Source organism: Meriones unguiculatus, chromosome 3 (genome assembly GCF_030254825.1).
Source record: "Meriones unguiculatus strain TT.TT164.6M chromosome 3, Bangor_MerUng_6.1, whole genome shotgun sequence".
Lineage (NCBI taxonomy): Eukaryota > Metazoa > Chordata > Mammalia > Rodentia > Muridae > Meriones > Meriones unguiculatus.
Window position 1 is genome coordinate 26078829 of NC_083351.1, and position 129686 is coordinate 26208514.

Genomic DNA, 129686 nt, shown 5'->3' on the forward strand with positions numbered 1-129686 from the left:
TGAGTAAACAGGCAAATGATAGCCTGGGGCAGTGGTGGAGGATGGGGTGATGGGGCAAAGCTGGACCAGGACTGTTGATGAGGCTCTCCGGGGATGCACAGCATGATTAGCTAGCTGAACACGAATCCCAGGCTGTACTTAAAGCCGTGGTCCAGCATGGCAACCAGGCACTGTGGGCACCATCATAATCACCTCGTGCCCAAAGCGTCTCTGTTACTACAGTGACAGCTGTCATGCTGGGCACTTTACCTCAACCAAACAGACCCAGGGGTCCCCATCTGCAGGACCCAAGCTAGTCTCATCCAATACAAAGCCCCAAATGGAGAGGAGTTCATTTGTCTTTACTGGGGAAACTCAGTACTGCCCTCTGCCTTGTTCAGCGCATGAACCCCTGTTGGTACTTAAAAGTCCTGCAGCTAATGCATCTGACCACAGACAGAAATGAAGCTCAGACTTTTCCATTGGCCTAGCCAAAGAGAAGCCCAAGGTTTGAAGGGAGAAGCCTGAGTGTCCATCTGGATGTTGCTTCCATTCAACGTGAATGAGGGAACCTAGGCTGAATCGCCCTCTGGGCCTTTAAACTGCACGAACTCAAACTGCTTGCACTGGTTAAGGGTGAGTCATCTGTTATTTGGACGGAGCCAGGCCAATACCATTTAAAAAAAAAAAAAAAAAGGTGATATTTTTCACGGGGACTATCATTCCGTTGCAATGGAGCCATCTGAAGAGAAGCGTCAGTGAGGAGAAAAGTAATTAGAATTCTCAGTTTATAAACATTTCCTAAAATGTGAATTCAGGGAAGAAATTAGCAGGTCTTTTCATTGTCTGCTCCGTGTTTCCACAGTCACGCTTCATCTACCTACTCCTGGGTTAATCAACATTTCCATAAATTAGGCAACTTGGAAGGTTTCTACTCCTGTGGCTCCCACAAGGAGAGAGGTGAGTGGTCCCAGCAAGGCCGTGGTACGGGCACACTACAGTTTACAAGGCCCAGGAACACGCAATTCCACATGGCACTGAGATGTCTAGACACTGAGGTATCTAGTCCCGAAAGTTCACTCCAATAGAGCCGTGCACTTAACAGTTCTCGGGCGAGGACAACAGTCACCCATTGCAGACTTCACTGGTGCCGTTTCGCCAGCCCCGTTTGCTCAGCTCTTTCATCACTGTGACCAAAGGCCCCACAAAAGCACATACGAGGAGGAATTACTCACCTATTTGTTCGTTTGTCCTCAAACTCCCCGTGTAGCTGAGGAGGCCCTGGAACTTGCAATCCTCCTGCCTCCACTTCCTGCGCGCTGCGATTACAGGTGTGCACCGTCACACCCAGTTTGTGTGGTGCTGAGAGTAGACCCAGGGCTTCAGGCGTGCCGGGCAAGCACTCTCCTGATGGCCGCATTCCGGGTTCAGACAGCTGATTTTGCCTTTCAGGTGTAGTCCATCGTGGTGGGGAGGCCGTGGAATTAGAGCAGCTCTCGGCAGCTGATGTTCCCATCTCGGGAAACAGAGGTAGGGCCAGAGCTAGGACCAGCTAAAACCCACAAGTCCATCCCTGCTGGCCTTACAACTGCCAGCTGGTCCTCATGTCCAGAAGGTTCCACAGTCTACAGACTAGCTGGGGACCAAGCATTCAAACACATGAGTCTCTGAGGGACATTTTAAAACATTAAACACTTAAAACATAGTAGCACGGTCCTTTCCTATCTTGTTCATCATGTGCTCCTCAATTTATGCCTAAAAACCCAACCTGGGCTCAGTGTGGCATGCCTGGGAAGCAGAGGCAAGTGGATCTTTGAGTTTGAGGCCAGCCCGGTCTACAAAGTGAGTCCAGGATAGCCAAGGCTACACAGAGAAACCCTGTCTCGAAAAACCAAAAACAAAACAAAACAAACAGACAAAAATTAAAAAAAAAAAAAACATTAAAGACCTCTTGACCCAGTGAAATGAAAGTAGGCAGTTGGCTACCTTGGCCAAAGTTGCCAAAATCGGCCAACCTTCTGCATCAAAAAAGTGCAATTGAAACACCTGTCACCAAAGGTAAAGTGCCAGCATTCTGGTCTAAGAACCCACTTCAGGCTTGGTTGCTTCGACCACACCTTTTATATGAAAAGAGAAAAATCAGTATCAGCCTCGGCCTGGGGCCGTCTGTATATGGTTTTGTAACTGGCCCTCAGGCCAGCACAGCCCTTCAGCCTTCAAACCAGCCTCAAAGAGACTTACAGGAAAACCTCAGTCAGACAGGTTCTAAAATTGGTCCCTCAGACAGGCCTGGGTGGGATGCTCTCGTGGGAATGGAGCTCAGTGCTATCTCCCTCATAGAATCCTCTTCTCCCCGGAGAGGGGACCAAACACCTAATGACTCTGCCAGAGGCCCATCCTCAATGTACAGTCTATGACTGTCATCTGAAGGCCCAGTGGGTGAAAGAAAAATGCTGGCTGTGGCCATAGGGACCACAGCTCAATGACCGACTCAAAGGGCCCCCATTTAGCAACCAGAGTGGCTTTTTCTGTAGCTTCAGAACATAGCAGGAATTCGGGGAGAAAGTTACCACAGTAAAAGAAAGAACTGAAAATGAGAGGCGAGGGGAAGGAGACGGGTTTTGTTTGCTTGGAGACTGCCTGGGTGCTGTGTTTCCCTCCCTGTACCTGTAAGATACACACTCCTATCATTCCAAGACCTGCTCCCAGTGTCCCCACACAGTCAGCCCACAACCAACCCCTTGACGCCCCCATCTCCCACCTGCCTATCCTGCAGGCCCCCAGCCAGAGCAGCCTTCTCTGCCTGCTTTTCCCCCAACCCCTAGAAGCCAGACCTCACCTTTGCCCACAGCTGGCTGGAACCTTCCTCCTGCTCCTGCTGGTCCTGCGACTTCATCTCCCAGGAGCCTCTGCGACCCATCCAACTCCCTTCTGCCCAATCCCGCCTCCCTCCACCCCCATCCCTCACTGACTACCTCTCCTCCAGCTGGGCACTCTGCCCCTGCTAGTGCCCAGAACAGTTCTCCCTGATCCTCCACGGGGTCCTCCCTTTCTTTCGTCTCCAGGGGCACCTTCCCATTTCCTCTCCAAATACAACCCTTTCAATGGACGACAGGCGCCCTGAGGAACTCGCGGCAAAGCAGGAGTCTCATTAACCTCCCCTGCCCTTTCACACAGTCGTGACGCCTGCAAGGGGCACCTGCCACCTGCTAGACTGTGCGGGCCCTGGAGCACAGCTTTTGTGAAGATTGTGCCCACCTGCTCGGATGGGGACTCAGGTTTGTTCTGTGGGAGCCCTATCCTAGCCCTGTGGACGCTAGCCTGGGCAGAAGTCTCGGCCTCATTCAGACCCCACTGTCCAGGACCCTCCTCTTCACTCCGCGCGTCTTCTCGACCGCTGTACAGGGCAGATGCGCACACAGAAACCCGGTGTGGGGATCTACTGATCTACGCCCGGGCCACTGCCCGCCACCACAACCGCCTCTCCTCCTTCACCCCTCCCAGCTCCCCTCCACACTCCTCCTGGCGTGTGGCAGTTCCGTGGTCCTGTTGTTTAATTTTGCTGAACACGGAGTCCCGACCCCACGTTAATTGGTTTTACTCCAGCCTTTTGTGCCTTCCATTAAATGAGGAAATGCCACCCATAAAATTTTAATTTTAAAAGCCAACTTGTTTGTTTTATATTGAAATTCCCTGGGCAGCTCCAGCAGAGAGAAACAGACACACTTTTTTTGTTTGTTTCATTAAAGCAACTTGAGTGAAGATAAAAAAGGAAGCTGAAAAATTAGATTTAAAAACAGAGAGCGAGAGGCATTTAAAGAAAATGAATGAAAATGAGCTTCCACAGAGGGTTGTGGGGACCCCAGCTCTCATCTCTGCTGCACTCCTAAACCTCCTGGGGGAGCCACAGCAGAGCTGAGCCAAGCAGGAAGTGGGGACCGGAAGGACAGACTTTCTGCTCACTGAACACTAGCCAGCTGTAGATGCTAGAAGAGGGAAGAGCGCCCCCCGACCTCACCCCCAGCAGGACACCTGTCCATTAAGCCAGGTCCTGCAGCTGGAGCACCTAGCTCTATCATTTACCAGCTACATCATCAGGGGTTGCTGAAAGGCAGTGGCCTCCGTTTTGCCATTTTCAAAACGGGAATAATGGTTGTCCTTAGTCAAGTGGGTTGTTGTAAGGGTTAAATCATTTGGAAATGGGCTGAGGAGATGGCCCAGTGGGTAATGTACCTGTTTCGAAAGCATGAAGATTTAAGTTCAAATCCCCAGAACCCACATAAAGTGGGATACGATGGTGTCTGCCTTTAATCCCAGCACTCCAACAGTGAGGTGGAAGACAAAGACCCACCAGAAGTGGGTGGGCCAGTGAGCCTCGCCTACAAAGTAGCCAACAAGGATCACATCTCAAGCCAGGTGGAAGTCAAAGAGCCAATTCCCAAGATTCCACCATCTATGCACCATACAGGGAGAGAGAGAGAGAGAGAGACAGGGAGCAAGAGAGAGGCAGAAAGAGAGAGAGACTAAATAGACTGAAAACATTTAAAACAACTTCAGAATTTTGTTCTGTTTTGTTTTGTTTTGTTTTGTTTTGTTTTGTTTTAGAAAGCGAGTATGTTGGTGGGGGGGGCGCTGGAGAGATGGCTCAGAGGTTAAGAGCACTGGCTGCTCTTGTAGAGGTCCTGAATTCAATTCCCAGCAACTACATGGTAGCGCATGGCCACAACCATCTATACTGGGATCTGATGCCCTCTTCTGGCATACAGGTGTACGTGCAGATAGAGCACTCATATACATAAAATAAATAAATCTTTTTTAAAAAAAGAGAGAGTATGTGTGTGTGAACCTGCACAGGTACACCATGTGTGTCAACATCAGAGGACAATTTTGGGGAGCTTGTTCTCTCCTTCCACTGTGAGATCCGGGGACCTGAACCCAGGTCATCAGGCTTGTGTGCCAAACACCTTTAAGCACCTGTATCTGCTAAGCCATCCCATTGGCCCTTAAAACAACTGTCTATGTAACAGGTGCTTAACAACTGCTAGCTTTTGCTACTCCCATCCTACTGGTACCCTCCCGCCTCATATTCACAACACATCACTCCTGCCTCTCTTTTCCCTGGCCATTCAAGTTTTTGAGCTAAAAAGCAAAGGAGAGGCCATGAGAAGGTTTGACAGTGTGGGAGTCCCGTTCCAAGACGTGATTCTTGTAGTTACTATAGAACTTTAGTAAATGTATCTTAGTTACTCTTGTAACTAAGGCTGGATAGATGTCTCAGTGATTAAAAGCACTGGCTGCTCTTACAGAGGATCTGAGTTATGTTCCCAGCACGACATACATACAGCAGCTCACATCCCCCTGTCACTTTAGTTCCAGGGGATCCAGCGCCCTCTTCTGGTCTCAACAGGCACCTGCACTCACATGCTCATACACATACAGACTCACACGGACACATATAATTTTAAGGTAAATCTGGGCTGAAGAGATGGCTCAGCAGTTAAGAGTACTGGTTGCTCTTCTAGGGGAAGACCAATGTGCAGTACCCACATGGCAGCTCACACCTGTCTGTAGCTCCACTTCCAAAGGCTCCAACACCTTCACACAGACATACATGCAGGCAAAACACCACTACACATGAAATAAAAACAAAAGAAGTTTTTTAAAATAGAAATATTTAAAGAAATTCTATTTTAATCATTTTTTAAAACAGTCTTCCTGGGTTCGAATCCAAGCTCCGACACTATCCAGCCATGTGCTCTTGGGAACGCCTCTCCATCAAGATGAGAATCATAAATCAGCCAAAATAAGGACCCTGTGCAGCACTGGGCACGGATAACGCTAAGATGGCTGGTGGTTGGCATCAGCTGAACGTCCAGCGGCAGGCAGAAGCTTTAAGGGTCTGTAAGTGAGGGCCAGCGAGAGCAAGCGGCTGCAAAGGGTGGGGAACTCCCGACCACTGCCATGGGTGAGTACACACTACCAGCCTTTCCATTCTGGAATCTGGGAGGTGGTCTGTGGTCCTCCTACTCCAGGCTACCCCAAGCCTCAACCCCTAGTGCTTCCTGGGTCTAACCTTGGTCTGGAGTCCCGACTGGCTTTGGTTCATCCAAGAAGCTCACTACCCTGAGGAGCTGAGGCCTAGAGGTACACTGGGGGTGCGGAGCTGGGGCTAAGGGAAAACGGCAACCTCTGACCCTTAGCCCCACGTTCTGGGGTAGGAGGAGTAGGTGTCTCTAAGAACTGCAGAGAACTCTGGTCTGAGGACTCTATGAAGTCAGGGCAAGGTGTTTCCTCCCAGGTCCAGCTCCTGGAGAGGGCATAAAGGGGACAGAGCTGGGGTCCCTAATCTCCGGGAGGGGACAGAATTAGGATAGCCTCCTAATTCTCGAGGCTGTTCACACATTCCAGAACTTCCAGCCTTGCCTGGCAGACCCAAGGCTACTCCCCCAGCACCTCAGACCCTCAGCCCTCCAGGAAGGAACAGCCCGGCCTCCATGCACTCCAGGCTGAGCAGCTGTCTTGGGGGGAACTCCCAGCATCCCTCAGAGGAACCCCTAGGACTCACTGAAGTTTGAGCGGGTGAGACAGAAAGGCGAGAACCAGCCCCAGGGCATTCTCCTCTTGTCTCCTCCTCCTCTCTCCATCTTTTTTCCTCCTCCCTCCTTCCCCCTTCTCTTTTCTCCTCTTCCCTTTCTCCCTCTCTCCTCCATCTCTCTCACCTCTCCCCTCTTTCCCTCACTTCCCGCCTTGGCCCAGCAGCTCTAGTTTACATATTCTGATACCAATTTTCTTGCACACCCTCCACAGTGAAGCTCTCTGTTCCCGCCCTGAGCCCCTGCACCCCAACTGCCAGGATCCCCGGGTAAGCAGATGTCCTCACACGCCCAGAGGGTGGAGAGCCCTGAGAGCTGAGGAGGAACATGTGAGAAGGGAGGCCACCCTGCCGGATCCTTTCTAAAGCCAAGCTGAACAGGCCAAGCATGACGTGGGCCCTGCCGGGGATACTTCAAGTTTTGCAATGTCCCTTGAGCTCCAGGGAGGACAGAGGTGATGACATCACCAGAGGATCTAAGAAAGATGGCCCCGGGACACATGAAGGGATGCTGGGAGAGTAGGTGGAAAAAGAGCACGGTGGGAGCACTGAAGGCAGGATGCGAGAGCACAGAAGTGAACTCGGGGAATGGAATGCAGTACAGAGTACAGCAAAGGGAACAGGGAGGGAGAGAGAGAGCACAGTGGAACATGGAGGGGAGCAGCACGGTCTATCACTGGGCCAGGAAGTGTGCAGAGATGATGGACGCTGCAAGGAGGAAGGTTGTATACCAGCTAAGCAATATTAGGGTGACAAAGACACTAGGCCCCAGATGCTCCCCATGCCCTTTCTCGCCCGCCTCCCAGCCCCTAGGGTCACAGCTGCCCAGAACCTCAGAAGCCTCCCAATCCTGGACCCCCAAGGACTGTGCCCTACATGGCACCTTCAGACAGTCTCGGGACCATCTCACCCCTCCAGACCTGGGGCCTCCAGCTGAGTATGTCTGCCTCTGGCCTCCCTGAGGCCCTCTTGCTTTCATAGAGAAGGGCTGTTTGCAGAATCTTTGCCTGCTGCTGTGAAGGGCAGGAGCTGAACACATCCACTCTCCTGGGCAAGTGTCTGGGGAGAATTGATGCCCAAGTCTTGGCAACCAGCGCCAAGCTTAGTTGTAACACTCATGTCTCAGGAGGAAACAGGCATCCGGATCCAAAAAGTCCTTCAGGCCCGTGCTCTCCATCCTTACGAGACCTGCAACCCCTCCCATGTGCATCCCTCCCCAGGAGTCCTCCTCTGCCCACCCCAGGTCCATGCTCATCCTCACAGTCTCCGGTCCTTGGGCATAGATATTCCGTCCAGGTTGTTCCCTCAGGATGGCCAGCCTGAAGATACAAAACTGCAGCAGGGTGATGGTGGCACACGCCTTTAATCCCAGCATTTGGGAGGCAGAGGCTCTGTGAGTTCAAGGCCAGCCTGGTATACAAAGCAAGTCCAGGACAACCAAGGCAACACAGAGAAACCCTGTCTAGAAAAAACAAAAAACAAACAAACAAACAAAAATCCCTAGCTGCTTAAGGTCCATGAAGTTTTGCTTTCTAAGGTCCAGGGGACACACTGCCCTGGTTTGATCCCCTCATGTATCAAAAGACCACCTGGAAAAGTGAAGCTCAGACCGTAGGAGGGACTGGCTTCCTCCGTTTCAGACTACCCATCTCCCTAGACTCCCTGCGGTCACCAGGAGGGGACGCTGAGGGCCATCCACCAGGTGAAGGCTGGCTAGTATCACCGGTAACTAGTAAAGTCCTTACTGGCTCTGGGCTCCTCCCCACCGAGGAGGTGAGGAAATTAGAATGTTGGGGAGCCAGAGTGCCTTGCTGTGGCGACACACCCACACAACCCAGCCGCAGAGAAGGCAGCAGCATGTCCTCAGCGGAGTCATGACCTGCTATGACTGAAATAACTGCGTCACCTCTGATGTCAGGGCTCAGGCTCCAGCTCTCCGCTGCAGGAAAGGCCTCAGGGACCAACCAAGGTTGCACAATTTCCCCTCGGGTCACAGTGGAGCCCGGCACCCACTAGCTGCCCCACTCTCCCTGTCCGCAGGTGGCCACTCTGCCTCTCCCTTTGCACAGAAGCTGCAGGGAGGCAAGCTGGCCTTGGGCCACTCGCCCCTGAAATGCCTTTCATAGTCCACTCGTTTGGCAGCTTTAGCAGAAAAACTCACATGGGGATTGCACATGAATTCGGGCCCCCAGCTTCCAGGAGGGGCAGCAGGGAGAGGAGGTGCACACCTACTTTTAGTAGGAAGATGACTGGAGCCAGGCCCAAGAGTCCTCCACTGGCCTGCAAAGCCCACAAGCTTGCCAGCAGGGACCAGCGTCCCTCCCAGCCTCCAACGGAGCCAAGTGTTTCTCCTGTTGAAAAGCTTGCCAGTCCTTGTCCTAGAGTGTTTGGGGTTAGGTCTATTATGAGAAGTCTCCTTTTGAATAGAGACACATTCAGATCCAGATGCAGTCCCCTAAAAACAAAAGCCCCTCCAAGTTCTCTCCTCCAGGCGAACTGGCCTCCTTTGAGAAAGAACCGCTTCTCCTAAGTGGAATCCATTCCCCTAGCCAAGAGCCTGCCGTTCTGAATTTGTTTAATAGCCTTTCTCCATCCTGTTTCAGATGGGGGAGGGACTGTCCAAGGTGGACGGTCACCACTGATGGATTCAATAGATTGAATTTGGCTTTATGAAAAAGAGAAAGCTGCACTCTTTTTAGTTGTTTAGATGGGTTTTTGTTGTTGTTGTTGTTTTTTTTTACCTCCCAACATCCAAGACACATACTCTAACAATACAAGTATGAGAGGAAACACAGATTGTCAAAGGGCCTCTCCAGCGGCCTGCTTCATTTTACCCAACCGAAAGACAACCTTGCAGGAAGGGGAAAGGAGCCATTCAACATACACAGACAAGAGGCGTCTATGTCTCATGTCTGCAGTCCCAGCGCTCAGGAAGACAAGGCAGGCAGGCGGATTGTGGCAACTTTGCAGCCCTACAGCGAATTCCAGACGGGCCTAGGCTACAGTGTGAGACCCTGTCAAAGAAAGAGAGCAGGGAGTTAGGGATATGGATCAGTTGGTAAAGTGCTTGCCTAGCATATACAAAATCTTGAGTTCGACGCCCAGCACTACATCAACCAGGCATGGTAGGGCCCGTCCTCCCGGCACCTAAAGGCGAAGGCAGAAACAGAAGGTCAAAGTCATCCTTGGCAACATAAAATGTTCAGGGACCATCCCATTATGTATGAGGCTCCTTAAGAAGGGGGGAGCTGGAGACATGGCTCAGTGGAGTTATGAGCTCTGGCTGCTCTTCTAGAAAACCGGAGTTCCATTTCCCAGCACCCACATGGCAGCTCTCTGTAACTCCTTCCTCTGGCCTCTTCAGGCACATGGCTCACATACATACATGCAGACAAAACACCTATGCCCACAAAATAAGAATAAAAACTTTCTAAAAGAATGACATTATCTTTCTTAAAAGTCTACATGGATTGTAAGTTAGTCCTGGTTTCATCACTACCCCCCACCTCGTCCCCGAGACAGAGTTTCTCTGTGTAGCCTTGGCTATCCTGGACACTCTCTGTAGGACCAGCCTGGCCTCAAACTCACAGAGATCTACCTGCCTCTGCCTCCCTAAGTGCTAGGATTAAAGGTGAGTGGCACCGCACCCGGTCCATCACTTATTTTTTAAGGTGAAACTTAAAAGAGAGGAACTGTGGGTCTCAGCTTTGTTGACAATCCTGTGTAGTTATCCAGCAGGAATTTTTATGAGTAGGGTCTAGTATTCATGTTAAAGCCACCTGAAAACGGCTGCCAGGAACCCTGTTCTCACTCTTCTTATACCTTTGGCACTGGGAAACTCACTACCTTGGGGAGGGGGGCTCCTTCACATGATGAGATAGAACTGACAGGCAGAGTTATTTCTCAGCCCCCTGTTATCTTGGTGGGTGCCAGGCAAAACTACGCTGCTCCTCCTGCTCTGCCGATCTGAGTCTTCTCTCCGAGGACAATGTCCCCAGTTCCCGTGTCCTTCGCCCTTCAAAAGTTAGACTCTAGTTCCTCCTGCTTCCTCAAACAAATGACAAACAGAAGTGAATGCACCTCCACAGCTATCACCCCCCCATCTGCATTACACTTCCATAGGCGTGAGGGGGGGGGGTGAGGGAGGCCATTTTAATTTGGAACAGCCCTCTTACTATGGATTTAGAGCAAACCTTCAGTCAGAGCCTGCAAAATCTTTTAATCTTTGTGTCTGCTCTGGGTGTTTTGGGCCCTGGTTTGGTCATTTAAAAGAGCAGCCTGGATGCATTGGACGTGGTGGCCCACTCCTTTAAATCCTAGCACTTGGGAAGCAGAGGCAGGCAGATCTCTGTGAGTTTGAGACCAGCCTGGTCTACTTAATGAGTTGCAGGATAGTTAGAACTACATAGAGACCCTGTCTCACAGAGAAAGAAAGAAAGAAAGAAAGAGAGAGAGAGAGAGAGAGAGAGAGAGAGAGAGAGAGAGAGAAAGAAAGTAGGGTACTGGGCACTCTTGGGTCTTCTACATGTTAGTGCACATGCCTTCTGCACCTTGGCTACCTCTGCTGAAGAAAACATGGCATGTCCACCAGCTAGCAGGTGCATATGGAACCTCTGTGTCCCCAAGTATGAGGAACAACAACCCACTAGTAACCTTGGTGAACAGATGACATGCACAGAGTGCCAGACACCAGCGGATACCATAGCAACTCCTCATGCCCGCCTTCACACACACACACACACACACACACACACACACACACACACACACAAATGCCTAGGGGAGAGCTGCCAGGCCCAACAGCACAGACGTTCGTTCCAAGCAACTCTGAGCATCCTCAGAGTAGAAGAGAGCTGAAGGTGGAAGGGGACAGACAAGGACACCAGAGGCCTGGACCATGAAGAACCACAGATGGTCATAGATCTGAAAACCAAGGAGAAGCAGATAGGTGCCCTCCCCATCATTTCTTGGCCTGCCAGGAAGGTCACCCTTCAAGGATGACTGCAGGGAGGTGTCTGCCAGTTCCTTCCGCTCGGGAGTGTTAGCATGTTAGCATGCCTACTCCAGGCGAGCTGCCACATGCGAAGGTCATGCTTCCCGTATGCCTCAGGTGCGCAGAGTCAACAGGCAGGAGCTGATCCCACTTCCAAAGCCTCCATCAGATGGGCTGGTCATGAAGCTGGGGGAGTTTAACCCAGGGCAGCGGGAGGTTTTACTTCGCAGTTGGCTCTTGTTTTCCTTTTGGAGACAGGGTCTCATGTAACCCAGGCTAGCCTCAAACTCACTAAGAACGGCCTTGAATTCCAGATCCTCTACCCTCTGTCTCTCACATGTCAAAGAATACAAGACTCACCCGAACAGTGCCTGATCACCGAAGTGAGCCACATCCCCAGCCCCATTTTTAAGAATTTATTATTTTGTCCGGCAATGGTAGCTGACACTTCTAATCCCAGGAGAGGCAGGCTAATTTCTGAGTTCAAAGTCAGCCTGGTCTACAGCCTGTAGTTCCAGGACAGCCAGAGCTACACAGAGAAATCCTGTCTTAAACCCCTCTCCCCAGAAAAAAAAAAAATATATATATATATATATATATTTTATTCTATGACGTGTATGTATGTTTTATCTTCGTGTGTGTCTGTGTGCCATGTGCATGCCTGGAACTTGCCGAAGCTGGAAGAGGGTGTCAGATTCCCTGGAACCAGAGTCACAGACAGTGAGCTGCCATGTGGGAGCTGGGAATTGAACCTGGATCCCCTATTGGAATAACCAGTGCACTTAACCGCTAAGCCATCTCACTAGTAACCCACGCCCTCATTTTTTTTTTTCAGTGCTGGGGATTGAATCTAGGGCTTTACGCTTGCTATTTTTATACTTTTACTCTTGTTTGGCGATGCTATGGGGTCGAACCCAGGGCTTCATTTATGCTAGGCAAGCGCTCTGCCATTGAGCTACAACCCCAGCTCTACTTTTATAATTGTAAGAAGTGCTCTCCAATCGCATGAGCTTCAGGCCCTAGGAGACGTCTCTGTCACCATCCATTTGTAAATAAGAGAAAAAAGCCACAGAGAGAGGTAAAGTCATTTTGACCAGGTGACAGGTAAGGGTGGGGAGGCCCAGCCCCCTTTTGTGAAGCCTGAGGCTCCAGGACAGCAGCCGGGAGCCTGCCTTTACGGGCAGCACTAGCCTCTGTTTTCACATTTTAATCAACTGGTAAACACTTACTTATCAATCTTTCCAGCTGAACCACTGAAGACTGTACTGTGAACAGGAGACTCACGCCCTCCTATCGCCTGATACATACAGTACCACACAGCCTACCCTAGCGTCATTCCCCTCGTTAAATAATTCTAAATTGCTTTTACACCCATAAGGCTGTATTGATTAAAGACACACACACAAAAAAAAATTTTTTTTAAATCTATGCTCGCAATCCCTGCACTTGGGTGTTGGAGTCAGAAGGACTAGACAGACATTCAAGGTCATCCTCAGCTACAGAGTATGTCTGAGGATGACCTCGGTTCTGAGCTCTTACCCCACTGCCACAAAAAGGGACGGGGGTGGGGGGCTCTGAGATGCCTCCGCAGGGGAAAGTGCTTGCCCTATGAGCCTGATGAGTCTATTCTCGGGATGCCTTAGCACGAGAAAAACAATTCCTGAAATCTATCCTCGGACCTCCACATATTATTTCTGTGTATGTATCTATCGGACCTCCACATATTATTTCTGTGTATGTGTCTATTTGTGTATATACATATATTTGCTTGTTTGCTTTTTGTTTTGATTTTCGAGACAGGATCTCTCTGTGAAGGCATGGCTTTTCCTGTAGACCAGGCCCGTTCTAAACTCACAGAGATCCACCTGCCTCTGTCTCCCAAGTCCTGGAACGAAGGGTGTGTGCCACCACTGCCCAACGTTTTGTTGTTTGTTTGTTTGTTTGTTTGTTTTAGGAGGAGGCATCGCGATAACTCAGCATCGAAAGGCACTGGCCACCAAGCCTGATGACGTGAGCTCAGTCTGCAGCAGCCACACAGTGGAAGAAGGAGGACTGGCTCTCCAAAGCTGTCCTCTGACCTCGCATATATACTATGGCATGCACACTCACACTCGTGTGTGTGTGTGTGTGTGTGTGTGTGTGTGTGTGTGTGTGCGCACACATACACACGCATACAGTAAATAAAGTGTGAGTTCTTTTTTTGTTTAATTTAGAGGACTCAAGATACAGCCCAATGGTAGAGTACTTGCCTAACACGTGAGAGGCCCTGATTTCAATATACATGACCCCCAAAAGTGCCAAAGAAAATGATAGATGGTGTCTACACAAAACTGAACATTTTTCTAGTGTTCAAGAGAGAAAACAGAAATCCGTATTCAATGTCAAGTAGCAGAGAGCTATCAGAAGAAAATATTTGAAAACTCTCGTAAGGAGCTAATTTCCCTTGTCTTTAAAGGGCCTCCTGGGACTCAGCAAGTACAAAAGACCAATAATTCACCAGCCAGAGGGACACCAGACAAAAGCGGCCAGTCTGCAGCACCTTGGGAGCCAGACTCAAGCAGACGCTCTGCCATTTGCACCTGAAGCTCCTTGGAGCCTTCAGGAACCGTGGGATCTACTGGAGGAAGAGGGGCTGGTGGGACCCCGGCCCTGCCTGTCTCTTTCTGCTGCCATGAGGAGAGCAGCTTCTCAGCCTGTGCCCACGCCTCTTGATCTCACCCCTTGATAGTTAATTTGGTTGTCAATTTGATGGGCTATGAAACCAATGAAAATACAGGCCTCCAGGAATTCCTAAAGGGATTTTCTTGTTCTGATTGTTTGAAGTGGGAGGACCCACCCTAAATGGGAATGGGACCTTCTGGTCCCTGGATAAAAGGATGTGGAAGGAAGGAACTGCATTTTGCCTGTTTGGCCTCATTCTCATCTCACTGCCAGGCCCATCTATCCTGCTGTTCTGTCACTCCTTTGCCGGTATTAGAGCCAGCTTCTTTAGGCTTCCGACTCAGACTGGACACCAGCAGCTCTCCAGGAATCCTCCAGGCCTTCAGCACCAGGTTGGGAGCAGCCAGGCATCCAAAATCTCAGCCTCCATTGTGAGACAGCAACTACCTGGACCATGTGGGCCAATCTAATAAACGTTCTTAAAAAAAAAAAAAAAGATTTATTTGTTTTTATTTTATATGAGTTGATGTTTTGCCTACATGTATGTGAGGGTGTCAGATCTTCTGGAACTAGAGTTGTGAGACAGGTGTGAGTTGCCATGTGGGTGATGGGAATTGAACCTGAGTCCTTGGGAAGAGCAGCCAGTGCTCTTAACCGCTGAGCCATCTCTCCAGCCCCATAAATCCTCTTCTAATATGTACACACATATGCATTCTATCAGTCTTTCCTTTAGAAAACTCTGACCAATACATGCCCCATTCTCCCTCCATGCCTTGATATAGGCCCTAGGGTGTGGGAGCCTGGCAGCCATGGCTGAAACCTCCAACCAAAAGGCAACCTCTCTTCTTGACCAGTTGAGACTCAGGCATGCTGTCATAGTGATGTGCCCAGCACACCTGCTGTGCTCTTGTCTTTACACAGCGAAGAGCTCTTGACAGCTCAAGACAGAAGATAGCCTAGACCTCAGCACCCAACAGCCAGAGGAAGAACAGCCAGCCTCATCTACAGTTTGGTTCAGCTGAGGAACCCAGATTGCATAGCAGTACCTCAGTGGAGTGTCTTCAAACAGGAACATCCAAGTGCGGCCTGGCTGTCTAGAGAGCCTCATGCGTGGCTGAGGAGATGGCCCCGTTGATATTTATCCCGCAAGCGTGAGGATCTGAGTTTGAGGGGGAGCACACATTGTTAACAGCCAGGCATGATCATGCATACTTATAATCCCAGTTCTGGTAAGGCAGAAACAGGCAGATCCCAAGGGCTCGACAGTCAGCCAGATAGCCTAGTCAGAAGCCCTGGGTCCCCATCCCAGACCCCGTCTCAGAAACAAGTTGGATGGTTCCCGAGGATTGACATCCAAGATCATCCTCTGGCTTCCACACGCATACACACGCATGTACATACAGGCATGCACACAGATGTGCGTGTTTGGGTGACTATTGCTTGCCATGAATGAAACACCAAGACCAAAAGAAAGTTGGGGAGGAAAGGGTGTCTTTGGCTTATCCTCCCAAGTCCATCACTGAAGGAAGTGGAAAGGGCAGGAACCTGGAGGCAGCAGCTGATGCAGAGGCCAGTATGGAAACAGCACCCCGAAGAATTTAAAACATGGACGCCTCTCTTTTCATATGCAGGCCTGGGATTCCCGCAGCATGTGTTTCCGTACTGTGTGATCTACTCTGTTGTTTCTAGATGACGAGATAGGAGCGAAGCTGTTACCCACTGCTGCTTACTGGCTTGCTCAGCATCGTGTGCTCAGCTTGCTTTCTTATAGAACCCAGGACCACCAGCCCAGGGGTGGCACCACAGGCAGCAGGCTGGGTCCTCCCCTGCCAATCACCAACTTTAAAAACTCCTTCACAGGCTAGCCCACAGGCCAGCCTCCCTCCTCTCTGATGACTCTAGCCCCTGCTAAGCTGACACAAAACTAGACAGCATGCCAAACGAACAGGGGCTAGAGAGATGGCTCAGTAGTTAAGAGTGCTGATTGCTCTCGTAGAGAACTATCACTCCCTGTAACTCTCGCTCCAGGGGATCCCGCGTCCTTCTGGCCTCTGTGGGGACCTGCACTCATGTGCACACACAGCACAAAGTTTAAAATAAAATAAATGTGCAAATGTCCTCAACACTGCGGAAGAAGAGGAGGGGGAGGAGGAGACAAAGAACCAAAAGCCAGGTGCTGTGGGACAAGAGAATTGCTATGAGTGCAAGGGCAGCCTGGGATTCAGAGTCTAAAACAACAAGAGGACAAAGAAGAACTTGTCTGTGTGTGTGAGCACATGCAAGCACGTGTCTGTGGGAACCCTTCCTGGAGAGCTCAGCTCCCTTCCCGGTCCCCCAGCAGGAACAGAAGCCAACTCTTTAGGAACGCTGGGAACTCTAGTTGTAAACACGCACACCTGCATTGTTAGTGCCACACCTGTTTAGAAACTTTCAAGGAGAGCATCCGAGTATCTCCAGTACTTCAAACAGGGGCACCAGGCTGGGAAATGCGGCCGTGTTTGCTTTTCATCTTTGGGAAATCACAGCCACTCGGAGCCACGTGGGTAATTGGAGGAAGCCACAGCTTTGCTGCTATCTCTTCATCTAGAAACAACAGGAGTAGATCACAGTACAGAAACACACGTGGCAGGAATCCCAGGCCTGCACATGAGAAGAAAGACATCCATGTTTTAAATTCTTAGGTGTACTGTTTCGATTTTTAATGAGACTGTCAGCACCCGCTCGGCTCCCTAATCACGTGTGGCCAGTGATTCACTTGTCTATAGGCCCTGCTTTTCCTAATAAAAATTCATGTAAAGTCTACGAAGCAGCAAACTTCACTTACTGAACAGAAAACAACCCGAAGTGGCCTGTGAGCTGGCAGGATGGTCCAGTGGGTAGAGGTTCCTGCCACCAGGCCTAAAGATTCTGATCCCCAGGACCCGACTAATGGAAGAAAAACTGACTCCCACATGTTGTCTCTGACCTCCACATGTATTCATGCCATGGTGCCGGCTCACATGAAGAGAATGAGAGAAAGAGAGAGAGAGAGAGAAATAGGATTATTGTGAAACAACTGATAAGGTTTCATCAGTTACTAAAGATGAAAGCCATTCTCCATTTCCCTGATGGGTAAGCTTGCTGACGTCACATAAAGAGCCGAGTCTTGGCTAAATACCTGCCGTGGCAGGATATGGGGCTTCTTCAACATTTTTCAGAGTCAATCAATGTTTTCATTTTATACTTGTCTTGCTGAGAACACCACTTTGTAAAAAAAAAAAAAAAAAAAAAAAAGCAGCAGAGGTACATTTAAGGCCTTTCAGAAACTATAGGGAATTCTGCCCTCATCCCAAACCAGGTTTTGCTTAACGACTTTTTGTGAAACTTGAGCCAGCAACCCAAGCAGCAATTTTAAAGAATTCTTAGTTCTGAGATAGGATGTCAAGGTGAAAGCCTGGTCTGGAACTCAGTGTACAGAGCAGACCGGGGCCCCAATCAGAGACCTTCCTGCCCGTGTTGGGATTAAAAACGTGTGCCGCTGTGCCTGCCTTCAAGCAGCAACTTTCAAAATGAAACATCCTCAGGCAATCCGACCCAAAGGCAGCCTGACTTGACACTTGCTGGGGAAAGCTCCGACAAGTCTCTGTCTTCCGTAAAGAAACCAGCATGTGTCTGTAGGAGCGTAAAGGCTCACACCCACCGTGAGAACACTGCGTTGGACACAGAACTCTTGAAGTTGAGCAGGGGTGCCTCAGGAGGAGTTCACTGGGGTGCAAAGGTGAAAGGCCCACGTGTTGTGTGCACAGAACCAGGGCTGCGGTGCAACTCAGGCAAGCTCTGCCACAAACACGGCAGAGTCCTTACACATTTGATTCTGAGTTTTAGTCCTTATTGTTGTGTGTTTAGAAACCTCACATGCAGGGGCTGGAGAGATGGATCAGCAGTTAGGAGCACTGGCTGCTCTTCCAGGGTCCTAAGTTCAATTCCCAGCAACCACATGGTGGCTCATAACCTATCAATAATGAGATCTGGCGCCCTCTTCTGGCTTGCAGGCACACATGCAGGTAGAACAACTGCATACATAATAAATAAATAAATAAATAAATAAATAAATAAATAAATAAGTGAGGAAGGAAGGAAGGAAGGAAGGAAGGAAGGAAGGAAGGAAGAAAGAAAGAAAGAAAGAAAGAAAGAAAGAAAGAAAGAAAGAAAGAAAGAAAGAAAGAAGGAAAGAAGGAAAGAAGGAAAGAAGGAAAGAAAGAAGAGAAAAGAAGAGAAAAGAAGAGACAAGAAAAGAAAGAGGCCTCAGGTAGAGCAGCACCAGCACGGTCTCTCTGTTGAAGGCTCTAGAATTTCTGAGCTTCTAAGAAAGGGCTCAGTAGCTCTTCCCATGTAAGGTGTCATAGTCCCCTTCTGCTCTCTGCAATTCTTCAGTTACTCAGTGGCTGCGAAGGAAGGCCACAGCAGGCCCCTAGCAGGCCAAGCAAATGGAGGAGAGGCAGCTAGTACAGGGGGCAAGGCAAAATGCATACAGGACATTTGTGGCCTTGGCCTCTACAACCACCACGCTGTGTGACCTTTGAGCAACCTTCAGCCCACTCTGGGTTTCTGCTTTCCTATTTGGAAAACAAAAGGAATTGTTGTCATCCTCCTGTGGGGAAAAACAGCAAAGGAGGAGAATGTGTAGTGATGGTTTCTCTGAGGATGCAGAGAAACATGATGAACAGCAATGGGGGGTGGGGGATGGAGATGCCGATGAGCTGGCAAAGTGTTTGTCCAGCATGCACAAAGCTCTGGGTTCAAACACCAGTACCGCATTAAAAAAAAACAGGCATAGTGGCCCAGACACACATGTAATCCCAGCACTCAGTGAGTGGAGACTCAGAAGTTCAAGGTTATTTTCCACAACATAATGATTTGGGGGCCAGCCTGGGCTACATGAAACCCCGTTTCAAAACAAACAAGCAATGATATTTATATTGATAATAAACGGGAAGGGAGGAGGAGGGCTTGCTAGCACTAGAAAACCCTGAGCAAGTCTCACGGCTTTTCTAGTTGGACTGTGTGACCAAACAGCCAAGGTTGAACCTCACTGGCAGTTTGCTGCCTTTTACTGTGTGCCTGGTGTGCTGTTTCCAAACACAGCCCTCATAATTTATAAGACTTTATCCTAAGCTCTGTTGAGGTAATTATTACACACTTCATAATTATTAAGTAATGACTTCTTATTAGAAAGGATTTTTAAACTGTGAGTAACAATATTTACAGGCAGATAGCGCCCGAAAGCCTAGAACTGGGGATAGCCTCAGGAAAAGCTTGATCCAGCAGCTGTTCCAAACATCCCGTGCTTTTTATGAGTGTCATCTTCACCTTTTGTGATGATTCCAACAACAACAAAAAAAAAATTCCAGGCATCGCTGGCTTTCCTCGTCCCTAGTGAGCGGAAAGCAGTTTCTCTCTCAGCTATCAAAAAGAAAAGACCTAGAATTGAGACACACTGATTATCTCCAGCTCATCCAAGTTGGGCTTGCATATTTTCTGGACCAATGATTATAGCCTGCAGGATGAGATTTCTAGCGTGCTTATGGAGACCAGACCCCTCCCCTTGAGGGGTCACTTCTGACCAAGTCACATGGCTTGGTCACGGAAATCCCCGGTTAGGCGGGGTGCAGGACAAAGGGTACTGCAGAGGCAAACACTGGCTTCTTACCAGAAGAATCACATGTTGGTGAACCCCAGGGTTTGTGGGGTGCTGCAATGATGACACTTAACTGAGTGTGACCATGAAGGAGGCTCACATGAGCTGATGTCAGCACAGGACACCCCAGATCCTACAAGGACCTGTCCTTCCTAGCCCCACTCCGTCCTCCATTCCTGTGGTTATCCTCACAGGCAGCTTATCTGGAGTGCCCCGATTCCTTGAGCCCTGAGATTCCCTCCAGCTTCGAGTTCCCAGGCACATGCACAGCCTTTTCAAACGGGAAATCTGTGAGCGGGGCTTGGAAAATGTGGGCAGCAGAGGTGGGCACAGAGCAAAGCACCATGAGAGCTACTAGGGCACTCTCTCACACCAGTTCACCAGGGGTGGGACTTGGCCAGTCCTCAGCAGCCACAGGCAGAGGGGAGAGGGCAGTGCCTTGGCTGGCAAGTCAGCAAGGACATTCTCCAAGCAGCCAGAGCTCTCCACAGCAGGCCAACTCAGCCAGACGCCCTAGGGAAACAACATGTCTTCTAGAAGCTTCCTGTAGATTTCTGGAGTGAGGGAATTCAACCTCTAGTTGGGACCCAACCCTGCTCTACACACTCAGGACTCCCATGATCCTCTCTGAGCCCTTCCGAGCAGTGATTTGGGTGACCGCCAGTCAGCCTTTTACCTGCCTTCAGGGCCACCTCTTCTTGGAGGTTCAAAACCAGGTGAAACTCACCTATGAAGGATGTACATGCTTGTTGACATTAAACCCTTCAACTTCGATCTCCAGACAGCACTTGCTGTTTGGCATTGGGGTGGGGTAGGGTGGGGTGGGGAGGCCGGGGGAGAGTCATGAGCACTTGGGCTCAGTGTGCAGCTGATGCTCAGCTTTGTACAAACAGGGCCAGGGATGCAGGGGGTGGAGAAAGCTAGCCTCACCCTGTTCCTAGCGTGACCTAACTGAACCCAGCAAGCCAGGGCAAGACCTCCCATATGTGCCAGTCTGTGGCCTATAAAACAGTTTCCGGTGGACCAGCCTGCAGGGACTTTCCAGCCTGCTGGGCCATTCCAGGGTCAAGAAGAAGGGAGCCGAGGCAAATGGACCAGAGCAGCAAGTAGGAGAGCACGTAGTAGAAACCATCTCATCAAAGCCCCAGACAAAGAGGCCTCAAGTATAGACTTTGGATGTTGTCTCCACATGGGTCTAACACAGAACAAATAACCAGGAGAGAGGAGTGAAGACATGACGATCTCAGGCCAATCATCCAAGTACACTTTTTGTAAACTTCAGAAAACACATGCTTTTTCTTTTTCCAGTGTGTGTGTGTGTGCATGTGTAAGTGAGCACCCAAGCCATATGTGTGTATGAAAAACACATTGCATGTCTTCTTCAATCACTTTCCACCTTGTTCTTTTTAATATTTATTCTGGGCCAAATGAGGTGGCGAATGCTTCCAATCACAGCATTCAGTAGGCTGAGGCAGGTGGATTCTGTGAGTTCAAGGCTAGCCTGGTCTACATCAAAGTCTAGGCCAACCAGGGCTACATAGAAAGATCCTATTTCAAAAAGAAGAGGAGGGGGAAGAGGAGAAGAAGGAAAGGAAAGAAAGAGGAAAAGAAAAAAGAAAACTTTGCTGTTGTTATTGTTGTTGTTTTATTTTTCAAGACAGGATTTCCCTGTGTAGCCCTGGCTGTCCTGGATCTCACTCTGTGGACCAGGCTGGCCTCAAACTCACAGAGAATTGCCTGCCTCTGCCTCCCGAGCCCTGGGATTAGAAGTGTGTGCCACCACCACCAGGCAGATTTGTTTTATGTGTACGGGTGGTTATCTGCATGTAAGTCTGTGCACCATGCGTGTGTCTCCGTACACAGACAAGAAGAGGGTGTCCAATCCATCGAATCTCCTGAGATTGCAGCTATAGGCTGTGAGCCACCACGTGAGCGCTGGTAATTAAATTCAGGTCCTCTAAAAGAGCAGCCAGAGCTTTTAACTCTCTCTCTCCAGCCCCCTTCAGCTTATTATTTGAGATAGCTGAACCTAGAATCAAAATGTTCTGCTTTGCTGGGCGTGGTGGCACACACCCGTAATCCCAGCACTTGGGAGGCAGAGGTGGATCTCTGTGCGTTCAAGGCCAGCCTGGTTTACGGAGTGAGTTCTAGGACAGCCAAGGCTATTACACAGAGAAACCCTGTCTCAAAAAGCCAAAACAAACAAATAAACAAACAAGAAAAGATTCTGCTTTGCATCCCTTGGGAACACTCCACCAGCCCAGCACCCTTTACCCTTTCTCCTGTGGTCGGAGCCATCCTAAGTATCTGGACTAGGAGGCACCGCTTTCCCTGTCCCAGCCCTAGGATCAGACACTGCTCCAAAGAAACAAATGCTTTTAGCCAAGCACAGTGACACATGCCTGCGATCTAGCACTCGGGAGGCAAAGGCAGAGGCGGGAGGATTGCCATAATTTTAGAGGCCAGCTTGAGCAATACAATACAGTGGTTCTCAACCTGTGGGTTGCAACCCCTTTCATTGTGATTCATAACAGTAACAAAATCATACTAATGAAGCAGCAACGAAAATAATTTTATGGTTGAGAGTCATCACAACCTGAGGAAACTCTATTAAAGGGTCCCAGCATTAGAAGGTTGGGGACCACTAGCAGAATGTGCTCTAGGCTAGCCAGGGCTACATAGTGAAACTTTGTATAGCAGAAAGCAACCTGTAGCTCTATTTTATTTGGGGTATTTAGGCCTCTACCTCTCTTCCACCAACCCCCAAACCTTAACTAGGAGAGAGAAAAAATTAGTGGGGAGAGGGGCCCAGACCCCTTTACTTTTTCCAGCTAGTTAGAGTCAAGGGGTTCTTTTAGGGCTCTATACCAATCTCCATTAACTGCAGACTCAGGTAGCAATCTCAGGCATGCTGCTGTGCCCGGAAGTGTTTCTTTCCCCTCCTCCTCTCTGCTCCAAACTGCAACACTGTCTCTCCAAACTGTTACACACTACACTCCACACACCAATACCAAACACCACACCAAACACCACACGATCTCTTTCTAGGACTCATATTTATATTCTAAGTCCTAGACCATACCCCTCTCTGTGCTGCACGGGAAAGGCCATTACCAGCTGACAAAAGCCACGTTCTGCACCAGACAATTAACGGATGTGGACAAACTATAGCCCAATTAAAATCCCACACTTGGGACTAAAACAAAAACATATTTACATAACATGCAAAGAAACCAAAACTTCCATTACAACTTTGTCTCAAAAGGACCAAGAAACCAAAACAAAAAGTATTTTTAAAACAAGCTAGTAATACAAATATGTTGTGGCCCATTTGAGAAGCTAATTTAAAAAAAAAAAAGTTAATTGTTTAGTTACCCTTAAAAACAGGGGCTAGAGAGAAGGCTTAGCAGTTAAGCACTGGCTGCTCCTCCATAGACAGGGATCACAGCAACCTGTAACACCAGTTCCAAGGGATCCAGCGCCCTCTACTGGCCTCCTTGAATACTTCATGCATGTGGTACACAGACATCCATGCATGCAAAACACTCAAGCAACAAAAAATAAATAAATAAATAAATAAAAACCTTAATATTTTTTCCTTTTAATTAAAATATACACGAGGTCCAGCAAGATGGCTCAGCAGGTAAATGAAGTTGATGCGCAAGCCTGACAGCTTAAATTCCAACTTGGATCCCACATAAAGACTCAAAACACAGGAGGGCCCTCACACTGCTTGCAGGAGGCAGGGCCACTCCCATAGCCACTCAGCTAAGGCATGAGGGTCACTGTTCAGCCCCCTAGAGAAGGCCCAGCCCTCTGTCATTCCCAGACTAAGCTGGGATCATTTCTGGGACCTTTCCCTTTATAGCCTTCCCAGCTTAGTCCTGAAGAGTGGCAGTCTGGAAGCTTCTAGATCTTCTCTGGGTGACAAACAGGAAGGCTCTAGAAAGAAAGAGGCAAAGCCTAGCCTCCAAGACAGGCTCCATGCAAGAGGCAGAGTGGGGTGTGGGTTTGGGATCATCAGATTCACAGGGCTTCGTGGGAACTGGGCCAGAGCTTACAAAACCCCCGCTGTAAATGGAACACGCTTCTGTGGGGCAGCCAGGGCTTTCTGCAGAAGAGGGTGTCTCAGGAAGGAGTCATCATCACAAACCGGAAGAGAGGGAGACTGTGGCTTACCCGGAGCTGCATGACTCATCGCCAGCCCTGCCAGCTGCCTCTGTGAAGTGCCAGGCAGCACAGGGCCTGGGAACACTGCTGGAATCCCTGTCTAATCCCCTCCCGAGAAGAGGCCCTGGGCCGGCGGAGCCGTTCTTGGCTCAGAAAAGTCACTTAATAGTCTCACCATCTAAAAGGTGGTTGCCAGAGAACGATGCTCACTAACACGGAGCACAGATGCAGGAAGGGGTGCGGGAGGTGGGGGGACGGTGTGCTGAGTTCAGCAGGAGTGGCCATGAGCATGCCACGTGCCCAGCACCAGTCTTCCTGGCACTCAGCAAGGAAGCTTTAGGTTCCCTTTACGTTCAGCCCTCCAGCACAAACAAATACAACCAGGTACCAATCAAGCACATGCCTACGTGTCTTGATGACATTCAGTAAGCTTCCAGGAACAACCTCAGGACCAACCAGCCATGTGTACTTCCTCTTTCTGGCAGCCTCTCGAAGCCTCCACAAGCAGGCATCTGAGGGAGGTAGACAGAAGGAGTAGGGAAGGCTGCAGAATTTCCAGCCCCACCAACTCCAGGCCTGAACTTTACCCTTCCCAGCCTCCGAGTGACATTTCTCAACACTCCAATGATATGAAGACGACAAGCCGTGGTGGTGTCAGTAATCCCAGCACCAAGGAAACAAAGACAGGAGGATCTACACAGCAAGACACTGCCAACAGATAAATATGCAAGCAAGAAAAGAAAAGAACGGCGGGGCACGCCTTTAATCCCATCCTTTGGGAAGCAGAGGCAGGTGCATTTCTGTGGGTTTGAGATCAGACAGGTTTACATAATGAATTCCTAGTGAGCTAAAGCTATATAATGAGACCTTGTTGTTTTTTTTAAAGGATAAGACAGATAAGACCCAAATCACAGAAACAACATCCGATACAATTGAAGGGCTAAACAGTTCTGAGTTTCTCCGTGAACCAGGATGATTTTGGCAGGAAAAAAAAAAACAAATAAAGTGTAATATGTAGGTAACAGACATGGATTTTCACCATGATAAGCCTGTGTGAAAGGAAAACCATGTTATCATAGAAGGAGCTTTTTACTGAAAATTCTAAACAGAAAGCGCAGCTAAACAGCACAGCCTTAACACAGGGGAGCAACAGAGAGGAATGGCTGGCACAGATTCAAGACAGCAGTTTCCTCCAGACAAGTAGGGGCACCCAGAAGTCTTCAAAGGCACCACACTGGCCTATTTTTTCAAGTTAAATGATGAACACGTGAAAAGCCAGGCACGGCGGCACATCCTCATCACCTCAGCACGTGAGAGTTGGAGGGTGGAGGGTTAGGATTCAAGGATAGCCTCTGCTACATAATGAATTCAAGGCTAGGTTGGGCTCCGTAAGACCTAGTCTCAAAAACCAAAACAGGGCTAAAGAGATGGCTCAATCATTATGAACACTTGTTACTCTTACAGAGAACCCCCATTCAGCTCTCACACGGCAGCTCACTCAGTCCATAACTCCAGTTCCAGGGGATCTGACACCTTTTTTTTTTTCTGATCTCCAAGGGCACCAGGCATGCGTGGTACACAAGATTACGCACAAGGCAAACACTCATATACGTAAATACAATGAACCCTTACAAACAACACAAAAGAAAGCATAGCCAAGGTTTTAAAAAGTATTATTTCGAGCTGGAGAGATGGCTCAATGCTGAAGAGCACTAGCTGCTCTTCCAAAGGACCCTGCTTGGATTTCCAGCACCCACAGTGCAGCCAACAATCATCCGTAACCCCAGTTCCAGGACTCTTAAGCCTCTTCCTCCTGGGGCACCAGGCATGCACATGGCATGCAAAACACACATGCACATAAATAAAATAATTTAAAAATAAGTCAATAAAAACTGTTTTTATCACTCTTAGGGCTGAACATGTGCAGTTGTATTGGTGGTGTCTTTTACTATAAACCATATTAAAACAGCCAGTGTTCTTCGAGAACACCTTCATTTGATTAGGCAGCTGTGATAAGACTGAAGTATTGGCATACAGTAATAAGCACTTTCTTAGTTTTGGGTGTTTTGGCTTCCCAGGCCTCAGTTTCCCCATATGCAAGCATTAGGCGCTGTCCTCCACTGTGCAGGTCCAGGGTTCCCTTTCTCCTTCTCCTCTGCATCTCTCTCTCTCTCTCTCTCACACACACACACACACACACACACGTGCATGCACACACACTGACAGCCAGGCTCCCTCCGCCCTAGGTCACTAGTGGCTCCCAGAACACTCACAGCGGTCCCTGAAGCTCTGGAATGGGACCTCAAGGTCTTGGTCTCTCTGAGGCCCTTCCGCTCCATCTGCTTTCCTCAGGGGTAAATGGAGCCTGCGTGACAGTTCACACCTGCAACTGCAGAACCCAGGAAGCTGAGGGAGAGAGGCCACGGGATTGTCTAAGGCGGGCATGGGCTTTGTTGCTTGACCTTGTATCAGAGAGAAGGAAATAACGGATCCATGAGCACAAGTATCTGCTCATCATCTAAGCCCCAGGTAGATACTGTAAAAGGCTGTGCTTCTCTGAGGGATCTGGACCAGTGAGTGACCTGTCGCATCTTGAGAATAAGGGACAGAATGAGTTTTGCAGTGTGCTTGACAGCATTCTTCATGAACTCTCCCATCGAGATGAATGTCACTGTCCCTCCTTTCCCTGGCTTTTCCTCCACCACCGTGCATCTGTGGTGGTGAAGCCTTCCTGTCCTGGGAAGGTATTTACTTCAGGAAAAGTGTCTCTGGCCCTGAGTGTCCGTCTCCGAACGGGCTTCAGTCACAGGCTATGTGACTGAAGTGGAGGTCTCCACCAGGCTGGGAGGTGCGACCTCCAACGGCCGTGGCCTCACTTATTCACCTGGAAGCCTGGACCAGGCCGGTGGACCTGTCAAGTTGTTGAACTGAACCTTCGAGGCCGTTCTATTCCGGTTTTGCACGGTGCACAGAACCTGCTTCTGCAGCTCCTGCCTTCGGGCAGTCGGGTGGTACGAGCTCCCGAGCCGCCCAGACTTGGCGTGGCCAGAGGCGTGGCTAGAGGTGCTTGGGCGGGGCCTGTTCAAGGACGGGGCGGGACCAGCGTGGGCCTACCGGGGGCGGGGCCGGGGTAGGAACGGGGCGGAGCAGGAAGGGACGGCGGCCCTGCCCGGCTTCCGCGTCACGGCCCTTAAAGCACCTGCCCTCCTGTCTCGGCTACGAAAGTGCCGTCCGAGCCCGAGACTCGGCTCCATGGACGCGCTACGGATGGCGTCCGGCGCTCGGCGGGGTAAGTGAGTGCTGTGGCGTGGGACGGGTGGTGCGCTGCTTTGGGGTCGGCCCCGGGAGGGTCCGCCGGGACCCCGCCGACTTCACCCTGGTGCGTGGAGCGGGGTGTCTTGGGGCACCTGGCGCAGCGGGGCGCTAGCCGGGACCGCCTCCCATCCCTGGGCCCCGTAGCTAACCAGAGTCGCTCAGCAACTTTTCTTCCCGTGGGTCACCCTGGAAACTTGTCTTTCCCGGAACGACTCCGGCCCTGGGCTTCTTAGTTTGAGACTCGGGACGAAGGCAGTGGCCGCAACGGGGAAGCCCCTGGATCCCTTGCGCACTTCCAGTCCCCGGTTTCCTTCTGAGAGCCCCGCCCCTGCCTCTTGGGTCCCTTGAGTTGGCGGATCAGAACGGGTTTGGGGGTGGAGTCAGATCAAGTTCAAACTTTTGTGTCACAAACTATGAGTTGATGACCTTGAGCAATTTTTTTTTTACTGCCTGTGCCTCGGTTTCCCCCATGTAAGAATAAGACTTCTTGCCAAGAGTTCTTGAGAGCACAGCTTGAGCTGACACGTGAGGATGCCTTTAGAGAGTGTCACTTCAGTTCATGCTGCCTCATCCTGTGGGGGAGAAAAGCGGAAAGAAACCTCCATTGGGCATTCCTTGCCCCCTAACCCTCTGGTCCAGTCAATAGGAGCTGTGATGGACGCCTTCCAGGAATCTGAAATATGAGTGACCCCTGTGAAAAGAATCCTGTCCGAGAAGCCAGCCCCACCATGAGTCTATGGAGTCTTGAGGACAGCCACAGCTGCCGGGGTCGCCCTCAGCCAGCCCAGGATCCTGTAGCCAAAGAGGCTTGTGCTTCCGAGCTGCAGATGAAGGTGGACTTTTTCCGTAAACTGGGCTACTCGTCCTCTGAGATCCACAGTGTCCTGCAGAAGCTGGGCGTCCAAGCAGACACCAACACAGTGCTGGGAGAACTGGTGAAGCATGGTTCAGCGGCAGAGCGAGAGTGCCAGGCCTCGACAGACCCCTGCCCCCAGCCCCCCTTGGTGCCCCGAGGTGGAAGCGCTCCCAAGCCTTCCACTCTAGAACCCTCACTCCCAGAGGAGGACAAGGAGGGCAGTGACCTGAGGCCTGTGGTCATCGATGGAAGCAATGTGGCCATGAGGTACGTGTCACTTGTGGACTGGTGAGGAAATGCAAAAGCTCTCTGAGAGGTCCCACCATGTGCCAGGAGGATCCCTTAAGCCTCAAAGACTTCCTTGGGGTGTTTCATAAATGGCATAAGAAGGAAAACGGAAGCTCAAACCCTTGCCCAGAGTCACGCCCCTTGCTAAATGGGAAGCAAGGATTCAAACCCGGAGTGGACCTTGTGCCATGGTCTCTCCTGACACCAGTCTTCTCCTTGCCTAGGACACGAGGCAGGACAGTATAAGGGATTAGCCTGTGGACCCAAGAGCTTTCTGGGAGCCAGTTACTTAGTCGGTTGAGCCATTTCTTGACTCTCCTGTCAAGCTTTGCACAGAACATGGAGAGCTACAAGTACTCAGTGAACATTTGTTGTTGCCTTTCAGTGGCTGAGTCCTCCGGGAACTCTTTCTCCTAGACCGAGTTCCCACAGAAGCAAAGCTTATTAGTTATCGAGAACTTCCTAGCCCTAACCAGCTGTAACCTGTTGGCCAGATATGGCTCTTCAGATGCGTGTGAGCAGGTGGCCTGACTCTCTGAGCTTAGGTGAACCCTGATGAGATCTGTACTGACTAAAGCTGCTTGAACTAGTCTGATCTCTGGGGGTTCCCAGACCTCAATGCTTGTCCCCTTTGCCTATCTCTTGGGGAATGGGGTGGGGTGGGGGTGGAGACAGACTATGAGCCAGGCTACCTCTGACCTTAAGGAGCTCTGGCTTCTCCCTTCCATCGAGGCCGCACCCTCTAGCCCTGCTTTCTCCCAGTTCCCTGCACAACGGGCTGGTGAGTCAGGACTGGGTGGATTGCTCACAAGGAAAAGTTCCTGTTGGCAGGGACACGGGGAGACCCCTGCAAGAGAACAGGAAGAGGGGAAAATCTTTCCAGTTTCCCTGAGGGCTCTCCCAAGTGGACTGCCCAACTTGTCATGATGTCAGCGTCTTTCCTACCTGGCATTTGGCCCCACCTACTCCCCGCCCAGCTAGGTCAAGTGAGCTGTCCAGCTGGCCCTGCTTAGTTGATACATGGGGGCAGCCCTCTTCTATCATCTTTGGTCTGTCTTCACATCTTTAAAATGGTCTGATCCTGGGTAGAAGACGGAGAAATGCTGGCTTCCATGCCAGAGGGTGGTGGGTCAAACTGGTACCTTCAGAATCTGGACTTTGCTCCGAGTTTCTGAGCTAGAGTAGGAATTAGGTCTGACTTCCCCTAGGAGTCATGGGCTGGTTGTTCTGAGTCTTGTGGACAGCCATGTGCTGTGTGTATTTGTATTCTGGGCAGGGAAAGGAGGGGCCTGGAAAGGGGGAGGGGCAGTAGCGGAGGGGTTCAGGAGAGCTGATACCCAAGAGACAGACAGCCACTGTCTGCCGCCTTGCCTGCCCGCCTGCCTATCTGCTGGGGGTTTCTGAGCTGGGGTGGCCTCGGAAGGGGAATTCCAGCCTCACACTTCCTGTCTCAGCAGCTGCTTGGTTCCTACCCTGCTGCTCCCCACACACACAAGGGCAGGCCCAGCTAGCCCCCACCATATGCAAATCGTGGGGAAATTCACCTCTTGTTTCCTTCTAAGGGAATTTTCCTCCACTGGGCCCAGCCCAGGCAGTTCTTTTCACCTGGGGAGACTAGCCCTGCCTTGTCCTTGGGCAGGAACTGGAGTCTTCTACATACACAGCCCATCAGACTGGGGCCCCTAATCTGTGGGCCAGCAGGACTTTGTGGGTGGGAGGAAGTTGGTTTGCCTGGGCCAACCAAGCTTCCTGCATTGCATTGAGCTGAATGGGTTGTCCAGGCGTTCTGGGCCTCAGGCCTCAAGTGTTCTCCCTGCCAAGAATAAGGCTCTGACTACCTGCTGAGGGAACATTCCACTGCCAGCACTGCTGGGAGTAGGCATCCCCAGCCAGGGTTTTAAATACCCAGAGGCAGTACACAGCCATAGAACCCTGGCATCTTGAGATCCTTAGACTTGACTTTGCTGGTCTGGGAGTGGCCCATGAATCCACAGAGAGGTCAGAGGACATGTGGACACGAGCCATGGGGCAGATACCTACCTCATGTCTGGGGGAGACAGTGTGATGGGGCAGCACCGGGCATTGTGAGGCCACCGCCTGGGACCTGTCCTGGCTATTGAGGGAGGACTTCTCAAGGGTTTTGACATGTCACCTGGCTTCCAGAGGGAAGAGCAGGAATTTCCTGAGAACTGCCCATCACCTCTCTGGCTGCAGGAATGCACGTTCCTCTCCATATGCAGAATGCACATCATGGACACTTGAGTTGAGAAACTGCTTTTCTCTCATGTAAACTTCAGGTGTTTTGACAGGGCTCAATCCAGTAGCCCCACACCTGGCTTCAGTTTTCACCTATTGGCACTAGCCAGGTAACTTCTAGAGTGTTGGAAACTTCCCTGCCAGCACGGAAAGCAATGGTCTAGGTGGACTCTGTGCCTTTCCCAACTATCAGAGCTATTGGTACCTAAGTAACAACAGAGTAGTTCTGATCACTGGCTCCAGTGTGGGCCTGGTTACCCCCTCTGGACCGTGTGAACAGAGGGGAAGGGGATGGTAATGGCGGTGTACTTCTTGTAGGCTTGCTGATGGATGATTGAGTGGGAAGCACAGGAAGGCCAGGTTTGCGGCCCCCACTATGGCTGCATGGGACACGGGACCAGAAGCGAATGAGTGCTACCTTGGGGATGAACTTTGTTTCTTACACAATTGAGAGACCTCCAGACCTTGGAGCCTCCATGACTCGAGCTGTCCCACTTCCCACTCTGTGTCCTCTTGGGGCTCCAGCTATCGCTCTCCCAAAGCTACCCCACAGGATGTGGTCTGCCATGGACTTGCCTCTTTTGCGTAACATTTATTCTGTTTTATTTGTCAAATGAGTTGTGTGAATCTCTCGCTATGGGGCTGACAAGAGGCAGAGCATGCTGGGGAGAGAGCCCCAAGCCCCCAGTCCTCCTTCAGCACTCCCAGGAAATCCACCTTGCCAGCTGTCTTTTGCCTCAGAGTTTATCACCCTGGCATGAACTGGCTTGTCTAAGAAAGCCGCTGTCCACCATGAATACGGGAAGAGATGCGGACCAGGGCAAGCAGCTAAGCTGCTTCTGAGGAAAGCCATGTTGAGGTAGAACAAGGCGAAGGTCTGATGCCCCAGCTGTCCCTGTGATCGAGCAAGAGTTCCCCAGCAATTTCCTGCCCGTCTTTCTGCCAGGAGTCACGCCCTCCCTGAGGCAGTGGGGTGGGGGTTGTACAGGGATGGGCAGGCTTGCAGGGAACCAGCCTCTGAGGAAAAGAGGTGGCCTTTCACTTTCACACTGAAAAGCTCCTGGCTTCAGTTTTCACCTGCAGGTAACTTGCAGGAGTGCCTCCTGGCTCTGTTATTTCCTGACCCCTTGGTGGAAGGGTGACACCCCGAGTTCCTTCCCTGTACCCTCTGGGGACTCAAGCTGAGACCTTGTGCACAGACTGAACTTTAATCCGGAACAGTCTGGTTTCTCCCGCTTAACATGGCTGGTGCCTCCCCTGCCTCCTCCGCTTGTGCCTCCCTGCTTTGTAGTGTTGAGGGAAAGAGGTGACTCAGCCTCCATGTGCACATCTATGTCCCCGTGGTCCCTGCAGCTTGGGTGGGGCAGGATCCCCAAGCCTCCTTTCCCCACCCCCAGGTGTGTTGCAAATGGCCTGACCCTGCCCCTCTGCATGGGGAGCCAGTGTGGCTAGATTCCTGGGTGGGTCCACACTTTCAGGAGCTGGAATCTTAGGGAAAGTCCCAACTGGGGCTGGCCATCAGGCACTGTGGAAACTGACCCAGGGACAGGGCCTTAGGCCCCGCTGGCAAAGGGCCATGGGCTAAGCCCTGCAGCTACCCAGCAGGCAGGACTAGAGTATGGCCCACTTCTCACTTCTGCTTGGTCCTGGGTGAGCACAGACTGGCCGCCCTGTGAGCTAACCTGTCCCTCCTCTGCCAGCCACGGGAACAAGGACGTCTTCTCTTGCCGGGGCATTCTGCTGGCTGTGAACTGGTTTCTGGAGCGGGGCCATACAGACATCACCGTGTTTGTACCGTCCTGGAGGAAGGAACAGTCTCGGCAAGATGTGCCCATCACAGGTATATGTGCCCAGTGGAAGTGGGACAGCCTCGCTACCAGGGACCCTGGTGCTGTAAGCAAGAACCAGCCTTCTTTCCAATTCCTGTTGCCTTGAGCAGCACAGCTAGAAGTCACCTGGTATAGTCTCCAGGTGTCTCCCTCATCCTCCAATATACCCAGTTGCAGAGGGGCAGGATAGCTTCATGATTGAGACTGTGGGAGCTGGGCCAAGAAAACAGGGTGAGATGCTTGGCCCCAAGTACCCCAGGCCAGGGCCTTAAGTCGCCACAAGCCATCGGCTCTTCGGCTGTGAAATGGGGCAGGGTGGGGGTGTGCTGGCAGACACTGCTGAAGGAGCAGTTGAGAGGGTACAGATGTGCGCAACCCAGCGCGGTGTGGATGCCCACTGCAGCCACCCCCCTCGTGAGGAGGGAGTGACAAGACCCAGCTGTTTTAGAAGTCTGCAAATCGGGGCCAGGCTAGGGGCTCCTGGACCTCTTCCGAACAGAGCTGGGTACGCAGGGGACAGCGCCAAGACCCTTCTTCCTAGACCCGAGGGGCGCAGGCAAGGCACACAAGCCAGAGGGGAGGCAGGAAGAGCCACTCCAGGCTCCGCACTGTCTGTTGCTGAACGTGATGGTCCTGCATGCAGGTGAACTTAGTTTCCCCACGGCTGGTTCCTGGCCTCTTGCAACTGGTGTGAACAGCCTCTGAGCCTGGCCACCATGCGCCACGGAGCCCTGTGGTCTGTCTCGAGGTCCCCAATGGGCCCTGACCTGCCTCTCTGTTATCCCCCAGACCAGCACATTCTGCGGGAGCTAGAGAAAAAGAAGATCCTGGTGTTCACGCCGTCTAGGCGTGTAGGTGGCAAGCGTGTGGTGTGCTACGATGACCGCTTCATTGTAAAGCTGGGCTTCGAATCCGATGGGGTGATAGTCTCCAATGACACATACCGGGACCTCCAAGGCGAGAGGCAAGAGTGGAAGCGCTTCATTGAGGAGCGGCTGCTCATGTACTCCTTTGTCAATGACAAGTACGTTCCTGCTGGAGGACTGGGAGATCCCGGGGTGGACTCCGCTGGATCCATGGTCTGGGTTGCAGCTTTGGGGGTGACGTGAGTAGCAGAGAGAAGGCGGGGGCCGGTGGAGCTTCTTGATAGAGGACTAGGGATTGGAGCTAGCTTGAGACAGGCCCAATAAGCTCCTAGATGGCTCTCTTGAGTAAGTCCACAGCAGCATGCATCCCAAGATGCAGTTAGCTTGTGGCCTCCTGGTAGCCTGAGAGCTCCTGACCTAGGGAATGCCCTGAAGGTGACCCTGGGCTATCCCTTCTGGACTGAGGGATCTCCTCCTTCTCCTTTGGAGTGCCCCAACTGCAAACGCAGAAGACTTTTGGGGCATCCTGCAGACAGGCTATATAGCCCTTTCCTTGGACCCTCCTTGTGACTTCTGTCTCCTGAGAATTCCTTTCACCTACCACAGATTCATGCCCCCTGACGACCCCTTAGGACGGCATGGGCCTAGCCTGGACAACTTCCTCCGTAAGAAACCACTGCCTTCTGAACACAGGAAGCAGCCATGCCCCTATGGTGAGACCCAGCTCCATCCCCAATAGCCTTTTTTGCCCTGCTTTTCCTCTTGCCTGCCCCTCCACCTAGGCCTTCTTGTGCCCTGGTGGCTTCCTTGTACTAGACCACCTAAATCCTAAGTCTTCTGTGCCTCTAACTCGGGCCGCATTCAGAGACTCCTTCTGCTCTTCTTGCAGGGAGGAAGTGTACCTACGGAATCAAGTGCCGGTTCTTCCACCCTGAGCGGCCAAGCCGCCCCCAGCGCTCCGTGGCTGATGAGCTCCGTGCTAATGCCCTGCTCTCACCCCCCAGGACTCCAGTCAAGGACAAAAGTGGCCAGAGGCCTTCCCCTGCCTCTCAGTCCAGCCCTGTGTCCACAGAGGCTGAACAAGGCAGCCTGGATGGGAAAAAAATGGGGGCCAGATCATCCCCAGGCCCCCACCAGGAAGGCTCAACACAGACCTTTGCCCCAGCTGGCAGGAGCCTCCCTGTTAGTGGGAGCAGCTTTGGGCCCACAGAGTGGCTTCCACACACCCTGGACTCGCTCCCATACACCTCCCAGGAGTGCCTCGATTCTGGTATTGGCTCCCTAGAGAGCCAGATGTCAGAATTATGGGGGGTGCGAGGAGGCAGTCCTGGAGAGTCGGGCCCCACTCGGGGCCCTTACGCTGGGTATCATACCTATGGGTCTGAGCTCCCAGCAGCACCTGCCTTTTCTCCCTATAGACAAGCCATGGGTGCTGGCCACTTCAGTGTCCCCGCTGACTATGTGCCCCCACCCCCTACCTATCCAGCCAGAGAGTACTGGTCCGAGCCATACCCGTTGCCCCCACCCACCCCAGTCCTTCAGGAGCCCCAGAGGCCCAGCCCAGGGGCTGGTGGGAGCCCCTGGGGCAGGGTGAATGACCTAGCCAAAGAAAGAGCTGGTGTGTATACCAAGTTGTGCGGAGTCTTTCCCCCACACCTGGTAGAAGCTGTGATGGGGCGCTTCCCTCAGGTCCTGGACCCCCAGGAGCTGGCCGCTAAGATCCTTTCTTACAAGTCCCAGCACCTCAGTGAGTAAGCCAGAAGGTGGCTCAGGGAGCTATCAGGCATCACAGATCAGGCTCCAGCCCCTGGCCCACCCTGGAAGCTGGACAGAGGGACGAGTGGAACAGGCAAGGGAATCCTCAAACCAAAGATACCATAGGATTGGTTCTGGCCCTGCGGCCCTTCTATCGATCCCGCATGGGTCAGAAGCGATCACCCTGTTGATACACATTGTATCTCTGTCATTTAAGGAGACGCTGCCGGTCAGGCCGTCCGTCCGTGGCTGATGCCCAAACCCTCTTTTTATTTTTCTCAGAGGGCGGGGAGGGAGGCCTAGGGTTGCAGAAGCCTGAGCTGGGCCCCACCCTCCACCCTGTCCCTGGGATGCCGGCACCACCGGCTAGTTGGGCACCATGTGCCTGCGCTCTAAGGCCCCTCTCAAGCCAATGCAGCCTCATCCCTGTTCACGGGGCGTGAGGCTTCATATTAGTAAGCAAGATGCTTCTTATAACCCACCCGCCCGCTCTGCCCGACTACCCTTTCGCCCCGACCAGGGCTCCAAGGCAGAGCCTCTGTTCCCACACTTGACCCTTCCCTCGGGTGGGAGGATACACGTATGCTGTGTACAGATACAAACTTTAAGTGTTCTAAGTGAAAAGAATGACAAAAATAAAGGATATCAGGAGTCCTTTACAGTTGCCTTTTTTTGGTGTGCTGGGTGAGGTAAAGCTGTTCTGCGGCCACCAGCCAATCGGCAGGTGGCCTCAACTTCTACCCTGGGGGAGCCATTTGAGTTCACTCTGTCCCGAAAGGAGGGTTTCCAGAGGCAGTTGGTCCCATAGAGCTGGGCTTGGATAGGAGGTGAGGTGGCCTTGGACACAGCAGGTGACAGGTGCAGGAAGCAGAGAGCCCTGTGGCTTCAGCTGCATAGGGTGACACTGGGGCAGTGGCAGGATGGAGCTGTTCCACTTTTCTGTGCTGACAAGAATTGAGGGTAGGACACAGGGAAATGACCTGGCAGATTTTAGCTGTAAGGGATGGGGGTGGGGGGGTCTGAGTGGTAAGGGAGTCCTTGGGTGATGCACTCAGGGACCACCCAGATCTGCTGTTGTGTCCAAAGAACCAGGGTTACAGGGCAGGGTGGGGGAGGCCCTGCCACTGACTCCACCAGCTGGAGCAAGGGACTGACCTTCCCAGGCCTCAGTTTCCTCACCTGTGAAATGGGGATATTAATGACGGCTAGCTTACAGGCTTGTCATGACGACTCAGACGATGCATGCTGGGTGTGTGACCCGCCTCCTGCCACACAGGAAGTGCTCATTAAGCATCCTCAATGAGTGTGACTCCCGTGGGCGGGCTCACAGGGCTGACCCCATCCTCCACGTCAAACTACCCATCAGCCCTAGGCAAGCCCAGGCAGGATGATCCCTCCCTCCATCCTCCTCCCGGCTCCAACCTCAAAAAGGAACATGAGTATTAAATATTTTAAAATGAAAGACGATCTCCGAACAAAAACTATCAGCCAGGGAGAATGGAAAAAAATGACAGCTTTAATAACCCTACCTTTGAACAGTTCCTCTGATTTGTACCTAATGGACGGTGCCGCTTGAAGTGTAATTTGTTTGTTTTAAAAACTACTTCAGTACAGGACAGCTGTGAAGCTGTGGAAGAAAAATGTCACCCCGGGGACCCTGCCCACCAGCTCCACCCCACTCTGCCCTGACCATCCTTCACAAGTTCCCGCTTGGGGCAGGGAACAGGATGCGCTGGCACTCGTGGTTGGAAGCCTCCCTCCCACAGGCATTCAAGGCAGCTGTCCCGAGTTCGTTCCTCCCAGCCTCCTCAGGGGCTTCTATCAGCATGAGGAGATGGCAAAGCCTTACTTATACTTTACAGTGGAACAATATTTTAAGAGTCCGGGGTACGTGGGAATGTAGCCAGCCAGCCAGGGAACGTACACTCAGCATTCATATTGAGCACCTGAGCAGAAGATGTGGAAAGGCCCAAAGTTCGAGGTCACCACTGGTTACAAAGCAAGTTCCGGGCCAACTTGGCCTGCATGAGACCCTGTCTCAAACAACGTGAAACTAAACACACAGACAGGCAAATACTCCGATGTACTCTCAGGTGAAAAGGCTATTTATGGGCATCTATTTGTCTTTATGGGATAGGAAGCTAAAAATACCGGACAGTCTAGTTCATTATCAGTTGCTTGGCAATGCTGAGTGACTTGCCCAAGGTCCCACGGAGGAAGGCAGGCTGGGGCAGGGCTTTCAGTGCTTGTCCCTGATCCCAAAACCTGACACTAGACTATGGTGACTCAAGCTCCTGCAGAAACGGGAAAGTGAGGTGGTCCTCTAAGGAAGGCAACTCTAATGCTCAGCCACCTAGCTGCTTTGTAGGGCCTAGTCTCTGTACAACACAATGGAGCTTGGGGGCCCTGAGATTCAGGGCTCCTCTGGAAGGGGAAGTGGTAAACTCTCCCACTTGCTTCCTGAGCCAGAACTGAAGTCATCTGTCCTACGGACTGTCCTACAGGGGTGAGAACTGAGGTGATCTGACAGGCAGCAGCAGCAGTAGTGCCAGCTGGCTGTGGCTGAGGTTAGGAGGGAGGGCCCGGCCCTGCTGGTTCAGTGACAGGAACCAATGAGGACTACAGATCCACACAGTAGGTGCCAGCTGGGCTCTGGGGAGGAGAGGGTCAACTCAGGCTCTCTGATGGGCTGGCCTGGAGCCCAAGCTTCCTAACAGCTCAGCTCAACTGGACTAGCCAGCCACAGAGGCTCTGGGCCTCTTTCTCAATCTAGCTTCCGGCAGGGCTACCCAGGCAGGCAGGCTCAAAGCCAAGGCTGTTTCTTGGTAACTTGCTTCAGCTGTAACTGCAAAGTTCTCACCACTGCCTGTCCCCTGGCCCACTGAGGCAACTGAAGGCAGGTAGCACTGAATTATGGGGCCTTGGCCTCCCACCTGGGAAAAGGACGACCCACTCTCCAGCTATTACAGAAGGATACCTTACCTAGAGGCAGCTAGAGGCAGTGAGGCCCCAGATCAAGCCTCATTCACTAGCTGGGCAGCCCTGGGCAAGTCAGCACCATTCTCTCAGGACCTCAGCTGCCTGCCTGACCCACACACAGTGATCCACATTCGAGCTTAACGGGAGAGGGTGGCAAGGACAGAATGTGATTCCTGAGACCAAAGCTCAAGCTACCAGGCATGCTGCAAGGGATCAAATTCCAAGTAGCTGCCCCAGTTGCTCTTTCCTCCTGCTTTTCCTGGTTACTCGAGCCAAGAGGCTGATGGGGAAACTGGTGTATATGCAAATTCCCACTGTTGGGAAATGATCCCTGATAGCTGGGCCTTCCCACCCACTCCTCCCACTTGCACCAACTGGTACTGACCCCTAGGTGCTTCAGCAAGTTCTGCCCCACAAGATTAACCCCTTGGTGTGTGTTTGTGGGGGGAGCCTGCTTAAAAGCCAAAATGACTGTTGTCTGCTTTTGCTTGTAACCTGAGACAGGAAATCTCTGTACTTCATGCTGGACTGAGCTAGCCCAAAATGGAATGAAGCATCCCTGCTCTGGATGTCCCTGTCTACTCGGTCCCCATCAGGGCTCTTCAGGACATGGGAAGACCTGGCAGAACCTGAAGATCCTGATACCTAAACTGAGATCAAAAGAGCCACTGTGCACAACCCATTTGGATCTAATGCCTCAATCCAGTGGTGTCTTTCAGGGGGTTAGTGTTAAGACTTCAGTGGGGACAAGGCCAGCACCCATCTCTGCAGCTCCATTTCCTACCTCACACCAATGTCCTCTATCCACCTTCCCCAGGAACAGCCTACACAGGCTAACACCTGTCTCGAGGAGGTATTGGGTAAAGAAGTGAGCAGACAGAACTTGGGGGGAGGATCATCTGTGAAGCCCTGCCAAAAGGAAGTTGGCTCAAGGACCCCAGAACCTTTGTCCCAGGTTTCTTCATCTCCTGGCTCATCTTCCATCATTGGCCCATAGCAGACTGGGTGGCAAGAACCTGTCCTAGGGACCTCCTACTTCATGGGAAGGGTGTGGGAGATTTCAAGACAGGAAGTAGGACCCTGTAATTAAGGAAGCCAAGCTATCCGAGGCCTGGCATGTAAACCTTCCAGTCAGTTCCTGGAGGGGAAAGAGGCCTAGTGCCTCCTGAAGCTGCTCGCAAGACAGCGGCTGCTGTTCCTGAACCTGATTACCAATTTAAGAAACAGCAAGGGGACTCCTGTGGGCGGAACAGCTTAGCCACCCCAGCCCACAACATGAAAGGCGTGTAGCATCCTGCTGCCGTCTTCTGGCAGCTCCTGGTACTACTGCTACTGCCTGGAGCCAGTGGCTCGCTCCCTTGGAGCTATGGCCCCGAACTGCGGGTGTCTTTCAGGGGGCCGAGGGTGGGAGGGACTACGTGAACTTTGAAATGATGGGCTGTGGAGACGGGCTCTGTCTGGGAGAATATGCCAACAGCACCGACCCGGACAGGAAACTCCTTTTGGCTTTTGTTTTGGACAGGGTCTCAGTATGGAGTGCAGGACTGTCCTCTCACCTCAGCTCCCAAGGACATCTCCAGAAAGTTCGGGACTGTCCAGGCAATGAATTATCCAAGAAAACATTTTGGGGTGGGAGGTACAACTGAGTGGTTGAGCACCTGCTCAACAATTCCCTGGTTCAACCCTTAGCAATAAGTGTTGCACATACACACGCACAAGCTGGAAAAATAATCAAGAGGAAAATACAATTACATATACTTAATAAAATCACTGTGAGCTGCCGTTCAGGAAGAACTGAGTGCTAGGCCAGGCACGGCAGTGCACACCTTTAATCCCAGCACTCTCTGAGTATGAGGCTAGCCTGGTCTACAAAGTGATTTCCAGGACAGCCTGAACTGCACAGAGAGATCCTGTTTTGAAAAAGAAAACAACAACAACAACAACAACAACAACAACAACTGAAAAACAGAACAAAAGAATTGAGTTCTGTCATTTTGGCAGGATGTGTGGAAATATGCAGTGTCCTATGACTGGTGTCAACCCTGGAGGAGACCTGGTGCTCCAGGTTACCTTAGAAACAGACATACACCTCTTGACTGTGCGATCCCACTGATTTATCCAGAGCCCTCCCTTATCTGCAGAATGATGGAAGGCCTTTACTCCAACAGCAAAAGCTGGGAAACGTCACCACCACCAGGAGAGCACAAGCTGAAGGAACCAGCTCACAGCGGTGCAGTATTAAATTCAATAAAAATGAAGCAGCTATATATTTGAAATTTGTTGTTTTGTTTTCCAGGTAGCCCTAGATAGAAATGCTCCTCTTACCCCAGCTTCCTGCTTGCTGCTCCGGATTACAGGGGTGCACCACCCAGCCTGGCTGTGTGTGTTTTTACATTTGTGTGTGTGCGTGCACACGTGTGCACAAGTGGACAGCTTGAGGGGGTCCATTCTCTGCTTTCACGGTGTGGGTCCTAAGGCTCAAACTCAAGTCATGAGGCTTGGCTGCAAATGCCTTCACCTGCTGAACAATCTTCCCCAATCAAGACTGGCTTTGGGTATTTTCTAATCTAAGAAACCACTTTAAAAAGGAAAGGCAGAGCAGAGCCAGCTCCCTAGCACCTCGGCAAACAGCATTTCTGGGGGTGGGAACGGAGCCGGAAGAATGCTGTCCAGGGGCCTACAGTGTATTATCCATGAATAATAAAAGTCCAGAGTACACACATCTCCAACACATGAACAGCAGTCACTTTCATAGAAGAAAACAATTTCACTATCAGCAACTTCTTGTGGTTCAACCTAATATTTATTTATAAATTATCCACATGTATTAATGAACTAGGATTTAGGTGTATTACACAACATATTCAAAGTGAAAAAGTACACAAGGCTGAGGTCCAAAGTGAAAACACATTGAAGATGTGCTCTTTCCCTCCCACGCTCCAAGCCATCCACGCCCACTCCCTTTCCCTTGGCTACATGAGCAAGAGCTGGCACCCATGCCAGCACACCTGCTTTCTTTCAGGCCCGTGGAACAACTGACTCCACAGAACAGTGCTTAAAATGAAACCTGTGCTTCAAATCCTGAGACTGACCCCAAAGATCCAGACCTGGGAACACATTATGAACACAGGGATAGACCAGTATGCCCTCCCCTACACTGCTGCCACTCCCCCTCTCCCCAACCCCCCCCCCCCACACACACACAGAGCCCTCCCAGGCACTCTTCCCAGCAGCCCTATGCCAGGAGGAAGCAGTGCACCCAGAGCACTGCCGTCCGCTTCCTGCTACCAGAACATCGAGTCGAAGCTTCTGAAAAGATCTGCAAGTGTGCAAATGCCTTAGTGATTTGGAATAAGGCTGAGGGTTGGTTGGAAGGTTCAAATAGTTGCCAAAACCAAAGCAGGGAGCGCTTCAAAGCCACACAGCGACTGGTAACAAGGATGGGTTCCTTCACGCACGGGTGGAGATAGGAGCATCTCTCTACCATTCCTGCACCCAGGGCCAAAAGGGTTCACGTTTCGAGGTGAACACCCCACTGCCTGCTTCCTACTCATAGTACAAAAGCTATTCCTGAAAGCAAACAGTACAGATTCACACATGGAGAAACGGTTTAACCTGTGCAACAGGCCTCCCTTTCCCGGTGCCACAAGGCTCCTGAGACCCAGGGCCTCTCTGAGGTCAGGACATTGGCTTTGAAAGGATTGCTCTTGGCCCACACTGGCCTTGTCCCAATTCCCAAGCTTCCTAAGGTCTCTCCTGCAGACCCCAACTCTGGGCTGGCCCTGCTTCCCACTTTCTCCTCATGTATCCCAAGAGTATTAGGAACACTGAGTTTAAACAGATGGCCCCTTCCTCAGTCTTTGGAACAGTGCACTTGACACTCCCATGAAGCTTTGCACTAGGCTGTACTCCAAGTAGGGGACAAACAGGCCAGGTCTTATCTTACAACTACCAGAGGTCAAGGGCAAGTTCTTCCTAGTGTGCTGCCCTCCGTGCCTTTCCTTTGTCCTTCCAGAGGACAAGCAGATCACCCCTCCTCCAACACTGGCCAGCTCGTTAGAGCCTAGACTGGCCTTGAAACCCTCTGCCTCCACTTCCCTAGTGTCAGGATGACAGGCCTGTCCCATTGCACCTGACTCAGGAGTTAGATTACTCCTTTAAACCAGTCCCTCCCACAACCGTATGGGGCCTTAGTTGCCCCTTCAGTTTAGGGACTGCTGGCTGGCTGGCTGGCTGGCTACAAAGAAAGGCTATCCTGTCCACGGAGATTAATGTTCTTTTGTGTAAGCACATTCGTTCTTTCCATCAATGACTTGTAAGCAAACTTGGTTGACAGAATTACCATCACAGCATGGTTCAGAGAGGCAGGAACCTATGGGAGTTAGTCTTCTTTTTCTTTCTTTCTTTCTTTCTTTCTTTCTTTCTTTCTTTCTTTCTTTCTTTTCTTTAAAGAGAGGTTTCTTATAGCCCAGGCTGACCTCAAACTCCGCATGCAGCCTGGGATGACCCTGACTTCTGATCCCTTCTGAGAGCTGGGATTAAAAAATGCACCACCATGCCCAGGTTTATATGGTGCTGAGGCTCAGCCATCACGCCATCAACTGACCTGCGTCACTAGTCGTCTTGGTGCCTTTTTCTAAGCTATCCCGAAATAGGGGAAGCAAGTACTCTCTTATAGCCTGAGTACCACTGGCCAGCTTATAGGAAAACTAGAAGACCCAAACCATGCTTAAACCTTACAGGGTGGGAGTGGGAGGTAGGGGGGGAATAAAGCAAATAGGGCACAAGCCACAGTCTTCTACTCACTCACAGGGACAGTCACATACACAGACATGCCATTACATGACACACCCTAGGGACTGGGGGGTACTCAGCGGTAGGTCACTTGCCTAGCATGGGTGAGGCTCTGGATCCAATTCTCTACACTGCAATAAATAAATAACACACCTTTTACTGAGCAGTACCACTATTCCTCTAGCACACAGCCAACTACGGAGGTCCAGATGTTTGAAAGTCTGCTTTAAAATACTTTCCTCAGAATTAAGGACAAAGCAAAAACTAACAAAATGCTTCTGGGGTTTTCCTTTTCAAGGAACAATCTACACATTATAAACTACTTCTTCAAGAACTGAAGTTCAGCTAAGGACAAGGCCAAAGATCGGGAAATCATCTAAAGAAAATAGGAGCCTACTTAATAACAAAAGGAAAGGCTTTTGCACATCCAACAGGGTCCTTCCAGACACCAGCCATCGATACTCAGCCCAGCAGCAGGACCAAGTCCCTTATAAAGACCCAAACATTAGAAAGGGCTAGGAAATAGTGAACAGACAGGTAAGGCCCGGAACCTCAGCCCTCAGCCTAACAGGCTGTATGGCCAGTCTCTAGCACAATGGCCCTGAGAAGGCTCCTAATCAGCAGCTTGGACTCTGTGGAAGAACCTCAAAACTGAGGCATACCCTAGAGTCTTGGGGTTTGGGTCCCCAGGTGACTGCAATATGCAGCCAAGGCCACTGCACTGAAGACAGCAGAGGAAATGAGCAGGGACCGAGCTCTGCAGGGAGATGCCTGGACACTGCTGGCTCCTGGGAGGCTCTCATTCTATTCAGTGGAAGCTAACTTTCAGTAATCCTGGGCTTTCCACTGGCTTGGTGATTTTTAGAGCAGTATCTAAGCAAGTGAATGTCAGCAAAAAAGAGAAAAGATGGAAAAAGAAAATCTCTGACAGGCATGATAGGAGTAAAATAAAGAGAAAAAAAATCTCAGGTTTAGAAGGAACACATGAGAAGAAGGAGCTAAGAAAATTTTATTTCTACAAAGTGTCTATTCTAGTAGGAAGATTCAAAATATGCTTTTCAGCTTTCTTTGTTCCTCTAACGTGAAACTCCATCATTAGACACTCTCTACCTTCCCCTTTCGGAAATCAAAAAGCCAAAGAGCCAAGTTGCCCATTTACTTCTAAAAGCCACTTTAGTTTCAGTTATGAATATTGACACCACATGAAACAGGTGATAGGATGTGTCATCAGGAAAATACAGGCATCACAAAATGTCCCAAAAGAAAATCAGATGGTAAAAACAACAATAAAAAAACAATACGACACAAAACAAAACAAAAGAATGGCAGATATTTACAGCCTCCATCTGCAATGGAACTGGGGCTCTACTTTCAGCGTTAACACAAGTATCAGAGATGTGCACCTCTCCGTGCGTGGTCACAGATGGAGCTGGTGCCAGCCAGTTTGGGGGGAGACATTCATTCTAAGAAGGGAGAAATGCACAGTTAGCCACCCGCAGGGACTGGAGCTGAGGCCAGGTCTTCCCGCCGTTCTGCTGGTAATGGTGACAACAGTGAATGGCCCAAAGTCTTATAGGAGGGACTCGTCACTACAGTTAGGACAGACTAGCCAGTTACAGGCACTGGGTCTGGGGGGAGCCAAGGCAGATGGCCACAGTCAGGCGAGGGGCATTGTCACTGTGAGGTCAGAGGGAAAGCAGGGCTCCACAGGCTTGGAAGCTTCTGCTAGCAAGTCTTCTAATAGTCCTAGAGAGAAACAAAAGTCACAACTTACTCGTTGCTTGATTTGATCAAATACATACATATATACATACATACATAAACACGCATACACACATCATACATACATAAATCTTAGGAGAGAATATACTCAAAGAACATTATACAGTTGGGTAGAATCTTGATTTAAACCTATAGAGCAAAAATTAAAAAAAAAAAAAAATTCCGGGGCTGGAGAGATGGCTCAGTGGTTAAGAACTCTGACTGTACTTCTAGAGGTCCTCAGTTCAATTCCCAGCAACCACATGGTGGCTCTCAACCATCTATACCTTCTACTGCCATCTTCTGGCATGCAGGTATACACACAGAACATTTAAAATAAACAAATAAAATCTTTTAAAAAAATTCCATAAACAACTGTTCCAAGGAATTTCTGTGTAGCTAAAGGCACTGTTTCAGGTATGTGTTTCACATGTACAGTGTCCCAACTCTGAGGACACAAGGGCCATCAATGCAAATGTCAATTCTGCTCATTAGCTCACCAGCAAAAAGAGAAACAACATTAATAATTTAGTATGAACTAAGAGAAGAACAGTTTTCTCCAATGAAAATGTGTGACTCATTCTCTAATTGTTTTGTTGTTTTGATACAAGCTCTCATCATTCAGCCCTGGCTGACCTGGAACCCCCCTGTAGAGCAGGCTGGCCTCAGCTACCAGAGATAGCCTGCTTCCATCTTCTGAATGCTGGGATTAAAGGCCACTATGTCTGTTCTAAAACAGTTTAGTAAGAGCACCCAGAAGTTAACTATCCAGACCGACCCTCAGGCTCTGGGAACCAGAGTGACTCTAGATTAGGAGCATTCAGATTCTGAAGACCAATCATCTACAAGCTTGCCAGCCCCTGGTGGGGGGTCGATGTACGTCATCAGCAAGGCCCTTGCTCAGCATGGGTGAGGCCTGTGTTTGAACCCACCGAAACAAAACTTTTAAAACAAAAACACTGCCAGTCTCCCTGAGTTGTCTGGCTGATACTTACAGCTCGGGGTTTTTTGTTTAACTTCAGATCAATCCTGTGGTAAGAAAAAAAAAAAAAATAGAGGATATTTGCACTTTAACTTACAGAAACAGGGCAGCAAGCAGCTACTGCATAGGCACAGCTATAACAAAGGCTACTCAGTTAAAACCACATTCTTCATTAGACTATGTCATAATTTAGTCGTGTTCTCAGATATTAAGCAAGTATTAAGAAATATGAGCACATACTTTTGCCATAAGGCAAACTGAGGTGACTCAAAAGGGAAATATATAGCAGTTACAAAAGCCATAGTTTTTAAATAAAAATTTTAAATAAAGAATTAGAGAAACCAGATAAAGAGTGCATGCTCAGGTCAATGTGCTGTTAGCTCTGTAACTACGTCACTGACAGGCTCTGAGGCAGCCAGTGACCAAGAGCAAAGAGACTAGGAGTTTGTGTTTCTGGATATGAAACACAAAAGAAATTACAAGAATTTCAATGTTTAAATCTTTTCAAAGCAAAATATCAAAATCTTAAACTACTAATCTCCTTAGAAAGCAAAGCCAGAAAATCAATTTAAATATGAATTAAAAGTACAGGTTATCTATTTAAAAAGAAATTAAAATGCATAAAAGTGAAGTTTACTTAATTTTGCTTAAGTTATTAAATAAAATGTTACCTCCATCACGTTTTTCTGTTTTTAAAAAAAACTTCCCAGCCTAACCTAATATACATACCTACAATTAAACAGATAAACTATGGGTTAGAAAGATCTCAAAACGGCATACCGGTGTCTACACACCAAACAACACAGCACAAACACTAATTCAAATCAAACTTACTCAAAGTCATAATCAAACATGCCAGACGGGCTGAGGGGCAGCATTGGAGGAAGAAAGCAATAGAAATTAATATACTAATTGAATAAATTAGTCGATTAGCCATCCTAGCAAGATTTGTAGAAACAAAGTCAGCTTTAAGAATCTTAAGCCATGAGGTTTCAAACACCAGAGCACCAAAGACTGTGGTCAGGGGATTCCCTTCCCCAGCGTACTCCAGAGTGGGGGGAGACCACGGAGGGAAGACTGCATTAGAGCACTAGGGACAGCCACAGCCCTGGTGTTAGCTGCCAGACTCGGGGTTAGCACTCCTGAGATATCTGTGCTGAAAACAGAATTAGTGCATTAGAAGAGAGAGGGAGGGAGGGAAGGAAGGAGAGAGAGAGAGGGAGGCCAGGAAGGAGGGAGAGAGAGAGGAAGGGAGGGAAGGAGAGAGAGAGAGGGAGGCAAGGAAGGAGGCAGGCAGGGAGGGAAGAAGGAGAAAGGGAGGAAGAGAAGAAGGGAGGAAGAAGGAGAGGGAGAGAGGGAGGGAGACAGGGAGGGAGGGAGGGGTTTAGTCATACAGCAGAAGGTGCTAGAAGTCAGCATAACATATTGTCATTAAAACAAAAGGTGACAAAACACTTTGTACTTTGAAAACAGCAAAACAAGTAACTTTTTGTTCAAGTTCATGTTCTAAACATGTCCGGTGCCACCAGCTCCTGCTGCAGAGCTCCTCCCGGAAGCCATGCGCTGGCTGCAGGGACCTCTGTGACAGCCCTGCTCTTTCATGAGCTGTGCCTCCTGCGCTCTGAGGGCGGTTCACTGTTCATTTTCCTTTTCTGTTTTTACTGGAGGGTGGGGAGGGGTCCTGCAATAGAGCCCACACTGGCCTCACACTTGGTATCCTCCTGCCTCAGCCTCTACATCACATGACTGCAGGCAAGTGGCACCCTGCCTAATACGAGAGCTCACTGTTTACATCAGTGCAGCAACTACGTAAAACAAAGGCCACTGGGCCCTGCTGGTACACAACAGAGAAGGCCATTCTGAGCTGTCGTCGCTGACAGGCCATGGTCTGCACCGATCTCCGAAGCAAGCGTCAGCCGGGACTAGAACGCCAGCTCCTCCCTGCCTTTGGCACCTTTCAGACTGTAGACAGGCATACGGCAGTACTGGAATGGCTGTTCTGCTAGACCATGTTCGTGAGGGTCAGATGAAAGCCGAGCTTCAGCACCGCTTATGCAACCATTTCATTTAGGACCTTCCTGGGCACACACACCAGTGGACAAGCAGGACTTTTACAATGTTTTCCTTTCAAGCTGATTCTGCCTTCGCAAATTAAAGTAGATAGTATCAGCTGGGGGTGTAGCTCAATGGTAGGTGCATGCTGGCTTAAATACATATGTAAGTAAAAGTGTATCTATTTAGCCAAACTTGGGTTTGGTGGCAGGCATGGTAATCCCTGCTAATCCCAGCATCCGGGAGGCCAAGGCAGAAGAAATTAGTTTGCGGGCAGCCACAGTTTCATAATAAAACCCTGTCTTAAAAACAAACAATGACTTATAAAAACAAATCTTGGATGCAGTGCAATAGTAAAAATCTCTAAGAGTAGCCAATATTTACTTTTTCTTTTTAAAGACAGTGGGACTTAACTATCGTTCTGACACGTAAAATATAAAGAATTCAGAAAACCAATCATTTTGATGTGACTGGCATGCACGAAGCTTTGTGTTCCGTCCCCAGACTAGGGAGAGGGATCATTTGATGACGGTTTTCATATTCCAGAAGAGGGTAAATTCAAGTCCTTCCTGCTGCCTCTCCTCTGCAGCGTCTGGCACGTGGCAAGTCCTCAGCCACCGGCCTGACTACATGGGCCACCACACAGCAGAGAAGAAAGCACTGCTCTGGGTGCCACCTCACCAGCGTGTCCAGGTAATGTGCTCCCCCTCTGCCCTTGAGTGTGCAAAGGAAGCAGGACTCCAACAACCTTAGCCCACTGACGTGCCACTCAGGGCCGTCCTGACCCCAGCTTCCTAAGAAAGCAATTCGGTACCACTGGCCTCTCTGGGAGGAGATCAGACAGATACAAAGTCAGAATATAAAAACTCTCGGTCCACCTTCTGAGCAGGACTTGCACCCTAGCAGAGCAACGTCCAACAATGATCTTTCTAAATGCTAGTGTGTTTCTAGAAGGAATTCAATCCCGGGGCCCGGAAAGGGAGGAATGAGGAAGAAGTGTTATTCCCATGGAAATGCTCTAGACACCTGCAAGGACAAGGTTAAACTGAATGCTTCTCTAGCTCCCTTCTAGCAGTCAACAACTGGTCACATCACTAGTGCGAAGGAAGCATCACACGAAACCAGCAGGCTCTAGAGAGAACATTGGTCAGGGATGCAGAGTCCCAGGGACTTTCAAGATGCTCTCCCTGCTCTAGAATCTCTGAAATAGGAAAAGAATCACCCAATTGACAATAAAACAAAAGTACTAAAAGCAACACCAAAGAAAACACTAAATTAGCTTTCCTGTGTGTGTGTTATATAATATGTGTAAACACGATACTGTGTAAACACAATGCTGGGTGTCTCTCCACATGGTTTTTTAAAAAGTGTCCCATCACCTCTTTTAGACTGGCTGGCCAGCAAGGCCCCAGGATCTCATATAGGCACATACAACTCACTGAGGGCTTGGATATGGGTCCTGGGATTAGAACTCAGATCCTCAAGCCTGCAGAGCAAGCGCTTTACAAACTGAGCCATCTCCCAGTCTACAAAATACTCTTTAAAAGAGTATGGGTCTGCTGTCTGAGACAGACTAGCTCTAAGCCTATCAAAATGCTCCCATAACCTACAGCCTTACCACGGTGGGAAGGAGCAACTCTTTGCTGTTTTTCACTATAGTCTGAGATTAGAACAGTGGTTTTTTGTTTGTAGAAAAAACATAAAGCGGCAATCCGTTATCAGTATTTATTGGGAGGAAATACTGTTTCTGCAATTAAAAGAAAATAAAAAAAACAAGGAAAGTTTAAAAGGATTCAAGAATCTGCTGATGCCAAAGGGGTTCAAACCAGTTAAATTTAATTCTATAACACCCACAGTGCCAGGTCTATGAAGGTCACAGTGCAACAGCTTAGGTGCAGGAAAGGATACCCCACAGATATCTAAAGCAACATAATTCATTAGCCAACCAGAAGACAGGGAGCCCCACACACCCCTTTCGCCCCCACAGTGTTCAGGTTTCCAAAACCAGGATGAGGGAGAGCCCCTTACTCCAGATCCTTCCTTACCCTCTGAGTTTCGGCCCAGCATTAGCATACAAACCCAAGCAGAGTGACCACTAAAGTCCCCTGAGACACCTGACCTCTCTGTCCACTGGCTGTCATTCCCATCTCACTCCCCACTGCAAAAGTAACAGTGCTCAGAAGGTTCCTACGAAGGAATGCTCGCATTTAGGAGCTTTTAGAGTTCCCCCGAATCTGAAGGCAGCGTACTCAGAGAACTACAAAATAGAAAAGTCACAACAATCATAACCAAACCTATGGTTAAAAAGGCATGTCAACTCAGCTCTCAGAGGAGCAGACAGGGCCCAGGATTGAGAGAACTCTCTATCCCAGATCAGTTTCCCAATAACCAGAGTCATTTTTCAAGGACTTAATTCCTTTTCCTCTTAGCAAAGGACACAAAGCTTACAATGTTAGGTGGCTTCCGAGAGTCACATTCTATCCTAGTGACTCCCGCTGATCCCTCAGGGCCTCTCCACTGCCACCCACTCCTCCCTCAGACAATGCCAGCCCACTTGACTTGCACCAAAAGAATTTCTGCCACCCAAAATGTGAGGACTCTGCCACTGTGCCAGGCAGTTTTATTCCAACCAAGTCCCTCCCAGTAGTTGTGAGAACTATGGGACTGGGTGGGACCCTGCCACTAACCTGTGCCGGTTTTTATTCTTCCGTTTTTTGTGGCTGCTGTGGTGGCTCCCTGAGGAGGTAGAAGAGGCAGCCTTCTGAGGCTTCACTCCCTGAACGGCCCCGTCCAGGTCCTCGGGGTCCTCCTGAGCAGGCTCGTTCTCCTGATTGTGGAAGTCTGGAGAAGTATCGCTTTCTGTCCCACTTCCTGGTTCCCCTAGAGGAAAGAAAACAGGTCTCAAGAGCCTGATTAGTATTCTGTCGTCCTGTCATCAGCAAAGGTCTTCTTTGGAGCCCACAGGCCATGTAACAGAGGATACAGGCTGACAGGGAACATACATTGAAAGCATCAAAGCTGGGAATTCCTGGAAACCATGTAACCTGCAGCTGTGCAGCCCCAAACCACAGTGCTAGGGACAACCCTGACCACAACATGGTGCTGCCCCTTGACGTGAGGGCTATTTTAACATGGAGTGCACTAAAGAGAGGAAGAATTTCACCCACAGGATGAGGGACGGTGACACTGGCAGAACTAATAAGCCATCAAGGAACCCTGTCCTTTCAAGAGCGGTGGGGGGTGGGGAGAGCTAAAGATGACGCCAAGGTTAAGAGCGTATACGGCTCTAGCAGAGAGCCCGAGTCTAATACGCAGAACCCAGGTCATAAGGCTCCCCAACTGGAACTTCAGCTCCAGGAGATCTAAGACCTCCGGCCTCCTTGGATACCTGCATTCACACGCACACACACCCTCGCAGACATATATATATACTGAGTAGAAATAATAAATGAAAAACAAAGAAAAGGGACCCACCGGAGAGGAGTCTCTAGTCCAATCCCTGAATTACTGAGGTTTTGGATATGCTGGGTATTTGGGGAGGGGGAGGAGGGCAGGAGGTTGAGGTCATCTCATGGAGCTCAGACCTTGAACTTCCTAGGTCACAAAGGATAGCCCTGAACTTTTATCAAAAAAGGTTATTTATTTCATTTTTAAGTTAAATGTATGTGTGTTCGGGCAGGGTTATGGGTGATGCAATACAGGTGCCTGTGGAAGAGAGAAGACATCAAACCTGGCGCTGCTACCCAGGAGCTGAGAACTGACCCAGGGTCCTCTGTGGAAGCAATAAATGCTCTTAGCAGCTCATCTGTCCAGCTTCCCCCTCCCGTATCTTTTTTAAATTACATTTTACTTATTTGTGGGAGGGTGCCACAGCAGGGGGTCCTGCACACCTGGTTTCTCGCTGGTGGAGCTGCCTGGGAGGGTGTATAACCTGCAGACGGAAGCATATGCCACTAGGGGTGGGCTTAGGGGGTGTAGAGCCTCACTCTGCTTCCTGTTCATTCTCTCAGCTTCAACGGGACAAAATAAAATCGGCCAGCTTCCTACACAGAGAGCCCATTCTCAAAACATAAAGGAAGCCAAGACAACCTCTCTTCTACAAGTCACTTTTGATCATGGTATTTCTTTAGAGCACCAAAAAGTAACTTACATCCGCAGTGAGGATGAGGTGCTCAGAACAACTCAGGGAATCAGCGCTCCCCTTCTACTGCTCAAGAACCAAGCTCAGGTTTGACCGTACTAAAACTTCTGATCTTCCCGCCCTCACCTCCTGAATGTTGAGATTACAGGCATGAGCCGCCATGATTTTCCCCCAACCCCGTCTTTGGCAATCCTGAGTATCTAGCCAGTAAGCTAGATCAACCAGCCCAAGGATGCTTGAACAAAGTAGTAACCACTGACATAAATCATCAATTTTAAAACAGCACCTCAAGGGCCAGGTGGGGTGGCACATGCCTGCAATGCTGGCACTTGTTATGGTGAGACAGGAAATCTAAAGGTCAAGGCCAGCCTAGGCTCTATAAAGAGATCCTGTGTCCAAAAATTAACAAATAATAGTAACAACAACTTAACCATATTTAAACAACAGAACCAAGTTCAAGAGCATCTCATAAATACTGTCTACAACAGAACCAAGTTCAAGAGCATCTCATAATTACTGTCTTAGGGCAGGGTGGCTACAGAGTAAAGCACTCATGTAGCATGAACACAGCCTTGGGTTCAATCCTTGCACCAAACAGGAAGGAAGGAGGAAGGAAGAAGAGGGAGAAGGCAGTACATCAGAGACAGGAAGCTGTCCCAAGTCCATGACCAGTCTAGGCTATAGTGAGCTCCGTGGTGGCCCATCCTCCACCTCTACCTCCCCAGTGCTGGTGTCACAACTGTGCAATACCATGTCCAACTTCTGGAAACTGTAGATAAGGACGGGGAAAGACATGCATTCTACTCAACTACCAGTGGGCCCAAATATGTAAGTATTTGCCTCTAAAAAAGGTCAGAGGGTCTGTGTCAGCAGAAGGGTCAGGGGTCAGTGTTTTCCTTTCTGTCTTTATATTATGATTTTTTTTAGGAAGAAGCATGAGGCCACCAGAAGCAGAGAAACATAGGCTCAAAAAGACAGAAGTAGGGAAGTTGAAAGAGGAGTACTGGCACCCGGTTCAAGGGCAGCCTGGTCTACATATCAAGTTCTAGGTCAGCCAGAGATACAAAGAAATACCCTGTCTGAAAACAAAAAGCAGGAAGTGGGCTGAGTAGAATGCTCAGTAGTAAAGCACTTGACATATAAATGCAAGGACCTAAGTTTGCATTCCCAGAACCTACATAAAGCTGAACCCCAACTCCTATAAGGAGAGAGGAGACTGAGACAGAAGAATCCCTGGAGGCCCCTAAGCCAGCCCGCCTGACATACATAATGTAATGGAGAACAAGGAGAGACCCTGCCTCATGTGAAGTAAGGGTAAGGGCAAACATCTGAGCTTGTCCTCTAACCTCCACACACGTACCATGATGTATACACACACAAACACACAGAGAGAGATTAAAATATAAAACAAAACAGAAATGTGTAGCTTATACAGGCATGTACCTGTAATCCCAGGGCAGGGATGGCTGAGGAAGGAAGATGAGGAGTTCCAGGCTAGCCTGAACCACATCTCAAAAATACATTCAAATAACAACAGCAACAACAACAAAGCCTTGAAAGCAGAAGAGCCCAGCAAGGCGACTGTGCAGTTAAAGTATTTCCTGTGCAGTCCTGAGGGTGTGTGATCAATCCCTGAAGCCCCTGCGAGAGGGAGATAATCAACTCTCAAGAGTTGTTCAGGCGCTGGACAGATGGCTAAGAGGTTAAGAGCACTGGCTGTTCTTCCAGAGATCATGAGTTCAATTCCCAGCAAACACATGATGGCTCCCAACCATCTAGAATGAGATCTGGTGCTCTCTTCTGGCATTGTATATAGAATAAACAAATAAAAAAAAAAAAGAATTGTTCACATGCACACCATGGAACACATATAACCACACTCCCAACACACTTCTCCACTACCCCGGAAAAGCAAAGAAACAGCCCGATCTCAGTGATGATGGAACCAATTTGGACACGATACAGAAAAGCGCCAGGAGAGGGCGCTCCACAGCCATGGAGCTGCACAAGAATAGAAAAACCATTTTATGCAATTTCACATAAAATGTACACAAGAGCCTGGGAGTTGGCATACACCTGGAGTCACAGCACTCAGGAGGCTGGGGAAGGGAGATGGCGAATTCAAGGCATGCCTGGACTACACGCAAGTGAGCCAGTGAAAAAAGACTGAAAGAATTTTAGAAGGTCTCCTCACAAAGCTACAGTAATCAGCATTGCGCTGCTCATAGTGTAAGGATAAACAGAGATCGGAGAATAGAGTTCAGTCCAGCATGAAGCCTGATGTTAAGGTCAGCTGACCTCTGACAAAGCTTACGAGACAATTCAATGCAGAGAGGAGTTCTGTTTTTCAAGACCAGCCTAATCAACACAGCAAGACCTCAGCTCAGAAAGGTGCATCAGGCTAGAGAACACTGGCTGCTCTTGCAGAGGACCTGGGTTTGGTTCCCAGCACCCACATGGCAGCTCACAACTGTCTGTAACTCTAGTTTCGGAGGACCTGATGTCTAGGACTGTATGCATGTGGTGCACACCCATGTGGAAAAAAAAAAACACCTGCACATATGGAATACAAATACATTCTAAGTCTTTTTTCAAAGAAGATAAAACGAGGCCAGATGTGGTGGCGCATATCTTTAATCCCAGCACTCAGGAAACAGAGGCAAGTGGTGCTCTGAAAGTTTGGGGCCAACCTGGTGGACATACTGAGTTCCAGAACAGCCAGGGTTATGTTATATAGTAAGACCCTGTTTCATGGGGAAAAAAAAAAAAAAAAGGATGAATGAATGAATAAAAAAAAAAACATGTACTTACCTAAAAAGAAACCAAGGGGAAAATTATAATAACATCAGAGAAAATTAAATAGAATACTTAAAAACAAACCTATCCCAAGATATGAAAGATGTCTGCAATTGCAACTTTAAGCCAAACTGCCAATAGTGGTGGCTTACACCTTTAATCCCAGCAAGCAGCTCTCCGAGTCAGTGCTAGCCAGGTCTATGTAGAGTTCCAGGTCAACCAGGGACACACAGTGAAACCCCCATCTCAAAATAAAGTAAAGAAAAGTGAACAGACAAGAAATCTATAAAACATCGGAGGAAGAAACAAATGGACATGAAGAATTCATAGTGACTAACATCAGACTGTTAACAAAAGCAATCTGCACTTTCAATGCAATCCCCATCAAATCCTGAACATTCTCCAGGCAGTGGTGGTACTTGGGAGACAGAGGCAGGCAGGTCTCTGGGTTCAAGACCACCCTTGTCTACAGAGCCAGTTCCAGGACAGCCACACCTACACAGAAAAGCCCTGTTGCAAAAGATTAAAACAAAACAAAACAGAAAACCTAGGTATTCTTCACAGAATTATTTTAAAAAAATTAAATTCGTATGGAAGTACTCAAGGCCCCAAAAAGCTACAGCAATCTTTAGGAGAAAAAAAAAACAATGCTTGGAGGTACCTGTTCTCAAATTATATTATAAAGCTAAAATAAAATTTTAAAAAAAAACAGCATGGTACAGGCAGAGAAAGGTATGCAGATCCATACACTAGAACAGAGGACCCAGACAGAAGCCCACACAATCAACCAGCTACTCTGACAAAAACACACACTGGAGAACAAACGGCTTCCGGAACACAGGGTGCTGAGAGACTGGGATTCCCACGTGCAGGAGAATGCAGCGGGATCTGTATCTCTCACACCACAGACTTGAAGCTTTGACACTGTTGAGGGAGAACCCCTGAAGATACAGGCTCAGCGGCTCCCTTGGGCAGAAAACCACTCGGCATTTAAAAGGCAGTTCTGTTCTCACAGAGGACAGAGTTCAGCTCCTAGCACCTATGTCAGGGCTCCACACCACCTGTAACTCCAGCTCTGGAGAAGCCAATACCCTCTTCTGGCCTCCAGGGGGCAATAGACTCAAGCAGACAGCCATCCCCCACCCCCCAAAATACACACAATTTAAAACTAGATAGATAGATAGATAGACAGACAGACAGACAGACAGACATGTATACATACCTACAAACATACATACAGGCAAAGGCAAGACCTTTCTACACAGGACTCCAACAACACAGGAAATAATCCCAAAACCTAACAAACGGGATTCCAGAGAATCAAAAAGCTGCACAGCAAAGGAAACACCAGAGTGAAGGACGGGGAAATATTTGCCATATGAAATTAATATTCTGGATGTTTTGGCTTTCAACAGGGGCTGAAGGAAATGACTCAGTGGTCAAGAGCACTTGCTGTGCAATCCTGAGGACCAGGGCTCAGATTTCAGAACTGTGCAACAGGTCAGACCTCCTGCACAGCCCTGCAATCCCACCTCTGCACGTGCAGAGAAATCACTGGGGTTTGCTGGTTTATAGCCAAGCAGGGAAAAATATAAACCTGGGGTTCAGGGAGAGACCCTGCCTCAAAGAAATGGGCAGAGTGCTAGGGGTACTCCTAATGCCCTCCTCTAGTTTTCATATGTGCACACAACTACACACACACACACACATTCTCACACTCATATCACTCACATGTGCATAAAGATTTTCAAACTGCAAAAATCACACATCAAAAAACCCAAATCATCTGATAAAAAATGGGCTAATAAACTGAAGGCAGTAGTCAAAGGAAGAAATGGATTATCAGGGAATAGGGGAGCACATCTTCGATCCCAGAACTCAGGAGACAGATGCAGGCAGATCTCTGTGACTTCAAAGCCTGCTTGATCTACATAGTGAGTTCCAAGACAGCCAGGTTACACAGAAAAACCCTGTCTCAAAAAAAAAAAAAGAAAAGAAAGAGAAAGAACGAAAGAAAGAACGAAAGAAAGAAAGAAAAGGAAGGAAGGAAGGAAGGAAGGAAGGAAGGAAGGAAGGAAGGAAGGAAGGAAGAGGGAGACAGAAAGGAAAAGAAATACAAATGGCCTGGCCAATATGTTCTTGAAACAAGCAGTCAGCTTCCTTGCTATCAGGAAATATAAAACTGCTTTGAGATTCCACCTCACTACAAGACAAATGGTTAATCCCAAGAAAACAAAAGATATTCATCCTTCAATCCCAGCACAAGACTTTAATACCAGAGGCAAAAGCAGATGGATCTCTCTGAGTCCAGGCCAGCCAGGGCTACATAGTGAGACCCTGTCTCAAAAAAATGACAACAAATGCTGGTGAGAATGTGAGAAAAGAAGAATCAATCCTTACTCAAACAAAACAAAACAAAACAATCATTTCTAAAAGACTTGAAAATGGAGAGTGGACAAGCCATGCTTCGATTCCGGGATCAAATGTCGTGGTTATTTACCATAGAAAAATATTCATGAGGCATATATACCTAGACAAAGGGAGAGGATTGATTTAAAACAGGGAAAGCACAATCCAGGCCCACACTTATTACACACTATGTGGCCTCACAAACTGAATATAATATAGAGGCCTGCCTAGGCCTGAAATCCTAGCTACATGGGAGGCAAGACAGATACAAGTTCAAGGTCCGCTTTGGCTATGGCGTAGTTTCAATTGTACTAGCAGGTCCTTTTGCTAACAGACAGCATGTATTAAATATTTATATTAAACATCTTCTCTATAGTCAAATGTTGGAAACAATGCTGTGAGATTATGAGATAGCAGTGCAAGAGACAATAAAGCCTTGGACCATACATAGCAGGGAGATAGGAGAGACGAAAACTGAGTCATCAGGAACTGGAAAGCCTACACTCTGAGAAAGGAGAGAAAGGCAAACTCTGCCTAGACTCCAATCTGAAAAGACACTGGGGAGTGAAGGCAGCTGGCCGTCCATCTTCAGTCTCTGCAACGGGAGTGCCGTGTGAACAGACAGTGGGTCACTCTCCGTAAGTTCACCCAATGTCCAACTGCTCTAAGCCCATCAACAGAACTCACCTAGGTCTCCTCTCTGATACAGTGACATCCACGGCAGCAACTCTTGTCCCAAAGGACTAACAGAGATGATGAGAACTAGCTGGGAATGTAGGTCAGTTAGTAAAGTGCTCGCCTACCACGCTCAAAACCCTGGGTTCAATCCCCAGTACCACATAAATTCAGGAAGACAAGTAAGTTCAAAGCCATCCTTGGCTGCAGTGAGTTTGAGGACAGCCTGGGCTATCTGAGACCCTGTTTCAAAAGGGTCAAAAGAAAAAAAACAGAAGAAGTAAAAAGGGCTAGGGATCATATTTCTAGGCCTCACACACGCTAGGCAAATGCTCTACCACAGAACTACAGTACATAGTCCATGGACACTCCAGGACTGCGCAACTTCAAGTCAACCACTCCACTGACGGTGCTGCACTGAGGAAGACATGAGTTTGTTTCTCACTGACAGAAAAACCAGCCACAGTCTTCAGAGCAAAGACTTGGAAGTCTACACAGTAAAGGAAAGGAAGGGCGACTGAGGGCTGCGTCTGGTGGAGGGCAGGTCTCTAGGTGGAAGAGAAGCCCTACAGAGCTGGGCAGGGGAGCGAAGAGCAGTTCTGCTGGGTACTTGGGAACACTCAGCAGCCCCTGCCCCTGCCAAGGCAGCGAGGAGAAAATCTGTCTTTTTGCTCTTTTACTAGTTGGTGAAATACATAAAGCCAAAGGAAGCAGAAATAATGCATTGGGCGGAGGGGGATTTTTATGTATGGCTTGAAAATGAATGCTCAAAGTAGAAAACTGAAATCCTCAAAATTAAAGAAGATAGAAGGCAGAAGTCTGCCTCTTCATTCCTGGTGATCATAGGCCTCGTGCACAAAGGACTCATTCCACAGCCCCGGTTTCCAGAAAGCCCGCAGCACTGAAAGCGTGAAAGTGCAGACCAAGCACACCGCTTCTCTTGTGGGGCACAATCCTGAATTCAACCCCCAGGGTCTCCAAAGACCCTCAAGTCTTGCATCTGCTTTACAGATGTCCAAGCAGAGGGCCCTCCAGATGGCTTCGCAGGCACAGGCTCCTGCAGCGAAGCCTGAGGAGCCTGAGTTTGAGCCCAGGGTGAAAGAGAAGCACCAACTCCCACAATTTACCCTATGACCTCCACGTGTGCACCGTGGCGCATGTATGTGGCTACATTCAATAATCAATAAATAAATACAGAGATTGATATTAAAAAGTAAAAGAGGGAAGTGAGTAAAAGTAAACAGAAGCTGGGCAGCGGCGGCTCACGCCTTTCATCCCAGCACTCTGGGAGGCAGATCTCTGAGGCTGAGGCCAGCCTGGTCTAGAGTGCGTTCCAGGACAGCCAGGGTCACACAGAGAAACCCTATCTGAAAAAAGAAAGAGAGAGAGAAACGAAGGAAGGAAGGAAGGAAGGAAACCCAGATACACCTAGATACACAGAATCTGATAAAGAACTTTTACTAAATTCTGTTAGTTGGAAAAAAAAAATCAGGACGAGCCAGGCATAGTAGCACACACCTCTGATGCCAGCACTTGGGAATCCAAGGCAGGAGAAGCCCTATGAGTTTGACACCAACCTGGTCTGGTCTATACAGTCAATTCCAGCTATCCAGGGCTACTCAAAAAAGAGAGAGAGAAAGAAAGATAGATAGATAGATAGATAGATAGATAGATAGATAGATAGATAGATAGAGTTTTAGAAGGGCAAGGTGATTTAAACCTGCAGTCCCCAGCCCCTGTGTGGCTGAAGCAAGAGAATCACCTTGAATACAAGAGCAGCCTGGACTACATAGAAAGATCCTGCCTCAAAAATAAAATATTAGTAAAAATGTTTTGACAGTCCAAAGCACTGAAACACCATAGGTAGCAGAAACCAGGCTGGAAGCTTCCACGATGCCACAAGGTACTATGCGGGCTGCTGGGAGATGATGTCACCTGCACTCTTACCCAGCTATGGACATCATATACGACACTATTAAGATGCTGGGCAAGGGTCCACCAGCACAAAAATGGCATGACCGTCAAGGGCGTAATCAACCATGCACCAGGTGGATGGGATGCCCACCCCACAGGAGCTGCTGTAACCTGGTCAAAAGCCTGTGATGGGGAGGTCACAGGCCCGAGTGGAGAAGCCTCTGCTATGGACCTGCTAATGAACCTGGAAAACTGCCCTCAAGATATTTGTATTTGTACCCATAGACTGGCAGCTTTGGTCAATGAAACGTCTTTTGACAGAGGGCAGTAACGCATAACTGGTCAAGGTGCTGAGAAGGAGTGACCACTGAACGCTCAGCCCTAATTGGGACATTTACATCACTCCTTCCAAAGGTTCAAAGAACATGGCAGATGATGGAGCAGAAGAACGTTCTTACAGGAAGAAGGGGTGGAGTGATAGGAAACCCTGCCTTCTGGGCATGACATGGCCTTGAACTCACAGACTCACAGCAGCTAGGTTATTTGAACAAGACTGGGCCTGCCACCACTTCCTCATGGATCTGACCTACTCACAAGTCCCAGCCCTCCCTCAACTATAAGCAGCCAAGGGTTGTTAAAAGGCATTTCCTTCAGCAAAAAAAGCCCCTGAGCTTTTGCCCCTCCTACTTCATGGAAGGCTTACGCCTTTCCAGAGCTCACCTAAAGAGTGTTTATGCTGTTAACACAAAGGTGTACTGCCTTTCCTACAATGTATATTTCACCGCAGATTTCAATGGTGATGCTGACAGGTCTAAAGTTTATCTCCTTTATAAAATTAAAAAAAAAAGGATTCTTGTAAGCTACAGGAAATCCTCTCAGGTCAAATGGAATCCAGATAGGAATCCAGATAAGTACTTCCAATCAACAAGTTCCCCACCCATTGCCTATCTCAGAGGGTGGGATTCCTCCCCTCCCTCAACTACCCAATTGCTACATTCCTGCACCCAACACCAGCCGATTGGTGAGTTTTCACTTCTCCTTGACATAAACGCTTCCCACCATTCCCATCAACCTATATCCAAACCCTTCACCTAGGAGTTTCTCCCCTGGGTGAGACTTTCCCTCTACCAGCATGGTTTCTCTCTCGCCCCTTCTTGCACGTCATCCTAGTGACAGGTCAACCATGTCTGCCCGGGCAACTTTGCCCTTGGTCGCTGACCAGCACTGAGGAACTGCTGGAACAGAACGTACCAGTCTACCCCTTGATGAGTCACCGCCTCCTATTCTACCCAAGGGAAGTCCACTCACAGAGGCGTAGGGATGCCTTCCCTACACCTAACAATTGCTTTATGTGCTTCCAAGCTTACACGCCTCTGCAACCAAAGTTGGCCTCAATTTCCCTTAGGTAACAGATCCAAAACAGAACCTTTTTAATTACTGACAGCGATCAGATAAACGGAAGGAGGTTCCCTATGCTTAAACTTTTACCAACTAAGCCACCTGAGGCTTCTCTCTCTGCTTGCTCTCTTCAAAGTTTCAAATGTATACCTAAAAGGAATTTTCTCCCTAACCTACTGAACTTTGTCTTCTGTTCCAGCTTCCTATCAGGTCCAGATGTTTCCTACACCCAAGACAGCACCAAAGCAGCTACCCAGAGGTGCTCCAGTCTAACCTCCCACTGTGTCAAGCCTGACCTGCACCTCCCAGCCACAGGTTTTCTTTCAGATCCTGGACAGCAAATACAACAGCTTGCTCTTCCCAGACTCTGCCAACATTTCAGCCTTTTGGCCCCACTACTGCCTACCCAACGTCAGCAGGGAGTACCCAAAGATGATTGATTTCTTTACGCCTTATCCATTCATTATCAACAAAAGGCTGGAACAGTACGCTTCAGACCCCAGCCAGCCAGCTCTAGGTTCTCCAGCATTCCTTCGTCCCTATCTGCTGCAGGGCATGGCTGGCACACCCTGCTCTCTACCTGAACATTCCAGGGCTTCCCCTTCCCCATATAATCCAGAGATTTTGGTGCTCTGTTGTTTTGTTTTGCTCTCTCTCTCTCTCATGGAGGCCGAGAGCTGCTTCCAATGAACCTACATTTATATACTTTAAATTGTCTTGCATGAGAAGAGGTCCAATGTCCTCATTCCTGCCCCAACACCCATCATTTTTTTTTTAATTATAAGAAAAGGAAGGAATGTTAGTTCACAAACAATGCACTAGCCTAGGTTGCCTAGCAACTTATGATGTCATCATGTGCAGTGGCCATGTGTTCTCTTGACTTTGTCCTCTTTTCTCTCTGCCTCAGTTTCTCTCCCCTTTCCTGCTCTCTCTGACTTTCTCTCTCTATGGGCCCCACTACCCCCTCTTTCTCATCTCCTACATTCTCCCACTGTCTGTCTGTCTGTCTGTCTCTCTCCACTTCCATACAATAAATCTCTCCATTCCAGATCTGTTGTGTGTGGCATGTTTAAATATATTACTAAATCGGTAAGTTGCCCATGCCCACATGAATAATCTCCCACCCATGCTCCTGTAAGTAACTCAGTGGCAGAGCACCGGCCTAGCATGCACCTGACCCTAGGTTCTAGTCCTTGTACCATAACAGCTAAGTAAAAGTAAAGCCACGAGTCAGGTCTGCCCGCACACACCTGTGATCCCGGCACTCCCAGCATTTGGGAGGCAGAGGCAGGCAGGGTCTCTGAGCTCCAGGCCAGCCAAGCCTACACAGCGAGATGGTGACTCAAACAACCAAAACAACAGACAGACAGAACCAACTGGCTGCTGAGGGAGAACCAGTCCTGAAGGAGGTTAACAGCAGCTGAGCAGCCAAGCAGCAGTAAGCGCCTGCGGCACTCTCTTACAAAACTGAGGGACAAAGACTAGAGGGATGGTTTCTTGGGGAACGGCATGGCTGCTCCTCCAGAGGACCAGAGCTTGGTTCACATGGTGGCCCACAACCCCGAGTGAGTAACTTCAGTTCCAGGGACCTGATGCACTCTTCTGGACCTTGCAGGTATCAGACACACAAACACGCCCCCCAAAAAAAAACAAAAAACAAAACAAAACAAAAAACCACTTATACACATAAAATAAAAATTAATTTAAATAAAAAAAAGACAACAGCCATGTTTTAAAGTATATAACTATTCAGTCAAAATAACCTGTAAGGCCTGGACAATACCAACTGTGCAGTACAGGCACGTGGCTTGATGCTCAGCAGAGATTTCCAAAGAATGGCTGGCCAACGTAAACTTTAGAAAATCTTTACTAAGTCCAAGGCCACCCTGGACTACATAGTGAGAGCTTGTCTCAAATTAAAGAAAAAAATTTAAGGCTTTGTAGCATCTGATGGGGTTCCGGAAACGGGAAGAGCGAGAGTAGTGTAACAAGTAGTTGGACAGAAAACTTCAAAGACACAGAACAACTGTTTGGACAAAAGTTGGAATTTGACTCTGAGTGGGAATGATGACGGGATAGGCAACACCAAACACAGGAGAGCCTGACAGGGACAGAAATCTACGGAGATGATGACTAAAGTCACTGAGCGACCCTCAGGTTCAAGCTACTGATATCTCCTCCCCTCAAATCTCTGCCCAAAGTAGGGCTCTCACCTCACAACAGGACAGAGTCCTGAAAATGCACGGTAGCCACAGGAACACCAGCTTTTTTATTATTATTATTATTAGACCTGGCTTCCAAACAGAAATGCTCAAAGTAAACAGTATCTACTTTCCTTTCTATATTTAAGAATACACAGTTAGAGCCAGGCATACGCTTGTAATCCCAGCACTCAGGGAGGTGGAGGCAGGCAGATCTCTATGAATTCAAGGCCAGCGTGGTCTACAAAGTGAATCCAGGACAGCCAAGGCTACACAGAGAAACCCTGTCTCAGAAAACAAAAACAAAAACAAACAAAAAAACAAATGTCCTAAGTTGAACACCAGGTACACTTGAAATTTCCTATTAAATTATCTGCTGTTAGTTTGTTCTGAGATAGGGTCTGTGGTGGTTTAAACAAGAATGGGCCCCATAAGCTTACATATGTGAACATTTGGTCCCCAGTAACTGTTTGGGAAAGATTAGGACAAGTGGCTTTGTTGGAAGAGGTGTATCATTAGGGGCAGGATGAGAGGGTTTGGAAGCCATTCTCATTTTCCCTCTCCCTCTCCCTCCCTCCTTCCCTCCCTCCAATCCCTGTGTGTATGTGTCCATGTATGTCCCTCTCTGACTTCGTGTCTTGTGGTTATGTCTCAGAATGTAAGCTCTTAGCTACTGCTCTAGCACCATGCCTGCCTGCTGACTGCCAAGTTCCCCCCCGCCCCCTCCCCCACCCCCCTCCCCCACCCATGATGATCATGGACTCTAATCCTCTGAAACTGTAAGCCCCAAATAAATTCTAGAAGTTGCTTTGGTTACAGTGTCTTGTCACAGCAACAGAAAAGTGACTAAGACAGGGTCTCATTAAGGAGCCCTGGCTGGCCTTGAACTCAAGTGATCAGCCTCCCAGGTTCTGGGTTTTAAGGTATATGCCACCATATCCAACTCTGTGGGGTTTTTTTAAATTAATTAATTTTTATTTATGTGTGTGTGCCTGCCTGACTTTATGTACACTGCATGCACACAGATGTCCTCAGAGGCCAGAGGAGGGCAACCAATCCCCTGGGACTGAAGGCACAGCTGTGCAAAATGTGATCCTCTGGGAGATCAGTGCGTACTCTTAATCACTGAGCCATCTTTCCAACCTAAATGACTTACTATTGGAAAATTTCTCCTAGTGGATGGTAACACGCCTCTGATCCTAGCACTTGGAAAGTAGTGCTAGGAGGACCAGAAGGTCGAGGCTAGCCTCAGTTTTTAGCAGGCTCCAGGTCAGCACGGGCAAGAAGGGACGACCTCAAACAAACAGAATTCCTAGGAATCTAAGCCCCACTGCGGTTGTTCAGAGCTTGGGGCTCTTTCGGCATCTCCAGCCAAACTTCATGGGAAAGTGGCAGGAAGCCAGTAGGTGGCACAGGCCTTTTATCACAGCAAGCGGGAGGCAGAGGCACGTATATCTCTGAGTTGAGACAGGCATGATCTGTACTTGCAGAGGATATAGCAAGACTCCACCCCCAAAACAAAACAAACAAAGGAAGAAGGCAGAGTGAAGATGCCCACAGGCCTCCCAACTTCTAGAAGCAAGAGAAACCAGAGAGATGAAGTGAGGTACCCGACTGGATAAACCAGAGTTAACTGAGGGTCCGTGGCTGCTTTAAAACAAACTGGTAAAGGAGGTAAAACAGACTCACTCTTTTCGATGAGCTGGTCCTGAACTCCTGCCAAGGCACTTACTGCCTAAAAGAGAAGTCACTGGTTACCAGACAAGTGACCACAGACCCCGAGACACCAACCCACACAGGGAGGAAGGGAAAGTCCACATTCCTCAGTGAAGGGCCACCAATGGGCACGCCCTCCACCACTGCCACTTACAGCGGCCGAAGTGACCGAGGACTTGCTGAAGAGCCGCTCGGCCTCCTTGAACTTCCGGTTCCTCCGATCGTTTTTGCTATTGGAGTTTCTAAAAACAGAAGAAACGCTTGAAGCAAGCATCAAGCTACAACTTCAGCTCACACTGGGGTGCCTGGAGCAGATGCAAGGCACACTTGATTCTTCTTTTAAGCTGCAGATTATCATCGTGTTTGTGTATGACGGGAGCAGGGCAGGACACACCTGTGTACAACAGTATGTCTGCAGGGGTCAGAGGACAACAGCTCTCTCCTTTCAGGCTTTGCAGAACGCACCTTTACCTGCTTAGCCATCGAGCCAGCCCCACCATTTTTCCTTTCAGCAATTTCAATTCAGGAATGCCTCTGATCCGTGCAAACCTTTATGTTGAATGCCTCCAAACAGCAACACTTTCCATTTAGCAAGGTGAGATGATTTTAGCTGCTTTCTACCACGGTCACATTTATTCCTTCGCTTGTTTGTCTTAAGAAGCCCAGGAGGAGCTGGAGAGATGGCTCGGTGGTTAAGAGTACTGACTGCTCTTGTAGAGGACCGGGGTTCAATTGCCAGTGCCCACATGGCGGCTCACAACTGTCTGTAACTCCGGGTTCTGACGCCTTCACACAGACATACTTGCAGGCAAAACACCAATGCACATAAAGTAAAAATAAGTACATTTTTAGAAAAGGCAGCAGCTCAGGAGACCCAAGGACTCATGAGTGGCCTGAGAACACCAACCAGCTTGACCGCAGGAGCGGTGGCCTGGCTGCCCGACCCGGTCCCACTCCTAAGTTAGTATGCATTTATGCCACTGCTCACTGTCAAATGACTAGGGCAGGGGCTGACAAGATGGTAAAGGCACTAAGCATGTGCTGCAAAGATGGACAACCTGAATTCCATCCTCAGCCCACGGAGAGGAAGAACCGATCCCACAAAGCTGTCCTCTGGCCCACAGCCTGTGGCATGTGCATACCTCCCCACACACATCATAGGCACTCATAGGACAAACAACTTCTGCTTCTTTTTTGTTTTGGTGTTTTGAGACAGGGTCTCACTATGTAGTCTTGGCTGGCCTGAAACTAGATATGCAGACCAAACCTTGAACTCGAGGTAACCGCCTCTCCTCCTGAGTGCTAGGATTAAAGGCCTGTGCCACCTTGACCAGCAATTTTTTTTTTTCAACAAAAAATGACTATGAAAAATAACAGGGGGCTGGAGAGATGGCTCAGTGGTAAAGAGCACTGGCTGCTCTTCCAGAGGACCTGAGTTTAATTCCCAGCAACCACACGGTGATTCACAACCATCTGTAATGAGATCTGGTGGCCATTTCTGATGTGCATGAAAACAAGAGTATTCATATAATCATTACTTTAAAATAATAATAACAAGAACATGGAGGCTGGAGAGATGAGTCAGTGGTTAAGAGCACTGGCTGCTCTTCCAGAAGGACCCGGTTTGATTCTCAGCACCCACCTGCCAGCTCACCACTATCTGTAACTCCAGTCCCAAGGGATCAGGTGCTCTCTTCTGACTTCCAAGGGCACTTGGCCACATGTCGCACATAGACATATACACAGGCACAACACCCATACACATAAAATAAGTAAATAAACAAGTTTTAAGAAGCGACTATAGCCAAGCATGGTGGCACAGTCCTTTATTCCCAGCAAGAGGCAGTGGCGGGTGGAACTCTGTGAGTTCAAGGCCAGCCTCATCTGCAGACTAGCTAGAGCTATATAGTGAGACCCTGTGTCAAAAAAAAAAAAAAAAAAAAAAAAAAACCTCGGTGAGAACTGTATAGTCACAGTATCTAAAAGTATAACCTCATAAAAAGATACTTATTTTTTCCTTTTTGCTCTTTACTTAGTGTGCATGCATTTGTATACACTCACGTAAAAGGCAGAGACAACTGGCATCAATCAGTTCTCTCCAGCTACCACGTGGATCATGGGGATCGTGGGTCATGGAAACAGAACTCAGACCATGAGACGTGTCCACCAGCACCTTGACCCACTAAGCCATCTAGCCAGCATGAAGGACTAAACTATTACGGCAGAGCAGTCGCGGGACCGCCCGACATTACGTCACTCCATTAAGACAGAGGCATAGAACCAAGGGTTCACAACCTGGGGCTCAGACTGGGGGTTCAGCTCAGTGGCAGAGCACTTCTCTAGCATGCTCAACGCCTGCACCAAGGGAAAACAAAACAAAAACAAAAGATCTGAAACTGGGACCCTACAAGGCATAGTGGCACAGACTATTAATCCCAGCACTTGGGAGGCAGAAGTAAGTAGATATCTGTGAGTCAGAGGCCAGCATGGTCCCTGTAGAGAAATCCTGTCCACAAAAAAAAAAAAAAAAAGAGAAGAAAGAAAAGAAACGTCTTGCTCTTCCCAGGAGGTAACTGCCAACAGACCTAGGTAGGTGCAAAGGTTCCTGGTGTGGTCACCTAAATTTTCACGGGGGTGGGAGGAAACACAGGGGAACGGTTGTAAGGACAAAGGAGCAGCGTGAGGGAGATCTCTGGATGGTCTAGTTCTGCCTCTTTATGCACATCCTCATCAGGGGGCAGCTCTCTGGTGTGGGCCCTTGCTTTCTACCTTGTTGAGGCGGAGTCAATCCTATTATTCTGACAGCACTGCATATCAAGGGGTAGCAGGCCTGCAAGCTTCCGAGGAGGGAGTCTCCTGTACCCACCTCCCACCTCGATGTGCTAAAATTCCAGATGTTCGCTTTTAAAGAATTATACACATGTAGGTTTAATCTGGGGGGGGAGGGGCGCGGACGGGGATCATGTACCAATGGAATCTGATCCCCAGGAGCTGGAGTTACAGGTAGTTTTAAAGACACTTGACATGGGTGATAGGAATCAGACTCTTGTCCTCTGCCAAAGCAGTGTGTGCTCCTAACTGCTGAGCCATGTCTCCAGCTGCGCCTTTTTAACACAGTTCTGGGGAACTGAACTCGGATCACCAGGATTGCACATCAAGTACTCTGACCCAATGAGCCACGTCTCCCAGACCTAGTTTTACATCTTGTGGTTACACGCATACGATAACAGGCCCTACGTCTACACATACATTATTCTACTATCGGTCCTGGTTTTGATAATGTACTACAGCTACATGAGGCGTAACCATCAGCGAAAACTGTGTGAAGGACATGCACACAGCTTCCTATCCGAATCCCCAATTATTTCAAACAAAAAAACAAACAAATCTTAAGCATACATAGATGTTCTCATACATTAGAGAGAGCATGTATACACAGGAAATAAGCAACCCATTAGTACCTGGGAAAAATACTGATCATACACTCTTATCATCTCAGTTTTTCTACAGAGCTGAAACATTCTCACAAGTTTAGAATTTTTATAGAATCATTACCAAGTAAATAGTGATACAACAGGCATACAGCAAAATTCATAATTGGATATCATGGCTGATTAAAATGTGGAGGGCAGTTAAGTCACATGCTGTATTTCATTTTTACCTTCACCACGGGCCCTACTTTCCTTAGTCACAAATATGGGCTCTGTCCAAGGTTTCTCTGTGAGACAGTCAGAACACAAGTTCAAGCTCAGCCCTCATTCCACACACCGACTTTACCGTCTCCCTGCAGAGCGGACACCAAGAACAAATGTCGCAGGCTGTGTATTACAGTCCATACCTTCAAATCCAGCAACTGGGAGAAGGGTCTATGTGACCTGTGAATTTGAGGCCAGTCTGGTTTACATAGTGAGCCCCAGGCCGGCCAGGGATACATGGTAAGACCATATTTTAAAACATAAACGCTACAGATAGATATTAGTAGGGGATAAAACGAATCCTACTAGATTCTGACACTCACTTTTGATTGGTCAAATACCGATCCCAGCCTCGGATAATATTGCCATACATCTGAGTGTCTTCCAGGTAGCTTCCTTCAAAAGCATAGATCTGTCTCTCCAAGTTTGCAAGTGTTTCCTAAGTGATGAAAACAGGGACATGGAAAAGCAAACATTAAGCAAGAGCAAACTGAGATCCCGCTACAGACTTGTAAAGCCAAGCTTACCCACACTGAATCATCTCTGTGGAAGAGTGAGGGTGATGGACCCTTTTATAAATAGAATGGAACATGTAGTCCATCCTCACAAAAATGCACAGACATGCAAGACACTGCATCTACTTCAGAGGTAAAGCTAGTTATCACGAGCAGGGACGAGACGGAACGTGAGCTGTCTTCACTCTTACTCACTAAATGAGACTCTACCAAAGAAGGGTGAACAGCTTTTCAAAATCATCTTTCTACATCAACTGCTCCCTCCCTGCTCAGCTCTGGAAGGGCCGCCCGCAGCGGATGCCGGTTGCTATGGCAACCTGGAAGGGCAGCTTCAGGTGAGCTTTGCCTCCCGGATGCTCGTTGCAAAAGGCGGGAGCCCAGAGGGCTCAGCCACCAGGGTGCCGGCTGCTCCGGGTGCTCGTCACCACTCCAAATTCCCTAGACTGCGTCCCGCGTCTCCCGCCAGCCCCCTGCCTGGCATCCTCAAACACACCACACTCCCCGGCCATTGAAACGCGCCGCCCCTGGAATCCGCCGTGGGTACAGCCGACACGCTCCCGCATCTTCTTCAGGCCGGGGTCTAGCCGCCTCCTTCCCACCCACTGAGCCCGACCAAGAGAGTCGTCCCCGCCTCCTGCCGCTCGCCCTTCCCGCGCCCTCACTGCCCCGCCCCGCCCCGCTGAGCGCAGGCCGGGAACCGCGCCGCCGCAGGGAACCGCGCCGCGCCCGGCCGCCCAGAGCACCCGGACCCCGGCCGCCCGCCGCTGTAGTCCCCGGAGCGGCCTGCGAGGCCAGGCGAGGACGGCGCCCAGGCCTCGGCCACTCACCGCCAGCTCCTGCTTCCGCTTCACCAGCTCGGCCAGCTCCCGCCGGGTGTCTGGGATCTGCGGCGGCGCCGTCTTGTTGTGCATCGCCATGTTGGGCTCAAGCGGCGGCGGAGGCGGCGGCGCGCGAGCGGTAGGCGGACCCTGCGCACTACCGCCGCCGGCCGCCAGGGGGCGAGCCGCCGCTGCGCCTGCGCGCGGGCCTTCCGGGGAAGCTGGCCGGCTCGGCGCGCGAAAGCCGGCGTAGAGCAGCGCTGGTTTGTGTGGGACGGTTCGTGCTGTGGGCGTCTGAGCTTTCCAGACATCCACGGACGATCACTGCCTCCACAGCCCAGCTGCAGCACAAGCCCGTTAAGTATCCCATGTGCCTCGCCTTCAGATAACTTCCTTGCCTCAGGTGGAAAACTGGAGCCTGGAGAGAAGATTTCAAGCCCAACCCTTTCTTGTGCAGTTAGTGGCACAGCAATACCGAGGCAGTGGTTTGGCGGAGGGGAAGGATTATGAACGCATTAGCTTTTATCTTCAGGTCCAGAACTGTATCCCAGGCTGGTGTTGAGCAGAACACACAGACCTTGATTTTTTTTTTTTAATTTATTTTTCTTTTATATACATTGGTGTTTTGCCTGAATATATGAGGGGATCGGATCTCCTAGAACTGGGGTTACAGAAAATTATGAGCCATGTGGGTGCTGGGAACTGAACCCGGATCCTCTGGAAGGGCAGCCAGTGCTCTTAACCACTGAGCTATTTCTCCAGACCCACAGACCGTGATTTCACAGTCCTGCCTCTGCCTTTCCAGTGCTGGGATCGCAAGCGTTGAGCTACCGGTCCCATTATTTGGCGCTGGGGGTGGAAGTCAGGAGCGACTAAGCAAGCACCCTGCTAGTGGAGCCACACCCCCAGGGCAGCTCTGCATTTCGCCAGTGCTCTGCAACTTCAGTGAGTCTAGGTGGCATTCTGTCCCCCGTGTGTGGGTGGCCTTGAGTTTCTACGCTCTAGGTAGATATTGTTCATCAGGTCTGAGAAACCCAGTTTTCTTCAAACCCTCTTTCCTAAATTTTTCTCTCATAAACTTACCTCTTATGTTCCTCTCCAAAGGTACAAGCCTATAATCCTAGCAACCTGAGAGGTGGAGAAAAGAGAAGCAGGGAGGTCAAGGGAATGCATAGTATTTGGGCCAGCCTAGGCTACATTAAGACCCGGTTTCAAAAAAAAAAAAAAAAAAGGCAAGGGCTAGAGGTAGAACTCAGTTGGTAGAAAGTCTGCCTAAGCATGCAGGAATCCCAGATTTTGACCCCAGCACCCCTTCTTTCCTGCCAGCCTGGCCCACAGAAGAACCTCTCAAGGCCAGGAATGGTGGCACACGCCTTTAATTCTAGCACTCAGGAGACAGAAACAGCAGCCTGCTCTGCATAATGAGTTCCAGGACACCCAGGGCTACATAGCGAGACCCTGTCTCAAAAAAAAAGTTCAAGGCCAGCCTCAGCTACCAAGAGAATTTGAAGCTAGTCCTGGCTCAAATAATAATAATAATAAACGATCAGACCTTGGAAAATTATTTTTATGTATGAGTGTTTTGCCTGCCTGTGTGTCTGTAGCATATGCATGTACTTCCCAAGGAGACCAGAAGAAGACATCAGATCCCCCTGGAAGTGGAATCACAGTTGTGAGCTGCCATGTAGGTGCTGGGGATTGGATCAGGGTCCTGGAGAAGAGTGACCAGTGCTGAGCACCCCCCTTTTTTAATAGCCAGATCCCAATATGAGGTACCCATATACTTGTGGGGGGGGGTCTGCTCACCCAATGGAATGTCATCCACCTACCAGAGGCCACACCTTAATACAACTGACTCTCCCCAACAGAAGTCACCCACTGTCGACAGCTCCTCAGCTGGGGATCGGGGCTCTTCAGGCTCTCATTGCTACAGGCTGGAATGTTGACGGGCGTGGCTTTATGCCAGCCTTCTGTAGGTAAGCCACAGCCGCTGGGCCCACAAATCCAGCAGTCGTCCCATGTGCAGAGGCCATGTCTCACCTCAGTCCTCCCTGACCTCCAGCTCTTACAGCCTGAAATAGTCCCTGAGCCTTACGATGGTCATAGTGCTAGAGATGCTGCATTTGTGGCTCAGCCTCTTTAGCTTTTAAAAACTATATCCACTTTGAGATTTTTGTTTTATCAGTGTTTTGTCTGTGTGTATGTCTGTACCGTGTGTGTGCCATAGTACCCATGGAAGGACACGAGATTCCTCTGGAACTGGAGGCACACTTGTGAGCCAACATGTGGGTGCTGGGAATTGAACCCTGTCCAGTCCTGTCATCTGTTCCCACCCCCCACAAGCAGAGCATCACCATTGAGCCATTGCTCCAGCCCCTCTTCAACATAGTGGATTACATGGATTGGCATTCAGATGTTATAGCAGCCTTGAACGTCGGGAATAAATTTCTTGGCCACCCTGCTTATTTTTGTATATCATTTAATTCAATGGACACCTCTCTATATATACATTTTCTCTTCCTTATCTTATCAGGTTTAATTTGCTCACTTTTAACGTGTGTGAGTAGAGTGCCAGGGCACGGGTGTGATGGTCAGAGGCCAACTTGCAGAAGTCAGTTCGTTCCCCACCTGGGTTCTGGGGACTGAACTCGGGTCATCAGGCCTCACATTGATTGTTTTAGTGGCTAAACCATCTCACCTGACCCACTTTGATTTTTTTTTCCTGCAGCTAAGTTCATAGGTGACACTGACTTGTGGACTTTTTGTTAACGATGTATTCATTTTTATGTGTATGGGTATTTTGCCTGCATATATGTCTGTGCAAATGCATGCAGTGCTTTTAGAGGTCAAGAGAGAGTGTTGCATCCTATGGTACTGGAGTTACGGAGGTTTTGATTCTTTACAGTTTGATTCCCAGCCCCAGGGAAGAAAACTAAACTCCTACAAATTGGGGTTTGAGAGATGGCTCAGCAGCTAAGGAGCAACTGGCTGCTCTTCCAGGGCACCCTGGTGCAATTCTCAGTACCCACACAGTGGCTCTCAAATTTTCTGTAACTCCAATTCAGAGGACCTGACTCCCTCTTCTAGTCTTGCTGTGTACTATGAGATTCAGACACATATGAAGGCAAAACATCCATACACACAAAATTACTTTTAATTACAAAGAACATGGTATATGGAGCTGGAAAGATGTTTAGCAGTTGAGTGCTTCTGGTTCTCGCAGAGGACCCGAGTTAAGATTCCAACAACTCACATGGTGGTCCACAATTGTCTATAACTCCATTTCAAGTGTTATCCGACACTGTATTCTGGCCTCCATGGGTACCATGCATACACAGGATACAGATATAAATGCAGGCAAAAGACATAAAAATTGTTACTTTCACTGTTTTGTGCTTCGGCTTTCTCATTTTCAAAAGTCAAATCCTGCTTACCTGAGGACAGAGTTCTGGTATGATCTAGTACATATCTAAAGTGCTTAGAATTTCATTTTCCTTGAGCATGCTCTAATATACTGACTTTTTTGGGGGGTGGTGTTAAGGCTCTCTGAAATACTCCATCCTTCTGGAAAGCTCAAGCAGAAAGGCAAACAAATCAAAGTAGCTTTAGGAAGTCCCTGAAACTCAGCAGACTCACTTGGCCCTCCCTGCCAGAGTAAACAAAAGCCTAGAGCCCCTCTGGGAGGAAGGAAGGCTGAGCTGCAAAAACTCTGAGCCCAGACCAGCTGCCTAGAAGAGGTTTAAAACCAACTGAGGCACCTGGAAAGGACTCTCTCCAACCTGCTGAGCTGTCAGTAGGGTGTGCAGTGTGCTCCAGGTTCCCAGCCTTTTGGAGCTGTCACCCATGTTGGGGTGGGTTTTAGTGTTGCATCTGAGTCATTTCTGCTCTTGTAACCCCAATAAAATTCATTGGTTCACCAAGTTGGACTTGGTACTTAGGTTTGCCGTGGGACCCTGTTTGGGATGAGTAGATGTGTTTCATCTCCTCGGGTAAAGTTTTGTCACACAACAGGGGAGTCCACGTTTGTGTGTTTGAATATGAGTGTCTCTATCACTCCCCACCTTATTGTTTGATAGTCACCGAACCTGAAGCTTAACTGACAGACACTGGCTGGGCACTGAATTGCAAGGACCCACCCGCCTCCACATCCCTAACACTGGGATTACAAATGCTTCTGTGCTTGGTTTCCACATGGAAGCTGGGGGCCCAAATTCAGGTTCTCATGCTGGCAAAGCAAGTGCTGTACCGCTACTGCTGCTATTACTGAGACAAGGATTCTCCTGAGCCTTCTCTGTCCCACCCAGTGTGATTCTGTGACTCCAGTGATGGGAGTGGCCCACTCCATTCTTTTCCCTCCTCCACTCTGTCCATCATGCTCTGTAGGTGACTGTGTGACCTCATGGCCACTTACCACAATGGCACTTCCGAACATGGCTTACACTCTTTCCATGCACCCCTCTGCAGTCCCACTGCTTCCTCAACTGTCTCAACTGGTACAGGGGCCCTCACCTACTAGTTCAGAATCTACCTCTGCTGTAAGACACTCCTCAAAACATCACCCGTTCCAGGACAGTCCTGCTTAAGTGTTGCTGTGTCTGACTCAGAGTTGCAAACCAACTACTAACATGCTGTGTTCAACTGACAGTCACTCAAGTCACTTCAGTAAATGACCTCAACTGTGTCACTTTTGTAAACTATATTTTTGAAATTTTCACTTGAGACAGGGTCTTACTCTGTAGCCCTGGCTGGCTTCAAACTCCTCAGTCTGACCTCTAACTCACAGAGCTGCTTGCCTCTGCCTCCCAAGTACTAATAAAAGCTGTGACCACCATATCCATCTTTTCTTCTTTTAAATCCTCAGTGCTAGAAACTGAACTCATACCAGGCAAGCATTCCACTGATAAACTAATCCCCAGCCATCTTAAATTAGACTTACACACTGGGGAGGTTGCTAATGGGTGCAGGACAAGACAAAATACAAAACGTTCTAAGGACTGGCCATAGAAAAACAGCATATAGCCAGGACTGTTGGGGGAGAATGTTTCCAGGGAGTGGAGGCCTTAGCCTGGGACGCATGGAGCTAGGTCCAGCCTGGGATTCAAGGGGTGAACCCCAGCAGACTGTGAATGTGTCCCTAGCAACTGCAGATGAAATCCAGGGTCAGGAGGGAACACCCCTGAGGCATGAGTGGACTGCACTCCTGGAGCCTGGCCGTGGAACCCAGCTCATGAGAGAGGGTGAATACCTAGGACTGGTGGGAAGACTCCGGGGTCTGATGGATGGAACTCTTAGAACCAATGGCAGCATTTGAGGAGGCCAAGGGTGGTGAAGAAAGATGCAGAAAGGGCAGGAAAAGGCTACTGGACAGAGTAGGAAGGAGGGTTTAGGAGCAAGGCAACCAGCAGTTTATGATCGAGGGGGAGACTGCTTGACACAGGTGAGGTAGGGGCGTCTCCACGTTTATGTGACGCTGGAGGAAGAACTGCTTAGTCTTGAAGGTCCAAGTGGGTTTAGGACTTGTTCTTGGCCTTGTCAATCTCCCAGCCAAGTGTGGTCTTTTAGGGCTTCGCTCCATGATCCTCCATCCTCTGCTTCTAGGCGAAGATGAAGCAGTTGTGTGACAAGATGTTCTCCGTAGTCTCAGGGTTTGACCTGAAACAGCAAATTTGGCAGATCCATTTCCACATCCCTCTGCTTCAACATTCTGTAGCCCTACTGGTCGATTTTTATAAACGTCACCTCCACACTGACCTAGGGCGCAAACCTCCTTGGCAACCAGCAGGGCCAAGTTGGTCTGCTGTCTCTTTCCTTGGCCACGCAGCTGTCCTCACTGTGCAGCGTCAAGCAGAGCTTGCATTCATGGGCTCCCAGGTGTCTGTGCATAAAATACAGGACCTGTTGGCATTGCTGTTTTCTGGGGCCAGCTACTTTGGGGGCTCAGATTGGTTCTAGAAGACCACAGTGAAGACCTGGGAGTGTTAGGGGACAGGGAGAAACCTGCTGAGACAAGATTGCCAATAGTTTGAGGACTGACTGGATTACAAGGTAAATTCCAGGCCAACCTGAGCTATAGCACGTTTCAAATACCATTACCTCAACTAATTGTTCCTACTGTCCATGTACCACCAAAACATAGTATAAGTACCTGAAAGAGCATCAGTATTTGTACTCAGTGAGCTATCTTTGATAGTGTCGGAACAAGGAAACAATTTCTGGTGACAGGACTAGTGAGGACTTTACAGTATTTGTCTCGTGTGCACAGATGGGAGATCTGAGGTCAGCTTGTGGGAGTTGACTGACCTTCCACCATGTGGGTTCTGGTGATCAAATTCAGGTCATCAGGCCTGGTGACAAAGTACCTTTACTAGCTGAGCCATCTCACTGGCCCAATAAAGACTTTTCCACACCCCTGCAGGACTAGGGACCACTAAGAAGAACTTGGTGCAGAAGCTCGGCAGCAAAGAGCTATTTCGCACACAGCTGTACCTCATCAGGGTGAGGAGAGACATTGAAGACTTTGCAAATAGCCAAGATGAACAAATCTCCAAGAAGAAAAGAAAAAGACAAGTTCTTAACCGAGGATACCACTGCTCCACTAAAGCAAACATTCAGTCAGTAGAATTGGGACATTTCTGTTGTTGAGATGAAAGTTTCACTGTGTAGACCAGGCTGCCTCACATTCCATGTCCCCTAACATTTGCAGCAATCCTCTTGCCTCAGCCTCTCCAGGAACTGGTTACAGGCATGAGTAAGCCACTTCTGGCTCCTGGGACATCTTTACTAAAAAAATGTACACAAAGCAGTTACATTCTACAATGTTTATCAAGAAAGCAAATCTACAAGCTGTCACTGGACACGGAGGCCCTGAAGTAGGATGGCAGATTATTGTGGAATCCCCGACAGAAAACCTTGTCTGGATTGAGAAAAACATCCCAAGCACAACTGCTTTCTGGACACAGCAGGTACTCTTCTAAACACACATTCTTGAGCTGTCCCTACCCCCGACCCCGCATTAGCCAGCCTCTGCTCCTGAGAGGGAGACCATGACTACACAAAGACAGTCTGCTTCTCAGATCCTAGCTCCTAACCCCAGGAGGAAGTTCAGAGTACCAGGGTTGAGCGGTGTCGCCTCCCTCATCACCACCCGAGGATGAAGTGGTCCTGATCTGTCTGCACCACGTGAAGGGACATCCACACAAAACTTTCCCTGACAGGTCAAGGATACACTGTTGAGTCCCCTGACTCATGCCCTTGTTACTGAGATAGGAGGTTCCTGTCCTCTGCACTTCCAGGTCTCTTCCCTACAATTCTATACACACACACTACATTTACCTCAAAACAAAGATTCCTTTAGGAGTGAACATACATATGAACATAAGTCCTTTATGTGAGAAAAGTACTACCCTCTAAAATGGGGCTATATTTACAAATTTTATTTTTTTAATCTCAAAAATACATATAAATGAAAACCTGCTCTCCAAATGCAGACAGGCCTTTGCCTATCATGTGGTATTATTTATATCACAAAACACTGTCATATGAAAATCCGCACATAGCTCTGAAACACTTCTAAAAACCATTTAGAAGCAGACATACTGTAAGTAATGAGTATCTTTCTACTTACACAGACCCCAGGTGGGAAGTTCAGAAACTGGGCTGTCCCTTGCTTTCCACCCTTGGGAGGTAAATACAAACACATGGTCAAAGACGAAACATAGAAATATGGAAGCTACACAACGCCCTTTAGACACATACACAAGTCCCTAGGCCAAAGCAGGGCTCCTGCTACAAAGCCAGTGTCAGTGTATTTCTCAAAGGGAGAAGAGAGGTAACATCTGAATAAAAATGCAAAGCTAAAGAAAAAGACCAGATGAGCACACTGCTACGTCTGTGTTTTGTGGGAAATCAGGAATCCTCCCCCAGGACGCAGATCCACAACCCAGTGCATGGTATGACACCAGCACCCGTTGGCAGAAGCCATGACCTCCCTCCACAGTCATGTCTACACAGGCGCCGCAGGGTGTCTGTTTAGCGCAGACAGTCAATAATGAGGTCACGTGGTAAACTGTCAATCCCCAAAAATGAAGTGCAAAATCAACTGCTATGACTCAAGAGCTGAACCAGGTCAAAGCTTTGGTATATGCTGGAGGTTGTTTTGGTGACAACCAAAGCTTACTAAGATTCTCTGCTCTAGGGTTTGTCCCCAAAACAAAACTCCTGGTCCACAAAGCTCAACAACTATATAAATAAGAACCTGTACAAAGAGAAGAAGCCACAGTCCCTTTCCCAAGGGCTGTTTTCTGTCAGCAGTTCTGAAGGCACCCACTACAGCCACACACTTTGACCAAACTCAACATGCTGTAATTGGTGAGATTGTTCAGAAGACAAGCGCCCACAGGCAGGCGGCTGCTGTGCCAAGTTCAACAAAACACCAAGTGCGAGTTCTCACACTGCAACACAAGCCGGGCAGCAACAGAGAAAGGCTTAAGGCAAGAAGAGGCGCTGCAGTCACCTCCATAGCCTCCGGTAGGAACGCTTTCTAACAGCGGAGGCTGCTTCTCAGCTGCTAGCTGTCAGACACCATTTCCTCCTCCTCGTCATCTTCATCCTCCTTCCTGTCTAGTTCAGAGGTGTCTGAAGACTCGTGGAGCAAGACATATTCTCTGCTACTGAACCCAAATTTAAGTACGTCTTTTTCTCTCAGTTCATAGTATCTCTGTGGCTCAATACGCTTGTTGTTCAAGAACGTTCCGTTGCCAGAGCCGAGGTCAATGATGTAGGGCTTTACTCTCCGACCAACTGTGCCGTCAGCACGGGTGTACTCGACAAGCCTAGAAGAGACCGAGGCGAGAAAGCCTGTGAGCCAAGTCCTACCAGAGACCACCTATCTTCTCTAAAGCTTTCTGTTACACATCTATATGTCATTCAGCTGGCTTGAAGGGGATTCAAATGCAAACAGGGAAACTGGCAAAGCTGGCGGTGGGTAGTGAGCAAGGATGGAGGGCCATAAAGATCCCAATGCAGAACTCAAGGCCTCTTGCTACAGTTACACATACACTTCCCCAATGCTCTCCACCTATTTTAGCACCAGCCCAAATGGGGAATAAAAACAGAAAATTCAGGACTTGAGAGTCAAGGGCTAGGTATGAGGCAGAGATCTGCTCTGAGGTTTACTCCTCCCCTGAGTGCTGAGATTACAGTTGTACGCCACCATACCCAGCCTTAACTTCTCCATTGGTCTCTGGAAATCTGGGATCACAGGTAGGGCTAGTATCTGGGTTTCGGACACCAAGTCCAAGCCTCTCATACAAATGTGAAGAGAATACCTGCAGGCTGTTAGGCTTAGCGTAGTCCTTCAGCCCAGTTCATTAGACACAAGGGGTAATGCATTTGTCTGCATCTCCACACAGACAGCCTTAGGACTGCTGAGTGAGACACTCACCCAGCTCCCTCTCCAGTTCTCCCTCTGTCCACCTACCGGTACTGGAAGACTGCATGCTGCTTTGAGCAGGAGGGGTGGTCGATGGGAATGTCGGCAATGCGGCGATGTCGACCCAGAAGGTAAGCACTCTGCCGATGGATGTACATGACTGGAAGCACCTCATCATTTTTAAATGGGTAGAGACGCCACCGCTTTTTGGGAATCCGAGCTTCTGGGGGCTCACTGTATTTAATAACCACACCCCGGAAGGTATTGGTATCCTCAAGAAGTGCTCCAGAAAGTTCAAAGTTCGGTTTTTCTTTAACAGGTACCTCTTTGCTTCTGTTACCAGCAGGGCGAGGGATCACCTCCTGAGCCTCACCGCCAGCACCTTCATTCTGCTGGCGATGCTCCCGGCGCCTGGCGTTATAGAAGTCTCTCTCTTCTTCCTGGGCCTGCAGATTCTGGCTGTCTCGATCCCGACCCTGCCCACTGACAGGCCTCTCATTGGAGCTCCTCCTCTGGCGGGAATGGCCCCGGTGCCGGTCTCGCTCCATGTTCCGAGCTCTCCTGTGCTCCTGTTCTGATGGCTCCCGGTGCTGCCGATCCTCTCGCCCTCTCCGTGGATGGTCCTCACGTTCCTGAAATTCAGATGGATTCAGTAAAGAAAAGATGGCTTCCACTCTGTAAACAACTGCCAGAACTGGAGAGGTAACTCAGCAGTTAAGAGCACTGACTGCTGTTCCTGAGCACCCACGTTCAGCTCGCAGCGCCCACATGGCCATTCACAACCACCTGCAACTACAGTTCCAAGGATCCAGCTTGCCCTTCTGTGGCAAGTGTGGGTACTGTGTCGATGTGGTTCACAGACAGGCACTGCAGGCAAAACACCCCCACACAAAATGATTCAATCTCAAAAACCAACCAAACAAACAAACAACAGCCCCCAGCAACACATCTGTGGCCTGGATTCTGAAAATGCAGAACAAATTCCTATCCAGACAAGGCTATCTGTGTGGTTCTTTTCCCAGATGGGCCATTAAGACTGTAGTCCAGGCTGGAGAACTGGCTCAGAGGTTAGGAGCACTGGCTGCATTTCCAGGGGTCCTGAGTTCAAATCCCGGCAATGACATGGTGGCTCACAACCATCTGTAATGGTGTGTCCTCTTCTGACCTGTAGGCATCCATGCAGGCAAGAAGACTGTATGCAGAATTACTAAATATTAAAAAAAAAAAAAAAAAGACTGTATTCCTAGCTGCTCCTCAAATAAAGGCCTGATAGCTCAAGCCCACATCCAGAGCCCTCAAAACAAGATGGAGAACGTGAAATACCCCTGGCAGTCATCTGCAGGCAAACTTACAGGGCAATATGTGTAGAAAACAGAGCAGTCACATTTAAGATATATAAAGGGAAAAGTTAACTTCCTCATAGGCCAAAAAGAAATTGAAATATAAACACTTCAACTTCAACAATTACAAAAGCAATCATCACTCCAAGGGCAAAGCATAGCATCAACTGCAGTTTCCAGAGGAAACTAACACTTAACCTAAGCCTGAAGATGTGTTTCTTCTAACAACCAGAGCGTCAATGCTAAAATAAATAGGAATCTTCTCAGATTAGCAACACTAAAGGGTCAGAAATAGCCACTGTCAAGAGAAGCAACTGGGATTGCACACCTTTAATCCCAGCACTTGGGAGGCAGAGGCAGAGGCATTAGGTGGATGTCAAGAGAAGCAACTGGGGTTGCACACCTTTAATCCCAGCACTTGGGAGGCAGAGGCAGAGGCATTAGGTGGATTACTAGGGGATCCAGGCCAGCCAAGCTGATACAGTGAGAATGAAAACCTGTCTCCAAGGGTTGGGGGATTAGGGCAGGAAACACACCAGCAGTGGTGTTTGTTTGATGGTATACCCTTAATGTCAGCACTCAGGAGGCTGAGGCAAGAGAATCATCGAGAGTTTAAGGCCTGCCTGTGCTACCAAGTGAGTTCTGGGTCAACCTGGGCCTAATTAGCAGGAGATAGCCTGTCTCAACTACAAAAATGTGGAATCATGCAATTTTTGCCTTTTTCTACCTGGCTTATCAAGCAAGTCATCAGGGTTGAGAATTTTCCTCCTTTGAAGGCTGAGTAATGTATGTTTGTAATGGTAACGGAACTAGGATTCAGGCCCAGAAGCAGGCTAGACAAGCACTCTGCTTCCAAAGTTTATCCCCAGCATTTTCTACTCGCAGTCTCTCAGTAAGCTTTCAAAACCAGTACTGAACTTGTCATCTTCCTGCCTCAGAGTAGGATTACATGTGCGCACTACCACACCTGCCTCTAGCAAGACGTTACTAGGAAACCTAGAAGACGACTCTGCAGTTGAGAGCACTGTCTGTTCTTCCAGAGAACCTGCATCAGTTCCCAATGCCCAAAATGTGGCTTACTTGACTCAAGTTCTAGGGAATCTGGTAGTGCCCTGTTCTGGACCCTGTGGGCACCAGACATACACATAGTGTAAATACATACATGCAGGCAGGCAAAAAAAAAAAATCTTTAAAAGAACTTGACCATACACTCATACACTCAGACTTATAACAACTGCACAGAGATACAGGCGAAAGAGCTAGAACAGCTAAGGTAAGTTTTTGAAAGAATAAAGTAGAAGGCACCAGGGCACTCAGTTTCACGACTTATGATTTAAGTGCAGTAATCAAGACAGCATGGCGTTGGCAGAACAAGACATATACCTGACTGATTTTCAATGTGGGAACAAAATAACAAGCCAATGGAGAAAAAGCCCTTTGAATCTGTGCTCCCGGAGCACACAGGCAGGCGCAGGCCAAACCTGACCCATCCACGCTGGCTTAAACAGCACCATGAAGAATCTCCCCAGCTAAAGACTGTGGGTTTAAATGTGCACCCAGAAAATGAGAAACAGAGAAGCGGCCAGGAGGTAAGGAAGGATAAAGGTGGGAAGGAACGAGCTTCACAGAACACTGTGAGACATCCTGATGGCAGGGAAATGGCTGTATCCTGACCAAGACAGTGCTCCCAGTTATGTGAGAAGTCACCATTGGGAGAAGCATGGAAATGCACATCTCTCCTCTCTGTACCATTTCCGCCCAGACTTATCAGGATCAAATCAGTAATTGCCACCAAATTTAAAATTTCAGGAAAAACAGCCCCAAACACATATTTAATTCTTAGAAAAACCCACCGCAAGGCCAAGGAAACATATACACACGTGAATGCAAACCTCTTTAAATCCAGCAACATCTCCAGATTTGAACTTCCTATCAAAGGCCCCTGCCCTTTCACTCACCTGCTTCACTTTGACCATGGGGTAGTGGGGACTCCGGCTTCTCTTAATCCGAGGAGACTTGCTTCTCCTCCCTGAGGACTTGCTTTTCTTTTTGGCTGGGGACCTATTCAGAGCACAGTACACACGATTTTACCTCAGTGTCCCTTCCCCCAAATAAGTCAGCTTCAGGTATCAGGGTTGCCCGCTAAACACGACATATTCACGAAATCACTAGGTGAGTCAGGCCTTCGCTCTCCCAGTAACTCCTTCCGAATGCACAGTCAACTGCCTGCTAAACCGTCTCCCTTAGATAACCTAACCCTTGAACCCCAACGCCTCAGAAACCTTTCTTTTCCCAGTCTGCCATCCTACTAATTCCCTGTGTTTTCTAACACACCCGCTTTCCAACGACCACATCCAATCCCTTGGCGGGTCCCAGGGCCCCACCCTGTCCTCACCCGAGGTCGTTCCTGCCAGTCTACAGTGCTCCTCCACCACTCAATTACAGACACAAGCACGCCCCACCACACCGGGTTCTACCTGGATTGTCAAGACTCTTCTGACTCAAAAGGATGGATCAATCTTATGGATCATGTCTTAGCTTAAACAGCACGTCTACAGAAGCCCTCTCTTCCTTCCATCCAGCCTCTCACTACCACATCAAAGTTTTAACCTATCTTTAACACTAATTGAAACTATCTACTTGCTTTTCTTTTTTTTTCCTTCCTAGGGTTAAAGCATGCCCAATTTCGCCAGGGGAAGGGGGAAGCATCTCCCCTGTTCATCCTGTGGCCCAGTACCTCAATTGATCTTTAGCCCACCCTAGACACTCAGTAAATCGATGCTGTAAGGAGGTATCGGCGAGTGAGTGCTGCGAAGAAGTCGCCAAGACCTAACGTGAGACGAGCGGAAAAACACCCCCACTGTACACCCGTGGGCAGGCGGGGGAATGTCATTTCAACTCAACAGGTGCTCTGCACCCCTAGTCGCTCCCACCGCCCGCGCCCCGCGCCATTCCGTCCACGGTCCGCTCACCGGCTCGCTCCTCGGGCTCGGCTCCCGCGGTGGCCGGCGCGGCTCGGCTCGGCGACGGGCGGGGACGGGCTGGCAGCTGCGGCGTCCGGCCGGCGGTGCGTCACGGGTTCGGGGCTCAGAGGCTCCTGCTTCACCACCACGTTCGCCAAAGCATCGTCCGTCCGGTGTCGCCGCCGGCCGCTTCGCTCCCGCTCGCTCTTCCCCGCCTTCATCCTGCCGCCCGGCCGAGAGGCACCTGAACGGTCCGTTGAGCGACTTGTGGCGAAGGAAGTGACGGACAGACCTTTGTACTTCCGCTTCCGGGCACCGTGCTTCCCAGAAGCCCTCACGACGCCGGCCCCTGGTGGGCGGGGCCACAGGTGATTGGATTTACACGCTGAGGCCGCGCTGGCTGTGGCCCCGGGGTCCCTGCTGCTGGGAGGTGTGGTTAGAGTACTATAAAGTCAGGGCCAGCCCTCGGGAGGGTGAGGTAGCAGGAGGCTCGGGGTCAGACTGAGCAGTTTAGTGAGACTCTCAAAATTTAAAATAGTTGTAGCTCAAGTAGAGCGCCGAGCCACTCTGGATTCGATCCTCGGCATCGCCAAGTAGAAAGTGAAGTTAAACGGAGAGGGAAGGCTAAGGCTGTAGCTTAGTTGTAGAGAGAGCGTTTGCCTTGCATAGGCAAAGCCCTGGATGCAATTCCCAGACCTCAAAAATGACCAAAATAGTTTTTTTTTTTCGAGACAGGGTTTCTCTATGTAGCCCTGGCTGTCCTAGAACTCACTCTGTAGACTAGGCTGGCCTCAAACTCAGAGATCTGCCTGGCTCTGACTCCCAAGTGCTGTAATTAAAAGCGCATGGCTGTAAAAATAAAACAAAACAAAAACCTTATGTGGGAAAGCTAATCCAACCCTCACTGTTCCTTGCTCATTGTTGATAGTTACAAAACACAGACAAGTACTCAACAATATGAGATTTTGTTTGTTTGTTTGTTTGTTTCTTGAGACAGCGTCTCTATGTAGCCTTGGCTATCCTGGAACTCAACGGAGATCCGCCGACCTCGGGCTTCCAAGTGCCAATTGTCGCCAAATACTCTAGACTCAGAAGACGACTTCCGTTTTAAGGCTCAGCAAAAGTGGTCTAGCATTTCATCACATCCCGAATCAGACCTAGCGCTAGGGCTCCAATCTTTTTTACCAAGAAGCCTAGAGCTTGTGAAGCAAACTCCGTAGTCCATAGAACAAAACTTGCACGCGGCTCGCACCGCCTCCCTCCGAAGCCCCGCCCCATCCATGGGGCAAGGAGAGCAGGGGTTTCCATAGTGACCGCAAACAAGGCTCCACCTGGAGGGGCCGCTACCGAGTTGCTACCCTTGCTGCTACCATGATACCCCCCGCCGATTCTCTGCTCAAATATGACACCCCGGTGTTGGTGAGCCGAAACACAGAAAAACGGAGTCCCAAGGTATGAACAGGTCTCAGGGGATGCGAAATCTACAAACTCCCATGGGGAAAGACATCCCAGCTTTGAGGATCTCTGGAATTTCAGGAGGCAAAGATTGCTGGGGTTGACAGCCAAGGGAATTAGGACAGGGACAAAGGTTAGGAGAGGAGTCCAAGAAGCCTAGCTGTGACACCAAAGTACAAATTTAAGATGAGAAAGAAGTCACATGGAAATAATGGGGCTTGTGACAGTCAGGTCCAAGAATGGTTCGGTAGTGACTTCCTTATCTCTGGAGTCAGAACAGAGGCCTGTCCACTGATTCTAGAAACATCAGCGCGAACACAGATAGCCCTCATGGTCTCTTTGCATCGTATTTCTGTTGAGACCACAGATGAGGGAAGTAGGATGGAGATGGGGAAGGCTGTAAGAGAGAGCTGGAGTAATCTGGAGGTATTGTCTCACCCGTCTCTTCCTAGGCTCGGCCACTGAAGGTCAGCCTCCTGCAGCCTGGAACCTCTGGTTCAGTCCCACAGCCACCCAAGAGCAAGCTGCCCTCAACATCCGCTATTCCAGATCCTACAAAACAGGCAGAAGAAATCTTGAATGCCATCCTGCCTCCAAGGTAAAAAAAAGAAAACAGGGGTCGGGAGGCATGCTGGGAGAAGGTCCAAGCACTTGGCTTCAGAACTTCGGTGTGTTGGGTGTGTGGGACCAGGGAGTCTGTGTTCTGCATTGGGTCTCCCCTTGGATTTCTGTAGTTCGTGGAGTCTGAGTATGGCTGGATGCTCACAGCCAGGCAGGAAACCTCTAAATCCATACCCTCCACGTTCTGAGCAGTCTCATGACTTTAGATGCCAAGTACATAGTCAGCCTTCAGATGTGGATCTCTAGTCTACCTCTGTTCCTCCTAAACATCATTCCCATAATTTGTTTCTTTGGTACCTTCATCAAGATTCCTAATAGAGCCAGGCAGCTTTAATCCAAGCATTTAGGAGACAGAGACAGGCAGATTTCTACGAGTTCTAGGCCAGCCTGGTCTACAGAGTGAGTTCCTGACAGCCAAGGCTGCACAGAGAAGCCCTATCTTGAAAAAAAAAAAAATGATTCCTCATAGAAAGCCTGATGTGGTGGCTTGTGCTTAATCTCAGCACTCTGCTAGACACAAGAGAATTGCCTCAAAGTCAAGGCCAGCCTGAACTAGTACTAGGCCAGCTAAGGGTACATAGCAACACTATGTCTCAAAACACCCACAAATGTCCAATAAGTCAAGGCCTAGGAAAGGTCACCTTTAATCCCAGAACTCAGGAGACAGGGGTAGAAGGATAAGAGTTTGAGGCCAGCCTGGGCTTGTGTAGTCTAGGTAGAACTCTCAAAAACCTCCACCTAATGGACATTTTTGTACCCAAGACATTAAAACTTTCTCTCAGAGTAAAAGAACCACAGAGAACCTGTGATTTCTCCAAAGATGGAGATCAAGAGAGAGGTGCCCTCTGTCCCCTCAACATAGATGCTCTCCATCTCTTGCCATTCTGCCTGCCAGATGGTCATTGCAGAAACTGGCTGTGCCTCCAGCACAGAACCCATTACGCACAGCCATTGCAAACTTAGCACTTGAAGAACCTTCATACTCCCAACATTCACAAATGCTTCCTATTGGCTTGCATGAGGTTTATGGTGTTCTGTGTCTCCATGTAAGCTGGCGTGGGGAATTCCCATGGCATCTTCTATTCAAATCAAGCAGTAGGACGATACATCTGTCCTCAACATGCTAGGTGGGTGTGATCTGGAACAGAGGGTTGTAGTCTCACAGAGAGTAGAGGTTGCCCATCTACCCAGTCCTGAGAAGGGTGTCCTGAGGAGGCTGCATAGTGGGTGTGGCTTGTGAGAGGGAGGGAAGTGGATTCTGGTGGCATGGTGGCTAAGCTGCCCCTAGATCCTGCTCAGGCAGAGAGTTCCAAGGGCCCTGTGCTTACGTCTGGTGGCTTCTATCTGTGTTGCAGGGAGTGGGTAGAAGACACACAGCTATGGATCCAGCAGGTGTCCAGCACGCCCAGCACCAGGATGGATGTGGTGCATCTCCAGGAGCAGCTGGACCTGAAACTGCAGCAGAGGCAGGCCAGGGAGACGGGCATCTGCCCCGTACGCAGGGAACTCTACTCACAGTGTTTTGGTGGGTAGGCTTGTTGGAGTGAGCGCCGTACACTCTCTGACTCTTTCTAGCACAAAACCAAGCCCCAGTTACCCCCAAACCGAACCCCCATTCAGAATTCATCCCTTCTTTTGTGGGATTTCCTCCTACAACAGTTGTGTCCATTCTCTTTCCCTCCCAGTCTCACCTCTCCACCTTGGCTAGTCATCCATCTGCCAAACATTCATGGTCACCCGGCTTCCTGGTCCCTCACAGATATTCGATTCTTATTTAGATTTAGATTTATTTTGTATGCACATGCACACATGCCTGTTTTTTAGAGGGCACACATGTACTGTGGCACGAGTGTGGAGATGAGAAGACAGATTGCAAGAATTCATCCTGTCATTCTACCGCATGGGTTCTGGACCAGACTATCAGGCTTGGTGGCAAGTGCCTTTACCCACTGAACCATCTCACTGCCCTCCTTAATAGGTATTTGGAGTAAGGCAAGAACTTCCATTTTAGCCAGGCGAGGTGACACATGACTTTAATACAGGCCCTTGGGAGGCAGAGGAAGGCAGATCTCTCTGGCTTGAGGTCAGTTTGTCTACATAGTGAGTTCCAGGCCAGCCAAGGCTGCCATTAAAAAAAGACTTTTCATTTTGACTCTTTTTTTTTTTTTCTCCCAAAGATTTCCATGACAAGCCTGTGCTAATTTGTTTTTTAAAGGCAGGATCTCAGTATGTAGCCCTGGCTGGCCTGGCCTCTCGGAGATCTGCCTGCCTTGGCCTCCTGAGCACTAGGGTTAAAGGTATGTGTCACTACTCCTGATTTTTTTTTTAATTTTCTTTAAGACAGTGTTTCTTTTTGTAGCCTTGGCTGTCTTGGACTCACTTTGTATACCAGGCTGGTCTTGAACTCACAGATATCCATCTGCCTTTGCCTCACAGAGTGATGAGATTACAGGCATATGCCACTGAGCCTGGTTCTGGCTTTAATTTTTTAAAACTTATTTTCCAATACCAAGTGATCAGCCCTAGAAACATATACACACAACTAACATTATATGGAGTGAGCAGATTGTATTTATATATTTAGGAATACACACACACCCCCATATATATAAAACAACAAAAAGAGTCTATGAATTTGAGAGAGTTGAGGGAGGTGTACATGGGAGAAGTTGAAGGAAGGAATAGGGAGAGGAAAATGATATAATTACTACAATTATTATTATTTCAGTTTTTTGAGACAATGTTTCTCTATGTAGCCTTGGCTATCCTGGATTCACTTTGTGGACCAGGCTGGCCTCGAACTCTCAGAGATCCACTTGCCTCTGCCTCTCAAGTGCTGGGAGCACAGGCATGGGACAACAGGAGCACTTTTAAAAATGCCATTTCGGAAGGCCAGTTCCTCCTATATCCTGAGCACTCTCTCATAGCGCATTGGTTTTTGTGTGTGTTGTATGCATATGCATGTTGTGCTTGAATGCGTGTACACGTGTGGAGACCAGAAGTCAATGTCAAGACTCTCTCTTTCTTAAGATTTATTTATTTATTATGTCTACCCTGTTTACATATACATCTGCATGCCAGACGCCAGACGAGGGCAGCAGATTCATTATAGATGGTTCTGAGCCACCATGTGGTTGCTGTGGTTGCTGGGAATTGAACTCAGGTCCTCTGGAAGAGAATCCAGGGCTCTTAACCTCTGAGCCATCTCTCCAGTCCTGCAGCCAATTATCTTAACTGCCAAGTCATCTCTCCAGCCTCTCTATCTTATTTTTTGAGACAAGCTCTCTCATTGAACCTGGAGCTCATTGATTTTGCAAGACTAGCTGGCCAGCAGGCTCCAGGGGACTTTCTGTCTCCACCTCCTCAGGGCTAGGCTTACGTATGTGTGCTACCATGCCTGTTTTTTTACATGGATGTTGGGTATCCTACTTTTACCAACTGCCATTTCCTCAGGTCCATGCCTGAGCACACATTCTAAGTCCTTCCCAAAAGTGCATGAACCCTCACGGCTGCCTGTTTTCTCCCTGGGTGCATACTGGAAGACGAGCTGATTAGGGAGGTCACCATCAACTGTGCAGAGAGAGGGCTGCTGCTGCTGAGAGTCCGGGATGAGATCCGCATGACCATCGCTGCCTACCAGACTCTGTATGAGAGCAGCGTGGCATTTGGCATGAGGAAGGCGCTGCAGGCCGAACAGGGGAAGTCAGACATGGAGAGGAGAGTGAGTGGGGTTGACCACGTCCCCATGGCTCCCGGACTCTTCTGTAAATCTTGGGGCTCACAGTTGTCATCACAAACCTGGATTCTGGCCCTGGGGGTGTCCTTCACACAAACACTGCAAGGCCTCATTGAGGAGGTGGTCCTCTCAGAGGACACTCCATGTCGGTCACTGACTTCCCACTGGGTGGCAGTACATACCCTGGCATTGTCTTAGGTTGGATAGTTGTGTCCCAAGTCTCCCCACCCAGGCTAACAGGCTCATCCACTTGGGGATATCCCAGGATGATGGCCATTGTCTCTTCAGATTGCAGAGTTGGAGACAGAAAAGAGGGATCTGGAGAGACAAGTGAATGAACAGAAGGCAAAGTGTGAGGCCACCGAGAAGCGAGAAAGTGAGAGGAGACAGGTGGAAGAGAAGAAGCACAATGAGGAGATCCAGTTCCTGAAACGGACCAATCAGCAACTGAAGGTGAAAAAAAAAAAAAAAAAAAAAAAAAGCCTGGGTTGGGTCCAGGTGCCCCACCCATAGGGCCAGACCGACTGATGGCTTAGTAGTGGAGATTCAGTGTGGTGGAGATCTGGTCCTCCCTTTTACTTTTCTTCTTTGGATTTTTGAAAAAGGATCTCTTGTAGCAAAGGCTAGCCTCCAACTCACACTCTTCTTTCTTTGCCTTTGTACTGCTGGGATTACAGGAATGTGCCACCATGCCCAGCTCTCCTTTTTAAATATTTTCTTAAGCTCTATGTTTTGTTTTTTTAATCTGTATGACTATTTTGCCTGCATTCTCATACATGCACGTGTGTGCTTGTTGGATCCCCTGGAACTGGGGTTATGGGTGATTGCAAGCCACTTTCTGGGAGCTGGGAAACAAACCCACATCCTCTTCAAGGACAATGAATACTCTTTAACTGTTGAGCCATCTTTTCAAGCCCTTTTAGTTTTCAGTTGGAAACAGGACCCGAGTTTTCCAGGCTGGCCTTGAACACTAACTCAAGGAGACCTTTCTTTGCAATTTTCCTGCTTCTGCCTCTCCAGTAGTTGGGATTACAGGCATGTGCCCATGGCTTTTAAATGTAAGCTCACATGTAACTGCTGCTGACTGGGGTGGGGTGGGGCTTCTTTGCTAAATTCTTTACTTCCTTAGCTGTGAAGGAAGTTTATTCTCAGCTCTAACACTGCCTAGGCCTGCCTCATTGTGGAGCCATTATACCTGCCAATCTGTTTCCCTCCTGGGAAAAAGATGCTCATAGCCAAAGAGAATACAACAGCTTCTGTCCCCTCAAGCTGGTCCCTAGAGTGACCAGGTCTCCCCAGCAGGCACCACCCTGGCATCTTGATGCCCTGTGGCAGCAGAAAAGGCTTTTGAGAGGAAGAGTACATGGGAAGCCCCCTAGGTGCATGCAGGAACACAGCTGTAGGTGGTTTTCCTCAGCCAACTGAAGTACTGGGGGAGGGGTGGGTGGGAAGCCGGCTGCAAAGGCTGAGCCCCAGACACGCCTCATATCACAGGGCAACTTTTTTTTCCCCACCTTTGAGACAGGGTTTCTCTGTGTAGTCCTGGCTGTCCTGGAACTCTGAATTCAAATATCTGCCTGCCTCTGCCTCCCCAGTGTTGGGATTAAAGGCGTGCCCCAACACTGCCTGGCTACAGGGCAACTTCTTTTTTTTTAATTATTGCCCACCCCCAGATATTCTGAGCAGAAGCTATGTGGCTGGTGCCCAACAGTGCAGCTTAACAAGGTCCCGGGGCTTATTGCAGATTGAACTTCTAAATTTGGTGCCTATAAAGCAGCTCTCTCCTCCCTCACTTAAAGCCAAAGGTCTCCCCCTTGAGAAGGCTTTGTAAGAACCATCGGCAGAGGATGAAAGCTTTTGCTAGTTGCTGAAGAGTCTATCACGAGCGAAGCTAGAGACCTCCCCCAAGCCAGATGTAAAGGTTGACTCAGCAGATTCCAAAGCTGGTTCTTAGCTCTGATAAGTTCTGACAATACCTTAGCATCCTTCTAACATCCAAGGGCAGCCTTGAAATCCCCAGGGTGAAGGGTTCTTTACGAGCTAGCTCTTTTTATTGGCTCAAAGCTGCGCTACAAAGAAATCAGTTTTCAGTCCCCAGAATAGACCTTTTAAGGGTCTGTCCACATATCACTGCTGCAAATTATTGTGCTGGCAGCTAGAGGAACTGAGTAAATAAACCCCAAGTGTTTTATGCTTTCCTTACTCACTGGTAGCAATTTCCTCTAATTGAGTGTCAAGTTGTCTCAGTAGCCATAATTTGCCGTTTCCCAGACTTCTGGCCCTAGAACTCCATGTATTAAACTGGAGAGCCGAATGTTTAACTTAGTGGACGTACTCAGGCTTAAAGTAGAAGTGATGGAAAACCACTATTTCAACAACTTTTATCCCATTTCCCTTTCTGTGCTTTCTATTATGCACTGAGCTATTATTGTATGGAAACCAGGACAGCTCTGGTTTCTGCTCATGTAACAAAACTATGCCAAGCCTGAATCCCACTAATGTAGAAAACGTGGAGCTGGGTCAGAAGGGGGCCAGAGTGGCAGCCTTTGGCCTATTCCTCCAGGGCTCAGCTAAGTGTTGTTACAGTGCAAGATGCAAATATTAATGGACTTTTTGTTTTTCTGTTTCAGGCCCAACTGGAAGGCATTATTGCACCGAAGAAGTGATTTCCATACAGGTCTCAGCAGGCACCATGCCCCATCATAAGCCCATTGTAATAAAAAGCCAGTTTCCTGAGAGAACAAGCCATCCCCTCCCCAGTCACCACTCATGTAATTGTTAGAACTGTTGCCTGTTGCCTCAGTGTCCCAAAACAGCTAAGGTCTGGCAGCCAGGCTCCTGGTTGGGCAGTGGAAGGCGGTGTAACCAACCCTGTGTCCATGTACAGTTTACAAAATGGAATGGGGATCTGTCACCTCAATAACTTAGAAAGCAAGTGTTTCCCCAAAGAAGCTACTTTGGCACCAAGTTCAGTGCATAGTTCCCCTTGTACCTTGGGCTTCCTTCACCTTGTACCTTGTCCTTCCAGGACAGTCCTGGCCCTGTCCTTCCACTCCATCACTTCTCTAGTATAACCTTGAGCAACTCACTTCAGAGTTTGGGTCTATCATCTCATTCCACCCACGTCAGCCGGAACCTGTCCTTAGCACGCTTGGCTCCATGAGCAAACAATAGCAGAGTCAAACCCACGCTCACTGAGAGGTATGGAAGTTTCAGGATCTTGAGAGCCCTCTGCACCCCAGGTCCTCCCCACTCCTTAGTCACCTCCCGCAGCATATCGAAGCCCAACTCCATGCTCCCTACCTAGCCGCGAATGAACAGCTAAGGAGGTAGCCACATGTCACATGCAATTCCAGTCAGTCTGTGGCTTGAAGGCAGTTTTGTAGATCCAGAACTTAAAATTACAGACAAATCTCTATTCAGAGAAGCCCCGGGTGGGAGAGGGCAGTGAGCTTCACGACACCCATCATTCAGTCTGGTGTCAGAAGTACTGTTCTTAAGGTGGCACTAATACTTCCTTCTAATTGGTGGGAGTACCTCAAGTACCCCTGAAGGGTGCCAGAAAGGACTTAGTCCTTGACAGCTCTGCCCTCCATCCCAGGCAAAGCTTACTGCAAGGCCTCTGATCCCAAGAGCCATTTTGAGTTGAATATATCCCAACACTGACTTTCTACGAGAAGTCACATCTTTGACCGTCACCCATATCCTGAGGAACTAGGTCCCCACCACTGCAACCCGCACGTGCGGCCGCGGTCCTGGAAGAGCTCGCTCCCTGCGGTGTGCTGACTTTGTGGCCAGCAGGAAAGCTTCTGTACCCTAACAAGGCCAAGGAAAGTCAACAAAGTTTCCAGAGCACTCCTTCTTACAAGCCTCACCACGAATGTCTCTGGAGGACTTTGTGCTTTCACAGCTGTTAATGCTCCTAGCCCCGGCACTGCTCAGTGGTGTAAGAGAAATATGCATGTCTCTGGACACACACGAGGGTCACAGGCTGGAGGAAGTAAGGGTCAGGGCAAGTGTTTCTGGTCTGAGGATTTACTGTTGCACTAGCACTAGGGTACAGCCTCAACCACTAAGCTTTCCAAGTGTGTTGTGCCTAACTGGGCATGAAAAAGTGAACACAGCTCCTAATGGCATATTTTTTGTATAATTTAATAAACAGCTTTCTAGATGTTACTGCTTCTGTCTGAATTTCTTGTGTTTGTGTTTCTGTCCCTCTGAGTCGGTTGTCTTCTTTTTGTTCCTGTTTCTGTTTTTCACATTGTGTGTATCATAGTAGCGCACACCAACTTTTTTGGATTGTTGCTGCCGCGCTGCTCTCCTCCGCTGTAAAAAAAAACAACAAAGAAAAAAACCAGTCAAACACTGAAGGTCATGAGCAGGCCTATTTCCCAGCCCTCTCCATGCCTGTGCAGTTCCCACAGCAATGGAAGCAAAGCTGGAGGTGTGTCCACCTCAGACTCTCACAGGCCCAACCTTCATCCTTCTCCCCAGCAGGGCTGCTTCAGCTCTGCACAGCTCCCTTCCCAGAGTCATTCATCTGCCTGCCTCACCAGCTCTACTTTTATGTGTCACCTCCCTGGAATCAAACAAAACCATCTAATTCTTCGGGCAAATAGGACATAGGTGTGCAGATGGTAATCTAGAATTCCTGAAACTTAAGACAGTCTCAAGGACCCTTGTTCTGTGGATCTCTTCCTAACCCAAATTAAATTACTCACACCAGGTTACTAAGAAGTGGGTTTCCTAAGACTCTCAGCTCTCAACTCTTATTTCAGAAAGAATGAGTCTTGGGAACTGGACTTAACAGTTGTCCACGATAGCTTTTTACACCTATAATCCCAGCACTTGAGAGACTAAGGGGACTGCCTGAGTTTGAGGACAACTAGGGCTTTGCATACCAAAACCCTGCCTCAAAAGAAAAGAAAAAAGGGGAAAAAAAAAAAAAAAAGTCTCGGGGTAAAGGCATTTGCTGTCAAGCCTGACTACTTAAGCACCATTCCTAGGACCCATCCTCAAGTTGTCCTCTGGACTCCCGGTGCTCACTGTGTCATGAGAAGTCTGCGCACACACATGCATACAAAATAAACGCAAATAACAAACCTTCAGATGGACTTCTATTGTTCTTTTGTTGTGTTTTTTCCCTCATAACAGGGTCTCACTAGGCAGCTCTAGCTGTCCAAGGACTCACTACGTAGACCAGGCTGGCCTCATACTGAGATCCTCCTGCCTCTACCTCCCAGCGCTGGGACTAAAAGCTCGGTGGGCACGCACCACCACACCTGGCTGGACTTCTACTTTCTGTGTCTCATTAAAAGACGCAGAGTACTTACCTCCTTACACGTCTGCATCCTCTGAGTTTTATTTGAAGGTTCTTCTTCCATCTGTGCATTCCGCTTCCTTCCCTTTTTGGTGGGTGCTGGATACAAATAACACATAAAACAGAGGAGATTAACAATAGAAACAGCATTTCAAAATCTCTCTGGAGGCCGGATGTGATCGTACAAACCTTTAATCATAGCACATGAGAGGTAGAGGCCAGTTTGGTCTACAAAGCAAGTCTAGGACAGCCAGGGCTGTTACACAGAGAAACCTTGTTTCAAAAAAATATGCACAAAAAATCTGTCTGGAAGACTACAGGTGAACTCTGAGGCTAAAAAAGCCCCCTGCCACCCCAATGCACTATCTGCTTCCAGTCTGTGGACTGGGATCTGAGCTCTCAGCTGCTGCTCCAGGAACTGCCGTGCCATGTCGTGGTGTGCAATGCCTACCTCCTTCCATTCTACCCTCCTCGACAGATGGACTCCTTTTCCTCTGGAACTGCAAGCCACAAATACACCCTTCCTTCTATTAGTTGCTTTGGTCATATTATGCTTTATCATAGCAACAGAAAGGTGACTAAGGCAGACCTCCTGCCCCAATTCTTCTGCAAATTCTTCTCTTCGACTCAAGTTATTAATATGCACTTTTGAAAAGCAATATTCCTAAGCCATCAACTTGATCTTAACAAATGCGCACAATTTCAAGTGGACAGGCCAGTCTGCATGGCAAGTAGAATGTGGAACCAGATGCTAAATACCTGCCTGTGTGGAGAAAATTATTCCAAAGCTACAAATCACATCTAAATGTGTCAAAGCATCGATCTTACCTGCACCACTGACTTCTGCAGATATTTTCTTCTCTTCTTCATATTTTGCAAAAAACTTTTCACTTAAGCCCTTGGATATTCTGAAAAATAAAAGCAAAGTCACAAAGCTGCTCAATACTCCTTTTTAACTGCTCTGTGAAGTCCAGTGTGGAGAGGGCAACATTCTTGAAGAAAAAGAAATTCCACCATGTTTGCAGTGATCACTGGATGATACAGCCAGTGCCCAGCAGTTTGTACAGCTCCTGGGCTAAAATACTAGATAACCAAACTCCTTGGGAACAGTTGTAAACTAATGATGATGATGAGGAGGAGGAGGAGGAGAAGGAAAAGGAGAAGGAAGAGGAGAAAGAGGAGGAGGAAGATATTACCTGATGGCTGAGAACTTCTTAGCTTTGGCTTTGTTTAGAAACTTCTGGTACTTGGCGATCTTTTCATCCAGGGCTCTAATAACAGCTTTGGTGTCATTTGCCACTGGTTCTTCCTGAGAATCCTGGGAAAGCTCTTCCTCAGCATCTTCTCCTGGCCGTCCCTGCTCCTGTTCCTCCTCTTCTGCAGAAAAGTTTTCCAGATCTTCTTCCATGTCTGACATCTCCACAGGAACTAGGTCGTCCTCAGAAAACTGAGGCCCAACGTTGATTTTGCCAAAGTTCTGGCGAACCCGCGCGAGGATCTGCTGCATCTCTGAGTTTGTATTCTGGGAATGGTCTACTTCTGGCTCCTTTTCAAAGACAGAGTCTGACCTTTCAACTATGGTTTCTGTGGTCTCTTCTTCTGGGTTGTTCTGGGTTGTTTCTGTGGGATCTTCCAATGGTGAGGAAGTTGAAAGCTAGCAAGGACCAAAAGAGGTAGGAGAAGGGGAAAAATGGAATCAGAAAAAGGAGAACCATGCTTCACCTCCTCCCCGCTCTCAGATGAGCAGTCCTCCTCTCAGATCTAAGCCAAGAAGGAAGAACCTCAAATTTGAGCTGCATTGTTCATCCACTCTGAGCCAATGTAATTCAACACAGCAGCCAGCACTATAAAGGATCAAAGGGACAGAACTGTGCAGTGAAACTGACAGTGAGCGTTCTCCCTGGGTATCAGGAAAAGGGGGCAGAAGAGGCACATGGAAACATGGAAGACACAAGTCCATGAGAGTGGAAGCAAGGCTGAAAGAGAACCAGGAAATATAAGGAGACATGGGGGAGGTATCTTTTCAAAGAAGAGTTCCAGGCCAGAATTCAGAATAAGCACCGAGTCTAGAAACACTGAGATGACTGGATTACTTTAAAGTAGGTCTCCATGCTGCGTCAGCATGGGCCAAGCTTTCCACAGCACTTCACATATGGATCACTTTATCCCTATGACCCAGACTCATATGGTGACTCTCTGAAGTAAGTGGCTTAGGTAAAATGCTAAACAAGTCCAGAATCCATAAAATGCAGTAAACTGCATAAAAGTTTTGAGTTGACAAATTGGTTCAGCAGGTAAAGGCACTTGCTGCCCAACCTGACTGAGTTCAACCATTAGAGCTGATAAAAAGCAAGAGCCAACTCCCCAAAGTTGTTCCCAGATCCCCACAGGGGTATCATGGTTCCTGTGTGTGTATACAACCATATGCACATGGGCAGACACACACTAACTTTTAAAAAGTTTGTACGTTTTTGTAGTAAGATGAGTTCTTTTTTTCTTTCAAACAGGGTTTCTCTGTGCATCTCTTGCTGTCCTAGAACTCACTCTGAGTTGAAGGCTGGCTTCAAACAGAGATCCACCGGGCTGCCTCCCGAGTGCCAGGATTAAAGGTATGAGCCACCTCATCTGGTGATTTCTAGCTTTCCAATCTTCAAGAAATTACTACTTCACCAACAAGAAATGGAGGATGAACCCCAAATAGATAGATAGATAGATAGATAGATAGATAGATAGATAGATAGATAGATAGATAAGAAAAAGAAAAAAAAACAGTGAGTAAGGGCTCATATTTGTGCTTAGGAGTCAGATCTCTGCATGGTACCTCGTTCCCAGAAGCCTTCTCCAAGCTCCACTCTGACTCTTCCAACACCATAGTCTATGGAGCCCTCACAGGACCATCAACCCCATGAACACCTGGTTATTCTCAAGCACAATAAACATGTTCTTGGCACAGAGCCCCTAAACCTTCTAGACCCTCCTGAGGAATATGTTGTCTTCCAGTATCGGTATCTGTGAGGAACGCCTTTCTAGCACACTTGGATGGAAGCTAATGCACTGTATGGTGGAAACCTAGCTGCCTTCGGGTAGGACCTAGTAACCAGAAAGACTTAGCCAATACTCATAGCCCCACCTCCTACCTCTGGGGAAGGAAGAATGGCCAGAGACTGAGCTGAATGACTATAGCCTCTGATTCACCTACTCAATGAAAAACTACTCCAGAATGGAAAAGACACTGATGTGCCCACCCAGTGTAAGAACAGAAGCTGCTGTCTCTTGCCTACCTTGACTGGGCACAGTTCCACTGGGCTGTTCTGACCTTTAGCCTTTGCTTTCCTGAGTTGTGTTGTTCCTCTAGCAAATCACACCCCAGAGCCCTGAATTTGTAGTTGATTAAGTGTAACTGTGACGTTAATGGGAAGCGGGCTGTGGACTCGAGTCCTTGACTGGTAGGGCCTCCACTGATCCCAGAAGTTAACATCAGGGCCTCACTGGAGTCAGAGAGCCGCAGAGTGGAGTGGAACAACACCTACGCGACATCCACCACATACATGCACATGCCCTTACACCTGACCTCCACCCCCAACTAAAACTGAGGTATATCAGGGTAGGTTCCTGCCTGCTTCTTACAGCAGTCCCTCTGGTACTCAGAGTGCTAGGAGTTCCACCCTGATACAAGCACAGAAACAAAACCCAAGCCATCCCTTCTAAAGACTCGCTGAGTTCTGAAAAGGACCCCAGAAACACGAAAGTCAAGTGTTAAAATTGAGCCTTAGGCCAAGCTACTGTCAGGGTATGAGCTACGAGGCAGCAGGGAACTTCCTGTCCGTATCCCAGTTCAGTCCCCAAGCCCAATGCCTCCTGGCCAGGACATTATCAACTCTACTGCTCCCCTTCCTGTGTGCTCCTGGCTTTCTTAGAGCAAGGGCCCCTACTCACTCCCTTACTCTCTGTGGCCACGGCTGCTATGAATAAAGGTTTCTTCATGAATAAACTTTGGCAACACCTATGCTCCCACAGAAGACAGACATTTAAGAAATATTAATTTTTTCTTCTTCTCCCAGCCCCAAAGGCCGATAGCTACAACTTCTGTCTTATTTCTGCTCATTTGTTAGTAATGCTCATCAACAAGTCTATACAACAGCTCTCTGGAACGATACACACACCAAAGATGAAGAAGATGCTCCATGAAGGGAGACAACCATAAGTTACATTACATCAGGGTCATCTGACCCCACCTTCCAGGAATTGTGCTCACCCGTTCTTACCTGGGGAACTGTCGGGCCGTCTGCGTTGGGCGGCTTGACAAAGAAAGGGATCCGGCCTCTCTGCCAGTCATTGAGAACCATCTTACCCACAGTCTGCAAGTCAGGCTCTCCGCCCTAAAAGGACAGGACAGACTCCCAGTTAAACCCAAAGAGCGAAAGTAATTCCCATGAGGGCCACCTCAGTCACCCTGGCTGCTCCTCATCATCTAGCTGACACAGTTCCTACTGCTCTCACAATGGCAGGTATGTGTCCCTGTCCTAATCCCCGAAGACACTGGCTCACTGTAGCTGGTCTCTGCTTTGTCGGTTTTTCCCCATTCTTTATTCCCATCACTAGATAGGAAAGAAGGATTAAGGGGAGAAAGGTAGAGATCCTTGAGTCTATTTTCTTTCTTGTTTCTTCTTTGAGCACAACTACTAAGAAACCACAACCAACACCCCCCCCCCCGACACACACACACCCTGAACGACCACCAACCACACCTCTTCGGGCTCTAGCATTTATAAAGCCTCTGAAAAGTTCCCAGAATTCCAAATGCCACCCAAGAGCACAAGGCAAATCAGTCAGCTACTTTGGACAGTCTGAAATAGCCCTATAGTCCCACACTTGAGGTTAAAACGAAAACATATTCTTACACTATTTCTGTGTTTTCTAAAAGAAAGCAAAATTCCAGAATTCTCACTACAGCTCACCTTCAGTAACTTCCCAGTGCGGAAAGCTAGCTTCTCAAGAAAGTCCTCATCGTTCTCCCAAGAGTCAATTTTGTATGTTTTCCTGATATATTCTGGCTTTGCTCGTTCAAGGACAGCACCAATGTGGTCTTGGGGAGCCTTAATTTTTTCAACTTGAACCTAGAGAATAATGGAAATGCTGTGTTTAACTCTTCTGCAGAGACTTTATAAAGTGAGATGGGTTTCCACATTAGAAGGTGACTGGGGCCTTGCTGGAACCTGTCTGAGATGTTTTGGCAGGGGCAAGGAGCACCACTGAAAGCTGACCACAGCCATGGAGCCCAGAGATAATTCTAACCCTACTTTAGCACAGACTGACTATGGCCTTCACAGGCAGTCTGAACTTGGAATGCTTTGTGTTACACACTGGCAGGAATGGTTAAGATGCCTGCTATTCCCAGAGCCCAAAACACACAAAAAGAATCCAAAATTTCAGAAGAAAGGGAAGGAATGTGCAGAGATGTATGCTAGAAGCATAGTTATGGTTAAGGGGAATCATTTAAAGTTTCAGTCATATTCAGAAACAAGTGAGGAAATGACTGGGTTCCAAGATGCCTCAATCCATAAACCCATGAAGACGAATTATCACTAAGCATAAACAAGCCCTGCTCCCTTTGGATCGCATGTGGAAACGACATGCTGCTGCAGATGACACTGACCAGATATGCCCACGGCCCCGAGACCTCCTGAGGAAGGCTGAGTGGAAAGCAGGCTGCTCTGTTCAGCATCACACTCCTGAGTCTGCTTAGACAGGGTGACCCCAAACTCCCTTCTGAATGATGAGTGGCAAGGGCACTCAGGGCTCCACACAAATGAAAAAAGACCTGTTAAGGCCCAAATACCCACCACTCCTTTGAGCACAATGTCGGTCTCTGAGTCTTCAGAGGGGTAAACCACGCCAGGGCAGTCAATCAGGAATATACGACGCATCAAGGTAATATACTGCCAGACCTGCAGACAGGAAATGCTAAGTGTTGCCAAAGTCAAATACTGGGAGCTTAACTTCACCAATCTGTGATCTCGTAGTATTATGCTATAAAGGGGGAAAGGAGGGCCAGAGAAGAGCAACCTGCTTGAACAATCAGGCCAGATCCTATCCTTTACTAAAGCCAATCGTGACACACTTCCACCAAGAACAAACTAGAGTTTCATTACTAAGAATCCAAGAATAGGGGCTGGAGAGATGGCTCAGAGGTTAAGAGCACTAGCTGTTCTTCCAAAGGTCCTGAGTTCCATTCCCAGCAACCATATGATGGCTCACAACCATCTGTAATGAGATCTGGTGTGCTCCTCTGGCCTGCAGGCAGAACACTATATATATAATAAAAAATAAATCTTAAAAAAAAAAAAAAAAAAATCCAAGAATAAGGCAGAGACAGGATTTTTTGTGGTACACAAGCACCACAGTGAACCCTGCCAAGTATTGCAAGCACTCAGAAGCACAAAGCTGCTGGCTTCTTTGCCACAAGGCAGAACCACACTGTTCCCAAAGCCCCCTAAGTTGCAGCTACTGACTTCTAAGTACCAGAATCTCTACCTAAAGACCAAGTTTTCTTCCCTTAACTCAGACACACCCAATATTCTTAGGTTGGTTTTATCTGAGCAAAAGGTTGGAGTTATGGGCCGGAGAAATGGCTCTGTGGTTTAGAGCACTTGCTGCTCTTGTGGAGGACCCAGGTTCAGTTCCCAGCATCCACATGGCAGTTCACAACCATCAGTAACTCTAGTTCTAGGGGATCCGGGGACTGCTTCTGGGCTCTGCTGGTAGCAGGTATGTATACAGTGAACATGTATACATTCAGACCAAACTTATACACATAAAATAAAAATGAATAGATCTTAAAAAACGTTGCAGTGATAGGGTTTTTCTGTGTAGCCTTGGCTGTCCTGGAACTCATTTTGTAGGCCAAGCTGGCCTTGAACTCAGAGATCTGGCTGCCTCTTCAGTGCTGGCATTAAAGCTGTGTGCTACCACGAGTGGTGAAATCTCTGTATCTTACACAGTCAAGTCTCCACAGAAATAAAATGTTGAGCCAGGCATGGTGGCACATGACTTTAAACCTAGCACTTGGGAGGCAGAGACAGGTGGATCTCTTGTGAGTTTGAGGCCAGCCTTGTTTACACAGTAAGTCCAGTACAGCCAAGCTTTTGTTCCTCTGTTATACAGAGAAACCCTGTCTTGAAAAACCATTAAAAAAGAAAAGAAAGATGAAAGCTGTAGAGTAGGACACATACACACCTTTGTTTCTCCCGCAATGGGGGCCACATTGCAAACTTTCTTGGATCGTAATGTGTTTATCACAGAGCTCTTGCCTACATTTGGATAGCCAATAAACCCAACACTGATTTGTTTCTTGTCTGTGTGCAACTGTGAAAAGAAAAAGAAAAAAAGAATATCCAACAATCACTTATGTTCAGCTATCCATTCCCTCAGGTCGGTCAGACTGTGTTCCTCGGCTAACGGAAGAACGACTACAGTGCAGAACTTCACACAACTTGATGTGACGCCTAAACCACAAGCAGGACGAGTAAGACCCATGTGTACTGCACGTCACTAGTGAGCCATGTCCTCAGGCACCCACAGAAAGAAAGCATCCCTGCCTTACATTAATAGCTTGTAGATCAGGAAGAGGCAGCTGTTCCACCTCCTCATCTCAGTGCCTCACCAGCCAATGGAGAGACATTTTTAGGAAAAGAAACCAAGAGATCCACACCCGATTCATGCATGTCTGACCACAGCATTGACTGTAGCAGAATAAAAGGCAGGTGTTCAAGTTCTAACCAAGTCTAAACACCAGGCAGTGAGACCAGCCCTCTAGCACCCTGCTCCCTGAGGACTCTCAGAGTTTAAATCTAGAAACTAGAAGAGTCTCTTCTGGAGACATTCACAACTCCAGAAAAATGCCCATGTCACTAATTAATATTACCCTTCAGTGAGATTTACCACCCAACAGTCTAGCTACCTAGCAGTCCCCACACCAAAAAGCAACCAAAAGTCTTCTCAGAGATGTGGGGACTTTTGCTTTCCATCTGATACCAGTTCTATGTTGTCCAGGGCAGTTTCAGGTTTTTTGTTTGTTTTTTTGGGGGTGCCCTGCCTCTGGGCAGCTGAGACCACAAGCTTGTACCACTGTACCCATCACAGGACTTGACCACTCAGACCACAGGCTGAGAGCAGACAGTTCCCATTGGAGAGGGCTGGCTGCAAAAGTGGACGACCTTGGGCAAGCGCCCAAGTTCTCTACCAGGGTGTCTGCCCAAATGTTAAATAGAAACAAGAGAGCCAATTAACTGAAGAGGAGACAATTTTCACCTCTTACAGAGAGGTGAGACAGTTCTCATCTCTTCCAGAGAACTGAATGACAGCACGGAGTGGACTGCTCTGAATGGCACTTCCGTCAGAACACCATCAAGTTACCATCAGCCCAATACTGTTGTCCATAGAACAGGGAAAGCAGAGGGAGAGAAAGATGTGTATGGGGAAGACAAACTGTACGAACCTACTCATGTCCGGCATCAGGAGGCTGAGGCAGGAAGTGTTGTAAATTTAAGGCCAGCCTTACTACACAGTGAATATAAAGCCAGCCTTGATCACAGTGAAAGCTGGCTTTCAAAACGACAAAAGGAAACCCTCCCCAGTAAAACAGAGTTTGAGAGAGAAAGAGAGAGAGAAAACATGCACGAAAGCTACTTCTAACTGAGCTCGTAGGTTAGTAGTGACAAGCTTATTAGCATGTTTAAGGCTCAGGGTTTAATGCCCAACATCAAAAAAATTAAAAAACACACCCCGAACAAAAAAACCTAAATGTCTAAAGCAAGAAACATTTAATAAGTATGTAAAACTATGGAGAAGAATTGGGGGAATCAAGAAATAAATCATGAATGTGTACTAATAGCATGAAGGAAATGCTTAGTGATGGCTAAGAGTTAAAAGTATTGCTTCTGGGAAATAAGGAAGGCTAGAACAAGAGTTGTCCTTTGCTAGCTAGAGCCAGGCAGGAGAGAGGGACCTGGATATCCCTGAAGTGATGGGGATCAGTGTGGGGTTGGAAATGGCTGAACCAGTAGGTGATAGAGATATGGCAGAAAGGGCAAAAGTGAAATGAGAAAACATTTCAGATCCCTCATAATCCAGAGGGCCTATGGGTTTTTATACCTCTAGAAAACAGTGAGAAATGAAGTCAACAGTTGTTTTGAGACAGTTTTCATTATGTACCCCATACTGGCTTCAACCTCCTGCCTCAACCTCCCAAGTGCTGACCTGAAGTTAGCAACTTCGGACACACAAGCCAGCCCCTCCTATAAGCTGAACTACACCACTCTAACAGAAGCAGCTGTCCTACCTTCCCAAACTGCCGCAGAAGCTGAATAAATGCTCCTTTCCCAAAGGGGTTAGTGAGACTCGCATGGAAAGCCAGCGTTGGGTAGTCCTGGGAGAGCACAGCAACCCAACGTTTCTAAAGGGGAGAAGAAAACACGCTGGTAAATTATAGCTTGTTTACAATATTCAGAAGAATGTGAGTTGGAATTACCGGATGGCTTCAAATACAGTGTTGCCTAAGGGAAACAGCAGCTGTAATTCTTTGAGATGCTCTTTCAAGTATGACAGCTAGTGCTTTGTCTTTCATTTAATAACTGACTGCAAAACATTATTCCAAAAAAGCTATAACTACTAAATGCAATTAATGGAACACAATGGGGAAGCAGCCAGTGACTGGCAAATGCACGTTAGTCCCCTTTTTGGTAAGGATGTGCCAGAGACTACAAGTACCAAGAGTGTGATACTTCAATGCCGTGTTCAGAACCTCTGCACTGATGTGCTAGTGAAAGACTTGCCCTACTGGCCTCCACAATGGATTTTAGGTCAGGAGCTGAACTTACTGTTGCCCAAGTTGGAACAAGGTCACACTTATTAAGTACAAAAATGAGGTGTTTCCAAGGTTTTTCCTTTTTCAGGTAAGCTTCAATGTGAGGAGAACGAGTACCCATGGGATCTCTAGCATCAAGGACTTGAACTACAACATCTGATGAGTCTATCACCTGCAAATCCAAAGAGGCAAACAGTTGGCAAAATAAAGGAGACATTTCAGGGAGTCCAAAAGAATAAATCAGTATTTAGAAGGAACTGTAAACAGTCTAGTGAGGAGAGTGGTTACATCCAGTCTCAATACCCACTGATGTGAATTCAAAAGCTTTTCATCTCAAGAATATTCAAATTTTGTCAAATTTCAAATAGGAAAGCTAGCTTAGATCAAACCCTTCTGATGCACAAGTACTAGGTATTAGGCATGGGTTTGTGTATTTTACAGAAAACTACATTTACCTAGTTGACCTTATGGTACTAGTTTCCTATTGTGACTTTACTTAATTACATGGCCTTACTTGGACTTTCTGATATTATTCCCCTATAGACATAAAGCTCAGTCAGTTCAAAAGTACTAGGTCAGCACTTGGGAAGAGACACAAAGCCCTTCTTCCCTTCCCAGAGCTAGGCAAGGAGGCTGAGGTATTAACCCTTCCTAGACATGTGCAATCATTTATAGAACGAGACAGCGAGGCTAAATAACTTACAGTTTCTTTCCCCCACCCCTACTTGGTTTTTTGAGACAGGGTTTCTCTGCATAACAGGCTTGGCTGTCCTGGAACTCACAGTGATCTGCCTATCTCTTGTCTTCTGGGTGTTGGGATTACAGGCATGCGCCACTGTGCCTGACAGTGACTTACAACTTCTTATGCCTACCAGGCAATCTACAGAAGACTGACAGGCAATGGAAGCCAAGTGCTCTCCTTTTCAAGCAGGGCAGCAGTATGCACAAGGGCACACCACAGTTCCTTCACGGAGGACAGAGGATGGATCAAGCAGAAGAGTATTATTTCACCTGAGAGCTCCAGTCGCTCAGTCACTTTTCTTGCAAGCTCATAAAAGTTAGGAGCTGCTCAGTGAACGTCATGAGCCTTACCTTGTAGAGCTCTCCCCATATTCTTTTCGACTGCCCCTTTTTATATATTTCTTCTTGAGCTTCATTTCTAGGTAAAAAAAAAAAAAAAAGGACCAGAAATGAGCAAGTGAAGCACTATCAAGAGTAAAAGGAAATGGTGGTGGTTCATGCTGTACCCTAGCACTCAAGAGTAGTAAATGGAGCTCTGTGAGTTAAGACAGCCTGGTCTACACAGTTAGTTCCAGGCCAACAAATGAGGTAACACCACTGTAGTCTTCAATCTACATGTTTCTGTGAGACAAGCAAACCAGCCTGCACATTGTTAAAGGATGTGGGGGGAAGAGGGGTTCCTCTTTCTGTAGGACAAGGTAGCAGCTACTATTTAAAGTAGACATACCCTTTGAGTTGATATCATGACTTTAAGCCTCTCAATAATACTTTTTGGGTTTTTTGTTGTTGTTGTTTTGTTTTTTGAGAGAGTTTCTCTGTATAGTCCTGGCTGCCCTGGAACTCACTCTGTACACCAGGCTGGCCTAAACTCACAGAGACCCGCCTGCCTCTGCCTCCCGAGTGCTGGGATTACAGGTGCGCACCACCACTGCCCAGCCCTCCTAGAACTTACTCTGTAGACCAGGCAGTCTCAAACTCAGAGATGCACCTGTCCCTGCCTCCCAGGTGCTCTCAGTAATCCTTACAGATGAGGAAGATTCGGTGTCACTGATGACCTCAGGGAGAACCTATCCGACAGCAAAGCTCACCAAAATCTAAGTCTCCTGAGAAAAGTATGTTTGTATATATATCTATATAAACTAACTATAACAATGTGTGGTCACATGCCTTTAAGCCTAGCACTTGTGAGGCGGAGACAGGAGGATCTTGAGGCTATGTAGTAACTCTACATAGTGAGTTCCAGGCTAGCCAGGGCTAAATAAGACCCTATCTTACCAAAGAGGGGCGGGGGAGGGGGGCAGGCAGAGCGGAATTCCTATCAGTAATTTATAATCCCCACGAGAATGAAGAAAACTAAGAATCGGTCCTCTCCCAAACAAATATAAAATGAAAATAAAAACAACTCACCACACAAAGGACACATACATATGAAAACCATTTCTCTGCACACTAACAAAAATAAATAAATAAACGAAGGGATAGCAAGATGGCTCAGTGAGTAAAAATGCTTGCTCCAAACATGACAACCTGAGTCAGACCCCCAGGACCACGAGGGAGAAGGAAATCAACTCCTCTGACCTCCATATATGCACCGTGGCACTTATATACCCACACATATACACACACAAAATAAAATACAAATTGTGACAAACAAGTCCTGTGACCTTCATACAGGATCATCACTTTTTCCTATTATCACTGGAGGGTCAGAAAAAGGTCAACTGTAAACTGCAGTGGTCTAGAGACCCAGGAAGCCAAAAAAGTGTCAATTTCCAACCTAGCTACACTCTGTAATTTACGAATGACAGCGCACCCTACTGACAATAAGGAGAAAAAACATTACTCCTTTCTCCTTGGAAATGAAGAGGGGCATGTGGTATGTTTGGTCTGGCCTCTACTGCACTGATACCTCCAGTCTGAAGGGAGCAGCTAGCTGTGAGTGCAATCACTACAGCCAACAGCAGCAGGAAGGGCCCAGAGAAAACATTCTGTGGCACAGTAGCAAAGGAGAGAACCTCAAACGCATACCTTACACCAGTGTCCTCTGTCACCAGATCACGGTCCTTTCCCTGGTCATAGCTCTCAGTGGATGTCTCAGCGTTTTCTAGCAGGGACTGCATATCACTTGCAAACAAGTTTGGCCGTTTTCTCTGTGACTTTGGGCCAAATGTACTTTCAAAACTTTCAGTATCAAGAATGTGGACCTTTGCATTCTAAAGACAAAGAAGAGCAGGTGAGACCTAGGAAAGGAAAACACTGAGCCAAAGCAAAAAGCGAAAAACCACTTGGGACAACGTGTCTGCGTTTACTTTTTCTGAAGCTCAAACCACACCAAAACCTACAAGAGCATAGACCCAATGTAGTTTCAAGTCTGCAATGCATGTTTAATTTGCACAAGGGCTGCTTCCTCTATCCTGAAATGCTATGAGCTTCGCTGCAGGAATCTAACAGTAACACAGACAACAAGTAAGAACAACCACGCGAGACTTGCCAAATTCTGCTTTCCCTCACCCATCATAGACTCCAGTCAAATGTAATCAGTGCTACAATGATGAAAATTAACTTATCTTTTCTGACCCTTCCTTGGAGTTTTCAAACAAGTGCATAAAATTTGCCAGATTCACAGGTTTTGTCAAGGACAATCAGTCAAATTTGTGTATGTTTTTTTCTTTTTTAAACCAACTGTAAATGCCAACTTTTTCTTGGAAATTAATTTCTCTCATGGCTAAAAGGAATTGCTTGTTTTATAAGATGCATTTTAGTTTCAGATAACATTCTCCCTAATTTAGGTAACATTTTTATTAAATGCACATGGAAACTCTTCAGATGAAAAACATCTAGCAAAAGTCCAAAATAATAGGTTAGATGTGATAAAAGAAACCTGATCCTAACTAGAACTTGATGCGCCTGTAAAGAACTTACAGGCATAGGAATTCTTGAAGCAGGATAAAAGTCAAAGTTTGAGTTAGGATCTACCACGTAACAGAATATTAAAGGCTTCAGAGACTCTCCTTTAAAACAAAACAAAAAACACACCTTCCTCCTCCTAGCACAAAGCCCTGGGTAAGCACCAGCTAGGAAACTCAGGAGTGATGGAGCAGCCCCATGCCTTCCAAATGTCCACTGGTCCTCCAACTTCCTCAGGTCTTTAAGTGGCCATCATTTATTTGGACTCAATGACTTCTTAGCTTATTTCCCCTTGCTATCTTCTAAATAAGGGAACATCCACAAGGAAAACCATTTTCTGTGGCAATGGACTCTGAAGTGAGTTTGTATAAAGACTGGGCTGCAGAGAGGCCTCAGTGGGTAGAGACCCAGGTTAATCCCCAAAAGCCATGTAAAAAGTTACAGTGGTGTGAATCTGTAATGCCAAGGAGATGGTAGGTAGAGACAAGTGACAATTTCTCAATTTTTAAAACCAAGCATGAGCAGAACTTATCCTTGGAAATCTCATAACTGGGCTAGAGAGATGGCTCAGCAATTAAGAACCCACATTGCTCTTACAGAGTTCAGTTTTCAGCATCCACATCACATGGCTCACAGCTGCCTCTAACTCCAATATCAGGGGATCTGTTACCTCTAGCCTTCAAGGGCACTCTGTACTCACATGCAAATACACATGACAAACACACACACACAATTAAAAATCAAATCCTAAAGAAAATCTCATAACCTATGATGCACATGGTTTTGAACCTGTAAGTTTACTATAATACTACACAAAGTACACTTGCAAAATTAGTTAACTATTTTTACTACATTGTTACAGAAATACATTTAACACGCAGAACTAAATGTATAAAAGGTAATGCATATCTGATTTGACTCCCCTGTGCAGCACCATCTCAAAACTAGAGTCCATACCATGCCACAGCCACCAGATTAAAATAGAAAGGGTTTTCAAAGCCCAGGCAGAAACCCCACCAATTATTGAGAATTTTCCTGCCTGAAAACACTAGCTGACTCCTGCAACTGAAGGTTTCTTCATTAAACACATCACATATCTGAGTAACGAACAACCGGAACAAGCAACAAAGCAATAAATCCACAATAGAACTTCTGTTCTTCCCAGAAACGGATTCAATAGTTGGTTAGAAGATGGCTTTAGAGAGGAGAGACAAAGAGAACAAGGGAAATGAGCAACTTGTCTGTGGTTCATGAATTACGCTCATATGGTTCCCTGAAAGAAAACAGTCACTCCACTAATAGGTGCCATTCTTCTAGTCCATCATAAAACAGAACATAATTGACAAAACCTGAGGCAATAGGCAGCTTTGCTTTTGATTTTTGTTCTGTAAGTAAACACTTTTCTTTGAACTGTTTAATCCTTGTATGCATGTCAATGTTTTCCTCCCCTCCTCAGACTGGCACTGAAGCATGTGCACTGGCTGTGTTTCTGGGAATTATTATTCCATGCAAGTTAAAAACGTGCAGGCAAACATTAGGCCACTTCTTTGTTCCGTGTGAACTCCTTCCACTCTGGCCAGATTCAGCCTTTAATGGACTATACAATTCCAGCAACCAACAATCTCAATAATATCCTTTCCTGCAGCTGATGAAGGCTCCAAGTCCACAGAACACTGAAGGACTCCTTCCATCTCAGCCTTCACTGTACATCTCCCCAGAGACAAAGAACTATAACTGACAATGCCAGGGGCTCCCTAGCCATTCTGGCCTACTTAGTAAATTCCAGACTAGTGAGAGAACCTGCCTCAAAAGAGAGAGAAAGACAAAGGCAGAGAGAGAGAGAAAAAAAGGTATGTAGGTAGTGCTTGAAGAATGATAGCCAAGGTTGCCCTCTGACTTCCACATGCACATGTGAAGACATGCGTGTGCACACACATACAAATGACATACTAATAGTTATCATCTCCTTAGCCTTACTAGGCAGGGTGCTACACATTTATTAGATCAGGCACGTACAGGTGCTTCAGCTGTATCCGAACATGAGAAGAGGCAGGTTCTCTTTATGGCACAGAAGTCAAGGTTCATGGAGAAAGCTAGCTAAGGACAGCAGAGAGGATGGGTGAAGACAGAAATTCAGGTCTCACTGCAAAGCCTTGCTTGGATCCACACAGTGCTGTACCTCCTGGGCAGAACTCAATTCATCCCAAAAGTGACAAAGAAGAGAGCCCGAGTCACATAAACCTCTAACTGCTGCTCATGAAAGACAAAGTAAAGCAGTATTTGCCCAGAGCTAGTCCAAAACACTCCCGCTCCAGCAGGGCACTGTGTCTTACATGAGGCTGGACTCGATCATGCAGAAGAGACATCGGCAACTTGCTTTGTTTCATGACAACTTTATATGGATCCTTCATAACTTTCTCCATTTCCTCTTGAAATTTTTGTAATGATGCCTGCTTGATCACACGAGTGTTTCCTGTTTCACAGATACAGAACATTACCATTTAATAAACTTGGTTTTCCTTCTGCACTCACCATATGACAGGGGAAGACAAGATGCTAGGTCACTCTCAACCACCCAAGTGCCTGCACATCCACCCACTCCTTGGAACTTAGGAAAAGGGGGGGAGGGGGTGCCTCTCTCGCACTCACACACTAGGAATTCTCCCACCAATCCACACATAATGGATTTCAACAGTTTTCCAACTTCCTGACTGGAAGAAACCAAAAAATAAACATCACTGAATGGACCTAAGAGTTGACAAATGTCTTAGTTCCTGCCAGTCCTGGCAAAAATAACCTGGAGCCAATCACAGCTGATCATTTCACCCACACAGAGAGGGAACCCCAAAACTCAGAGCTAAGAGGGCTTTAAAGGACTACTAAGGTATCCAGGACATGAACAAGAGGACAATAGCACATGGAGAATGCCAGGCCTCTGATGCTGAAGAAAGCATCAAGTCAACATAGCAGATACAGACACCAGAGTCAAGGACTCACTCCTTGCCAGGTAGAGCAAGCACTTCACATCAATTTCTTTTTACCTATTCATGACAAGGCACCATTGTACTTACGTGGAGATCAGAGGACAACCTGCAGGAGTTGGTAACCCCTTTCTGCCTTCTACCATGTGCGTACTAGAGACAGAATTTAGGTTGTCTGGCTTGTAACCATCTTTATCACTGAGTTATCTCACTGGCCCTTTTGTTGTTTCTTTTGTGTGTTTTTCCTTTGAGACAAAGTTTCATGTAGTCCAGCCTTGAACTTCCAGAGACAGAATTTAGGTTGTCTGGCTTGTAACCATCTTTATCACTGAGTTATCTCACTGGCCCTTTTGTTGTTTCTTTTGTGTGTTTTTCCTTTGAGACAAAGTTTCATGTAGTCCAGCCTTGAACTTCTGATTCTCCTGTCTCTAACTCCCAAGTGCTAGGATTATAGGTGTGCCCCACCACAACCATCTCAAGACCGTACCTTAAGACGGTACCATTCTTATTCCCATTTTAGAGATCAGGAAATTAAGGGACAAAGACTTAATAACTTGCTTCTAGCCACCCACACAACTTGATTCCAAATTCAGATACTCTGGACCTGGAGTTGCAGGACGCAGCTCCATTGTAAACAATCCCTCCATAGTCTTCTCTGACATACACACACATCAACATTTATTTCCTTTTGCACTGAGGGGTATAGACCCTAGCACTCTGTACATACTACACTACCCGTGAGCTCCCCCGAGTCTGTCTTTGAAGAGAATTCTGATTCTCTTTCTGTTTTAGTTCTTAGCAGGCAGCCCATCAAAAGGCATTAAATACAGTCTACCCGTGAGCTCCCCTGAGTCTGTCTTTGAACAGAATTCTGATTCTCTTTCTGTTTGAGTTCTTAGCAGGCAGCCCATCAAAAGGCATTAAATACAGTGGCAGGCCAGGACCACCTGCACCGAGCAGAGGTCAGATGCCAGGCAAACAATGACTATCCACACATTACAGTGGAAAGCAGAGTTCCCAAAGAAGACCCAGTCCCCCTATGACTGGAGAAACTCTTCACTGCAAGGACCAATGAAGGACATCCACCCTGAGGCAAGGGGGAGGGACCAGAGCACCTGCAAGCCACTTCTTGTACAGCCACCTCCTCAGGCAATGAGAAGAGATGAAAGCTCCGAGGTCTCCAGACGCTTTCATGAGGAAGGTCCTCTCTGCTTCTGTGGTCAGGAGAGCTCCCTTGCAATTAAGACTGAGCTCCTTTCCCATCCAGGGGCTCTTTATTCCCTTTTCATAACCAGTGGCAGCCTCACTCACCAAAACCTTCTTTTGGACATTTCGACCTCTGAGTCTTTTCCATTCAACATACATTTTATAGAGTGGAGATACAAGAGGATACTTACCAAACCATTTTATATTCGGCTCGACTCGTGCCACTGTGCCAGAAGCCACAGTTGACTGATACTGCAATGGCTTAATCACTTTGCCACGACTGTTCCTAAATTGAGGAAATAACAGATTTGGGTTGACGACAGAAGAAAGACAGCAAGAGCACCGTCTGGCTTACAGAGTATGCTTTCCATCAAAAGGACTTTGGGGGGGATTTAAAATGATCATGAAATACAGACTTCAGTAAACAAAAAGTCCTTCTATATTTGAAACAGATTGCTCAAAAGCTGTTTAACCTCTTGCAACAGAGCACGTAATGGTTTCTGCTAGATGAGTAACAATGCTGATGTTTAAAAATCCATTTACTGTTTGTTTGCTTAAAAAAAAAAATCCCATACTTGAGTTTTTTGGTAATTATTTAAAGGCTGGTTTAAATGAATTTTAAGTAGAGGGTGATTTATCCTGGAACTCAAAATTCTAAAACAAACTGCAAAGTGGGCGACTAAGGCAGGTTAGGTTACTGACGTTTGTGTTTTACACACAACTTTTAGAAGGAACGAATCTAATTACTAAACAAATTAAGACCAGCTAGCAAAATGCCACTCTCAGCAGGTCTCTGGAGTGGAGGCTGCCTCAGCAGAACTCTGAGCTGTGATGAGTATCCTAGTGCTACAACGCTGTGATCTGAAGCCTGGCTCCAAAAGCCAAGCTTCCTGGCAGTTTTCATAAGGAGTCTTCTACACTTTGTACTTGTGGCTGATGGGTATTCAGCTAGGATTTGACACGACACTGCTGGAGATCAGTGTGTGAGGAACAGGATGGCCATTTGCCGGGAAGTGTCAGGAAACAATCACTGCTTCACCACGTCTTTAACAACGCTGACTGTATTACCATAGCAACACTCCTAGGAGATGGCACTTGAAAACACCCCACTCCTATTTGGAGAAAGTGGGGTGGGAACAAAGGCTTAAGAGGTCTCAGTTTTAAATCCAGGCCAGGAAGGAAAGGCTGCCTATGCTCAATGCTCACCTGCGCTCCTTCTGCCTGTACATATTCAGGCGCCGAATTGTGGCCCGGTCCCTCATGTTTTGGCCTCCAGCTCCCTGTACTCGATCTAGAAATGGACAAGAAACCATTTGACATCCAACAATTGTTAAGTACAGTCCTTATCTGAAATGTGCCAAACTGTTTACTCAACCATCCAAGCTAACCTTACCAAAGAATTGCCTATTCTCTCCATAAGCTGTTCCAATAAATGACTGTGGGAATGTGGTATGACAAACTTCCAAAAAAAAAAAAAAAAAGTGAATGACAGCACCATGCTAGTATCAGCGGTTCTTATTCTGGCACCAGCACCATACTGTCCCCACTACCAGTTTCATCTCAAGCCACACAACAGTCATGTGAGGAGATATGTTATGCCATGCTACAGGCTAAGAAAGTGAGACCCAGCGAGCGGTCACATTGGAGTCATATGGCTGCTAATCTGCCAGAGTTTTAACACAAGCATTCGAGCAGGCTGTGCTCCCAACTAAAAAGTGCACCAATGTAGGTCTCATTTAATAAATACATAAAATAGAACCAGAAACAAACAACCTCAAAAAGTAGGAGCTGGGGAGATAGACAGCTCACTTGTTAAGAGCACTGGCTGTTCTTACAGGACTGGGGTTCAGTTCCCAATACTCATGTGACAGCTGACAACTGTAACTCCAGTTCCAAGGAATCTAACGTCCTTTTCTTGCTTCTGCAGGCACCAAGCACATTCAGTGGTATACATATGTACATGCAGGCAAAACATAAATACACACAAAATAATAGTTTTCTAATCTTAAAAAATAGTTGCAAAAGCTGGGCGCGGTGGAGCATGCCTGTAATCCCAGTACTTGGGGAGGCAGAGGCAGGGGGAATCTCTGCGAGTTCGAGGCCAGCCTGGTCTACAAAGCAAGTCCAGGACAGTCAGTGCTACACAAAGAAATCCTGTCTCAAAAAAACAAAACAAAAGAACAACAAAAAAAGTTGCAAAATTGGCAAAACTGAAAGAAGAAAGGAGAGAAAAAAAAAAAACATACAGAGTCAATCTTTAAAGAATCATCCTGGAGCTATCACACACTCTCTAGATCTTCTGTGTTTTTGATTGTGATATTTCAGACAGGGTCTCACTATGTAGCCTCAGCTGGCTTCAAACTCAAAGAGCTCACCCGCCTCTGTCTCTTGAGTACAGGAATTAAAATAGTGCACTACCAGACACACACACACACACACACACACCCAAGTTTCCTCTGTGTAGTCCTGGCTGTCCTGGAACTCACTCTGTAAAAGACTGGCCTCAAACTCAGAGATCCAGCCTCTGGAGTGCTGGGATGAAAGGCTTGCACCACCACATGCTACTGCGGACTCCTTAAATAAGGACTTAAAGGACCATTCAGAGCAGCAAATTAACAGCCCCACAAGACAACTTGAGAGAACGTGCAGGCACACTCATCTAGACAACTTCATAATTCAAGACTCTGCCATCTGGGAAGCTTATTCTTCCCGTTTAACTTGCCTTGCCCCAGAATGAAGAAAGTATCTGTGATAAAAAGGGACTTTGGAATATCAAACATCAAAACTCTCATTCAGCTTTAGATTTTTCTAGAATTCTGGTGTTTTTATTTCTCTAAAGAAAGGGATATGGAAGTGAAAAATATGAGGGAGGTTATGATGACAAGAAGTATGAGTGCCACTTTGGGAGAAATTAATTGATTGTATTGGCCATTTGATTTTTGTTTTTAAAGACAGGGTCTCACAATGTAACTCTGACTGTCCTGGAACTCACTATACAGAACAAGCTAGCCTTGGACTCACAGAGATCTGCTTGCTTTTGCATTCTGAGTGCTGAAATTAAAGGTGTGCACCACCAGGCCCAGGCACCATCTTTAGTCCTCAATCACAATCACAGTTTGACTAACTGCTACTATGTCCACAATAATCACAAAGCTCAACTGGTGAACGCTTGCCCGGCACACACAATGCCCTTGGGTTTGACCCCTAGCACTGCATGAACCAGCCACACCGTGGCACACACAGCCTAGAATTCCAGCACCAGAAAGGAGGATTACCAGTTAAAAGACATCCTTGGCATAGGGAGTCGGAGGTGACACACTGAGTCTAAGAGAGATGGTTCAGCAGTTAAGGGAACTCGCTATTCTTGCACAGGACCTGAGTTTGGTTCCCAGCACCGCAAAGTGGCTCATAGTCAATAAAGATGAACAAGGTGTACAGACGTGTGTAGGCAAAACTCATACCTAAGGTAAGAAATATTTTTTAAAACAGACTATTCGTATGCTTTGTTTTGCTTTTTTGGGACAGGGTTTCTCTGCGTCCTGAAACTCACTCTGTAGACCAGGCTGGCTTCAAACTCAGAGATCCGCCTGCCTCTGCCTCCCAGATACTGGGATGAGAGGCCTGCGCGGCCACCACCTGTCTACTTGCGGCCTTAACTTTTAAGCAGTGATGATGCTTTCTAAAAGTTAGGCTAAATTCCACACAAATTATGGCTTACAGGACGGAGAGCCACAATTTCTGAGTCTAGAAGCACTGTATCTAGAAACCTTTTATGTGAACGCATACTTCATTCTCTTGTCCTAAATTTTTAATAATTCTATTTCTATTTTATGTATGAGTATCCTGTCCACATATCTGTGATAACAAATGCACAGAGTGTCATTGGGGGGCGGAAGGGGGTGTCAGATCCCTTGGAACTGGACTTACAGATGGTGGTCGGCACCATGGGTGCTGGGAATCACATCAGGTCCTCTGCAAGATCAGCCAGCACTCTTAACCCCTGAGCCATCTCTCAAGCCCTTCCTACTCTAAATTTTAAGAGAAAACCGGAAATAAAACTAAGTCACTAGAACTCTCTATTGAGAAGTACACACACACACACACACACACACACGGATCTGTATTCTTTTCCTGAATATCTCTACTAATCCCCAAGGCTTCCATCTGTATTTTAAAAGTGTTAATAAACTTAATCTCTGCTTAAAAACATCAAACTACCAACCAATCCTAAATGTATTTTCCAAATGAATGGTACTATATGACTAAATACTGTTATGAAAGGTAGCAAAGTAATGCAACGACTTTAAATTTGTGCATATTCTCATTTAGCATTGCTACGGTATGCTTGAGGGATTAAAAAAAAAATACTATAGGTATCTATGAGGGTAGATGCCTTGAAGGCCAAGAGGCATCAGACTCCCCTCAGAGCCTAGACTTACAGGTAGTTGAGAGATGATTAAACTGGGGGCTGGAAATTGAACTCTGGTCTAAACCATATTGAAACAGTTTTAGTAGCTGAATTCAAGTGGGAGGGGCTCCTCTAAGGCCTATTTTGTTCACCCTGTAGATGAGAATTTATTGTATCTCAAAAACACCTCTTGAAATCATGTTTACCAGTAGGGGTGCCTATGATCGTCTGATTCCAAGGGCCAATGCTACCATTTATCACGTACATGGTCAAAGCTAAAGTGGCACAATTGTTATGGTCAAGGGCAAAAGGCCCCTGGGTCAACCTACTCCACCCTGTCTTCAGAATCTGTGGCCTCTAACTCGCGATCCTCCTCCTGCCTCTGCTTTCCGAGAGCGGGGAAGACAGGCGTGTACCCGGGACTCTAGGATCCTAGTCCACTTTTCGCTTGCCTTTCTCTACCCTGAAAGGTCGCAGGGCTGCCAGAGGCTGGCCTGACTTGTCCTCCAACTTTACAGCAGGTGCCTACACCCGGGGCCCGCCGCAGAGGCCGGGCCTTCCCCCCCCAAGGGCTCCCGAGGCCTGGTCCCGCCCGGCCCGCCGTACCCGGGTTGGTGCTGGCCGCCGACCGGTTGATGGTGCTCCGTCCTTTGTATTTGGGCTTCACCATCTTGCCGACAGTACAGACGCCGCTCTGCCACACGCCAGGTAAACCACTGGAGAACTTCCCAGCCGGGAAAGCGACCTCCGTGAAACACGTTGGGCCCCGAACACGGGCGACGTCACTTCCGCTCGCTCCACGCGCGGCTCAGAGCGACTTCCTGAGAACGCTCGGAGTTTGCTTAGGGCTGGCCCGGCTCCGCCTCCGCCCTTCCTGGTCTAGCAACCGCCAAGCGTCCCCTCCGTAGCAACATCCCAATCAGAAGACAGCCCTGGGTTCCTACTGAGTCCCGCCCAAAAGAGAGAAGCCTCTTCTCCGACCAATACTCGAGCTGATCGGAATTTACCCTCTGAACCCTTCCAAAAGCGGCCCTGCAACAGCAGGCAAATATCAGAACAGGTCATCCATCCATCCCCTTCCTTCAAATTTTAGACTGGAGTATAGAGCACGCATCTAGTACTCACCAGGCTCAGGGTTCAAGCCCCAGCTTAAACAAACAAACAAACAAACTTCTAATGGCTTATCATAAAGAGAGACAGATTCAAACTCCTTTCCATCCCTACGAAACTTGTGATCTGGCTCCGTTTCCGCTGACCTCATTTGTCCCTCCTTCTCACATTTATACTGAATGTTCTGTCTGAATCACTCTTTCCCCGAATCTGAATAGCTAGTTCCTTCTGATCGGTTCCCTGCTCAAATATCAGCTATCCATTCGATTGCAGGCGCTAGCAAATAAATTAGCATGATGGCACACACCTGTAATACCAGAGCTCGAGAGGCAGAGGAAGGAAGCTTGCTTTGAATTCCAGAAGAAAAAGAAAAAGAGGAGAAGGAGAAAGAAGATTATCAAGAAAAAATACAGGACACGGTGAAATCTGAATTTCAGAATAAAAATGAATAAACATACTTTCTAGCTTATATTCCAAACATTGTTTAAAGGATTGTTAGCCTTTAAAAATCTAAGGAAAAATTATATGCTTGAGAGGGTAAGGCAGGAAGATTGCCACAAGTTCAAAGAGAGACCCTATATAATTTTTTTTTCTTTTTGTTTTTTTCAAGACAGGGCTTCTCTCTGTAGCCTTGGCTGTCCTGGGCTTGCTTTGTAGACCAGGCTGGCCTCAAACTCACAGAGATCCACCTGCCTCTGCCTCCCTGAGTGCTGGAATTAAAGGCATGCACCGCCACACCTAGCAAAAAAAAAAAAAAAAAAAGTATGTCTTTCATTGTTCGCTTGTTTTCAAATTGAACTACATGCCCTTGGTTTATCTGGGAACTTATCCTATTGGTAAAAGTCTTTCCTGATTTATTGATTTAAATCAACCACTTCTTATTATTCTGTTCCATCGTACTTCACTGCACATACCACCAAGCTGAAATCTAACGAGAGTAATTGGCTGTTTTCCCAAATCTAGGCCATAAGCTTCAGGAAAGTGGAAGTCTGGCACGTTTATTCACTTTCATGTCCTCGGAACTTAAAACAAAGCCGAGTGTGGTGGCATGAGCCTGTAACCTCAGCATTTGAGAGGCTGACGCAGAACAATTGCCTGCCCTGAGTTCAAGGCTAGTCTAGGGAGGTATGTGACAAGCTATAGAATAAGACATTATCTTTTTATTTGTTTGTTTGTTGAGACAGGGTTGGGCTCTCTGTGTAGCTGTGGTTGAACTCACTCTGTAGACCAAGGTGGCCTTGAACTCAGAGCGCTGCCTCTGCCTCAAAGAGCGCTGTGACCAGCCTGGCGGTGGGGCACCACCACAGGCCTTTGAGACAAAAAGAGCTAAAGGGTGACAATGGTGCTGTCAAGCATGTAATGGTCCCTGGGCTTAAAAACACTTTTAACAAACACCTGGCATAAAATAAGGCATCACTAAATCTTTCTTGAATGAGTAAGAAAGGAAGGAGAAAAACGTCTCTTGTCTAAAGATGAGGGAGCTCTATGAGATCCAGTGATTACTGTTTCCAAGCTTTCAACCAAGAGCCTTCCACCTGTTTGGGGACTTCGATTTATCTGGAAGTGCCTATCTGTGTGCCCTCAAGAAGGACCAGAAAAGTGCTGGTTAGGTGAGTGTGACCCTTGAGAAGTGTGGATCCCCGGGTTTGGGTTTGCTTTGTGAAAACCTGTTGTACAGTGAGAACCTGTTGTACAGTGTTCCGGTTGACAGAGGCACGGTTGAACGCTTCTCTGAGTCTAAAACAAACAAACCCCCACAATGTTCCTTCTAGAGCAAAAGCAGACCATGTCCCAGAGGAGATGTGAGTCCCTTCCCCTTCTTAAACTTTGCTTTTCTTGCCTCAAGGGCAAGTGTAAGGAGCCTCAGGTCTGCTAGGAAGACCCTGCTCCTGCCATGTGCCTAAGGGGACTCTGAGAACCAATCAAAGAAAAGTGCACATTCAGTGAGGGGCTGAAGATCGTCCCTCCTGCCATACTCTGTCCCTTTGATCCCCAAATGAGGGTACAAGAGCCTCCTCCCAAAGAGAAGATTAGATTAATGCGTTTCTGATGCCTCAACTTGGTGCAAACCAGAATAAACACGAATGGCAAAAATCAGCTCATGAGCTCATGCAGGCTTTGATCAGAAGCATAATTTCATTATGAACTTTTGAATCAGGCTGTTGTGAAGTCTTGCCAAAGAGTTTTATTTTCCCAGATGATATGGTGGGTTGTTTCTCTCCTACTCTCCTACCCTGCTTAGGTTGACTGTACAAATTCCCCCATCTACGTTTACAGTCTGACCTATCAACCCTTCAAACAGTATTTTCCGAGCCTAACGGCCACCCTCACTGGGTTCTACCAGCAGCTGAGGAGCCTGATGGAGGCGAGTTAAGCACAAGTTCCCCATTCATTCTGTATACCCTACTTCCCACAGATATAATGTAGTGACTGTCTCTTCACTTATTTTCCCCCCTAATGCATGACAACCAGAGGAGGCAAGACACCTCCAGGGGTACAGTTCCTCAGCTTCACCACAGACGGAATGATTTAACTACCCTGAAAGCTTGCAAGGTGATTCCATGGGTTACGGTACGCGATGTAGTTCACAGTGTGCAAATACAACGCTCTCTCTCTCTCTCTCTCTCTCTCTCTCTCTCTCTCTTTTCTCCAGACCCAGGATTAGCACCTCATTTTCTGCAGTCCTGTTGCTCATAGCCATGGGTCTGTGTGCATGGGGAGAGTCCCTCAGAGACCAGCTAGAAATGCCAAGCCAGTGCAGTATGCTGAACTGATGTTTTCACAGGAAGCAGAGACTCCTGACCTCATTTTCATCTTGTCATTGGTGTCAGGTCAGTAAACATCAGTTGCTTCTAAAGAAGAACTTTTTTTTTTCAGTGTGGTCCAAGGACCATCAGCATCCAAATGGGTTAAAAATGCAGCCCCCCACCCCCAGCCTCTCCCCAGAGCTTCCCAGCTCTACCTGGTTGAAGATAGGGGCTCAAATGTAGAATAGTGTACCTTTGGCTGATTTTTTCCCCCTCCAACACTAGGGTCAAAGTAGGATCATCTGCATGCTAGGCAGGTGCTCTACCACTGATCTATGTGCTCAGGCCCTAATTATCCCAATAATTGCTTTAGCGGTACTGGGGACTGAACGTAAGGTTTCATCCACACTCAGTGAACATTCTACTGAGCTATACTCCCAGCTTCCTCGTGATTCTTGTATACAGAGAAGTTTTAGTCCTTCTGTTGTTATTGTTTTGTTGATACTGATCTCATATAGTCCAGGCTGGCCTCACACTTGGCAAGTAGCTTAGGATTACCTGGAACTTCTGATTCTCCTGCTCCCAAGCTCTGGGATCAGAAATGTACTACATACCACATCCAGTGTATGCAGCCCTGGGGATCAAACCCGGGACTTTGTGCTGCCAGCCAAGCGCTCAGCCAGCGCACTCACATCCCCAGCCCCTGCACAGAAGTTTTAGATCTGACAAGCAAACTGTTCCCGAAAAGTTACCCCGGGGCTCCCTGATGACCTGACCAGAAGCCAGCCCAGAAAGACCTGGTTTCCTTTCCACCAATCTTGCATCCTCTCATTTGCTCCCGCAGAGCCAAGGTGGAGAAGGCCGGAGTGGGCTCCCTTGCTTTCTGAAAATATGTCTTGGCTCTTCCCCAAGTGTCTGTATTTATGCTGCAGCCCAGGGTCCTTCTCCTTTGGCAACGTTCCATTATAAGGCCATTAGCTCTTAATTGGTGCCAGCTTGTTGGCTTATGCTTCCCAGTTGAACTGCCAGAGACTCCTCACTTGTTCTCTTTAGGACCCTCTCTGACAGCTGATTCCCATCTGCTGGGGCAGAAGTTGTACCCCAGGAGGACCTAGTCCACAGGCACACTCCTAGAAGGCTGAAGCAAGAAGATTGCTTTGAACTCGTAGCCAGCCTGAGCTACATAGGGACCTTATCTTAAAAGAGAACTGGAGACACAGCTCAGGCAGTAGAGGGTTTGCTCAGCACGTGCAAAGCCCCAGGTTCCACTCCCAGCACTACACAAAACCTGGCAAGGTACTATTTGCCTGTGATCTCCCACTCAGGAAGTGGAGACAGGAGAATCAGGGTCATTCTTAGCTGCATATTCAATTTGAGGCCAGTCTGGCATACATAAAACTCTGCTAAAAAAAGAAAAAAAAAAAAAAAGAGCTGAACCTTGGAGTGACTGTCACTCCATGTAAAACAGTCCAAGTGCCAAAGCTGGAGGTGCTAAACAGAGAAGGATTCTTCATACAGTTTCAGGGGTTTGTGGCTTTGTTCCATCTGTAGAAAACAATCAAACAAAATTCCATGTAAACAATCTGAACAGTTAAAAATACAAGGACAGGTTGTGTTAAATTAGGGGTTCACTGGTCAAATCATCCTCTATTTGTTTCTTTTTCTTTTTGTTGTTTTTTTTTCTTGTGTTTTGTGTTTTCTTTCTCTTTTTTTTCGTTAGGGTTCAGACTTTATTGGTTTTACCAGGAATAGCAAAGGCAATGTAACTATTATTCCGGGGGTGTCATCCACAGACGTGAAAGCCACCTTTCGAAAGCTTGTTTTGTGTTTTCGAGGCAGGGTTTCTCTGTGTAGCCTTGGCTGTCCTGGAACCTACTTTGTAGACCAGGCTGGCCTTGAACTCACAGAGATCCACCTGTCTCTGCCTCCAAAGTGTTGGGATTAAAGGCGTGCATCACCCCACCTAGCTTCTTTCTCTTTTTTTTAAAAAGGAATTTATTTATTTTATTTTTGTGTGCAAGCGTCTAGCTGCATTGCTATCATGTGCATGCAGTGCCCACGGGGAACGGAAGAGAGCATCAGATCCTCCGGAACTACAGTTACAGATGGTTGAGACCTGCCTGGTGTGGCTGCCGGAAACCAATGCCCAGTCCTCTGCCGGAGCACCAAGTGTTCTTATCCAAGTGCTGAGCCACCTCTCCAGCCCCAAACCTCCATTTTCAATTTAGAATACCCAGGGAGTGTTTAGATACCAACACCGCAAGCTGGCAGACTGGCTCCCTGTGCCAAGTAGTGGAGAGACTCCTCAATTGGTACCATTGCTCAAATTTCAGGGTAAGGTCTTCATCTGAGCACCACTACGATGAGCGATGAGCAAGTGTGAAGTGGAGGGATGGGAGAGAAAGAGAAGGGGAGAAGTTTGTGCAGTCTGAAGAGGGGTGGAGGTGGAGAGGGAACAGCAGCGAGGAACAGCCCAGAGTGAGAGGCCATAGCGATGTCCCGGCCTTTGGAGGCCACGCAGACGTCTGTGGTGTGAGCCGCCTCCTGAGACCATGCTGATGGCCAAGGGCAGTGCTGAGCTGGCGCTGCCTGCTGCCTCTCACCGGGGCAGGGAGGGAAATATCTGGTGGCGTGGGTGCGGAAGAGCTGGCGGGCTGACCAATTTAGCTACCACCCAGACCCAGATACAGGGCTTTGAGCTGGCCCACCCCAACATCTATCCCACCTATGAGCTGCTGGAGCCCCTCAACAGGCCGGTCTTGCAGGAATAAAGACGCAGGATCTCCGTGACTCAGGGCATCAGGACTCCGAGAGGAGCCCTGGTGAGGATCCCGATAGTGTAGCATCTGCCAGTAAAGCTGTTTGGGCAAAACGGTGTACTATGTGATAAACTGTGACATACCGCAGCTTCCATGGGGAGGTGGTTTATTTGTTTATTTGTTTATTTATTTATTCTTTTTTTTTACTTTCTTTTCGGGGGGGCTACTGGGGTAGAAGGACTGGGAAATGAGTGGGATTTGGGGTGTGTGATGTGAAAGTCACAAAGAATTAACTTTAAAAAAATTGCAAAATAACAAACGTTCTTCGAAAAAGTCCCTACCTTAAGCTTTGGACTAACAAACAGACCTTTTGCTCCTTGCTATTGCTGGGTCCCTGCAGTCCCTAGCTGTTTGAGAACAATTGGAGGAGCGGCTTTTTGGGATGCTGTTAACAGCCTTTCATTTTCAGCCTGGTTTAGATAACCCCAAGTTGCTGGCTGCATCCTCAGAAGTACATCTAGGATGCTCAGTGACGTGGGAATTGGAGATCCAGTTCCAAATTGCAGACAACTGTTAAGCTCCAAGGAATCTGGAGGCCCATATTAAGCCATCTCTGCAAGATCCGTGTGTTTCTTATTATATTTGATATCTATCTGCCCAGTGATCCTTTTGATTTTTAAGCTGTTAGACTAAATCTTCGTGTAATTCTTCTCCTCCTCTGCCTACCTCCCCCTTTTTCCCTAGGAAAACACTTTTTAAAAAATTTTCAGCAGGCCCCTTGACTTGTTTCTAGAAAAATACTGTGACAATGACGAGTCTGAGAAATCCGTTCTTAAAACCATTGTGTCCCTGGGGAACCCCCACAGACGTACAGTCTAACCCTTAGCACAGCTTCTCCTCAAGAAGGTACAGAGATTTTCCATGGCCTCCTCCATCCTTCTTGCTCCCATGTCTGTTTTGGTCTAAACTGGAGGCAAACCATTAACTGCAAAGTACAGAGTTATGCCGTTATGTAGAAGAAAAGTTAAGGTGAATAACTTCTCAAGCAGCCAATGAAATAGTGGTCCAGTCCTTATTTGTGTAGGTTTTCGTTTATTTCCATGTATGTGCTGGTGTGGGAATGGGGCAGGATGAAGGGGTCTGTGCTTGTAGGGGTCTGTCCTTGTGCACACATTCAAAAGTGCATGGTGGTGAGCATTATCCGTTAGGTCTCAGAAATCTGAGACAGATGGCTAACTGGGGCGCCAATTAACACATCAAAGACAGCTCTTCCAATCTTACTTAGGGCCTGTGGCTCCTCCCAGAACTTCTCACCCCACCCCTTTCCCTAAACCTCTTCCTTCCAGGGGCTGGGTTTCCCTTTCCCTGGCCCCAGCCTGACCCCTCTATAACTCAATCATTTTGGCTACATCAGGTCTCTGGCCTCTTGGCCTGGGCCACTTCGCTTGTTCTCCCTCCCCTCTCTCTTCTCATGGTCTGGTTTGGTCTGCCAGCCATGTTCAGTCTGGACTCTTCCTTTTGCCTGTTTTCTCCTTTACATCTACAATTTAAAACAAACAAACGAAAAAACCCTCTCCACACTTTAGGAGAAAGTCTTGTCCGCCTTTTATGTCATTTTTTTCCCATTCATTATTTGTCTTACATTTTGAGTCAGGGTCTCTCAACTGAACCTGGAGCCCAACAAAATGATGAAGCTAGCCAGCTTGTTCAAGAGATGAATGCTGGATTACAGACAGGCTACCATGCCTGCCTGGCTTTTAGTGGGTGCTGGGGATCTAAACTGTGACCTCACCATTGCAATGAAGGCTCTATACCTCCGAGCATCCCCCAGCCCTTGTATGATCCTTTTGTTCTTGACAGGACTCACTATATAACTCTTGCTGCCCTAGAACTCCTATGTAGACCAGGCTGGCCTTGAACTCATAGAGATCTGCCTGCCTCTAACTCCTGAGTGCTGAGACTAAAGTTGTGTGCCACCACACCTGCCCCACGTGTAACTTTTAAGAGCCCTGGTTAGAAAATGATCACTTTTTCGTCTCTGGAAAACGAACAAACAAATAAAATTTAAAAACCCAAACAAACAAACAAACAAACAAACAACTATCCTTCTAACACATCCTACGAAACAGGTTGATGAACTCTCTAGTTACTTTTAACAGGTTTGAAGGACTGAGCTTTGTCTGTGATCCTAGGATGCCTCTCATCTTTGTCAAGGACCCGGTACTCGGATTTCCACCAAGATTCTCCCCGCCCACACCACCAGTGCCCATGCTGAAAAACATGAACCAAATCTGTTAGCTTATTTCCCAGCACAGGGACAAGCAGACTCACCACCCACTGGCCAAATCCCACCCGCCGCCTGTTTGTATGTGGCCCTCAAGCTAAGAATGGGTTTTAGTTTCTTAAATGGTCGAAAAAGTCAAAATAAGAATAATGTTTTATGACGCATGAAAGTGATATGAAATTCAAATTTCAGGGTTCATAAATAAAGTTTTACTGGAACACAGCCACACCATTTGTTTACATATGGCCTTTGGCTGCTTTGCACTACAAGGGAGAGAGGCTTTACTGCAACAGACAACATATGGTCTACAGAGCCTAAAAATACTTTTACTCCCTGGCCCTTTACAAGCTCCCTTGCCCACATCCCTGTCCGAGGACACTGGTGTGTGTTCCCTGAGTTGACTAGGCATGTAAAAGACAGATGACGCACCGCCATTGTTCTCTGAGGGCGCTCCCCATTCCAATACGGAACACCTCCCCAGACCCAGGCCCAGACCCCTGTCCCCTCCCCCCCACTGCAGGCGCTCTAAATTCAAACCAGGCACCCCCTGAACAAGTGAGTGTAGCTGATGCTTCTGTGGGCCAGCAGAGGGCTCTCTGCACAGGTTCAGAGGCTGTCTGGAAGCCAAACAGGGTCTTTCCTGTGTGTGTGTGTAGGAACCCGGAGGCAGGAACTGAAGCAAAAGCTACAGAGGAATGTTGCTTACTGCCTCGGTCTCCATGGCTTGTTTAGCTTACTTTCTTATACACCCTAAGACCACCTGCCCAGGGATGGCATCACCCACAGTGGACTGGACCCTTCCCCCATATCAGTCATTAACCAAGGCTCATGCAGGCCTGCCCGTGGACCAGTCTGATGGAGACATTTTCTCTATGGAAGTTCCTGTTCCTGGATAATTCTAGCTTCTGTCAGTCAAGTTGACAAACAAACAAAAACCGTAACCAGTACAGTCCCTTTGTACTGGGCACGTGAGATAATAAAGCTGGAGATTGGGAGCAGCAGGCAGTACCCCTGGAAAGCTGGGGTCTTTTACTCCTGCCTTGTCAGAACTAGTACTGGCCAAAGACAGAGAGATGGAAGGTCAGGTTGCTTTAGGCCTAGGGTTGCAATGAACCTCAATACTGACTCCGCCTTCCTTCCCCACTTTACTCCTAGAAGGGAAAAAGAGTCAGAGCCATCAGCAATTATCATCTCCAAACAAATAAACAAACAAACCATTCTGTCGCAGAGAGGCAGCTCAGTCAATAAAGCACTTGCCTTGCAAGCACAAGGACCAGAGTTCAATCCCCAGAACCCACACAAACAATCTGGGTGTGGTGGCACATGCTCCTAGCCCCAGCGCTGGGAATGCTGGGACAGGTGAGTACCTGGGGGCTCACCAGCCAGCCAGCCGAGCTTAACTAGCAAGTGCCAAGCCAACGAGAGACCATGTCTCTAAAAACAAGTGGATGGTCCCCGAGGAGTGACATCCAAGGTTGACCTCCACATTCTATGTGTGCATACCCATAGACACTATGTACATAAGAAAAAAATCAAACGGAACTTTAGCATTAATTCTCTTTTTTCCATTCATCCACTATCTAGGCCGTGATAACAGATGTCATTGGTCAAATATCCAGGAGACATATCGACAAGGTAAGTCATGACCATAGTACCCCGAAGAACTTTCAAGCGCATGTTAAAAAAAAAAATCATAAGGCAGAACAAAGCCTTCTGTCTGTGCCCAGGATAGAAGAGCAGAGGAGCCCAACTCAGCCAGCCTGGAGAGGGCTCAGAAGGATCAGAGGATAAGGCACATTTGAAAAACGAAAAAGAAATGGTGGAAACAGGAGAAGGGTAAGCCATGGGAATCAGCGAGAATGTGTTTGTGAGAAATGGAGACTCAATGTCTGTGGACACTTTGTTGGTTTGGTGGCAAGGAAAGAATTGTAAATATGCGTGGTAGGCAAATACCTCGTACAATAAAATATCTTGGGAGAATGAATGTGAGGGCAGGAGAGAAATCAAGCACAGTCTATCGGCAACGATCCTGCCCTTGGGAGAGAGGCCAAGTGTATATTCAAGGCAGTCGTTGCCAGAGTCTCTGAGCCTCGGGGGCATAGCAGAGGTCTGAGCTAGATTTGCTATGTGTATTTCAACCTGGCACAAGCAGCTTTTATCAGGAGGGAGGCATGGACACTCTCCTCTACTAGGAACACAGCTCTGGAGCTGGTGGAGTGAGCTGGGATCCCACTCCAGTACCCAGAAAGAATGGCTCCATCTTTACCTGGTTCCAGTGTCCCTGCTTGGGACTTCTGAGTGCTACAGTGAACCAGTCCAGTGCCCTTCAGGAAGAGCAGTCAGATGTGGGCCCTGGCACAGTCAGGAACCCTAATCCTTGTGTAGGGCCTTCAGAGACGAATCTAGTAAGGAGAGTTATTCAGACTCAAATGTCAGGTCCTGGGCTGGGGAGATAGCTGGGTCAGTAAAAAGTTTACCTTGCAAGGATGAGGACCGGAGTTTGGTCACTAGAACCCACTCTAGAAATCTGGGCATGGAGGCATGAACTTGTAATTCCAGACCTGGGGAGGCTGAGACAGGCAGATCTCGGAGCTTTCGGGTTAGCCTGCCTAACCCTACGGACTGAGCTCCAGGCCAGAAAGAAACTATCTGTAAAAACAAGGTGGACAGCTCCTGAGGAAGGGCACGAAGGTTGTTCTGCGGCCCCTCTCCATGCTTAAACATACACCAGTGCACATACATCTACGCACACCTACCTGACAAGTGCACAAACACCCGGTTTTGTAACCATCAGGAGACTGCTCTGCCCTTGGCCTTTACCACATTATCCCTGTTCCAACACTCAAGATGAGCCGGCAGCACAACACCGTCCCCTGCCCAAATGTCTATCCTGGTGCACACCCCATCCTTCAGGCAGGCCTGAGGACTGCTGGGCCGCAACTCACTGTCCCTCACTCCAGCCTCCTCCTTTCCCTCTGCCTTGCCTCAGCCCCCAATCCTTAAAATAATACTTTGCTGCTCTCTGGGGATTTGACACCCTTGTCATCACCACTTTTGCCAAGTCTGCCTTCCAGGGCCAGTGTCAGAAAGTGCCCCTGCCTTGAGCCACCGCGTCCCTTGCCAGACTTGGATCTGGCGTGGCTATGCCAGCATTACCTATCCTCTCTTCTGTGCCCAGTCTCTGGTCGTCCTCCTCCTGTCTCCATGCCCTGGGGCTGCTGGCTTTTTCTTTTTGGAGATGAACTCATTGTTGACTTTAACTCACTTCGATGTTTCCCAGGGAAGCGTCCTGGCAGGAGGCCCACCCAGCTCCTTGAAGAAGACAGCCAGGCCAGGGCCAAGACTGGGAGCCAGAGGCAATGGAACTGCCAAATGCTTCCCATTTTATGGATAGGCCTGGCTCAACCTGAAGGCATTCCAAATAGTCAGTCAACAGCCACGGTCCATATGAGGTTGGAGAGGGAGCCCCTAGAATCCATCCCTCTGAGGGCACAAAACTCAGCTTGATGAAGCAGCTGGCTTTGTCCACGGGCCAGGTTCAACAGAGGGAGAAAATGCTCCACACCATCAATAATCAATAATCAAAGGCTGGCAGCTTGCTGGGAGCTGGCCCGTGCTCCCTTTCCCACACAGGAGTGGGCCCAGCCAGGAATCCATCTCACCCACCTCCCTGCACCAAGCCCCGGGGAGGGCAGGCGAGGGAGGAACCATTTTTCACATACTTTCTCTT

At 48.2% G+C, this 129686-nt stretch overlaps 5 protein-coding genes and 1 long non-coding RNA gene across 13 annotated transcripts; 2 read left to right on the plus strand and 4 right to left on the minus strand.

Moving 5' to 3' along the window:
• Positions 1-9367: 9367 nt before the first annotated feature.
• Positions 9368-27230, minus strand: LOC132653004 (uncharacterized). Its single transcript, XR_009590609.1, has 2 exons — positions 26346-27230; positions 9368-9585 (listed from the first exon to the last, which is right to left on the minus strand). It is a non-coding gene; the product is annotated as an uncharacterized LOC132653004 (long non-coding RNA).
• On the plus strand, positions 27226-35896 carry Zc3h12a (zinc finger CCCH-type containing 12A). Of its 2 annotated transcripts, none has more exons than XM_021627070.2 (6): positions 27226-27361; positions 28027-28510; positions 32488-32627; positions 33406-33640; positions 34089-34195; positions 34372-35896. In XM_021627070.2, exons 2-6 carry the CDS (start codon positions 28068-28070, stop codon positions 35235-35237), a joined length of 1791 nt encoding a protein of 596 aa, XP_021482745.1. In that variant the 5' UTR covers positions 27226-27361; positions 28027-28067; the 3' UTR covers positions 35238-35896. The 2 variants fall into 2 exon arrangements, with proteins under 2 accessions (XP_021482745.1, XP_021482761.1); XM_021627086.2 differs by having other exon boundaries at positions 27277-27361; positions 27864-28510.
• Positions 35897-40997: 5101 nt separating this feature from the next.
• Meaf6 (MYST/Esa1 associated factor 6) lies at positions 40998-70249 on the minus strand. Of its 5 annotated transcripts, XR_009590610.1 has the most exons (9): positions 70093-70249; positions 69074-69189; positions 65210-65297; positions 65029-65074; positions 50493-50685; positions 46588-46617; positions 46425-46482; positions 45767-45800; positions 40998-44756 (listed from the first exon to the last, which is right to left on the minus strand). XR_009590610.1 is itself a non-coding variant. In XM_021627029.2 (8 exons), the coding sequence occupies exons 1-8, from the start codon at positions 70180-70182 to the stop codon at positions 44748-44750; spliced, it is 606 nt and encodes a 201-aa protein (XP_021482704.1). In that variant the 5' UTR covers positions 70183-70249; the 3' UTR covers positions 40998-44747. The 5 variants fall into 5 exon arrangements, 3 of the variants coding, with proteins under 3 accessions (XP_021482704.1, XP_021482720.1, XP_021482712.1); XR_002475931.2 differs by lacking the exon at positions 46588-46617; XM_021627029.2 differs by lacking the exon at positions 46425-46482.
• Positions 70250-73215: 2966 nt separating this feature from the next.
• Positions 73216-84097, minus strand: Snip1 (Smad nuclear interacting protein 1). Of its 3 annotated transcripts, none has more exons than XR_002475938.2 (5): positions 83826-84097; positions 82812-82914; positions 79562-80145; positions 78596-78914; positions 73216-75735 (listed from the first exon to the last, which is right to left on the minus strand). XR_002475938.2 is itself a non-coding variant. In XM_021627102.2 (4 exons), the coding sequence occupies exons 1-4, from the start codon at positions 84035-84037 to the stop codon at positions 78650-78652; spliced, it is 1164 nt and encodes a 387-aa protein (XP_021482777.1). In that variant the 5' UTR covers positions 84038-84097; the 3' UTR covers positions 77496-78649. The 3 variants fall into 3 exon arrangements, 1 of the variants encoding a protein (XP_021482777.1); XR_002475935.2 differs by lacking the exon at positions 73216-75735 and adding an exon at positions 77496-77758; XM_021627102.2 differs by lacking the exon at positions 73216-75735 and having other exon boundaries at positions 77496-78914.
• Positions 84098-84859: 762 nt separating this feature from the next.
• On the plus strand, positions 84860-93768 carry Dnali1 (dynein axonemal light intermediate chain 1). Its single transcript, XM_021626770.2, has 6 exons — positions 84860-85268; positions 85724-85869; positions 87248-87417; positions 89435-89613; positions 89917-90081; positions 92259-93768. The coding sequence occupies exons 1-6, from the start codon at positions 85188-85190 to the stop codon at positions 92292-92294; spliced, it is 777 nt and encodes a 258-aa protein (XP_021482445.1). The 5' UTR covers positions 84860-85187; the 3' UTR covers positions 92295-93768.
• Gnl2 (G protein nucleolar 2) lies at positions 93765-117856 on the minus strand. Its single transcript, XM_021627021.2, has 16 exons — positions 117663-117856; positions 113855-113939; positions 112840-112934; positions 110795-110934; positions 107583-107767; positions 105906-105972; positions 104827-104985; positions 104289-104402; positions 102185-102313; positions 100792-100896; positions 99907-100065; positions 99214-99327; positions 96145-96602; positions 95777-95856; positions 94962-95047; positions 93765-93954 (listed from the first exon to the last, which is right to left on the minus strand). The coding sequence occupies exons 1-16, from the start codon at positions 117724-117726 to the stop codon at positions 93802-93804; spliced, it is 2193 nt and encodes a 730-aa protein (XP_021482696.1). The 5' UTR covers positions 117727-117856; the 3' UTR covers positions 93765-93801.
• Positions 117857-129686: the final 11830 nt, after the last annotated feature.

Bases quoted from the DNA above. Each gene is read 5' to 3' on its own strand.
- Dnali1 (XM_021626770.2), top strand. From the start codon at position 85,188: ATGATACCCCCCGCCGATTCTCTGCTCAAATATGACACCCCGGTGTTG. The intron at 89,614-89,916 runs GTGAGTGGGGTT...TTGTCTCTTCAG, and splicing joins AGTCAGACATGGAGAGGAGA to ATTGCAGAGTTGGAGACAGA. The intron at 90,082-92,258 runs GTGAAAAAAAAA...TTTCTGTTTCAG, and splicing joins GGACCAATCAGCAACTGAAG to GCCCAACTGGAAGGCATTAT.
- Zc3h12a (XM_021627070.2), top strand. From the start codon at position 28,068: ATGAGTGACCCCTGTGAAAAGAATCCTGTCCGAGAAGCCAGCCCCACC. The intron at 28,511-32,487 runs GTACGTGTCACT...CTCCTCTGCCAG, and splicing joins GGAAGCAATGTGGCCATGAG to CCACGGGAACAAGGACGTCT. The intron at 34,196-34,371 runs GTGAGACCCAGC...CTCTTCTTGCAG, and splicing joins GAAGCAGCCATGCCCCTATG to GGAGGAAGTGTACCTACGGA.
- Snip1 (XM_021627102.2), bottom strand. From the start codon at position 84,037: ATGAAGGCGGGGAAGAGCGAGCGGGAGCGAAGCGGCCGGCGGCGACAC. The intron at 82,915-83,825 runs GTGAGCGGACCG...TGCTCTGAATAG, and splicing joins CGAGCCCGAGGAGCGAGCCG to GTCCCCAGCCAAAAAGAAAA. The intron at 80,146-82,811 runs GTGAGTGAAAGG...TCTGAATTTCAG, and splicing joins CCATGGTCAAAGTGAAGCAG to GAACGTGAGGACCATCCACG.
- Gnl2 (XM_021627021.2), bottom strand. From the start codon at position 117,726: ATGGTGAAGCCCAAATACAAAGGACGGAGCACCATCAACCGGTCGGCG. The intron at 113,940-117,662 runs GTACGGCGGGCC...GTCCATTTCTAG, and splicing joins GGCGGCCAGCACCAACCCGG to ATCGAGTACAGGGAGCTGGA. The intron at 95,857-96,144 runs GTAATATCTTCC...TTTATTTTTCAG, and splicing joins AAGAAGTTCTCAGCCATCAG to AATATCCAAGGGCTTAAGTG.
- Meaf6 (XM_021627029.2), bottom strand. From the start codon at position 70,182: ATGGCGATGCACAACAAGACGGCGCCGCCGCAGATCCCAGACACCCGG. The intron at 50,686-65,028 runs GTGAGTCTGTTT...TCTTTCCTCTAG, and splicing joins GGACCAGCTCATCGAAAAGA to GGGAACCAGGAAGTGGGACA. The intron at 46,618-50,492 runs GTTAGTGGCAGG...GCTGCCCCTCAG, and splicing joins AAGAATAAAAACCGGCACAG to CCCGTCTGGCATGTTTGATT.